At 48.2% G+C, this 144,179-nt stretch overlaps 1 protein-coding gene across 9 annotated transcripts; it reads right to left on the bottom strand.

Moving 5' to 3' along the window:
- Positions 1-51,927: 51,927 nt before the first annotated feature.
- Positions 51,928-94,134, bottom strand: KHDRBS1 (KH RNA binding domain containing, signal transduction associated 1). 9 transcript variants are annotated; one of them, XR_013608688.1, is made up of 12 exons: positions 93,690-94,030; positions 92,864-92,991; positions 92,630-92,746; positions 92,361-92,507; positions 91,842-91,883; positions 90,392-90,537; positions 90,032-90,242; positions 89,520-89,587; positions 89,120-89,193; positions 81,361-81,532; positions 78,767-78,824; positions 51,928-52,108 (listed from the first exon to the last, which is right to left on the bottom strand). XR_013608688.1 is itself a non-coding variant. In XM_078680669.1 (10 exons), exons 1-10 carry the CDS (start codon positions 93,880-93,882, stop codon positions 81,438-81,440), a joined length of 1,221 nt encoding a protein of 406 aa, XP_078536795.1. In that variant the 5' UTR covers positions 93,883-94,134; the 3' UTR covers positions 80,211-81,437. The 9 variants fall into 9 exon arrangements, 4 of the variants coding, with proteins under 4 accessions (XP_078536795.1, XP_078536796.1, XP_078536797.1 ...); XR_013608689.1 differs by having other exon boundaries at positions 89,132-89,193; XR_013608690.1 differs by lacking the exon at positions 91,842-91,883 and having other exon boundaries at positions 89,132-89,193.
- Positions 94,135-144,179: the final 50,045 nt, after the last annotated feature.

The raw sequence follows: 144,179 nt of genomic DNA, 5'->3' as shown, positions 1-144,179 counted from the left end.
TACTGGGCTTCCAGTGGGAGGGAGAGATGTTTATCGACAAGGCAATGCCCATGTGCTGTGCCATATCGTGCGCTTACTTTGAGCAGTTCGCCACCTTCTTAGAATGGGCACTCCATGACAGGCACCAGGAAGGTGGGAAACTGCACTACCTGGATGATTTCCTGTTCACGGGCCCGGCAGGATCCCCCATGTGCGCCAGCACGCTGGCAGCATTTGAAGCCCTGGCCAGGTCCCTGGGGGTCCCTCTAGCAAAAGAAAAAATGACGAGCCCAACCACGAGACTCACGTTCCTGGGCATAGAGCTGGACTCCATGGCAGGGACGGCCAGGCTGCCTGCAGACAAAGTAAGAGAATTCAGGGAAGAGGTGGCCAAATTAAGGTGCCGGAGCAAAGCCATCCTCAGGGACATTCAAGGAGTGGTAGGCAGGCTGAACTTCGCGGCTAGGGTAATCCCCACCGCCAGGGTATTCTCTAGGCGGCTGACAGCGCTGACAGCAGGCGTCACCCACAGACATCACCACATCCGGCTGAGTGCGGGGGTAAAGCAGGACCTCCTTTTGTGGGATGAGTTCCTGCAGGATGTTAACGGTGTTCTGATCTGGAGAGAAGGTTGGGTGACCGCCAAGCAGATCGCCCTTTACACAGACGCAGCCGGGAGCCTGGGTTTCGGGGCAATCCTGGGAAAGAGATGGTGTGCAAGCCAGTGGCCAGACAGGTGGCATGCGCAGGGGCTCACCAAGAACATCACATTTCTCGAGCTGTTTCCAATAATAGTGGCACTGACCATCTGGAAGAAGGAAATAAAGAACTTGAAACTCACTCTATGGTCAGATAATAAGGGTGTAGTACAGGCCATTAACAGAGGCGCAGCGAGATGCCCTGACATGTTGAGGCTAATGCGGCAGTTAATTAAATTACAGCTGGAAGGGAACCTGGAGCTGAAGGCCCGACACGTGCCAGGAACAGAGAACACAGCGGCAGACGCGCTATCCCGGTCCCAAATGAAGCGTTTCAGAGAACTGGTCCCCGGGGCGGACAGGGAGATGACCCCTTTTCCAGCATACCTTTGGGACCTGGGGGGGTAGACCTGTCCAAGCTGATAGGGCACTCACTCACCGCAGAAGCAAACAGAAGGTACAAGAACTATGCAAGCACAGTCATGAGAGTAGGTGGCATAAAATCACTCGAAGACAAGGCAGAGACTAGCACAGCAGTCGAAAAATTCGTGCAATGGGCATTCAACGCCAATAAATCAAGATCTTGGGCACAAGCGCACTTGGCCGCTATTGCCCATTTCGCCAGGCTCTACACAGGCGAGGACCCCACGGCCTCATCCTATCTAAAGACAGCCTTGAAGGGCTGGAAAAGGGTTGAAGGGACAAGGAAGGACAACAGACGCCCCATTGATTTCGACAAGTTAGGACAGCTCCTGGGAGCGTTAGTAGGTATCGTCACAGACAAATACGAGCTGCTACTATTCAGCGCAGCATTCACCACGGCCTTCTTCGGCGCTTTCCGCATAAGCGAGATAGTTGGCCCAGCAAGACAGGCCCAGCACAGCGCTGCTTGCAGGCTAAGGACATCAAACCGATGGCAGGGGCCGTGGAAATCATACTAAGGCAGTCCAAGACTGACAAGGGGCGAAAAGGGACGATAATACGTCTCCATTGCATTCCGGAGGCAAGTCTCTGCGCAGTATGCTGGCTATTCAAGTACATGGGGGCCCGCCCGGCTGGCGAGGGCCCCCTCTTTAAACATCAGGATGGAAGGAACCTGAGCAAGTTTCAATTCACAGCAGTGATGCGCCAGGGCCTTGGTAAAGCCGGTTTTCACGCGGCATCTTTTGCCCCTCACTCATTCAGGATCGGGGCCGCAACCTCGGCATCGCAGCATGGCATGCCAGAGGAGAGGATCCAGGCCGTGGGCAGGTGGCGTTCCAGGGCCTACAAGTCATACATACGGCCACATCTTGTATAAAAAAAATTAAAAAAAAGGGGGGGGAGCGGCCGCCTTGGTATGCCGCACGGCAGGGGGGCTTTGTCCCTCAACCTAACCCGGTGCGCAGCAAGCCACCTTAACGGAATTCTTTTTGGTTGACAGGGGGACGACCGCGACTGGTCTGGGTGTTGGGGCACTCATTCGTGTCCAGAATGGAGTCGTGGTGGCGGCGAGCGGGTCACAAAGCATTCGGGCCCAAAGCGACGTACATCCGCTGGATAGGTCAACCGGGGATGAGATGGGAGCAGCTGCTGCCAACGCTGGATAACCTCATGGCAGACTCGGCCTGGCTGCCCGACGTCCTGATCATTCACCTTGGGGGCAACGACCTGACGCGGCTGGGGCGCAAGGCAGTGGGGCAGGCCATCGAAAAGGACCTCACCAAGGCGGCGGCATGGCTGGGTCCAACGACAGTGGCCTGGTCTGAGATGATCAGCAGGAGGCACTGGAGAGGTGCCGACTCCAACAAGGCGGTCGATAATGCGAGGAGAAAATTGAACATCGCAATGCACAAGTTCTGCACCACCAATGGCCTGGAATCAATCAGGCACGGCCTCATCCACCCGGGCCGCCCAGAGCTGTATGCCCAAGATGGGGTCCATCTCTCTGACAAAGGGATGAAGGTATTCTGGGACAACTTGTGGGGTGCAATGTCACTCGCAGGTTGTAAGTAAAAAAAAAAAAAAAAAGCAAAGAAGGAGCCACGAACGAGGGGCAGGGGGGGGAGCCGCAGAAAGACGTGAGCCTCCCTGCGGCGTGGCGGAAATACTACAATGGTTGGCTAAGGAAACACACCGGCGGGCGGTGTGGAGGAGGAGGGCCACTCACTTTTGAATGCCGCACGGCAGGGTGACGTGGCCGCACAAAGGAGGGGATGAACAGGAGGAGACGGCACTCGCGGCCCAGACCCGGCCGGACGGCAGGGCGCAAATGGTAGCGAGCTGGGGACCTAACTCCAGACAGATAAGCTCCCCTCCACGACACGCAGAAGGCGTGGGCAACCAACCACTGGAACACCAATAGACTAACAAGGAGCTGGTTTTGTACAAGTGCCATTTACGAACTGATGAGTGCAAAAAAGACTGACACCTGGGATCACGAGAGGGTGTCATCGATTGTAATGTTAAGTGTATTATTAATAGGTACAGTTCGCAAATGGAATATTGCATAACCAGCTTGTGTTTAATATTAATAAAGCTGCGGCCAACAACGACCATCACTAATAACCGTTATTGTTGGCTGACATTATTTCCATCACTGTAAAGAATGGCAGGCGGGCTGGTGAGTGATGCGATTTCTGTTGGGGGGCCCACGGAGTAGGCACATGCGGGGGTTATTAGCCGCAACCCTCTAAATAGAGGTGTCCTCAAGGCAGTTAAATACAGCTTTGTTATTGTGCCCATTCGAATAGTGGCCTCTCAGCTGATGCTCCTATTGTGCGGGAGTCAAGCAGCACGGAATGTGTTAATTCGCCCCTAATGCAATGTTAGAACATAGTGCTACATAAAACTATAATAAATAAATGCACCACGGACGCTTTTAAAAACAAATAGATAAAAAACAATGCCATTTAAAATACCAACAACTTCAAACTTTGCTAATGCGAGACCTATTGCAATGCAAATGCTTGTTCCTTCTTCCCTCTGTCTCCCTCCCTCTACCTCCCTCTATCACCCTCTTCATCTCATCCTGCCTGTCTGTGCCCGGGCTGAGACAGCTTCAGGGCACACACACACACACCCGCACCCAAGCACTTCACAGGTCTTTAAAAGACCATTTGTATGTTAATGAGGCTTCTGTATTTCACCTCTGGGGACAGACAATCAGGAATGTGGGTTAAGGGACCATTGGCAAGCACCACAAATCAATTGCTTTAAATGTGTCAAAATGAGGCTGCAACAATATGTCCTATTTCATGGTCTGAATGTTGTGACTTTTGCCCAATTTCTGGATGATTTTGTTCTTTACGATTTTGTGCTCTTGGTATGGATTCACTTCATTTCAAAGGGGGGCCGGGCTCCGTGTCAACTTTAAATGCTTCCTGTTTGCAATTGGCGCTGTTCCCATTTTTTCACGAACCATACTTTGCATTGGGGCTCAGTCATCTAAAGCAGCGCCTCCCACGTCACCACAGACCTCTTTTCCTAAATTAAATGTCCTCGAAAGGCAGTTTTCGGTTTAGCAGAGGAGACTTCCTGCCACCTTGCTGAAGCTGAATGAATTAACCCCCTCCTGGGAGGGTAAACAGAATACAAGCATTTACAATGCAAAGGTTTCGCCTTTGGAAAAGTTTGAGCTATTGGCATTGTAAATGACAAAATTTGTATTTATGTGTTGGTTTTGAAAACAGATAAATAAATGGCATTGTCTTTTACATTGCTAATAGCTCTAACTTTTCCAAAGGCGAAACCGTTGCATTGTAAATGCTCAACCCACGTGGAAGTGGTCAGATGTTGCATGGTGGGCCCTAGTGTGTCTCAACACACTCTTGTGGCGCACGGATGGTTGGGGCCACAGATGCCAGTTGAACCTCCAAATGCAGGCAGAAATGAGCTGCCTGCAGAGGAGGAGGCCTAATGGTGTGGCTGGGACATTGGTGCAAGAGACTATGTTAGTCAGGGTCCCTGGTCAGGCTGCTCACTTGCACTTTCTTGTCATTGTCATGTCTGCTAATTCATCTTGGCTGGTCCTAGTGTGATGACAGCTACACAGTCTCAGAAGGACTGATACGTCGGTCGTAGGATGTTCTTTTCTCTCTGGGGTGCTTCCAGGGCAAACAAGCAGGCAAGCATTGAGGTGAGAGGCAGAAACTCTCCTCCCAGCTGGAGAGGACCAAGCAGCACACAGCTGAGCGCCACCTCCAACAAGCACTAGTCAGGCCCACACAGACCTTCACATTGTTTCTCTTCTGTACTGGCTGCCCTTCAGTTCAGGATGCTGACCACCCATTCTGCTTCCAGCGAATGAGAAGCTTTGAAAATCCAAGTGCGCAATGCCTTAGGAAAAGTGATTTATGCACTTTCCCAAGTCAACATGGGTGATTTTGACTTAGTGGCAAGACCTGTGTATTCCACCCAAAGTAAGACAGTCATGACTATCCTTTGAGTAGGGAACCATCATTCTGGAGTCGTGTATACCTCGACTGGCTATCATAGCCGTACCTTATCGCATCATTACAGAGCAAATGATCACAGTGATGGAATAGCATAAAGAGATAGGGAGAGAGATAGAATACAATGAGGGAGCAGTCCAAAGAGACTAGGATAGAATGAAAATTTAAAGAAGCGGTCAGTGTAAAGCGAAAAGTTCAGGACTTGGAGGTTGATGCAACAGAATAGTGTAAAGAGACAGAGTGAGGATAGAGCGAGATTGCAATGACGGAAGGAGACAGTCACGGTAGAAATTGCAGCAAGGGAATAGGATCAAGAGTCGACAATGGTAGGACAGTGGTAGCACTGAGGGAGCTATATTAAGATACAGGCGAGGGTGGAGGTTGCAGTGAGGGAGCTGTAAAAAGAGACAGGTGGAACATGGGTATTGCAGCGAGGGAGCTGTATAAAGAGACAGATGGAACATGGGTATTTCAGTGAGGGAGCTGTATAAAGAGACAGGTGGAACATGGGTATTGCAGCGAGGGAGTTGTATAAAGAGGCAGGTGAAGGATGGAAATTGCAGTGAGGGAGCTGTATAAAGAGACAGAATGAGGATTGTGGTTGAAGTGGGGTAACTAGTTTAAAGAGACGAGGCAGGCTAGAGATAGTGAGGGAATTGTGCACTAATACTGGTTGAGGTTGGCGATTAGTGTGAGGGATTGAAAAAAGAGACCGTGAGAGGGAATTATAACGAAGGAACAGAAGACAAGGTGAGAATGGGGATACACTTGTAAAAGTGGAGTATTAAAACCAAGGAACGAAATGATACTGAGTGAATATGAATAATCCAGTGACGAAATAGAACGGAAAATGAGGAACAGGATAGCCAAAGAGTTAGTAAGACAAACATGCTGCGAGAGATGAAAAGATAGCGGGGCATTGAAAGACGCACCGAGCTAAAAGGACAGACTGTGGATTAGGAAAATTAAAAACTGCTGAAAGATGAACATCGAAAATAGACATTATTGTCTATAAAAACGTATGCACCCGCACTCACCGACTGTCTTCTGGCGGGCGGGGCTCTCCTCCTCACACAGGAGCCTTGCTCCCTGTAGCACTCCTCCGGCGGTCGCTTTGGGGCCGCGGGCGGGGTTCCTCTCCTCCTGGGCTCTCCTAGATGCAGCAGGGCTCCCTCGCATCACGGGAGCCCTGCAAACCGGCCGCCATGCTTCTTCTTTCTTCCCCCCGGGCTGCGGGGGCGGGCACTTCCGGCCGGCCGCGCTGGGATTGGCCGGCCGGCCGGCCGGCCAACCACTTCCGGGTCGCTGCGGGCAGCGCAGCGGCCCTTCTCCTACATCTATCCACCCGGAGTCCAGTGGCGCGGTTCAAGCGCCTCTTCTATTTTCTCCTGCACGCTGTATTTTTTCTTTAATATTTTAACACCCGTTCAGCGGCTACTGCCGGCCTGCGCTTCAAACATTTCTGGTGCATGTTGCGTGTCAATAGTTCAACATTCCGTTGCCCAACAATTGCCAGCAGGTGTGCCTCAAACGGGCGGTGTTGTCTATGCTGCTATTGTGATTCTGCACAGAGCCTTTCAGCCTCAGATATGCGGCCAATCCTGTTCTTCCGTTGTAGCGATGGCTCGGCGTGACCTGTCTGTGCCGAACTCAGGCCGGCGTGTTCTTATGTGACGTTTTAACTGTGTATGCGGAATGCTTTTAGACTGTACGTCTGTTTGTTAAGGTTCTTATTAACCGTACGAAAAACTGCTATACCACACTATACAGAGACAGGCTGCGCTATCTCTTGAGCGGCACGCATCTACAGAGACAGGCTGCATTGTGCCTCTGTGCCCTGCTCCCGCAGTGACATTGTGTGTTGCCTGTATACCATGAGTCTGCAGTGTCAGCTCCAAGGTACCCTCGCGCGTGACTGTGCACTTTACAATAAGCATGACACACCTATGCGGTGCCGGTTATACCCTGTGCCCAAAGGGACAGGCTCTGCCGTCTCTAATTGACGATGTACCTGAAGTGCAGAAACGGTGCTGTGTCTTGCATAGGCAGGGCTCCTGGGATTATGCGGCAAAGGATAGCCACATTATGTGGCAGGGTTGCCTAAATTATGCGCAAGCAGTGGTTATTATGCGGCGTAACGCAGCGCATTTGGGATCGCATTACTTTATCATGGTGTTATGTTTACACTTCCTAAGGCTGTCTGGGTAAAGGTTCCCCTCACGAGTACCAGTTTATCTCCCAAATACAGCAATTACCCCCAGAAAAGTGACCAGCCAATCCTTGCATAGGGCCCCCCGCTGCGCGGCTACACGTCACTGCGCGTTTGGTAACTTTTGATCCGTTTGAGCTACAATTTGTTTAAAGTTAAAATCTGCATTATATGCAGCAGGTGATGGACAATCCGGCAAATTAATAATCATGCGAAAAATACCGTGTACAAGTGCATAATTCCAGTGGCACCGAGTACTGCTCGACCCTGCTATTTCTACGGAGCCTTTTTGCCACAGTGCCAGGCTGTGCTGTGTCTTGTGCGCCCAGTGACCACCGACCCCCCCCCCCCCCAATCGAAGACATCAGCAGCTTCAGGAAGACGCGAGATGGGTAGGAGGGGGAAGTGTGATGTACCCCGGGTTGTGTACAGAGGCCGGAGAGCAAGTGGGCCGGCTGGTAGGGCTGGGGGGGGCGTGTGTGTGTGGGGGGGTGGGGGGGCGCTTTCTGCAGGTGCAGCCTGGCTCTTGTCCCGAGGGTGGTTCGGAACCCCTGTGGCGCTCATCTCAGGGTGATAATTAACCCACGGGGGACGTGCGAACGGAGCAAGGCCAATCAAACCCATTGTGAGCGAGTGTGAAAAGCCATCACCGGCCGCAGCAGACAAAGGGGGGCCCCGCCCAGAAAACACACCAGGGAACCGGGCACCACCAGCCCGGGCTACCCCCCCCCCACACACACACACACACAGCACGGCGAACATCCCACACAAGGCGGAGGCAGACCCGCGCAAACTGTGGGGCTTAATCCCCACAGAGACCCCACCCCCTACGGGGAGCCCCTCTCCTGACCTGAGACACGGCCCCCCAATCACAGGGCCCCAAGACGGGCCTCCACTGTAAAGGCAACACAGCCGGGGGAAACACTACCACCACTCCTTTTTCAGCCGCAGAGCGTGTCACAGCCCCCCGTGCGCCGTGTGAAATCCACCCACCGCCCCGTGCACGCTCGAGCGCACTGAACTAACCAGACAAGCTCCGAGGCACTATAGACCGGAGCACTTTACAGGACTTTCCTAACAGTGATAACATAAGCACTTTACAAGCCCACCATACAGTGTACCACCAAGCACTTTACAAGCCCCCCCCCACAGCGTACCTTCAATCACTTTACAAGCTATTCAAACACACTGCACGCCAAAGCACTTCACACGCCACTCACACAGACTGCACCCTAAAGCACTTTACAAGCCCCTCGCACACTGTGCCCAGAGCACTTTGCAAGACACTCACACACAGCAACCTAGAACACTTTAAAAGCCCCCCTTGCACTGTACAACCAAGCACTTTACGTGCCCCCGTGCAGGGTACCACCAAGCACTTTACAAGACTCTCACACACACTGTGCCTAGATGCAGCAGGGCTCCCTCGCATCACGGGAGCCCTGCAAACCGGCCGCCATGCTTCTTCTTTCTTCCCCCCGGGCTGCGGGGGCGGGCACTTCCGGCCGGCCGGCCGCGCTGGGATTGGCCGGCCGGCCAACCACTTCCGGGTCGCTGCGGGCAGCGCAGCGGCCCTTCTCCTTAGGTAGGCAGGCGGGGGCTGATTTTTACGGGCAAATGCCGGGTGGGCACCGGCTCTAGATAAACATCAATCGGGGCGGGAGTGGACACGGACGGCGGGAGGGGGTGGGAGTGGACACGGACGGCGGGAGGGGGCGGGAGAGGACACGGACGGCGGGAGGGGGCGGGAGAGGACACGGACGGCGGGAAACGTGCACAGGACAGCGAGGGGGGGCGGAAATGGACAGCGCATCAGTGAAAGGGGAGGGAACAGAAAAAACGTAACTCCGCCCTGGGAAAAAATCTCGGGAACGCCCCCGAATCTGGTCCGGCCTTGACGGACAGATCTCTGTTCCAATGGCTAGCCTCCATTTATGGAGCTAGCCAATGGGACAGGGGGGCGTATTCCATTCTCCTTACTGGAAATCAAGAGATTTCTCTGGAGGCGGAGCTAAGAGCTCCGCCCTCCAGCGAAACCTAAAAAGCATGGGCACTTCGTGCCTCGTCGATTTCCCCTCCCGCCTCCCTCGACTTGCCACAGGGAACAAAGGTGATAATAGAGAGTAGGTGTGAAATTAGAGAGGAGAGCGCGCCCCCCCAAGGATGGTGTCGCGCCCCCCTAGGGGGGCCCGCCCCACAGTTTGAAGAACTCTGCTCTAGGGACATTCAGCTTGAAAACACTCTACTTGCTAGCTGCAATGCTACTTCCGCTATGCTTTGCCTCTAAGAGTGTGAGTACAAAAAGGGGTAGGCCCTTACGAACTCAGGACCTGGGTCAGTGAAGCATTACAAAAAATGGGGTTGGTCTGAGTTGAAGAATTTCAATTAGGCTTGTAGGAAGCCATTTATTTAATTGTTCACACAATCAACGACTTCGTTATAATTTTACTTTAAAGTATATTCTTCATTAATTTAGACAATTTAGTTCAAAATATATTGGCATTTATTCAAGCAAAGTTTCAATCAAATTGCAGCCAAAGGTTCATTTTAACGACATGGTAGACATGTAATTGTAAACTCATTACATTCATAAATTCAAAAAAGTGCTCTCAGTGAGAAGGGAAGGGGTGAGTGAGGTGAGTGGGACACGGTAAAGGTGTGGTGACATTTTTGTGGCATCATTTCGCAATTGAGAAGCCTTTACACTCAAATCAATAAGCAAAGGTTCCAAGTAATCATCACACATAGAGGGCGAGACACAATCTCTTTTTTCAGTCCTATGGTGTGAAGTAAGCAAAGCGTAGTTCTACGTTTCGACCCCCGGTTACGCTAAAGGGTTGCTTTCAGCCTCATGTTGGGGTCTTCATCAGGAAAGGGGGAGAGCCTAGGGGGCAAGGTAAACACTTAATTTAGTATTTATCAGTGATTGTGCGTTATTTAAAAGGGTTATAGTGACACCGGGGATGTGGTAGTACCTACATCAAAGGACGGTCGACATCTGTGCCGTCTAAAGCGGGGCCATGACACAGCTCCCAAGATTATTCTGAAAAAATAAATAAATTAACACTCGGCGTCAGGGTGCTAGTTTGTAACAAACTGCCAAGGGGTGAGCGGTTGAACTGAACGGGACTTACTTTTAAGTTGTACTACTGGACATAGTACCGGAAAGCGCTGTGGGCACGTCCCTCACGCCCGGGGACCTCAAGTGCTCCTTGGCTGTGGGAACAGAGAGGTAGCGCATTGAAGTATGCGGGGCACGGGCATGGATTTTCAGACAATATCCGCGAGAAGGATTAGTTCTATAGTCAAGCAGGAGAGGTTGCTTGTGTGAACAATTAAATAAATGGCTTCCTACAAGCCTAATTGAAATTCTTCAACTCCGACCAACCCCATTTTTTGTAATGCATGCTTTGCCTCTAGACATGTTGATCCCTCGCAGACTGTGCTGACTCTGCCCCAACGCAGTCACCACGCAGTCTCTTCTCTCTGTCTTATGATGACTGCCCTGTCACCATTTACTTCGGACCCTCACTCACCCTCACTCCCTCACTCACCCTCACACTCCCTCACAAATGCTCACCCTCACTCACCCTCTCACCGTCACACTCCCTCACCCCCTCACACATCCTCTCATCCCCAGCCTCACCCTCACACCCTCACATCCACTCACCCTCACACCCCCTCACCCTCACACACCCTCACCGACGTCACCCTCCCTCACCCTCACACCCACCCTCACCCACCCCCACCCTCTTACCCTCACCCACCCTCTCACCGTCACATCCTTTCACCCTCACACACCCCTCACCCTCACACACCCTCTCACCCCCACACCCTCTCACCCCCCTCACCCTCACCCCCACACACCCACTCACTCTAACACCCCCTCACCCTCACACCCCCTCACCCTCATTCCCCCTCTCACACTCTCACCCTCACTCCCCCTCTCACACCCCCTCCCCCTCACACCCCCTCCCCGTCACCCTCACCCTCCCTCACACACCCTAACCCCTGTCACCCTCACCCACCCTCACACACCCTCACCCCCCTCACCCTCTCACACCCTCACACCCTCTCACCCTCACACACCCTCACTCACACACCCCCTCACCAGCATAGCATAACAAAACAAAACATAGCATAGCATAGCAAACATAGCAGAGCATAACAAAACACAACAAAACATAGCATAACAAAACATAGCATAACAAAACAAAGCATAGCATAACAAAACAAAGAGTAGCATAACAAAACAAAGAGTCGCATAACGTAACATAGCATAGCAGAACATAACAAAACATAACATAACACAAAGCATAGCATAACAAACATAGCATAACAAAACATAGCATAACAAAACATAGCATAGCATAACAAAACACAACAAAACATAGCATACATAACAAAACATAGCATTGCAAAGCATAACAAAACACAACAAAACACAACAAAGCACAACAAAGCATAACAAAACACAACAAAGCATAGCATAACAAAACACAACATAGCATAGCATACAAAACAAAGCATAGCATAACAAAACAGCATAACGAAGCATAGCATAACGAAGCATAGTATAACAAAACATAGCATAGCAAAACAAAGCATAGCATAATAAAACACAAAACATGGCATAGCATAACAAAACATAGCATAGCATAACAAAACATAGCATAGCATAACAAAGCATAGCATAATAAAACACAACAAAACATAGCATAGCATAACAAAACATAGCATAGCATAAAGCATAGCATAGCAAAACATAGCATAGCATAGCATAATAAAACAAAAAATAGCATAGCATAACAAAACATAGCATGGCATAACAAAGCATAGGATCGCAAAACATAGCATAGCATAACAAAAGGTAGCATAACAAAGCATAGCATAATAAAACACAACAAAGCATAGCATAGCATAACAAAACATAGCATAGCATAAAAAAGCATAACATAGCAAAACATAGCATAGCATAACCAAACAAAAAAATAGCATAGCATAACAAAACATAGCATGGCATAACAAAGCATAGGATAGCAAAACTAAACATAGCATAACAACAAAACACAGCATAGGATAGCAAAACAAAACATAGCAGAGCATAACAAAACAGCATAACATAACAAAATATAGCATAACAAAACACAACAACACATAGCATAACAAAACATAGCAAAACACAACACATAGCATAACAAAACAAAACATATAATAGCATAGCAAAACATAGCATACCAAACACAACAAAACATTGCATAGCATAACAAAACATAGCATAGCATAACAAAACATAGCATAGCATAACAAAACATAGCATATCATAACAAAACATAGCATAACAAAACATAGCATAGTATAATAAAACATAGCATAGCATAACAAAGCATAGCATAACAAAACAGCATAGCATAACAAAACAGCACAGCATAACAAAACAGCATAGCATAACAACACAGCATAGCATAGCATAACAAATCAAAGCATAGGATAACAAAACATAGCATAGCATAGCATAGCAAAACATAGCATAGCATAACAAAACATAGCATAACAAAACAAAACATAGGATAGCAAAACAAAACATAGCATAGCATACAGCATCACTCCGCACCACAACAGCATCACTCAGGGGCACCACAACATCACTATGCACTACCACAGTATCTCTGAATGCTACACCATCACTCGTTCTCCATCACAACATTACTCAGCGCCACCAAAGCATCAATCTGTGCAACGATTCAACAACACCTGGTTCAAATATGTTCTCTCAATGTTTCAAGCTTTATTACAAATGTAACAAAAAGATGTTAATATTTCACTTCTGTTCTTGGATTTTCGTCACGATAAAATACACTGAACATAATCTTCACAAAGGTTTTTTACAAAACTTTAAGCTATTGCCATTATAAATTACAATAACTTTTATTTAAGTATTAATTATTGGGAAAAAATGAACAGCCATTGTTATTTGTAATATCAATACATGTTAGTCACATAAATACAACACATATTGCATTACAAATGCTATAGGTGTCATTACTCTTTCTCCCCCTTTGATACTACTTGTTGTTAGTGCGGAGATGATGAATTTCTGTTTGTCTCGATGGCAGTATATAGGCTTGTGATAGTGAGAGCATGGCTAGATAAAACAGCTCCAGTAATGCAACAGTGGCTGTCTACACTCCTTGGGGTTTATAATTTAGAAAAAGGAATATATGCTAGGAAGGGAAGGAGAGGGAGGAATCTAGGAGAGAAAATATGAGGTCCAATATTGGTTTGGAAAGAGGGCATGGTTAATGGTTGATGCTACTAATATGATTTTGTATAATATGATTAACTTGGTTTTGTGCTGTTACTGGATCATTGTACTTTTTCTTTTTGTTATGGTATTTGTATTGTGCTGTGTGTATACATAAATAACCAATAAATATATTTTTTTTTAAAAAACAAATGCTATAGGTATCACATTTGCAAAAGTTATAACTATTGGCATTGTAAATGACAAAGCTATTAATTTCGCTATTTTCAAAAACAAAACATAAATAAAAAAATGTGTCATTTACAATACCAATAGCTCAAACTTTTCTAATGCGAGACCTATTGCATTGCAAATGCTTGTTTCAGGTTACTGATAGTGTAGTGAGTTAAACTATCGCCACTGAAACATGCAGTGATATGAAGGTCACATGTTTGAATCCCCACAAGGCTATCTCAGCCTTTCTTTCTAAAGTCGGTAAATTGATTAACTAACTTTGGTAAAAGAAACACTTTTTGCTAGGCGAGACCTAAAAATTAATGAAGTCAAGGAGCCAAAAACATGCAGGAAACGGGGGCGGGGCATTCCGGTACCCAAACTAAATTTAGATACGGCTGCTTCACTTAGGTATTTTTTAGCGCACTTGACCACTGATGTTTTAGCACCAAAATCCCAAGGGCGGTAAAGCCGACATCACATTCCCTTTGACCAGAGTCCAAAGCAGGAAGGGGTTAACGCGCAACATGACAGGTGTGGTGTGTTTCACTCACCTTGGACAACTGGGGCTCGTAAAAGGAATCGAGCGCTTTCACCCACACAATATATACTTAACGACGCTTAATTAGTTAATTAGGGGTGTGTCCTATTTTGTAAATAAAAAGGTCTTGGTGGGTCCGAGATGGTGAACAGTCCATCCGGTGTCCTGTGGTTATTACTTCCTCCTACACAACAGCTTAGCGACGAAGGTGGGATTCTCTTTGCTGTTCTCCCTCGGTGCACCCGGTGTTGGTGTGCTCACGGTGTTCCTGCCGGCTGTATTATCTCAGCGTGCTATTTTCCTGCTGGTTTCCAGTTCTTCATTGTTGGGGAAGCGGCGCTGCCTCCCGGACCGGTGATCCTGCCCTCAGTCTGCGTGTTCCTTGACGGAGTTTTGGGGGCGTGGCTGGCATTCCGTGACGCGCTGCTGCGGTGGGCCGGCTGGCTCACGGCAGTGACAGCGCGTTGGCTGTCACTTGTTCTGGCCCTGTTGGTTGAGTGGAGGTGCCGCTTTTAGCACCATTCTGGACTCGGAAAAGGCGTCTCATGGCAGGAGCGCTTTCTGGTTCTTCGGAGAGGAGGTCATTAAGGCACATTGGCTGCCAGCACTGATTTTGTGCGATTTGTGCATGATAATACTGGAACATTGCTGAAATACTACTGCCTTGGTATTATTGGCATTTATATTGACCCAGGCTGCCTTAGCACAAGATACATATGTTGATGGCCATATTAATTGTGGGTTAATGAATGGTACAGAATTATCGCTACACAGAAGCACAGCTACAGTGATACGTTTCCTTGGGGTGCATCATGACGACTATACCCCCAGTGGAGAATTTACTATTAGATGGTCCACCTTCTGCCCAGGCTGCCCGCTGGAAGGAGTGGTTGGACCGCTTAGAGAATTATTTTGACGCCATTGACTTGGTGGAGGATCAAAGGCGTCCAATGTTGCTATATCTTGGAGGGGCAACAATTCATCGTTTGGGGCGGTCAGTAGTGGAAGGTACTCCACAAACATATGATACGCTGAAGCAAGCCCTGACTGCCCATTTTGAACCCCTGGCGAACCCTGATTACGAGAGTTTCCTGTTGCGCAAGGCTCGGCAGTTACCTGATGAGTCTGTGGACATATTCTTTGCACGTCTGCGCACTTTGGCTAGTATTTGTCGTTTGCCAGATGCTGCGGACGAGATCAGGGCCCAATTCATACAGGGATGTTACTCCAGTAAGCTTAGTGAAGCGATACTGCAGGTGCTCAATATGCCGATGACTGACATGTTGACCCGTGGCAGGTCTAAAGAACTATCGAAGGTTAGGGCTGCTCATATGGATGCTGCCCTTCAAGCGGTAAAGATGGAACCAGTAAATGCGGTGTCAACCAGGGTGTCGAATAGACCCCGGATGATGTCTCGAGGCAAAATAGGGCGACCCCGGACTTGCTTTGGTTGTGGGGGTTTATATCCTCATAAAGGGACTTGTCCAGCGGCAGGGAAGCGGTGTTACAAGTGCAATAAAATGAATCATTTTGCAATAGTATGTTGTTCTGCCCCTGCCCGAAGGTCTGTTCCTTCATCCTCTGCCCAGGTGTATTCAGCTGCTTCAAACATAATGGAAGGCGATATGGATGACGATAATGAACTTGTCCATGTTTTACATGCATTGCAGCCTGGAGGTGTCATGAGGAAAGGTTTGCCTAAATGATGTGTGCTAGTGAATGGTCACTCGATATCATCGAGAAGGTGGAGGGTCCGACCCCATGGGTATCTCCCATTGTGGTTGCACGCAAGCCTAAACAGCCTGAGGAGGTCCGAATATGTGTGGACATGCGTTTGCCTAACCTGGCGATTAAACGCGAACGGCACCTTACCCCAACTATTGATGATATTGTGGTGGAGGTAAGTGGGTCTCGATGGTTTTCGAAGGTGGATCTGAGAGCCGGTTACCACCAGTTGCTGCTCGACCCTGCCTCCAGAGCCATAACTACATTTTCTACACATGTAGGCTTACGGCGCTATAAACGCCTTAGTTTTGGCATTTCAAGAGCAGCGGAAGTGTTCCAGGACACTATTTGTGGGGTTTTGTCTGGACTGGATGGTGTCATAAACGTCAGCGATGACATCCTGGTACATGCCCGACCCTGGATGGGCATCTCAGCCGTCTTACCAAAGTATTTCAGAGGTTGTTGGACCATGGACTCACCCTGCATAAAGAAAAATGTGAATTTCTGAGGAGTGAGATATCTTTCTTTGGTTACTGTTTTTCACAAAATGGTGTGTCTCCTGATCCATTAAAGGTGTGTGACATTCAATTCGCTCCTGCTCTTGTGAATGTGTCCGGTGTCAGAAGTTTTATTGGGATGATTAATTACTGTGGACGCTTTATTCGTGGTTTGTCAAGTTTGACTGCTCCTTTACGGGAACTCACCAAGAATGGCGTTGTCTCGGACTGGAGTCCGGAGCAGGAAGCTGCTTTTCAAGCAACTAAGCAGGCCCTCTCTGCTGATACCACATTAGTATTTTTCAATCCTTTGCTGGACTCTGAGCTTTCTGTGGATGCGAGTCCAGTAGGTTTGGGGGCTGTGCTTTCCCAGCGGCAAACGGATGGTGAATTGGCTCCAGTGGCTTATGCTAGCCGTGCCTTGACTGCCACTGAACAGCGATATTCCCACATTGAAAAGGAAGCTATTGCGGTGCATTGGGGATGTCGTCATTTTCATTTATATTTGTATGGACAGCCTTTTGTTGTTTACACTGATTATAAACCCCTTATTCCTTTGTTTACGGGTTTCTCATCGAAGCCTCCCCCCCGTATTGTAAAATGGATTTTGCAGTTACAGGACTATTGTTTTTCAGTGGTTTTCCGTCCTGGGGTTATGAATCCCGCTGATTACCTTTCCCGGCATTTTCGTCCTGCCACCTTTGCCGAGAAGCAAAATGCTGATGAGATCGAAGAATATGTGCGTTTGGTGGTGGAGCGCTCTTGGCCTCTACCTATTTCTATGGAGGAAATTGTGAGTTCCACAGCTTTGGATGGGTGCCTTCAACTTTGCCTGTCCCTGATTGGCACTGGGAAATGGAATGAACTATTATCTTCCAGTAAGTCGTACGGTGGATGCCAGAACCACCTTGGCATTTCTGTTTCAGGTGCGGAATGAATTAGCTTGTTCCCCTGAGGGTTGTCTTATGAGGGGTCCTCGGTTGGTGATTCCTGCATGTCTCCAACAGCGAGTTGTGGATCTGGCTCATATGGTCCATCAAGGGGTTTGAGAAGACCAAGTCCCGTTTAAGATCAAAGGTGTGGTTCCCTGGGATGGACGCTCTGGTGGAGGATGCTGTTTTGGGATGTGCTCTGTGTCAGGCTGCTGGGGGAGGCGATGCACCGGCTCTCATTGTCACGGAGGATATACCTTCCTTCCCCTGGCAGAGATTTTGGGTGTTTACCTGATGGTCGGCATATGTTGGTGGTGATAGACGATTTCTCTAAATATCCGGAGGTTGAAATAATGGATAATACCACTGCATGTCGCACAATCCCGCTGTTTGATAAAATCATGGCAACTCATGGCTTGATTTCCGAATTGAGAACGGATAATGGACCACCCTTCTCTAGTCATGGTTTTTCATCATATTTGCAGTCTAGAGGCATTGTCCATCGGAGGGTCACTCCTTTATGGCCTCAGGCTAATGGTGAAGTAGAGCGTTTTATGCGTACAATCAATAAGGCCATTAGGATTACTCTTACTGATCGCCAGGATTTGGATTGTGCGATATATTTGTTCTTGAAGGAATATCGGATGACCCCTCATTCCACCACAAAGGTCAGTCTGATGTCTCTTTGTATGAATTGTCCCATTAATGACTTTGTGCCCCGAATGGAGGCGATCCCAGAAAGCTATGAGGGTGCAGCTGCAGAACTGAAGAATCGGCAGGTGAAGAACGATAAGGTGACATTCCGACGTGGGGCCAAACCCAGGACTTATGTGGTTGGTGATCTCGTTTTGGGCCAAAACACGGCATCGGAGAGGGAAATGTAGTTTGCCATTTGAGCCCGAGCCGTTGGTTTCTACAATCAGTTCATGGGACTAAAATGACTGCTATGAAGGGTGGCGTGGTTATTTCACGGAATGTAACTTTCTTTAAATTGTATCGAGCTCCTATGTCTATTCAGGATTATGGACGAGTATTACCATCTGATGTGGACTCTGTATGTTCAGAGGATGACTTTACTGATGTGAGATCATTACCCCCTGTTTCGGATAATGTGCCATCTGGTAATATGCCATCTAGCCAGTGATGAGAATGTTTCTGTGTCACCCTCAGATACGTTGTTTGAGTCCTTTCTTGTGTCCTCCCCTACGGAAAGTTGGTTAACTGAGTCTGGTATCCACAGACGGGGTGTGGGGAGGTATCAGTTACGTCCATGTCCTACTCGTTCTACCCGTTTGAAGGATTATGTTACATGATTATGATGTATATAGTTGTTCTTTTCATCTGCTGGACTCGGATTAGGTTACATGATTATGATGTATATAGTTATTTCTTTCATTTTTTGGGGGTTATTGGAGGAATGTGGTGTGTTTCACTCACCTTGGACGACTGGCGCTCGTAAAAGGAATTGCGCGCTTTCACCCACACAACATATACTTACTGACACTTAATTAGTTAATTAGGGGTGTGTCCTATTTTGTAAATAAAACGGTCTTGGTGGGTCCGAGACGTTGAACAGTCCATCCGGTGTCCTGTGGTTATTACTTCCTCCTACACAACAACAGGCAGCAAGCCCTCGTTCTCTTTACCGCTGTCAATCTGGAGATGACAGGTAATTAGTTACAGTCCTCGGAGGCTCCAGGAGATGTACGCAAGCTAAATATTAAAATAGTTAATTGATCCTACCTACTGGTGCGATTGTTTTGTCACAGTTTAGCAGCGGTTGTGTCTGAGTGTGTCAGTAAACGTGAAGGCTCAAGTGCCTGTGAGGTAAGTGGTAAATCTCCATGGAAAGCATTGTGTTAGTTACTAATCTAGTGTTTTTCGTGATGGTATTTTTTGCCACGGTGTAGTTTGGGAGCGTTTTTTTGTCACCGAGTGTCAGAGTGATTCCTTCAGCTGGGACTTAGTTACTTTTATTGAGTTTAGGAGTCTTACAAGCAGTCTTGGTTGTGAATGTGTTAGCATTCAAGGCAGAGTGTCTGTGAGTTTGGGCGACTTTCAGTGAATCTGTCACGGTTTGTACAAGTGACTAGCTGGGATTTTGGTTGTAGACTGATTCTCAGTTTTGTGGACCATGTACCTGTAAATTGTTGGGATGCAGTCCTGAGAGTGACTGTCAAAGTGAGCGTGGGGCTTCAGTGACTCGGTTAGGGTAGGGTTCTCAGTCAGAGTTTTTGAAGTGGCCTTTCAGTTACCCAGGAGTAATCCTGTCAGTGTGTTACGTGTCGGTTGTTGAGAAGTAAATTTGAAGCAACTGTCGGTGAATATGTAGGTTAAAGATGGGTGAAGTGAGGGCGCTACACCAGTGAACCTGTATTTATACGGCAATGGGAGTCTAATTGGATAAGAGAGGCTGGCAGCGACGTTGAAGAGGTTTTCTAGACATGTTAAAAAAGCGGCGCAGTGATATTTTTAATCAGTGAAAAGTGCAGTATAGATCATGGTCAGTGTGCAGTAGTGTTCTCAGGAGTGACTGTGAACCCGGAGACAATTGTCCGTTACCGCATGAGGGTGAGAATCCACATGGCTAGTAATATTGGCCTCCGGGCCTTGATGTAAAATCCACAAGTGCCTTGGCTCTGTGCGGGGGCATGCGGGAGAGAGTTCACACAACATTGTGCTCTCGGTGCAAGTGCGCGCGAGGACTCACAACACGCGTCTTAACGTCCGGCAGCTGCCAAGATGACAGCAAGACTAAGTTTCGTGCCGAGTTTAGCCTCGCCTCCCAGCGCACATGCAAAGTTCCACAAAGCTCTCCCACTTCACGGCCACTGAGAGTCACCGCCAGGAAGGAGGCGGAGCCAGCCGAGTCGTTCTGGAGCAGACGGGGGCAGTGAAAGTGCACCATGCACGCGTTGTGCTCAAATGCCGCGAGCTGTACACGTGCACATTGCCTGTCCGGGCGCGTGCACATCTGTCCCCCTTCCAAACAAAAATCGACAATAGATCTCGCCATGGTTAGGCGAGACCTAAAAACTGACTTAGTTGGACATTCTTAAACCCCTTAGCTGCGGCAGCTATTCCGCCGCAGTGCTAAGAGGGAGGAGGGGCCGCGCGGCGCTCCCGTGCTCGTGACGGAACCGCTCCGTCACGAGCCTCTGGTGGGCTGTGCTTGTGATGGACCGGTTCAGTCACGGCCCCGCCCACCCAATAGAACCCTCAGCGCAGGCGCGGAGGCTTGTGACGGACCGGTTCCGTCACAAGCACGCAAGGGGTTAAACACATGGCCTCACACAGTCACATAATATAAACACCCGGATACCTGCCGACTCCATCCAACCTGGACCGCCCTTGGGGTTTCCACTTACAAACAATTGTAACGTCGAACTTCTGTGCAGTTTTATTAATTGAGGTGGATCAGGACTAAAGCTCCCAGAAGGCACTAGGTTGTTGATACAAGGTCTGCTATATGATGTCTCAGTGAGATGGATGTAGCAATTTTTAAATCTAAAATACCATAACCAGGGTAAAAATGCATTATTTATGCTTTTGTCCCCCGGGTGGGGGGGAAACTCAGAATATTGCTGTTTATCTAACATGGAGTGGTGCCAAATTCAATCTGATGGAGTAATACCTCATCTGGTAAATACCACACCCACTGAGCCAACATTTACCATGTGTAATTTGACAGGGTACAAAATTAGCGCATGTAAGTAATTGTGGTCATTTAAAAACAAGACCTAAGGGTTGTGTTAAAACTCAGCACAGTTGACATTGTGCCACACAGCTGTACCACTTGATTTAACACTAAAAAGTAAATGAGGCCAAAAGACTACAAGTTGTCCCCGATTGCCATTTTTAAAGTCTGGTAATTTTAGGTGTGAACCCTCAGGGTCAAAAAAAACAAGTAAGGGAACCAGTGCCCATGTGCATTACCAGCAATTGTGTCCAAGTGACGCCAATTCTAGCACTCAAGCCACCTTTGTGGTGATAGGACTGGTTTCGCATCACAGCAGCAATGTGGCGTAAAGGCCAGAGCTGCTGACTTTGGAGATGTGGAACTGGGTTGGAATCTTGGTGTTAGCTCAACATCCTGTGATTCTGGGCAAATCACTTAATCTCCCTGTGCCTACCAAATATGAACATGTCCTGGTGTAACGTAACTGGTGCTTATTCAAAACACTCTAATACCTTCATGTCAATTTCTGGCTGAGGATTGGGCTACTTAGGGGTGTCCGCATAAAAAAAAAAAAACTTGTTGCAGGGGCTAGCATGTATAGGTCTCCGGGACTCGCTTGCACTTTTGCTTTACTTCTTATTTGTTCTCCATCTTATAAGTATAAGTCGACAGTGCTAAATGGCTTTGTACCTCCGGCCAAAAATCTCTTCACACATTTTGTGGCAACCTATCTAATACTGTGTGTAATAGAATATAAAAAAAAGTATTTGCATATTTACAGTGCTTTTCGCTAGCTGGGACCTCGTAGCAAATTAAATGCACATTACTATTTCCTGGTGCACAAACCTGCAACGACGATGCACAGACTCAGCAGCAAGCGATGTGGGCAACTTCAATCTTTAGTGCTAGCATTGAGGAAATAGCCACTATCAACTGCAGGCAAAAGAGTTTGGAAGACCAGTTTAGTCTCCCAAATCTCCGAAAACACACTAGCATTGTCCCCAGGGACCAGTAGATTTACTTTATGTAGGAGCCAGGGTTAAGTTTTGGACCCAAGCTACAAAATCAGAAACACAGGGTCATTTATTGGGGAAAAATGGTGGAATGGAACATCCTAAAAGAAGAGCTGCAAATTTTCGTCCTTACACCACCACTCTCCACTATCTCCTAGACTCCTACATTGCTCCCTACTATCCATTTAGGGGCAACTTGGCTGTTTTGCAGCCAACACAGATCATCCACCACTTGCTGCTGTTGATAAGTCTTACATTTCCTAAAACCTTGCCAGAACAGTGAAAGAAAGCGTCTATCTCACCAGGCTCAGACCCTCACAAGTTAAAGATGGGCTTTAAATCGCTTTGGCCTTTTTAGGCCTTGGAGACCTAGCACTGGAGCGCACGTGCTCCTCGCTCTGCGAGGCTTATCGTCATCGATAAGATTTCAGTAGGAGACTTGAAGCCCCACCCATCAATCTTATTGGCTGGCATCTTCGTTTATGTTAACGGCTGTATTGAGAGTGAGGCTTTTTCATTACCGCCCGTCTCCTTCTCAGACGGCCCATCCAGACTGGATTTTTTACTTGCAGCGTTACAGTCTCCTTTATTAGTCGGGACGCACTATATTTTTGTTGGCAACAGCTTGTTTATGGACCCCAAGCGGCGCTGCTTCCTCCTGTCACCATCTCCCTCAGGCACCGCCAGGGCCGTCCATCATGTCAACAGCTTGTTTTTCTTCTAGTTATCTGAGGTACAACGGTGTTCGACAGGATGGCATTGTTTAAGAGTTTTTTTTTATCAGCACAGCCCAAGGCTGGGTTGAAAGCAGAAACATTTTCTGATTTGCTATTACTTGAACGCATTCACAGAGACTGGAATATGATCTTGCCTTCAAAGCATTACATTTTGAAGTGCATGCGAAGGGCAGAGCGTTCAGGGTTACCTCAGAACAAACAGCATGTTCATCCAAGGAAGGGAACAGGTCGCCTGCACTGAACTCTGACCTCTGACCAAAAGCACCCTGGGTGGGGCTCGCTCAGCCCTTGTTTCGTAAGCAGGGCATTTGGTGCAGTAGAAGATCAGACCAAAGGGCTAGATTTAGATTCCTACTTGGACACTTCATTTGTATTCGCGTCATTGAAAGTGAACTGACCACGACTCTGCAGAAAGGGTCCTACCAGGCGCACAATGACCATTGGGCTGAAAGGGCTTCAGCCCATCCATCGTGTGTAGGTACATGTATAAATGGTCGGAGTCTAATATAAACAATAGGAAAAGTCTCAAAATAGCACTTATTTATCTCAGTGAAATACTTGCATTCTATCAACGGCACCAATGTAGCTCAGCAAACGAAAAACAAATCAATATATTCGGTGCATATTTATTTCGCACATCTTAAATTTGTGAATTGTATAAATTTCAACCCAAATGGTAGATAATATTGCAATTAATGCATTGGCAATATAAACTTAGAAACAACACATTTCTATATTTAAGTGAATTCAAAAATGTGTCAATGCGCTCAAGGTGCATAGAGAAAGGGTATTAAGAAGGGATAGGTAAGTGGGGGTAAAGGTGGGGACCGGGTAAAGGTGGTGTGACTGAGTTAAAATCACAGTGAAGTATGAAAAAAGCCTTTACAGCCTATGTACAGATCTAAAGGTTCCAAAAACAGTCTCAAACATAGGTTCCGTAGGTCTCCGTTATTTAGTCCTATGTTTTGGAACAGTGAAAAGTAACAATAGTCGACGTTTCGACCCCTGAAAGGTACGGGTGATTCAAAACCTCAGGGTGGGGTCTTCATCAGGACGTAGGGGTATAACAGGAGCGCCTATAAATAATACCAAAAAGGTGAATGTATCTCATACTCCTATATAATAATTAATGCACTCGAAATTGGGTGAAGTTTTACCTACTTCGCATGAGGCCCGTTTGGGCCTGTAGCCTGGGGACCTTCCAAGGTTCCTTTCTGTTGCGAGAAGTCTGCAATTGAGTAAAGGCGGTATGAATACAGTGGGCTGGCCCAACTGGGATGCAGCACCAGAGTAACATTACAGTAATATATAAGGGGGGAGAACTTACTGGGAGCTTGTCCTAAACTCGTTCAAATACGTGGGATTCTGTTGTCCACAGGACCAGCCGGTCCGAGGTGGCACGCCGTGTGTCTCTGTAAGAGAAGTGGGGCATCACAATCAATGAATGAAGTGGATCTGATTTGGAGCGCCAAACGGTCACAGTGGATTGTTGCGCGGTTAAAAAAGAAGAGAAGGCCATATGTCTCTGTGAAAAAACTCAGTGCATCGCATAGAACAACTAACTTACACCCAAAGTCACAAAGCATGGCTTCATAGCTAGCGCGTTTCCCAGCGTATAGAGTGAAGCGGTCACAGTCCTATGGGGAGATCAAGGTTACAATACCCAGAAGGACAGGGAAGTGATTTGTTACACGCGCGGTGCGGATGTGTATAATTCACACCATGTTTCTAAATACCCAAAATATCCAAAATATTTGGTCCGCGTAAGCCCCGGGCGCCCGACCCGGTGGAGGCAGTCACAAGCGGGGTAATGGCTCAACCCGCCGGCCGCGGTAAATTAAGGGCGCGACTGTAGGTAATGCGTCCAAAAGATTAAACAAACGCAAATGCGGCGGGAGAACTCGCCGTCAGTTTTAGAATATGCTTAGAGTCTAGGGTGGTGAGGTCCAGGCGGAGATGTGGCCGGGGCTCACCTTATTATTCGCAGCGCTAGTCTGTCTGTTTCTTCTCCTCTCGCTGACAGCAGTGAAGGGAGCCGCCGCGAGGTGCCGGCGCTAAATGCTGCTAAGGGGCTCGCCCCGCTCTGGCCAATCAGCCACGAGTGGCCCAGGGGATAAGGACAAAGAGTTTTTTTTCGATAACTGGGGACTGTATCTGAGCAAGAAAACTTGTGTGCAGTCAAAAGAATAAGTTGGTTGGTTACAGATAGATCAAGTATGTACCAGCAGGTAACGTAATACAATCGGCTATCTGTGTAGCGTAATACATTCCGTTATCTATATAAGACCTTATTGCAATGTCCCCTCTGAGGCAAGCGAAACAGGAGCAAACCTTGTACCTGACCGGTTGCAAGTAGAGGAAACATATAGGAGGCTTATTTTTACAATCAGCCGGTACTTCAACATAACCGGTGCCAGAACAACAATCCATTAAGTGTGCACAATATTAATAAGTACATTTGGTCAGATGTAAAAAATACCTACATACATCATTCGATAATAATGATTTACGCGGCATATCATAGTGTCCATATCAATAAAGTACTGTATGGGTGTTCAAAAGAAGACATCATTACAGCCTACACTAAGGCATTCAGTAGCTGGATCAATCCGGATCTAAAAGGGCCATCTGGGAGAAAGTGGTTTCCAGTTCATTAAGTCCCCTTTGTACAGAGTCAAAAGATTGCATCCATTTGCATTCACGCACGTTAAGGATCGAATTGAGATTACCACCCCGTGGGCCCAATGTAATTTTCTCAATAACCACCCACTTGATTGATTCAGGTGTATGTGAGTGCTCCTGGAAATGCTCTACAAGGGGAGCTCCCAGCGTCTTGCACCTTATTCTGCTGCAATGTTGTAGCACACGGTTCTTTATCTTTTGTTTAGTCTGGCCTATGTATATCATTTCGCAGGGGCAGAAGATTGCATAAATCACCCCTTCGGTATTGCAATTTGTGAAGGTTTTCAGGGGCACGGACAGACCATTGTGTGTTACTGTTCCAGTCTCTAGGCACAGTTGGCAGGCCTTGCAATTTCCGCATTTGTGATTTCCCACGATGGCTGTAAAAGCAATGCAGTACGCAGGATAGTGAACAAGTACTGGAATATTGTATCAAAGACCCTCCAGATGCCAAATCTACCAATGCATGCTTTCAGAAAAGCAAAGAGCATCAGAGACTCTGTAGTATGCTCCATGTTAGACAGCCCGACTGCCCCCACAATACAATCAATGTGGAACCTTCCAGCCATCGTGGGAAATCACAAATGCGGAAATTGCAAGGCCTGCCAACTGTGCCTAGAGACTGGAACAGTAACACACAATGGTCTGTCCGTGCCCCTGAAAACCTTCACAAATTGCAATACCGAAGGGGTGATTTATGCAATCTTCTGCCCCTGCGGAATGATATACATAGGCCAGACTAAACAAAAGATAAAGAACCGTGTGCTACAACATTGCAGCAGAATAAGGTGCAAGACGCTGGGAGCTCCCCTTGTAGAGCATTTCCAGGAGCACTCACATACACCTGAATCAATCAAGTGGGTGGTTATTGAGAAAATTACATTGGGCCCACGGGGTGGTAATCTCAATTCGATTCTTAACGTGCGTGAATGCAAATGGATGCAATCTTTTGACTCTGTACAAAGGGGACTTAATGAACTGGAAACCACTTTCTCCCAGATGGCCCTTTTAGATCCGGATTGATCCAGCTACTGAATGCCTTAGTGTAGGCTGTAATGATGTCTTCTTTTGAACACCCATACAGTACTTTATTGATATGGACACTATGATATGCCGCGTAAATCATTATTATCGAATGATGTATGTAGGTATTTTTTGCATCTGACCAAATGTACTTATTAATATTGTGCACACTTAATGGATTGTTGTTCGGGCACCGGTTATGTTGAAGTACCGGCTGATTGTAAAAATAAGCCTCCTATATGTTTCCTCTACTTGCAACCGGTCAGGTACAAGGTTTGCTCCTGTTTCGCTTGCCTCAGAGGGGACATTGCAATAAGGTCTTATATAGATAACGGAATGTATTACGCTACACAGATAGCCGATTGTATTACGTTACCTGCTGGTACATACTTGATCTATCTGTAACCAACCAACTTATTCTTTTGACTGCACACAAGTTTTCTTGCTCAGATACAGTCCCCAGTTATCGAAAAACAACTCTTTGTCCTTATCCCCTGGGCCACTCGTGGCTGATTGGCCAGAGCGGGGCGAGCCCCTTAGCAGCATTTAGCGCCGGCACCTCGCGGCGGCTCCCTTCACTGCTGTCAGCGAGAGGAGAAGAAACAGACAGACTAGCGCTGCGAATAATAAGGTGAGCCCCGGCCACATCTCCGCCTGGACCTCACCACCCTAGACTCTAAGCATATTCTAAAACTGACGGCGAGTTCTCCCGCCGCATTTGCGTTTGTTTAATCTTTTGGACGCATTACCTACAGTCGCGCCCTTAATTTACCGCGGCCGGCGGGTTGAGCCATTACCCCGCTTGTGACTGCCTCCACCGGGTCGGGCGCCCGGGGCTTACGCGGACCAAATATTTTGGATATTTTGGGTATTTAGAAACATGGTGTGAATTATACACATCCGCACCGCGCGTGTAACAAATCACTTCCCTGTCCTTCTGGGTATTGTAACCTTGATCTCCCCATAGGACTGTGACCGCTTCACTCTATACGCTGGGAAACGCGCTAGCTATGAAGCCATGCTTTGTGACTTTGGGTGTAAGTTAGTTGTTCTATGCGATGCACTGAGTTTTTTCTCAGAGACATATGGCCTTCTCTTCTTTTTTAACCGCGCAACAATCCACTGTGACCTTTTGGCGCTCCAAATCAGATCCACTTCATTCATTGATTGTGATGCCCCACTTCTCTTACAGAGACACACGGCGTGCCACCTCGGACCGGCTGGTCCTGTGGACAACAGAATCCCACGTATTTGAACGAGTTTAGGACAAGCTCCCAGTAAGTTCTCCCCCCTTATATATTACTGTAATGTTACTCTGGTGCTGCATCCCAGTTGGGCCAGCCCACTGTATTCATACCGCCTTTACTCAATTGCAGACTTCTCGCAACAGAAAGGAACCTTGGAAGGTCCCCAGGCTACAGGCCCAAACGGGCCTCATGCGAAGTAGGTAAAACTTCACCCAATTTCGAGTGCATTAATTATTATATAGGAGTATGAGATACATTCACCTTTTTGGTATTATTTATAGGCGCTCCTGTTATACCCCTACGTCCTGATGAAGACCCCACCCTGAGGTTTTGAATCACCCGTACCTTTCAGGGGTCGAAACGTCGACTATTGTTACTTTTCACTGTTCCAAAACATAGGACTAAATAACGGAGACCTACGGAACCTATGTTTGAGACTGTTTTTGGAACCTTTAGATCTGTACATAGGCTGTAAAGGCTTTTTTCATACTTCACTGTGATTTTAACTCAGTCACACCACCTTTACCCGGTCCCCACCTTTACCCCCACTTACCTATCCCTTCTTAATACCCTTTCTCTATGCACCTTGAGCGCATTGACACATTTTTGAATTCACTTAAATATAGAAATGTGTTGTTTCTAAGTTTATATTGCCAATGCATTAATTGCAATATTATCTACCATTTGGGTTGAAATTTATACAATTCACAAATTTAAGATGTGCGAAATAAATATGCACCGAATATATTGATTTGTTTTTCGTTTGCTGAGCTACATTGGTGCCGTTGATAGAATGCAAGTATTTCACTGAGATAAATAAGTGCTATTTTGAGACTTTTCCTATTGTTTATATTAGACTCCGACCATTTATACATGTACCTGCTTAATTGACCTAGGTCAAGGAGTTCTTAGGGTCTACCCCGTTGTAACTCACTACATCCATCGTGTGTGGCAGCCCGGGCTGAGACATCTTCCCGAGCACGTCACAGGTCTTGAAGGTCTCCATTTAGTTGCTAATAAGGCTTTGTTGTTTTTTCACCCCTTCTTGAGCCCCTGCATCTCCACTCTATCGCTGGAAGAATTAGAACCCCACCCCGCAAAAGCAAATTTTTGTTTAATCTGAAATTACTCAATTGTCCGTGTACATTAGGAATTTAACAGCCCCGCGCCCCTGTTTAATGTGGGGGGCACACACTTATGGAGGTTAAAAGCCAGATCAACCACATGGATGAAAAATAAGTTGGGCGAGGACACAGCGATGTTTCAAAATAAGTCATTTACAACGCCAATAGCTCAAACTCTCGCAAATGCAATACCTATTGCATTGCAAATGCTTGTTTTTAATACTATTGTGGACCTCCTTTGGCTTCATATTTAGGCAACATCTGGCCATACACTCTTCCTTCATCCTCACAATTTAATACAAGTTCGCAAATTACTAATTCTGTCTGAAATGTGATTTATGGTTGTCTGTTGGCTCGCCTGTTTAGGTCATCGTTTGCTGGTTTTCTCGGTTTCAGAAAGCCATTCCATGGCTTGGTCAGGTCAAGGCTTGCCAGAGAGTCAGGTAGTTGGAGGTTCGCTGCATGAGCCAACAGTTTGAGATAGAAGGCGGTGGAGGGAAAATTTAGGAACTGGCAGGCTTCCTTTACCAATGTAAAAACTATCAAAACCCCCCTCACTGTGCTATTAAATAAAATAAAAAAAACAGGACATTCCAATACCTCAATAAAGTAAACATATTGTGCGTTTGTAGATCTGTGCATGCCTGTACAACTGGCTGGCACGATTGTTGATTTCCACAAAGGGTGTCTACAACAGTAAGAAAACAAGCATTTGCCATGCAATAGGTCTCACATTTGTGAATTTGCGCTATTAGTGTTGCATTACAGGATTGTTGCATGACAGGATTGTTTATTTGCAACAAGGCTGCCAAAAGCGCGGAGATACTCCTTCGGGAGGTGATCCTAGCGCGTTACAAACTCGCAAATAAATTATTACTTGCAACACCAGTAGCTCAAACCTTCAGTAATACCTATTGCATAGCAAATGCTTGTATCACCTCGAGGGCCCTTTCGTCATCTGAGGCTGTGAAGATCCTCTTCTTGAGTGCAGTCTTTCCCCACTGGTCCTCTCATTCGGCACTTACCTTCATCAATGGACTATCTTCCCTCGCCAGTATTCCTGGAGGGGATCTGTGGGTTTCTTTTAGTCATAGATGAGCCTCGGTCGTGGTGTTCTTTAACACCTGGACTGCCTTTTTGAGTATTTTTAGGGGCCCTTGGTCTCAGAAGAGGGAGGGTTTCTTACCTGGTCCATCGTCGACTTCATGGTACGCCTCCTCTCAGAGGCCCCTTAGAGAAAGTAGACATCTGGATCCCCCCTCGTGTGTAGATTCTGCTGCCACTCCATGGACATCCTCATAGCTTGAGACACCAACCATGGTAGTTTCTAGCTTTGAAGCATTGCTACCTAATGGTCCTCCCTCTGCTTTCGGCATACCTTGAATATCACAAACACCGCGCAGGCCTTGCACTCTTCATCATAGTGATCCCTTGGCAGGCAGGTTACAAACATAGTGTGGATTGCATTGTGCAAACTTGTAGAAGCACTTTGGCAAAATTTGTAAGTGGTATTTTCCATGGTCCCTAACTCACCCGCTTTAGATCCATTTGCATCGTTGCTCCTTCGGGGTCCCGTCGACACAGAACTTCAGGGGCGCCATCTGAAATTACACAAACATTGGACCAAATGGTGGCCAACTACCCAAGCGAGAAGAAAAAGAACCACTAGCTTGCAGAATAATGCACAGCACGGGAATCCAGAATAGGATTCATGCTGCAAAACCTCCCTTAACGGCAGGACTTCGTGTTTCACGGTCTGCTTTATCTAGTCAGTGAGCACTATTTTCTGTAATGATATTCACTATTCAACCTACGACATCGCTGCATGCCGCCTCCTTTTATGTATTTTTTTTATTATTTCTATCGCCTAATTTACGGCATGGTCTGCTTTCACGTTAGCCGCTGCGCTTATTTAATTCATAGCGCAGCCATTTTCCCTTTTAGCAGCTATGCAAAAAAAAGCTTTATTTTTACACTTATAAGGAAGTAACTGCCCCTGATGGGCTGAATATTGTTCAAGAGATCCCCAAAGTCTCTAAGCAAAAGCCCAAAATTTTACTCTTCAGCATAGAGGATATTGGAGCGGAGTTCTCAGCTGTTTCAAACAAATGAACGACAGAACAAGTCCTTCCCCGATGTGCTGGGGTGTACTAAAGGCATCTTTCAAATTCACTCCTAAACCTCTATCCAAAAGCAGTTTAATAACCCACATATGAAGTGTGTACTGTCACACTGCCGTAAGTACAGGCACATTAGACAGGCTAGTACATACTGAATTTGTAAAAAAATTAATTCAGCTGTGATGCACTTTAAAGTTTTGCATTTGTGCGTGAAGCAGTTCACCAGTGTTCTTGCTCTTGTAAAGAGCAAATTCTTACCTAGTTTCTGGATGAAGCATCCACTCCCTGCAGATCGTCCTTTACAGTCTGGAGACAAAGCACTTGCAATACAATAGGTCTCGCTGTTATTGTAAATGACAATGCCTTTTATTTATGAGGTTTTGTAAAGCTGCAAGTAGTGCATAAACACCCCCTTTGTACTTCTAGTCCTGGTTTACGAAAATCAAGGCTGGCAGTAAAAGGCATATTTACTGCCACCGTTGCTTCTTGTAAGCAACAACTAAGTACAAAGTGCATGTTTAAACATTGCTTGCAGGTTTCCAAAATACATGAGGCAGTAATTTACAATGCCAATTGCTCAAACGCGAGACCCATCGCTCTGCAAATACTGTTTTTTAACAGTGAGGCTCTGTTGTACTTTCTCTGCAGCTGGGTCACATGTATGATGTTCTTTCAGTGAGACTGGTGGGTGTTCCTGGCAGTGAAGCTCTGCTCAGAGTATAGAGACGTACTGCACTGTATACCGTGTATGCTATATTGACCTGCTGCTGACTCCGGCCTCTGCCCATGCGGGAATTAATGCCTTCGCTCCCAGGGGGGTGGGCAATCACTCCCATTTATTCTACACTCAGGATGCCAGGTCTGTTCTGCCCATTGTTCGCTTACCTTGTTTTTTTATTTCTGCAGATGCATAGGCTAAAGCATTTTAACCTCCAAAACACCTCCACCCGACAGATAGTCAACGTCCCCTGCCACATCACCCCCTACGAGAGACCTACACTGGCTCCCCTTCGACAAGAGGATCACCTTCAAGTTCCTCACCCACGCACACAAAGCACTCCACAACATCGGACCAGCCTACTTGAACAGCAGACTCCGCTTCTACACACCCACCGGCCAGCCTCGCCACTGTCCCCCGCATCCAAAGAACGACCTCCGGCGGCAAATCCTTCTCCTACCTCGCCGCCAAGACCTGGAACACCCTCCCTACCACCCACCTACAGCAGACCCAAGACTTACTCGCCTTCAGAAGACTTAAGACATGGCTCTTCAAGCAGTAGCAGCGCACCCCCCCCCCCCTCCCTTCAGCGCATTGAGACACTCACGGGTGAGTAGCACGCTTTAAAAGTACTCCGATTGGTGCCGTGTCATTTCAAGACCTCAGACGGGATTACCACCTGCCCGAGACTGAACGTATGCGGTATCTACAGGTACGCCATTGGGCTCTTCAGCCGCAAGTGCGGGACCTGGCAGACCAGAAACTCACTCCATACGAGATGTGGTTGGCGACACGCTCCTCGGACGCCAAGCTCATCTCAGACCTATACCAACTCTTACAGCCCCCCCATTCCACATCCACAACCCCGGACGGGATCGCTGGGAGCAGGAGCTGGGGAGGGAACTGAGCCACAAAGACTGGGACGACATCTCCTACCGGGCGAGTCATTCAGCATATCACACTGGGCTCACCGAAACCTTCACTAAGATATCCACATACTGGTACTACACGCCTCAGCTGCTGCATGAAATGAACCATAACATCCCAGGCACCTGTTGGCGCGAATGTGGACAGAATGGCACGCTTACACACCTTGTGGGATTGTCTGTTGCAGAGTCCTTACTGGAAGGAGATCTTAGATGAGATAGACCAGTGCTTTAACATTGAATTGCCTCGCTTCCCAGCCTGTGTCCTGCTAGGATTATTTAACAGCTTGATGTATCCTCTAAGGTCCAGGAGGGGTAGACAGATAGCGATCGCATTAGGCTCGGCGATTCAGAACATACATATATTGGCGCACCACCACCCTTCCTACCACTATAGGCTGGTTACACAGGTTATGGCACGTCCTGGGAATGGAGAAGTTGTCCCTCACGGTGGCAGGCGAGGTGGATAGGTTTGAGGAACTGTGGCAGCCTTTCCTTACCTTACTACAGTCGGCATTCAAAGAAATTACTTGTCCCCGATATCTCAGGCTAATGCGACTGACATCCCTGACTAGCCCGCTTGCCTAGTTGGCTTGAATGGAGAACATGATGAGATGTGGATCCATTGCGGAGGTGAAGGAGGTGTAAGACACTCGCTCAGCACAGGGGGAGGAGGGTTTGAGGGAGGGCAAGTAGGAGGAGAGTGGGGGGGGGGGGGGGGTTGTTGGTTTTGGAATTTGTCGTCACTGCCCTCACACCTAGCCTGTGGCTCTACAGAGTGTGCTAATTGTAATGTCTGGAATACTGAAGGCGCTCCTGGAGCAGAGACTTTGCATTGCATCCTTACGACGACTGTATTCATTGTATGTATTGTTTTTCTTGTTCATTAAGATGCAATAAAATGCTTCAAACCTAAAAGTACTCCGATTGATCTAATCGACTGCATCGGCACTTCCTTTACTACCCTGTAAGCCAAAGACCCACTCAGCACTGTAGCATAGAGCACCGCCATACTTTCAAGTCAAGTGATAGCACTCTAATGGAACAAGAAATTGCAGTCATTGTTCCAGGCTGCTTTGAAAGTGTGCATGCCGCGCTGAATGTTGCAGGAAAGCAGATTGTGACTGCAGTAGGAAATTTGTGCTTCGACTAAAGAACAAGTTACTTACCTTCGGTAACGATATATCTGTAAGAAACAGTAGTTAGTATTAGATTCCTTACCTTAGAATAGAATAGAATATCCCCAGGCGTCAGTCTGGATCCGGAAACTTTTGCGTAGCAGTACCCCTGCGCGTCGGTAGGCGTCGTCTGCAGGCGTCCCCTGCGGCTCCGCGTCGTCGGCGTCGTGCGCCGTGATGACGTCGCTGGAGTATATAGACGCCGCCTCCGCGCGCTGACGTCAGTTCTTTGCACACAGCTTTTCCGCGCCAGAACACGCAGAGCCATGTGAGAACCAACACTGGTGCCATTTGAAACTAGGGCCCTGAAAGGGATGTCCCTAACCCTAGGTATCAGTTCGCAGAACGGGGAGGATGGGCGGGGCGGTAAGGAATCTAATACTAACTACTGTTTCTTACAGATATATCGTTACCGAAGGTAAGTAACTTGTTCATCTGAAAGAAACAGGTTAGTATTAGATTCCTTACCTTAGAATAGATACCCCAGCAATACCAACCCCGGTGGTGGGTCTGCGAACCAATACAACCTACACCAGAAAGTCCTGGAGGACCGAACGGCCAAAGAAGCCATCCCTCCGGACTTGACTGTCCAGGCAGTAGTGCCTCGCAAAGGTGTGCAGCGAGGCCCACGTGGCCGCCTGGCAAATGTCCTGCAAAGGGACTCCCCGGCCCAGGGCAGTAGTAGCCGCCGTGGCCCGAGTGGAATGGGCCCTCAGCCCAACAGGAGGCTCCTTCCGAGCCAAAGAGTAGCATGCTTTGATGCACAGGACGACCCACCGAGAGATGGTCCGTTTCTGTACCGCCCTTCCCTTCTTCTCACCCACGTAGCCAACAAACAGTTGGTCATCCACCCGGAACTGGCGTGTGCGATCCATATAGAATGAAAGCGCACGTTTTGGGTCCAGACGATGGAGCCGCTCTTCATCCTTTGAAGGATGCGGAGGCGGGAAGAAGGAGGGCAAGGTGATGGACTGCCCAATGTGAAAAGCAGAGACTACCTTGGGCAGGAAAGAAGGTCTGGTCCGAAGAACCACCTTATCAGGATGAACAGACAAGAAAGGAGGTTGAACAGAAAGAGCCTGGAGCTCACTCACTCTCCTGGCAGAGGTGATGGCTACCAGGAAGGCCGTCTTTAAGGTGAGAAGACGGAGAGGACAGGAATGAAGGGGCTCAAAGGGAGCGCACATCAGGAAAGTCAAAACCAGGTTCAAGTCCCACTGAGGCATCACGAACGGAGCTGGAGGATACATGTGCGTGATGCCCTTTAAGAATCTTAACACAATAGGGGACTTGAACAAAGATGGCTGATCAGGTAGCCTCAAGAAGGCGGAAAGGGCAGAAAGATAGCCCTTGATAGTGCCCAGAGCAGAGCCCTGCTGGGCAAGGGAAAGGAGGAAGAGGAGAACCTCAGATAGAGGGGCAGAAAGGGGATCCACAGCCTTTGCTGTGCACCATGCCACAAATCTGTTCCACCGGCAGGCGTATACCGACTTTGTGGAGGGACGCCTGGCTGCCAGAATGACATCACAGACTTCAGGAGGCAAGTCAAATGGCCTCAACTGTCGCCGCTCAATCTCCACGCATGGAGGTGGAGACTGGACAGGTTCGGGTGGAGGACCGTCCCCTGCTGCTGCGACAGAAGGTCCTCCTGAAGGGGCAGGCGGATCGAGGGACCGACTGTCATGCTGAGTAGCTCGGGATACCAGTACCTTCGAGCCCAGTCCGGAGCCACAAGGATAACATGGGCCCGGTCGCGCCTGATCTTCTTCAGCACTCTGGGCAGAAGTGGTATAGGCGGAAAGGCGTACAACAGACCGCAACTCCACTCGCGCCGAAAGGCGTCGCCGAGCGAGTGCCGTCTTGGAAACTCCAACGCGCAGAACTGATGACATTGCGCGTTCTCTTCTGTGGCGAATAGATCTAACCAAGGCTCTCCCCATTGCTGAAAGAGGCCTCTCGCCACATCCGAGTTCAGACGCCATTCGTGATCCACCGAGCACCGACGGCTGAGTTCGTCCGCCCTGGCGTTCAGAGAACCTGCCAGGTGTTGAACCGTCAGAGTCACGCCCTGACGTTCCAGCCATTGCCAGAGGCGCAGAGCCTCTTGGCAAAGGGTCCACGACCCCACACCGCCCTGTTTGTTGCAGTACCACATGGCGGTGGTGTTGTCCGTGAACACCTGCACTACACTCCCGTTGACAAAGGGGAGGAATGCCTTCAGTGCCAGGCGAATCGCCCGCAGCTCCAACATGTTGATATGGAGCCGGGACTCCGCCGGAGACCAGAGGCCTCTGATCTCCGCCTCTCCCAAGTGGCCACCCCAGCCTTGGAGGGACGCGTCCGTCACAACCACGTGCTCCGGCTGGGGAAGGGAGAGGGATCTGCCCCTGACCCAATCGCGGTCTGTAAGCCACCACTGCAACTGTCTCGCAGTGCCCTCCGAGATCAGGACATGGTCGGATAGGTTGCCCTGATGCTGGGCCCACTGAAACTTCAGGTCCCACTGCAGAGCCCGCATCCGCCATCTGGCGTGATGCACCAGAAGGATGCAGGAGGCCATCAGCCCCAGAAGCCGCAGCGTCAACCTGACCGAAACCCGGGATAACGGCTGAAAGATGGGAATCAGAGCCTGAATATCCCGGACCCGCCGTTCCGGGGGATAAACCCGAAACTGCGCCGAGTCGAGAACCGCTCCGATGAAAAGGAGCTTTTGAGAGGGACACAGGTGTGATTTCGGCACATTGATGGAAAACCCCAACTCGTGCAGGAGGTCTGCCGTCATCTGAAGGTGGTGGACGACTGTCTGGGGCGAGCCCGCCTTCAACAGCCAGTCGTCGAGGTAGGGGAAGACTGAAACCCCTAACCGGCGCAGATGAGCTGCGACCACCGCCATCACTTTCGTGAACACCCGTGGGGCGCTGGTAAGGCCGAATGGGAGCACGATAAACTGAAAATGCTCGTGGCCTACCGTGAACCGCAGGTAACGCCGGTGGGCCGGCAGGACGGGGATGTGAAAGTACGCATCCTGCAAGTCCAACGCTACCATCCAGTCTTGTGGGTCTAGAGCAGCCAAGACCTGAGCCAAAGTCAACATCTTGAACTTCTCCTTCCGGAGGAAGCCGTTGACGTTCCGTAGATCCAAGATAGGACGCAGGCCTCCCTTGTCCTTCTTGGGTACCAGAAAGTAGTGGGAGTAGCAACCACACCCTACTTCTGGCCCAGGAACGCGCTCGATGGCCCCCTTGGCCAAGAGGGCCGTAACTTCCTCCTGCAGAAGAGTCAAGTGGTCCCCCGACACACGGTGGTTCTGCGGTGGCATGGCTGGAGGAGTGGACTCGAAGGGGAGGGCATAGCCCCTTCGGACAAGCTGCAGCACCCACCTGTCCGATGTTATCGCGCGCCAGCGGGAGTGGTGATGGCGAACCCTGCCACCCACTGGCGTCACGTGAGCCCGAAAGCTCGGACTAGGAAGGCTTGGATGCCGCAGCGGAGGGAGGCGTGGACTGACCACGACGCTGGCCTCTACCGCCACCACGGCGGAAACCACGGGCGCCACCGCGCTGGGGAGCGCTCTGCGCCGCGTGGCTGGCAGCACGTGTGGGACCTCCTCTCCCTTGGCCACGAAAGGGCCGAAACGAACCCGTCTGCTGGCGCTGGGTCTGGGTCGAGAGACCCAAGGACTTGGCCGTGACCCTGGAGTCCTTGAAGCGCTCCAGCGCGTGGTCCGCTTTGTCACCAAATAGGCGACTGCCATCAAATGGCATGTCCATAAGCGTATTTTGGACGTCTGGTGAGAAGTTGGCAGATCTCAGCCAGGCATGGCGACGAATCGCCACCGTAGTGGACATGGCCCGTCCCAGTGAGTCCGTGGTGTCCAGACCACAACGGATCGAGTACCGCGCCGCATCCCGGCCTTCAACAAAGGCCCGGGTGAGCTTGTCCCGCACTTCCTGGGGGCATTGCGGCAAACACTCCTCGACCGTATCCCACAGGGAGTGGGTGTAGCGGCCCAAGAGGCACGCGGTGTTACAAGACCGCAGCCCAGCACTCAAAGAGGAAAACACTTTCTTTCCGAATTGGTCGTACCTCTTTGATTCCCGGTCGGGCGGAGCCGACGGAAATGCGGACTGCGAAGTGGAGGCCTGGATCACCAGACTCTCCGGGGAGGGATGGGTGGACAGGAAGGCAGGGTCGTCCGCGCAGGGACGGTGACGCCTGGCAACGTTCCGGTCAACCGGCGCACCAGAGGCGGGCCTGGACCAGGTGCCCAGAAGGACATCCGTCAGGGCCTCATTAAACGGCAGCAGAGGCTCCTGGGGGCATGACTGCGGTTTAAAAACTTCCGTCAGGATATTCGGTTTGACCTTCGCAACGGGGAGCTCAAGGTGTAAGGCCTTGGCAGCCCTCATCAGGACCACCGAATAGGCAGCACCCGCCTCGGACGCCACAGGGGACGGAGAGACAAACCCAGGGTTGGGCGACTCGTCCAGGCCACTGGCATCACCCAGATCACCTACCCAGTCCACATCGTACTGGCAGGCACGGGATAGAGGGTCCTCAGACCCCTCCCAACCCTCTCCATACTCCTCCTCGTCATACCCATATTCTGGGTCGACGATATAGACATCGGGGTCAACAGGCCCCATCGGCGTCGGGTCCGGCGTCGGCCGACGCCGGTCCGGCTCCGAGTCCGGAGTCGGGGAGGAAAGGGGGGTGGCGCCGCGCGGCGTCGGTGCCGGGGACCCGACGCCGGCCGGAGCCGACGGCGGAGTCGCTGCACCACGCGGGGGCGGTACCATGGGCTGGCCCACAGGAACCGACGCCGGAGAGGCCGGGAGACCAGCCGGCGACGAACCAGAGGGAACCAGCGGCGCCGGGGCCGGAGCCACCGGCGGCGCCGGGGCAGGAGCACCCGAACCGCTCGGGCCCCCAGACGGGACCGACGGGCCCGCAGGCGCCGAAGGCCCCGCCGGAGAAGACCTCGCCCTCATAGCAATGAGGAAGGCCTCGATCTCCTCACGCGACGCGCCTTCCCCAGGGACCGACAGGTGTGGGGCAGACGGCGTCGGCGACCCATGCGGGACCGCGGGGGTGGGGTCACCCGAGCCCCCGGCCGCAGCACGCGGGCGTCGGGGGGAGTCGGGGGTGCGATGGCGACGCCCCGACTTCTTGTGCTTACCTGACGAGCCGGAGGAATGGTGGCGACTCCCGGAGCGCCCATGGCGGCTCCGCGACCGCTCCCTCGACCGCTCCCTCGACCTCCGACCGGACCGGGACCGCTCTCGACGCGGGGCCGACAACCGGAGTTCGAGAAGCTTGCGGGACCGCTCCCGCCTAGCTTTTCCAGTCAAGGCCCGACAGTCGACGCAGGACTCCACGTCGTGGTCCGCGCCCAGACACCGGAGGCAGAGTCGATGGTGGTCGGTGACCGACATCATGCGGTCGCACTCGTCACAACTCTTGAAACCGGGCATCCTACCGGCACCGTAAGGATCAATCAGTTAACAAAAAACTTGGTCAAAAGACCGGAGTACTGCTCTTCGGATCTGCGCTAACTGGCGCGGAAAAAAGAAGAACTGACGTCAGCGCGCGGAGGCGGCGTCTATATACTCCAGCGACGTCATCACGGCGCACGACGCCGACGACGCGGAGCCGCAGGGGACGCCTGCAGACGACGCCTACCGACGCGCAGGGGTACTGCTACGCAAAAGTTTCCGGATCCAGACTGACGCCTGGGGATATTCTATTCTATTCTAAGGTAAGGAATCTAATACTAACCTGTTTCTTTCAGATTAAGACTTACTATTAACAGAAGTCCCTAGGCATCACTCTCGACGCCAAGCTCAACATGCAGCAGCACGTTAGCAAAGCCACAAAAGCAGCTAATTTCCAAATAAACACATTGAGGAAAATTAAACCTTTCCTCCCTGCCGAAGACTTCCAAACTGCTGTACAAGCTCTAGTCATCCCTCAAATAGACTACGGAATTGTGGCCCTCAGCGTGCTCCCGCTATCCACAACAGCACCCTTAAGAGCCTCCCTGAACGCTGCCGCGAGACTCATTACTGGCTCAAGAAAACATTCGCATATTTCCCCAGACTTAAAGTCCCTAAAATGGCTGCCTTTTGAAGCCAGAATACAGCTAAAAATTGCAGTTATGACACACGCGGCCGTGCACCACAATGCACCCAACTACCTCGCTCAAAAGTTGTCTATCTCAGGAGGTTCGAGGTCCAATAGAAGCACAAAAAAGCTACTCCTGAAACCTCGTAGGTTCCGGAAAGATAAAACATACAAGCGCTCCTTCTCTGGAATGGCACCCAGGATCTGGTACGCGCTCCCGCCTGAAACTAGGCTGATCTCCTCCACTGCACTCTTCAAGAAAGAGGTGCAAAACATCCTTCTGGCCAAGATATCCTGAACATGATGGGTGCTGGATCAGAGACTCTGCATTGCTTGTATCACCGCTCACCTTGTCCTCTGGCACTATGTTCCTAACATGATGCTGTCACTACCAATATATGTTACACGTTGACTCACTCTTCAGATGCTCCCACTCAGTGTTCTCGCTACACTAATTCTTTGATATAAGCCATCCACACACCCAAGGTACACATGAACACCCCTGTAGTGGGATCAATGACTTGTGCCGTCCGATATTATTTGTTTACCTGACTGTATTTTGATATGTTTAATGTATGTTATTAGTACCCCACCATGTTAGTGACTACTATATTGCTCCCATTGTCTGTTCACTCCTACTGCCACTACCCTGTCTTTGTGAAGCGCTCTGATATCTGTAAGGATCTTGTTTGCGCTATATAAAACTCTGAACGAATAAATAGAAGTAAAAAGGGCCAGACCTCATAGGAGGTTACAAATGAAAACGGGGTAGTACTAACCAGCCTATAAACAAAGTAGAAGTCCGTATTTACAATGGACAGTGACAAGTCAATGAACACGGGCGGAGCTTAAATCCATACCTCAATACAGCATGCCTCACAGATCAGTGCATGAGCCGCCCAGGCTCAACTTAAAGGAGCAGCTAAAGTGTACTTTCCCTGCTGCATGAGCAATACTGTGAACAGCACCCAAGCTGCTTTGATCAAGATTTCCCCCTCGTGCAACCTTCTTTAGTACCACCTCAGAGTTTCTGGTGGGCTTCTTTTCCTGCATTTATCAGCTGTATCTTCTCAGCAGTTTAAGACGCCTCCTATCTCCATGGCAGAAAAAAGAGAGATTACACACCGGGGGTTGTAGTCTGACCAGGAGGATCGCGTTTCACAACCACCCTTCAGGGAAAAAGAGAAAAGAAAACAAGCATTTACAATGCAACGGTCTCGCTTTTGCAAAAGTTTGAGCTATTGTAAATGACAAACTTTTTATTGTGTTGGTTTTGAAAACAGATACATAAATGGCATTGTCATTTACAATGGCAGTAGCTTAATCTCTCGCAAATGCGAGACCTATTGCATTTTCAATGCAATAGGTCGCGTATTTACGCCAGTTTGAGCTATTGACATTGCGAATAACAATGCGTTTTATTGGTTTCAAAAACTTAAATAAAATGTCTCACACTGCTGTCTCTCCCTAGAACACACAAACTGCTGTCTCACACACACTGCTGTCTTTCTTAAACACAATGCGGTCTTTCTTACACTGCTGTCTCTCATACACACCGTCTCTCACACTGCAGTTGTGGGATTCCAGCTCATCACACACAGCCACACACAAAGGGAACTACTGTCTGATTTTAATGTTTTACATGGGAACGCAGGTAAAAAAAGGCAAATTAAATTAATACATACATGGCTTACAAATGGTACTTGGGATAGCATCAGTTAACGTTACAGACCCTAAGTTACTGTAACGTCTGCCCACCTAAATATCTCCAACACAGCTGAACAGCTCATCTTAAACAATAATTTATATTCCACCAACACCATGGTGAAAAGGCCTACAGGAATGGTATAGGGGAGGACACACGCCAAACAATGGCAGGCAGAAGCTTTGCTTGAATCAGAAGGCAAGTCACCAATGAAAGACACCTCTCAGTCTGATCGGTTTTCTTCTGACTTCCCTTACACTACCTTCACACTTGTTTGTCTAGGTGTTCTCCTTGAAAATGTATCCCCGACGTATCTGAATCCCCCTTAAACCCACTCGAAGCAAGCAACTGACTGTTTTTGTACCCCACTACTTTTGTCTTCTCTATTCCCCATGGTGCATCTGGGGTTGATTTTTACTCCAAGCATCTCCCTCACTTCTCATCGTCACTTTTTACACATTCCTAACGCTCCCGTCACACTTCTACCTTTTACTGTAATTCCCTTGGCTTGTTTATCATACTTACGGACAGTTTCTTTCTCTAATGTGCAGAAATTACCTTTGTGTGACACTTTCAAGGCCATTATTCCAAAAGTATTACCCAGAAAACTATGACCACAAATAAGAGGGAGGGGTGCTGGGGTTCGGGGGCAGGACAAGTGGGGGACAGGAGCAGACGTCAGTTTTACAGGCCTTGTGGCGAGATTAAATTTACACACCACAAAACAAACAGCAACAAGCAGACAAACATTCACGGCAATGACTTCTTGTATATGTGTGGAGGTAATAGTCTTCCTTATGTACACATTATAGGTCCGTTAACCCCTCCCTGTTTTTTCTTGTGCAATCTGATCTCTAACACTTTCTTTTCCAGGAGCCTGTGGTGTGGCACCATGTTTGCCATTTGTAAATAAACTCTGTCATGGAATGACACAAGGAGAGAGAAGTTTCGAAATCGGATGTCAGTTCCGGTTTGTGGCTTAACACGATGTACTCCCAAAAATCAAACTAATTAAGAGACACATTTATCTCTGCCATATGTTGATGGAGAGGATTCGCGCAATCATTTACCCGTATTTGGCCATTTTACAGAAGGGAATAAAGTGTCCTTACCAAAAATGGCAAGGGGAACCTGCGTTGAACTGCTTTTGGAACAAGCTTCCGGTTCACCACAAAGGAAATGACGAGCTCCCTTGAAAATCGTTAACTACGTTCTCCACAGCCAGAAGGAACTGCTAAAATAAATACACCATACAGAACAAAAGCAGCCATTTGTAAGGCGGGCCAAACGCATGATTTGAAACATTTCGGTGCAAAATAAAAACATAGGCAGGTGGGTGCTCATTTTCTTTTTAGCGATTTTGCTCGTCAATAGAGGTATAGGTAATAAGGAAGGATAGTTCGATGGGATGGATTACTGCCAGTGCTTAATGTGCGAAAAAAATAAAATGAGTTCAGGAGCCCAAAGTCTTAAAAGGGACCACACAGAGTATAACAAAACCTCACGTTGTTTAACCCAACAATCGCTTTCAAAAGGCATTCCAGAACATGATTATTACTTTTTCATAAAATCCGCAAGGATTTTGTAATCTGTTGAGACATTCACTGATTGGCCGTTGACCACGTTGCTTTATTCCAGACTTTAATGTTAGCGCTGCTTATCCTCTATTCTTTAGCCACATAACTTTCCCTAACCACCCTATGCTTCCGGTCTCTTAAACTAACTGATGTAGATCAGTGTTTCTACCTACCTTCTCGCTTTCGCTCGAGTTTTACAATAAAAATAAGCTGCGACGCACTCCACCTGCAACCACCCTCACAAATGAACCACTGCTTGCCACAATTGCTAAAGGAGTAATTTTTGTTTGTCTGGCTTGTCTGGATTTCGGCTCGGTTATATATTTTTGTGCTTTAAGATCCTCTTCTACATCTTCTTTAGAGATCACACGATAATTGGTTTTTCTTATTCTTGGATATACAAAAAAAATAAAGCAGACATGCATACCATTCTGGACTCCAGGAAAAGAACTGTGAAAACGTTTCAGAAGCTGGCTCTGCCTTGGTTAAATTTGGCAAGCAAGAACAGAAATGTAAATTCAGCTGCTATGGTTAATCGTATTGCAGCCTTCTGTTGCCCAGTCATTAAAAACAACTCCCCGCCGGGCCGCCGACCCGGAAGCGGTTGGGAAAGCAGGCCAATCCCAGCGCGGCCCCAACCGGAAGTCCCGCCCCATCGCAGCGAGAGACAGAGCTGCCCGAGGAGCCACGAAGGCTCCGCATTGAGTCCCGGTCCCGAGATGGGGGACCGGGTGAAGAGCGGCCGGGGGAATGGGGAAGGCGGGGCTCTCATGTGGTGAGAGCCCCGCAAAGCGCTACCGCCGCCCGAGATGCAGATACGCCGCCGAGCACCGCCAGAACAGGTGAGTGTGTTGAGTGAGAGGAGGGGTGAGTGGGGGTGGGGTGTATGCGCGTGTGTCTGTTTGAGGAGCCACGAAGGCTCCGCATTGAGTCCCGGTCCCGAGATGGGGGACCGGGTGAAGAGCGGCCGGGCGCATGGTGAAGGCGGGGCTCTCATGTGGTGAGAGAGCCCCGCAAAGCACTACCGCCGCCCGAGATGCAGATCCGCCGCCAAGCACCGCCAGAAAAGGTGAGTGTGTTGAGTGAGAGGAGGGGTGAGTGGGGGTGGGGTGTTTGTGCGTGCGTCTGTCTGTGTGCGCTGTGTGTCTGATTAAGGGGTGTGTGTGTATATGCAGTGTGTATGGCTTTCTTTGTGCGCATGCGTGAGTGACGACGTGCGCGCTCACGAGGTACAATCTCGGAAAGAGAAAGCACGTGCAACATGGCTGTACTCATTCCCCAGAAGTAACAACGAATAGTTTTCTTACCTGTCGGTGTAGTTTTGCAGCTTGAAGATCTTTCTGGATTCACTATGCTGTGCATTATTCCGCGGTCTTGTGGTTGGGTCCGGATTCGTAGTCTTTTCTTTGTTTTTTTTTTTTTTTTCTCTTTGCCCAGGTGGGCGTCGGCGTCACACCCCCTTTGGGTGTATTTCCGGTGACGTCGGCATGCTTCCTGCGGAAGCTCCCACTCTTGGGCGCCATCTTCGGGTTCTTTTTTTCCGTGTTTCTTTCGTTTCCGAAGTAATGGCAATGTTCTTCTTAGTTTGTATTTACCGCTTTGTATTTTCAAAGTCTATTCTTTAGTTAACCACCTCTTCTCTCTCCAGCCTCATCTTTCTGGCGGAGGTGGGTGGGTTCGCTAGTGAATCCAGAAAGATCTTCAAGCTGCAAAACTACACCGACAGGTAAGAAAACTATTCGTTTTGCAGCGTGAATCTTTCTGGATTCACTATGCTGTGCATAGATTTTGTAGCGGTTTCTCATCTCTGTGGCGGCTGGGTGGAAGATGAGCGTTGGGTGTTGAATATGTGCTGTAGCACCTTCTGTCCCACTTGAGCTTCCTTGTTCATTTGTATGTCCACACAGTAGTGCTTCGTGAACGTGTGCACCGAAGCCCATGTTGCCGCCAGGCATATGTCCTCTATGGGTGTGTTAGCCAGGAAGGCTATTGTAGCGCCCTTCTTCCTGGTGGAGTGGGCACGTGTCCCCTCAGCCAGTTCCTGTCCTGCCCGTTTGTGGCAGAGTTGGATTGTTTGTGCGATCCATCGTGCAATGGTCCTTTTGGTTACTGCTTTGCCCATGAAGCTGTTTGCGAAGGACACAAAAAACTGTTTCGTTTTCCTGTGCCCCTTTGTCCTTTCAATGTAGTGCATGACTGCCCTTCTGGCGTCCAGGGTGTGCAGAGCTCTCTCTGCGCTGGTTGTGGGTTTTTGGAAAAAACTCGGTATCTGTATAGACTGGTTCATGTGAAAATTGGATACCACCTTCGGCATGAAGTGTGGGTCAGTCCTCATCACAACTCTATCGTTGTGTATTTGTATGTATGGTTCTTGTAGCGTCAGCGCTTGAAGCTCGCTTACTCTGCGTAAGGACGTTATCGCAACCAGGAAGGCTGTTTTCATAGTTAGCATCTTTAGGGAGGCCTTGTGAAGTGGTTCAAAGGGCTCTTTCATGAGTTCCGTTAGGACTGTGTTCAAGTTCCATGCAGGTGGCGGCACCCGCTTGGGTGGTGCGATCCTTTTCGCTCCTTCTAGGAATCTCTTCACCACCTGTGATGTGAAGAAGCTCCTGCACGTTTCTCCCCTTGTGTAGGCTACTATCGCTGCCAAGTGAACTCTTAACGAGGATGAGCTAAGGTTCTTCTCCAGTAAGTGCGTCAGGTACCTTAGCACTGTGGAGTCCCTCTTCATCTTATTGTGGAGTCTTTCCTGTCTGCACCATATTGTGAATCTTTTCCATTTCGCAACGTAGCACTTTCGAGTGCTGGGCCTTCGTGCCTCCCGAAGTACCCTCAGGGTGCTTTCTGGTAGTCTCAAATGTGCGAACTCTATGTCCTCAGGAGCCACGCTACTAGGCTCATGCTCTCTGGCTCTGGATGCAGTACCTCTCCGTTCTGCATGGACAGTAGATCTTTCCTCCTGCTGAATCTGTGGGGTGCACACTGTGTCATCTCCATGATCTGCGAGTACCAGGTCTGCCTCGCCCACTGCGGTGCGACCAGTATCAGTGTCATGTTGCTCGCTCTGCACTTGCTCAGTACTCTGTGCATCAGTGGTATCGGGGGAAAGGCGTAGGCAAATGTCCTTGACCAATCTATCCATAGGGCATTCCCCAGTGTCCCCTCCTCGGGCTGCCTGGATGCGAAGTTTTGGCATTTTGCATTCTGGCGTGTGGCAAACAGGTCCACCGATGGTGTCCCCCACCTGTCGAACAGGTATCTTGTCTCCTGAGCATTGAGCTCCCACTCGTGGGATGCCGATGTCTGCCTGCTGAGCCAATCGGCTTGTATGTTGTCCTTCCCTGGTAGGTGTATGGCTAGCAGGTCTATCTTGAGAGGGATGGCCCATCTCCATATCTCCTGCGCCAGCGTTGAAAGCGGTGCGGACTGTGTGCCCCCCTGCTTGTTGATGTAGAACATCGCAGTGGTGTTGTCTGTTTGTATCAATACCCTGTGCTTGTACAGTCTTGTTTGAAAGGCCTTCAGTGCAAGGAAGATTGTCTTCAATTCTAAGTAATTGATGTGCTTTGTGGCATCCGTCGGTGTCCACAGTCCCCTCACCTTGAGCTCCTCCATGTGAGCGCCCCATCCCTTCAGGGATGCGTCTGTGGTGATGGTCACTGTTGGCGTTGGGGGCGTTAGAGGCTTTCCCCTTGCTATGTTCTCCATGGTCCACCATGTCATCTCCTTCTGCACTGCGTGCGTTACAACCACTAGATCCTCCCAACTGCCTGTAGCTTGTGACCATTGCTCCTGTAGCCATTCTTGAATGGGTCTCATGTGGAGTCGTACATTCGGTACCAGGTGGATGCATGATGCCATCATCCCCATGATCTTGCTCGCCGTCCTCACTGTCCGAGCTTGTCCCTTCCGGTAGAGGCGAGTTTCCTTCACCAGCGCCCTCGCCCTCTTCTCGCTGGGGAACACCTTGCCCTGTAAGGTGTTGATCTGTGCTCCCAGGAAGATCTTCACTTGTTCCGGCTCCATTGATGATTTCTTCCAATGGATGGAGAACCCCAGGTTTATGAGCGTGCTGGTCACTGTATGTGCGTGCAGCTTCCATTTCTGGTATGAGTTTGCTTTCACCAGCCAGTCGTCCAGGTAAGGGTATACATGTATTCCCTGCCTTCTTAGGTGCGCTGCGACTGCTGCGAGGCACTTTGTGAAAACTCTTGGTGCCGATTTTAGACCGAAGGCCAGTGTCGTGAACTGGTAGTGGCTTTCTCCGACGGTGAACCTGAGCATGTGCTTGTGCTTCCTGTTCATTGGGATGTGCAGGTATGCGTCTTTGAGGTCTATAGTGACCATGAAGTCCCCGGTCTGCAACTGTGGGAGCACCTCTTGCAGGGAGGTCATTTTGAATTTTTGCGTTCTTATGAATTTGTTCACGAACCGTAAATCGAGAATGGGCCTCATTGTCTCGTCTACTTTTGGTACCAGGAAGTATGTTGAGTATACTCCTGTGTTTCTTTCCTTGAAGGGTACCCTTTCTATGGCCTGCTTCTGCAGGAGTTCTTTTGCTTCTTCCTGAAGGCACTGCAGCTGCTTGCTTGCTAGCGGCTTTCTTCTTGGTTTTCTGTTTGTTGGCCTCGCCTCCAACTCTATGCAGTATCCGAATTGGATAATGTTGAGGATCCATTTGTCTGATGTGATTCCTCTCCACTCCTGGAGGTGGAATCTTAATCTTCCTCCCACTGGTGTCCTGTGGTCGTAGGTGTCTAGTTTGTCTTGACCCATCTGTACGTGCTGCCCCCTGGGATCTTTTTTGTGGGTGGGCACACGGATTTTTTTGAAGTCACTTGGAGGTGGGCTGCTGGCCCCCTCTTCTATTTTGTCCCCGTCCATTTCTCCCTCGAAAGGACTGGCCTCTTTGTTGGTACTGCCAGGGCTGTTTCTGATGGCCCTGCTGACCCTGCGAGTCTGCCTGGTGCGTTTGCTGGAAAGCCTGGTGTGATGTACCTGGCTGGTTTCCGCCTCTTCCGCCGGGCCTCCGTGACGGGGTGCCCCTCTTGTTCCCTCTGAACTGCAATGCTCCCATGGATCTTGCTGTTTCGTTATCCTTCTTAAGTTGGCTGAGTTGCTCATCAACTGTTTGTCCGAAAAGCGTACTGCCGTTGAATGGTGTGTTCAGGATGCTGTGTTGCACCTCCGGTTTGAAACCGGATATCCTGAGCCAGGCGTGTCTCCTTTCCGTGACGCCCATCATCATGAGCCTGCTGGCGGTGTCTGCCCCATCCAGGGCCGTCTTAAGGCAAGAATTTGCAGCATTCTTCCCCTCTTCAATTAGCTTTTCGGCTTTCTGCTTGGCATCCTGGGGCAAGTCCTTCACCAACTGCCCCAGTCCCTCCATGATTTGGTACATGTGTCTGTTTACCAGGGCGTTGGAATTAGCCATGCGCCAGTGGGTCGCGGCATTCCGTTCGATCCTTCTGCCCACCAGATCCATCCTTTTGCTCTCTTTATCCGGTGGCGGGCCCGAGGTAGTGGGTACGTTAGCCCTCCTCCTTGCTGTGGCCGTGATAATGGAGTCTGCGGAGACCGTGCCCTGAATGTAGGCCGGGTCCTTTGCGGCATGCTTGTACTTCTTCTCAGTTCTGGGAGTTACTGCCTTGCATGTTGCGGGCTCCCTGAAAGCTTCCTTCCCCTGAGCCAAGACGCTCTCGAGCATCGGGAGGAACTGGCTCCTCGTTTGTGTTGGGAGCAATGTTTCCAGAAGGAAGTCTGCTTTCTGCTTCTCTTCGTCGAGCTTGAGCTTGAAAGCTGCTGCGGCAGATTGTATCACCGCGTTGTAGGCCCCGATGTCGTCCGGCGGCGAGGGCCTCGAGGGGTAGGTGTCGACCACCTCCTCCGGGCTGTCGGTGTCGACATCGATGTAATCTACCTCCTGAAGGTCATAGGGCGCCGACTCTGTGTCTGTCCTGCCCTCATCTTCCTCCCCATAGCTGTAGCTCTCGTGGGGATTCTCGTACTCCTCCTGGTCGTCGAACACCTCGACGTCCTGGTCTTGCTCGGTGACTTCGGCGACCTCTTCTTCTTCCTCCTCGACCGCCTCCAGCACTGGTGGCTTGGTCTTGTGAGGGATCGTGAAGGCCTTCATCCTTGCGTCGAAATCTTTTTTCCGCTGCATGAAGTTCTCCATTTCTGCCTCGAGGCGCCTTCTTTTCTTTTCCATCTCGGCCGCGTGTTCCGCGTCGGATGGTTCCGCCGCTCTCTTCGACGGATGGCTCGTCGCCGTGCCTCTCGGAGTCGAAGTTTTCGACGTCGAACCGGATATCGGGTCTCTGGTCGTCGTCGACAGTTTCGGGTCTTTCTCCCTCGTCGATCGATCCTTTTCGGGGACGATTTTCGACGTCTTCTGCTGATCAGCAGCTCTCGGCGCCGGGGACTCCTTCTCTGAGGATCCGCTGGGCCTGGGAGTAGTCGCGGACGCCGCCTTTTTTGGCGTCGGCGCTTTCGGGGTCTTGCCCTCGATTTTTCGAGACTCAGAGTCTCTCGGGTTCTTGGGGGCCGAAGAGTCTCCTACCTTGTCAGAAGTCTTCGTGTAATCGGTCTCTACGACCGTGTAGCTGTCGTCTTCGGCGGCAGCGTTGTCTTCTTCCTCGGAGGACATCCCCAGCTCGTAGAGCGACGGGGTCGGGGCCTTCCCCTGCAGGGCGGCGTGTGCTACCCTCTGCCTCTCTCTCACACGAAGGGTCTTCGGGGTGAAGGCGGAACAGGCGTTGCAGTCTCCGCTTTCGTGGTCCACCGGTAGGCAAAGGTTGCATACCGGGTGCTGGTCCTTCTGCGCGTACTTGTGGTGGCAGTTACGGCAGAACTTGAACGGCGTGTTGTCCATCCTCGAGCGTCCAGGGCCTCTCTGGTCGCGTGTTCGTCGACGGTCGTCGAAGATCTGGATGGAAAACGCCTTATCTTTGCTTGTCTTTCGTCGGTGAAGTCCCCTGGAGTCTTCAGATGACTTCTCCTCGTCTTTTCTGTATTTTTCTTTCTTCTTTCTCCAAAAATGTCTGGAGCCCAAACGGGAACGATCCAGACCCGACCGCGGAAAAAAAGAATCTGAAGATGGCGCCCAAGAGTGGGAGCTTCCGCAGGAAGCATGCCGACGTCACCGGAAATACACCCAAAGGGGGTGTGACGCCGACGCCCACCTGGGCAAAGAGAAAAAAAAAAAAAAAACAAAGAAAAGACTACGAATCCGGACCCAACCACAAGACCGCGGAATAATGCACAGCATAGTGAATCCAGAAAGATTCACGCTGCAAAACATAAGTCGTCTCGCCCTAGACAGCAAAGCTTCGCTTTCGTCTAGGCGAGACCTAAAAAAGCTGACTCCTACTAGATTGCGCGATATGCACAGTAGGTTAATCAAGCTATGCTGCAAAACATTCACGTTAATGAGTATGGCAGGGGAACACACTCTTCAGACATGTATTAAGACTTTGATAAAAAGGCATAACAGATTAGGCAGCAAAATGGCACCTACACCAGTATGGGCCAACAGCAATGGTAAGCGAAACCTGACCAGGGTGAGGTGATGTGGCAGCACATTTCCCACCACCCTCAGAATGAGAAACAGAAGGGGAAGCATTTGAATGGGCCAGCCACTGTAGTAAAATAGGGGCAGCCAAAGCAACTGTTCCTGGATAGCTCTTGTTGTGACCCAGGTTTTAATAGTAAGCAAAATTGACAGAACCAACGTGTTAAGGGGAAAATGGAGCATTCAAGGACCAGATAATTCCCTTAATGAGATCAGAACACTGAAGCCCTTGCATCCAAGCCTCCCCAAGAGCTTAGTATTGACTTTTTGGAATCTTAAGAGTATGAAGTAATTTCTTCATAGTAAAATAATTTGCTGGAGCAGGCCTATTAGAATTGTATGGTTCAGGGAGTCTAATCCCGGACCACCCAGAGTAAGCCTTCACTAGTGAGGTTCCTATAGTAAATTCAGTCTGTAGAGAAACCCCTCAAGAATAGGCTTGAGGGAACCAAAATTTTGGTAGCACTAAGCATCCACCATACCCAATTCCCACAAGTCCTCGAAGGGTGGCACAAAACATCAAGAATTGCCGAAAAGTGGTCATGCAAAATCTATAACATTTGATGAATGATGGTCATAAAATATGTGTATCATAAATAAAGTGCAGATTCATCGAGATTCTAATGCTTTATCGGTTTGTCAAAAGAGTCGACTACTTGCTAATGCAGCACAAAAACAAGGTAAGAGTTTATGTCTGCCCACACAAATGGGAAGATCCCAACTGAGTTCTTTAATGCCATTGCTACACCAAAAGGTCACAAATGTGTAAATTGGGGGAGCGCTTTACTTATTGCTTTGGGAGGACAGAAATCCAGCTGATGCAGAGGGACAGGGTCTTACCAGTCATACAAGTTTAACTAATTTACAGTAGCCGAGGCAAAAGACTACTAATGTGGTATTTCTGGGAAGGTGCACCCCACGGACAAGTCCATGTAGCTACAAAACATAAAATCCATAAGTTGAACCAACCAACGCACATACTCCAACTGCTTAACACACGAAAACAATACTTTGTATAAAACCATTTTAATATTTACAAAAGTATGAAATTAATTTGAACAGCATGGACAAGCAGGATCTTTAGCACCAGTTTCCTGGAAGAGGTATTTTACAGATGCCATTTCATGAGGAATCTTCAATGCGTTTCAACATCCAGGCATAAATCACTATAGCAGCCGAACGGCAAGCAACCTAGAATAAATTAGAAAGCAGCATTAGCAGATAGTTTGATCAGTTTGTAATGCCAGAAAGCTAATAAACGTATTATGCACGGAAGTGCACAATCCTTGTATAACAGCCAGTCGAATGTGTTTAAAAAGTAGTGCAGTATACAGACTACAATAAAGAATTAGTAGCTGCTCAACTGTAACAAGTTATTAGTTTGTGACATTGTAAAGCTGCTGCAAACAGGACAGATTATAACAAAAACAGGAATTGGTTTCCCCTTATTCGTGTTGGGGTGGTGGGAGCATGGGTAAGTTGCTGCTTATCAGGGGGAAGGAGTTACAAAGGGTGTTTCCTTCAACCCCACCTTTAAAGTTGTTCTCTCCCAAGAGGCTTTTTTGGAGGTTAGAGGGGACTGGTTATTACCTTTGTAATATTCTGGTCTGAGGGTGTGGATTTGGACCCAGCTCGGTTAAGGTTTTGGACCCAGCTCGGTTAAAGGAACGACGAAAGGAGCCTCTGTCTGAAGTGCACAAATCCATGGGAGCCTTAGTTTCCTTCAAATGTACTTTCACTTTTTTCTAATGCCTGATCGACCTCCGGACTAAAGAGATGTTTATCAAAAAGTGTTTAAAATCTGTTGGTTATCAGGCTTAAACCCAGAGATCCTTAGCCAAGCATGTCTCCTACGCAAAATGCTAGTGTTGACCTCTCGAACCGCAGTATAAAGCAGCATCTAGAGCATCTTCTGGAAGAATTGGAAATTAGTTTACCCTCATTTACCAAATCTTGCACTAGTGTTTAACGCTCATCTGGGAGACATTGAACTACTTAATTTCATCCCATTGGGCCCGGTCATAACATTGCAAAATCCGCAGGGTATTTTAGCCAGGTAAGTGATTGGCAGGTATGCGCATGCCAGAAGCGTCCATTCGCTTGGACTCCGGTATCTTGGGAGGAGCATCCCCTGATGTTTGGGATTTAGCCTACTTAAGAGCATTGGACACTACCAGTTGCCACTAGATTCACTCGATCTGTTGCATAGGCCTTATACTTATACTCTAGGGTCTTTAAATATTGTCAGCGTGTCTCATGCCCTCAAGTATAGGAAGTGTTTGTGATGACCTATGATACCAAAGGCTAACAATAAAGTCCTCCTTTAATGATCCTTTGTGCAGTGCCACCCCAGGATATTATGCAGCCGCCAGGAAGAGATTGATCGACAGGGTAAGAGTCTGGATCTTTGTCAGCTTGAAGGTTATTTGTGTAATTCCGTCCATGAATCAACTGGTAAATGTGTACCCCATCATCAATATCACAGTTATGGTGAGAGTGGCAAAGGATTTGAAGGTGGAGGGGGGGGAGATTGTTGAAAAGGGCCGGTAGCAACAGATTTCATTTTTATTTATTTAGAGTTTTATATAGCGCGAACAAGATCTTTGCAGATAACAGAGCACTTTACAAAGGCAGGTGGAGGGTAGGGGAACATGGGGGCATAGTAGGGAGGTAGATCAACAAGATCATGTACATAGCACCAATATAGTATATAACATAGTACCAATATAACGTATAGTACAGTTATGAGGTAGCAGGCATAGTTGGAGCGTAGGCCATCAACACGCTGTAAATACAGAGTAATATTATTATAAACAATAGTACGTATAGTACAGGTATGAGGTAGCAGTGCATAGTTGGGGCGAAGGCCATCAAAACGCTGTAAAAAAATAAAGGACTAAAATACGTCAAAACACACGTGCATAGGAATATATAGGCAATATCATAACACAATACTGTTAATACTGTTCTTAATGTAAATCAAACGAATTTGTTCAAGTGTATTTAGCCATAAGGATACTTTTGACTTTCTTAAAAAGGGAGGAAGAGATGAGCCTCGTTTCAGGAGGAAGTGCGTTCCAGATCCTGGGCGCCATACCAGAGAATGTTTGTAGGTTTTTTCCTTCCGGAATCTTCGCGGTTTCAGCAGAAGATTGTTCGTGCTCCTGGTAGTTCTGGACCCACCAGAGATTGTCAAATTATGAGTAAGTTAGCTGGGTGATTTCAAGTGTATAGCCTTGTGCGTCATGCAGGCAATTTTCAGCTGTATTCTGGCTTCCAGAGGCAGCCAGTTCAAGGCTTTGAAGTCAGGAGAGATATGCGAATGCTTTTTTGATCCAGTGATGAGTCTTGCAGCCGCATTTAGTGCCGCTCTTAGGGGTGCAGTTGTCGTTAGGGGGAGGCCGCAGAGGGCCACGCTGCCATAGTCTATGCGAGGGATGACTAGAGCTTGTACTGCTGTTTGGAAGTCTTTTGCTGGGAGGAAGGGTTTCAATTTTCTCAAGGTGTTTATTTGGAAGTTCGCCCCCTTAGTAGCCTTGCTGATGCATGTTGAGGTTGGCGTCTAGTGTTATGTCTAGGGATTTAGCTGAGTCCACGATGGTCAGTTGGACATTGAACCATGTTTGTGCGGAAGATATTTTCGTGGGAGGTGAGATTAGGAGGTGGTTGTCAGCCAACCAAGATTGGGTGCTTCTGATCGTTGAATTCAGACTCCGGATGTCTTTGGGGGATTGTAAATTGAGGTATATTTGAGTGTCATCGGCGTACATGTGAAAGTGTACATTGGATGCTTGTAGCAGAGTGGTGAGAGGTTCCATAACTAGGTTGAACAAAGTAGGGGATAGGCAGGATCCTTGAGGGACGCCTAACGATACCGGTACTGGGGAAGACCTTAGGTTTTTGCTCTTGAATTTTTGAGACCTGTTGTGTAGAAAGGAAGTGAACCAGCGAAGCACAGTCCCAGAGAGGCCCATTCTTGATTTTAGGAGTTCGAGTAAGCTCTCATGTTTCACTGTGTCGAATGCTGAAGAGAGATCAAGAAGGATGAGGAGGCAGGTATTGTTTTGATCTAAGATTTTTAAAGGAATCTTATGAGCGTCCGCACCAGGAAGCTTGTGTTTGAGGTAGTGAAGTATGGTTTTGCAGCGTGAATCTTTCTGGATTCACTATGCTGTGCATTATTCCGCGGTCTTGTGGTTGGGTCCGGATTTTTTTTTTGTAGCCCAGGTGGGCGTCGACGTCACACCCCTTTGGGTGTATTTCCGGTGACGTCGGCATGCTTCCTGCGGAAGCTCCCACTCTTGGGCGCCATCTTCAGATTCTTTTTTTCCGCGGTCGGGTCTGGATCGTTCCCGTTCGGGCTCCAGACATTTTTGGAGAAAGAAAATACAGAAAAGACGAGGAGAAGTCATCTGAAGACTGCAGGGGACTTTATCGACGAAAGCCGGCAAGGAGAAGGCGTTTTTTCATCGAGATCGACGACCCTCGTCGAACACGCGACCAGAGAGGCCCTGGACGCTCGATGGACAATACGCCGTTCAAGTTCTGCCGTAACTGCCACCACAAGTACGCGCAGAAGGACCAGCACCCGGTATGCAACCTTTGCCTACCGGTGGACCACGAAAGCGGAGACTGCAAAGCCTGTTCCGCCTTCGCCCCGAAGACTCTTCGCGTGAGAGGCAGAGGGTAGCACACGCCACCCTACAGGGGAAGGCCCCGACTCCGTCCCTCTACAAGCTGGGGATGTCCTCCGAGGAAGAAGACAACGCTGCCGCCGAAGACAGCTACACAGTCGTAGAGACCGATTACACGAAGACTTCTGACAAGGTAGGAGACTCTTCGGCCCCCAAGAACCCGAGAGACCCCGAGTCTAGAAAAATCGAGGGCAAGACCCCGAAAACGCCGACGCCAAAAAAAGGCGGCGCCCACGAATACTCCCAGGCCCAGCGGATCCTCCGAGAAGGAGTCCCCGGCGCCGAGGGCTGCTGATCAGCAGAAAACGTCAAAAATGGTCCCCGAAAAGGATCGATCGACGCAGAGGGAGAAAGACCCAAAACTGACGACGACGAGAGACCCAAGACCCGGTCCGACGTCAAAAACTTCTACGCCGAAAGGTACGGCGACGAACCATCCGCCGAAAAGAACGGCCGACCCATCCGACGCGGAACACGCGGCAGAGATGAAGAGAAGGCGCCTCGAGGCCGAAATGGAGAACATCATGCAGCGGAAGAAAGATTTCGATGCAAAGATGATGGCCTTCACGATCCCTCACAAGACCAAGCCACCGGTGATGGAGGCAGTCGAGGAGGAGGAAGAGATCGCCGAAGTAGTCGAGGAACAAGACCAGGACGTCGAGGTGATAGACGACCAGGAGGAGTACGAGAATCCCTACGATAGTTACAACTATGGGGAGGAAGAGGAAAGCAGGACGGACGCAGACTCGACACCCTCTGACCTACAGGAGGTAGATTACATAGATGTCGACACCGACAGCCCGGAGGAGGTGGTCGACACTTACCCCTCGAGGCCCTCGCCGCACGACATCGGGGCCTACAACTCGGTGATACAAGCTGCCGCAGCAGCTTTCAAGCTCAAGCTCGACGAAGAGAAGCAGAAAGCAGACTTCCTTCTAGAAACATTGCTCCCAACACAAACGAGGAGCCAGTTCCTTCCAATGCTCGAGAGCGTCTTGGCTCAGGGGAAGGAAGCTTTCAGGGAGCCCGCAACATGCAAGGCAGTAACTCCCAGAACTGAGAAGAAGTACAAGCATGCCACAAAGGACCCGGCCTACATTCAGGGCACGGTCTCCGCAGACTCCATTATCACGGCCACAGCAAGGAGGAGGGCTAACTTACCCACTACCTCGGGCCCACCACCGGATAAGGAGAGCAAAAGGATGGATCTGGTGGGCAGAAGAATCGAACGGAATGCCTCGACCCACTGGCGCATGGCTAATTCCAACGCCCTGATAAACAGGCACATGTACCAAATCATGGAGGGACTGGGGCAGTTGGTGAAGGACTTGCCCCAGGATGCCAGGCAGAAAGCCGAAAAGCTGGTTGAAGAGGGAAAGAACGTGGCAAATTCTTGCCTTAAGACGGCCCTGGATGGGGCAGACACCGCCAGCAGGCTCATGATGATGGGCGTCACGGAAAGGAGGCACGCCTGGCTCAGGATATCCGGTTTCAAACCAGAGGTGCAACACAGCATCCTGAACACACCGTTCAACGGCAGCACGCTTTTCGGAACAGTTGATGAAACGCTCAGCCAACTGAAGAAAGATAACGAAACAGCAAGGTCCATGGGAGCATTGCAGTTCAGAGGGAACAAGAGGGGCACCCCGTCACGGAGGCCCGGCGGGAGAGGCGGAAACCAGCCAGGTACATCACACCAGGCTTTCCAGCAAACGCACCAGGCAGACTCGCAGACTCCGCATGGTCATCAGTAGAAGCCCTGGCAGTATCAACAAAGAAGCCAGTCCTTTCGAGGGAGAAATGGACGGGGACAAAATAGAAGAGGGGGGCAGCAGCCCACCTCTAAGTGACTTCAAACAACTCCGTGTGCCCACCCACAAAAAAGATCCCAGGGGGCAGCACGTACAGATGGGTCAAGACGAACTAGACACCTACGACCACATGACACCAGTGGGAGGAAGATTAAGATTCCACCTCCGAGAGTGGAGAGAAATCACATCAGACAAATGGATCCTCAACATTATCCAATTCGGATACTGCATAGAGTTGGAGGGGAGGCCAACAAGCAGAAAACCAAAAAGAAAGCCACTAGCAGGCAAGCCGCTGCAGTGTCTTCAGGAGGAGGCAAAGGAACTCCTGAGGAAGCAGGCCATAGAACGGGTACCCTTCAAGGAGAGAAACACAGGAGTATACTCAACGTACTTCCTGGTACCAAAAGTAGACGAAACAATGAGACCCATTCTCAACTTACGGTTCATGAACAAATTCATAAAACTCAAAAATTCAAAATGACCTCCCTGCAAGAGGTGCTCCCACAATTGCAGATCGGGGACTTCATGGTCACAATAGACCTCAAAGACTCATACCTGCACATTCCAATGAACAGAAAGCACAAACACATGCTCAGGTTCACCGTCGGAGAAAGCCACTACCAGTTCACGACACTGGCCTTCGGACTGAAATCAGCACCAAGAGTTTTCACAAAGTGCCTCGCAGCAGTCGCAGCGCACCTAAGAAGGCAAGGAATACACGTATACCTTTACCTGGACGACTGGCTGGTGAAAGCAAACTCATACCAGAAATGCAAGCTGCACGCACATACAGTGACAAGCACGCTCATAAACCTGGGGTTCTCCATCCATTGGAAGAAATCAATGGAGCCAGAACAAGTGAAGATCTTCCTGGGAGCACAGATCAACACCTTACAGGGCAAGGTGTTCCCCAGCAAGAAGAGGGCGAGGGCGCTGGTGAAGGAAACTCGAAGGGACAAGCTCGGAGAGTGAGGACTGCGAGCAAGATCATGGGGATGATGGCATCATGCATCCACCTGGTACCGAATGTACGACTCCACATGAGACCCATTCAAGAATGGCTACAGGAGCAATGGTCGCAAGCTACTGGCAGTTGGGAGGATCTAGTGGTTGTAACGCACACAGTGCAGAAGGAGATGACATGGTGGACCATGGAGAAAATAGCAAGGGGAAAGCCTCTAACGCCCCCAACGCCAACAGTGACCATCACCACAGACGCATCCCTGAAGGGATGGGGCGCTCACATGGAGGAGCTCATGGTGAGGGGACTGTGGACACCGACAGATGCGACAAAGCACATCAATTACTTAGAATTGAAGACTATCTTCCTTGCACTGAAAGCCTTTCAAACAAGACTGTACAAACACAAGGTGTTGATACAGACAATACCACTGCGATGTTCTACATCAACAAGCAGGGGGGCACACAGTCAGCCAGGCTTTCAACGCTAGCGCAAGAGATATGGAGATGGGCCATCCCTCTCAAGATAGACCTGCTGGCCATACACCTGCCAGGGAAGGACAACATACAAGCAGATTGGCTCAGCAGGCAGACATCGGCATCCCATGAGTGGGAGCTCAATGCTCAGGAGACAAGGTACCTGTTCGACAGGTGGGGGACACCATCGGTGGACCTGTTTGCCACACGCCAGAATGCAAAATGCCAAAACTTCGCATCCAGGCAGCCCGAGGAAGGGTCACTAGGGAATGCCCTATGGATAGATTGGTCAAGGACATTTGCCTACGCCTTTCCCCTGATACCACTGATGCAGAGTACTGAGCAAGTGCAGAGCGAGCAACATGACCCTGATACTGGTCGCACCACAGTGGGCGAGGCAGACATGGTACTCGCAGATCATGGAGATGACAGTGTGCACCCCACAGATTCAGCAGGAGGAAGGACTTACTCTCCATGCAGAACGGAGAGGTGCTACACCCAGAACCAGAGAGCATGAGCCTAGTAGCGTGGCTGAGGACAGAGTTCGCACATTTAAGATTGCCAGAAAGTACCCTGAAGGTCCTGCGGGAGGCAAGAAGGCCTAGCACTCGGAAGTGCTATGTTGCGAAATGGAAAAGGTTCACAATATGGTGCAGACAAGAAAGACTTCACAATAAGATGAAGAAGGACTCCACAGTGCTAAAGTACCTGACGCACTTGCTAGAGAAGAACCTTAGCTCATCCTCCTTGAGAGTTCACTTGGCAGCGATAGTCACCTACACAAGGGGAGAAACGTGCAGGAGCTTCTTCACATCACAGGTGGTGAAGAGATTCCTAGAAGGTGCGAAAAGGATCGCACCACCCAAGCAGGTGCCGCCACCCGCATGGAACTTGAACATAGTCCTAACGGAACTCATGAAAGAGCCCTTTGAACCGCTCCACAAGGCGTCCTTAAAGATGCTAACTATGAAAACAGCTTTCCTGGTTGCAATAACATCCTTACGCAGAGTAAGCGAGCTTCAGGCTCCGACGCTACAAGAACCCTACATACAAATACACAATGATAGGGTTGTGATGAGGACTGACCCAAACTTCATGCCGAAGGTGATATCTAGATTTCACATGAACCAGTCTATACAGATACAGAGTTTTTTCCAAAAACCAACAACTGCCGCAGAGCGAGCTCTGCACACCCTGGACGCCAGAAGGGCAGTCATGCACTACATCGAACGGACGAAGGGACACAGGAAAACAAAACAATTCTTTGTGTCATTCGCCAACAGTTACATGGGAAAAGCAGTAACTAAAAAGACCATTGCACGATGGATCGCACAGACAATCCAACTCTGCCACAAGCGTGCAGGACAAGAGCTAGCAGAGGGGACACGTGCCCACTCCACTAGGAAAAAGGGTGCTACAATAGCCTTCCTGGCTAACACACCCATACAAGACATATGCCTGGCGGCAACATGGGCTTCGGTGCACACGTTCACGAAGCACTACTGTGTGGACATACAGATGAACAAGGAAGCTCAAGTTGGACAGAAGGTGCTACAGCACATATTCAATACCCAACGCTCATCTTCCACCCAACCGCCACAGAGATGAGAAACCGCTACAAAATCTATGCACAGCATAGTGAATCCAGAAAGATTCATGCTGCAAAACGAATAGTTTTCTTACCTGTCGGTGTAGTTTTGCAGCTTGAAGATCTTTCTGGATTCACTAGCGAACCCACCCACCTCCGCCAGAAAGATGAGGCTGGAGAGAGAAGGTGGAAAAAGAACAAGTGGAAAAATACTTTGAAGGTACAAAGCGGTAAAATATCACCTGAATAGAACATTGCCATTACTTCGGAAACGAAAGAAACACGGAAAAAAAGAACCCGAAGATGGCGCCCAAGAGTGGGAGCTTCCGCAGGAAGCATGCCGACGTCACCGGAAATACACCCAAAGGGGTGTGAGGCCGACGCCCACCTGGGCTACAAAAAAACAAAAAAAAAAAAAAAACCAAAGAAAAGACTACGAATCCGGACCCAACCGCAAGACCGCGGAATAATGCACAGCATAGTGAATCCAGAAAGATCTTCAAGCTGCAAAACTACACCGACAGGTAAGAAAACTATTCGTTATGACCCATTTCAGGGTTAGTCTTGTTTGGGATTAGTTTTCAGTGGAACTGTGTCTAAATTCTGATCCAATGGGGCATCTTAGTTTTCGCACTGGCGTTTTCAGTACCAGCATGGGCTGGCCTTTTGTCATGGAGGGTTTCGGCTCAGTCAGATTTCTGTTTGGAACCAGAGGACTTTGGTTCAGACAAGGATGTTGATTCTGTACTGAGCCGTAAGGCTTAACTGGGTGTTTCAGAGCTGGGCCTGGAGGCAGGGAGTCGGAAACTTCTTCTTGGTGCAGGCCTTGGCCAGGAGGCAGAGGTGGTGCCGAAGCCTTATTTTTTTGTGGGCAAGTTGACGGGGCAACTGGTCTTCCGTAATCACGTCACCATGTCCGTGTGGCAGTTCTTCAGCGTGGAGGATCATCTCTTGCTCCGAATCAGTCCTGCACGGAGAAGGCTTCTTCCTCCTCTGCCACACCAACATCTTCTTGACCAGACTAACTGAAGATGTCGAGTGTCTTCGATGCTTTGACGCATCCACGTTGAGCCAGACTATAATGAAGTTTGACCAAAACGATCTGCAAGCGTCACAGCCTTCTTTGTGCTCTGGAGATAAGTTACACACTTAGAGATTATAAAATCCAGAGACTGTGCCTTTAAATTCATAGTGCATAAATTACACTCCTACCCATTACTAGCACAACTCCATGACAAATGGCAAGGGTTAATTACTGTAGCTTATTTCGATGAAGAATGGGAGGATGTTATGAACTTGGATAAGGGAATCAAGAGGCCAGAATGAAATTTACTCTGGTACTGGTCACCACAAAAACTAAAGTCAGGTTTACTACTCCAATCTACCTGTTTGAGGTAGAAACAGGAGGACTGCAATATACAACACATTTTATTCCAATGCCCAATTTTGAAGGAATATTGGTCTTCCATAACTGCCGCTATACAAGTCTCCCTTAACGGAAAAAATTGTTGCATTACATGATTAGGGCTCCCAGTTTTATGGTATTGTCTGTATTTATCCAAATATAAATTCTGCACCTTTTACTTTGACATGTCCATATTTATTAGGTTTTGTGAAAAAAGGAAGCTGAAATGTGTTTATTTCTGAATTGAACTAGTTAATGTGCACTTGTGCCTGAACGCTAGACAGGTTTCCATGATATGTACACACAGGTGGTAAAATATGAACTTTACTAAAATACCTATATTTTTTAAATCCCCTTGCCCGTCAATCCGCAGTTATTGGCCTGGCAGTCATGGACAGCATTTATCACTCAAAAATCACCCAATATCCGTGTTTATCCACATTTAAAAATAGAAAGGAAAATAAATGGTTTTCTGTCTGTATTTATCTGCAAAAATTAGTAACAGCCTTATACATGATGTTACTTATTTATTTTCAAAGTTTTATATAGCGCGAACAAGATCTTTGCAGATATCAGAGCGCTTTACAGAAAACAAGGGCTAAGGGAAACAAGAGGGTGATCTATTGGGTACAATATAGTAGTCGGTAGTAAGAGAATAGCCAAATAGGATAGTAATCAGATAAAAACATAATGCAAAAAGGATAGCAGTCAGATAAAAAAAAATACAAAGTAGGATAGCAGTCAGATAAAAAAAAATACAAAGTAGGATAGCAGTCAGATAAAAACATAATACAAAGATCAGAAAAACCAGTAATACAAAAAAAAAAAGCAGTCTTCGGTCCAGTAAATGTAGAGATCAGGTGAATTTAGCCATAAGGATGGCTTTTAATGATCTCCCAAGTCTCGAACCATACAAGATGATTGAAAGCTATTGCACTCACTGAAGGAAAAAAATTGTATATTAAGATATTGGAAAACACAATGACCTACACATTATGAATGGATCATTGAAATGTATAAAGTAGCAGCATTTGAAAAGGAAAATACTACTTACCAGTATGCATCTGTTCTTGGCATGTAGAGTTGTATACTTTGGCATAGATCGCCATCTAGTGTTGGGCTCAGATGTTTGCAATTTGTTAGTCACGAGATAGGTGACTCCCCCGTTATGGTGACAGTGCGCATGGGCATCGATTCAACCCCCAGATTGTTTTTCGCTATGAAGGGTAAAGATAGTTAGTAGGAAAGTAGAAAAGGATGTCCATGTGCAATGTATCCAAGTAAGATAATACTACAACAGATAAAGGTACCCTTGGGGGGGGGGGGGGTGTATACGGCTCTACATGCCAAGAACAGATGCATACTGGTAAGTAGCATTTTCCGTTTGAGGCAATAAGAGCTGTAGATGTGATAGCTATCAGGAAGGCTACCTTTCAAGTAAAGAATTATAACTCACATTTGTTTGGAGGTTTAAATGGGGGACCCATGAGCCTGGTAAGGACAATATTGAGGTTCCAGGATGGGGAAGGTGGAATTCTTTTAAGTCCTTCCATAAATTCTTTGCTAGCAGGAACTCGAAATAAAGACAAGTAGTATCTGTTTTGAAGGCAAGCGGCTATTGCAGCTAGATGTAGCTGTATAGACTTGTATGCCAAATTACATTGTTGTAGATGCAAGAGATAACAGATAAGGATTTGAATGGAAGCATCTAGTAGGTAGATTGTTATTTTTACCATAAACAAAATCGCTTCCACTTGGCTGCATAGCATGCTCTTGTGGTAGGACGTCTAACCTTTGAGGACATTCATACAATCAGGTAGGAGATTCAAGTAGCCACTCTAGGACCTCAGGAGCCAGATCGCAAGATTGAGTTGATTGGGATCTGGATGTCTTTGAGGTCCCATGTTGAAGCAACTTGGATCATTGTGAGGGAATGCGGTTTGAGTTTCCAAACCAGTAACTGAATGAGCAGGAGAGGCAGAAAAGCATAAGCAAGTTTCCCTGACCAATTCACCCATAGCGCATTGCCTCTAGACAATGGGTGTGGCTACCTGGAGGCGAAGTCTGGGCATTTTGCATTATGATGGGTGTAACCACATTTGAAAGAATGGAAGAAGCCCCTAGATACTGTTGGATAGCTGAAGGTGAGACTTGTTGCGTGTTTAATGTGAAACCTAAGACGTGAAGTAGATGGATAGTTCTGCTTGGTGGTAGGGGAGCGGAGGGTGTTATTACCCCAGCCTCTGCCCTTGTTGTGGTTACCTCTGTAACCTACCCTCAAGTATCCTTTGGAAAAGGAGCTCTGAATGGGGCTTTTGTAGGAGGAGTGCTCTGGTGTGTTGGTTTTAGAGCCAGCCCTAGAAAAGGAGTGTCAAAAGGAGCCTCTAGACTGCAAGGCTCCTATATACTTTGCAGTTTGTGTCCTTCATCTTCTCTAAATATGTATCCACTGCAGGGCCAAAGAGGTGCTCTTGGTCAAAGGGCTGATTAAGGATACTGGTTTGCACCTCTTGTTTAAATCCAGATATCCTGAGCCAAGCATGCCTGCGTAACAATACGCTAGTAGTGACTGAACAGGACGCGGTGTCTGCTGGGTCTAAAGCACATCATATTGAGGTTTGCAATTCAATTAATTTGCCTTTGTATTGCTCTGGTAGGTGTTGAATGAGCTTCTCCAGCTAATCATAGTGCGCCCTGCCATACCTTGCCAAGAGAGCTTGTGCGTTGGCTATTTTTCAATAGTTTGCAGGTTGAGACGCCATGTTTGCCTGATGCGCCTAATAATTTGGATTCTTTATCAGGGGTGAGGTCACCTGAACCCCGAGTGTTGGCCCTTTTACATGCATTAGCTCCCATCAGGATTGCTTTGTATTTGGTCTGTCTTTGAAGACCCTGTTTGGGTTAAGAACCCTGGCCCCAACACCTCTGGTGTGTGTTTAATTAGACCTTTCAACATTGGATGGACGTGTGAGGTTCTGAGTCCCTGAGCAAAAGTTTGAGAAAATCCTCCGTCACAGGGTCCGAATGTAAATTAACTGATATGTTGCGGCCCTATTGATTAGTTGGGCAAACCTACATTATCGTCTGGTCGGCATGCCTTATAGGGATAAAGATCTGGGTCTGCTAGTCAGGATCTGAATTATAGTCTGTCCATGGATCTGGCTCTTGGGTGGGGGGGAGAAGGAGTAGTCTGTCCTGTAACTCCAGTTCTGTAGTAGGGGATCTCTGTGTATAGTCCTAATCTAGTGAATAGTCCCGCCCATGTGCGTGGACCCCGGAGCAATCAAAAATAATCTCTTAAGGTGTCGAAAAATGCAGAACTGCACAGACACAAGAGAGAATTAAAGACAGATAATGCAGCCTATATCCACAAGCTACACTGTCCAGTACTTCAAATAGAAATTCCACCAAAAACCCACAAACAGCAAAGCCTATTCCAGATTTCCCTTGCTTTAACAGCAAAAACCCTCTGGAATGATAGAGAGAAAGACCTGGACAGACAAGCCCCATAGGCTGCCATTATGTGGCTCAAAACAGGATACTGTGCCTTTAAGAGAACCTTCCAGAACTTCACAGTATCCCAGAATGCACTGCAGGTCCCTTTTACTTTCAGTTCTTTTTGAAGGCGTAACATGCCAGACCTGTAGCATTCCTTATATGAATATCTCTCTCCACCGGGGAGGGGGGCGGGCGCTTATGACTAACAGAGATACCCCTACTACAGAACTGGAGTTACAGTACAGAAATTACTCCTTCTGTAGTAGGGGATCTCTGTGTATCTTCATAATCTAGTGAATAGAATGGCAAGCCCATCCCCACACCAAAGCGGCGGTGGAGAAAAGAGAAATAACACCACTACTGTGCGAACAGATTTCGCAGCGAAGCCTGCCCAACCTGAGCGTCTGCCCTGGCATCAGTGTCCAGGCAGTGATGCTTAGCAAAGGTATGGACCGACTTCCAAGTGGCCGCCTTGCAGATTTCTGCAATCGGAACATTACGGAGCAAAGCAGTCGTGGCAGCTTTGCCCCTGGTGGAATGGGCCTTAGGTTTACCCCCTAAGGTCTTACCAGCTTTTTGGTAACAACTGTATACAGGACACAATCCACCTAGAAATGGACTGTTTAGAGGTAGCAAGACCTGTCCTGACTGATCCATAATTGATAAACAATTGGTCTGACCTACGAATATCCTTGGTTTTATCCAGATAAAATTTCAACACCCTCCTAACATCCAGGGAATGCAGGGGCCTTTCCGCTGGAGAGGAAGGATTCTGAAAAAAAGTAGGCAAAGTTATGGTCTGGTTAACATGAAAGTCAGATATAACTTAAGAAGAAATTTAGGGTGAGTACACATAACAACCTTAGCAGCATGAAACAGTATAAGGTTCTTGGCAACACAACACCTGAATTTCACTCACCCTGCAGGCCGATTTAATGGCCACGAGGAATGCCGCCTTCCAGGATAGGTGCTGCAACGGAGCCTTATGAATAGGTTCAAAAGGCTCCTTCATCAATCTGGACAGCACCACATTCAATTCCCATGAAGGCGAAGGAAGCCGGACAGGAGGGAACACTTTCTTCAAGCCTTCCAAAAAGTCTTTGATCACAGGGATCTGAAAGAAGGAAGTCTGAAGGGCATTCCCTGTAGGCAGTCAAAGCAGCCAGATGAATGGACATTAAGGCCAGACTGCGCCAGATCTAGAAGATATGGAAGGAGGACATCTTCCTTGCATGTCGTCGGGTCATATTTCTTAGACTTGCACCAGATGCAAAACCTCTTCCACTTGTAAGCATAAGAAGTCCTAGTGGAAGGTCGCTTAGCCTCCTTCAGTATGTCCATGCAATCTTCTGGTAGATTCAGATGGCCATACTGCACTCTCTCAGGAGCCATGCCGCCAAACTCAAAGACGAGAGGTTGGGGTGCAACATCTGCCCCCGAACTTCGTGAGAAGGTCCGGCCTGCATGGCAGCCGAATGTGAGGAAGGAGCGACCGGTGAAGTAGGTCCGTGAACTACCACTGTCTGGGCCATTCCGGGGCAATCAGGATCATCGACCCCCCCTGCTTGTTGAGATAATACATCGTTGTCGTATTGTCTGTCTGAACAAGCAAAGAGTTGGTCCGGAAGGACGGAAGAAAGGCCTTCAGTGCCAAGTGAACAGCTCTGAGTTCCAGGAAGTTGACGTGGTACGTGGACTCCATCTGGAACCACGTCCCTTGAATCTGTGGGACCCGGAGTGCGCCCCCCAGCGGTGGAGAGACGCATCCGTCACAATAGGCTGCGTGGGAATGTCCTTGTGGAAGGGAACCCCTTTGGAGATTCTCCGCTGAACACACCCACTTTAGAGACTGAAGAGCATGCAGAGAAAGTCGTATCTTATCGTCCCAAGATACTTTCCTCTGATCCCACAAGCACTCCTGCAATGGTCCCATGTGCAGCCGTGCGTGTGGCGTGAGGAAGATACAAGAGGCCATCGACCCCAGTAGAGAAGAGACCGTCCTCACTGTTGTAGATGGAGCGGTCATAAGAGCCTGAGCCTTCCGAAGGAGTGATAACCGTCCCTCCTACGAAGGAGACACGCTTGCTGACAGCGTATTGGAGGCTCCCAAGTACTGTATGCACTGGACCGGAGTCGGGACAGACTTGGACAAGTTGATGTGCAACCCAGGCTTGTTTAAGAGAACACACGTCTTCCGGAAGTGCGCTTGAGCTTCCGAGAAGGAGGCCTTGATCAACCAATCGTCCAGGTACGGGTAGACAAACACCCTGTTCTTCCTTAGGTGTGCGGCTACCACTGCCATGCACTTAGAGAATGTCCTGGGCGCATTCAATCCGAATGGCAGTACTGTGTACTGATGATAGGCGCCGACTTGGAACCGTAGGAACTTCCTGTGTGCAATGGGCACATGGAAGTATGCATCCTGAAGATCTATGGCACACAGCCAGTCTGCCTGTTGCAGCGGAGGATAAGTCTGATGCAACGACAGCATGCGAAACTACTCTCTGTGAATCCACTTGTTTGCCGCAAATTCAGAATGGGCCTGAACTCGTTCTTGCGGACCAGAAAGAACCGGGAGTACAGACCTTCCTCTTTGAGACAGAGGTACGTCTTCTATCACCTTCTTCCTCAACAGGATATCGGCCCCCACTTGGCGCTCGCGCAGCTGAAACTGCGAGCTGACTGGAGAATCGATGGCGGCGGGCCGGTGAACCAAAGACTGTTTCCATTGAAAACAATATTCAGCACCCACTTGTCCCGAGTAATTTTTCTCCACTCTGCCAGAAAAAATTGGACGCTCCCCCCCCCCCCCCCCCCCCCCGGGAGCGGGTAACGGATGAAGGGGAAGTAACAGCTCAGGGTCGAGACCAGGCCACGCCCTTGTTTGCTGTAGAGGACTGCTGACCTCTACCCTTCTGGCGTTCTGAAAGGGCCTCCGGAACTGCTGCTGTTGTTGCCCCGAACCGTCTCTGGAATGGGCGGTAGAATTAACCAAAGTACCAAAAAACACTTGAAGTGAGAAATCCCCAAAATAAATCCCAAAAGGGAGAGCTCAATGCTCCAGGGTCCTGCTAGCAGGAGCCGGAAAAAAGAACTGAAAGTAAAAGGGACCTGTACTGCATTCTGGGATACTGTGAAGTTCTGGAAGGTTCTCTTAAAAAGGCACAGTATCCTGTTTTGAGCCACATAATGGCAGCCTATGGGGCTTGTCTGTCCAGGTCTCTCATTCCAGAGGGTTTTTGCTGTTAAAGCAAGGGAAATCTGGACAGGCTTTGCCGCTTGTGGATTTTTGGTGGAATTTCTAGTTGAAGTACTGTACAGTGTAGCTTGTGGGTATAGGCTGCATTATCTGTCTTCAATTCTCTCTTAAGTGTCTGTGCAGTTGTGCATTTCGACACCTTAAGAGATTTTCGATTGCTCCGGGGTCCACGCACATGGGCGGGACTATTCACTAGATTATAACTATACACAGATCCCCTACTACAGAATCATCACCATCTTGGACAAGATAATCATGTCCTTGTCCGTCCACATCAACACTATGCTCTGGTTGTAAACGTGAAGTGTGTTCTGGAGAGGACAGTAAATTGGGATCAATAGGGGAAGGAAAAGGTGTAGTGTAGGGGAAGGAAAAGGTGTAGGGGAAAAGGTGTAGGGGAAGGAAAAGGTGTAGGTGCTGTTAGTGCCCATGTCCCTTTTTTTGTAGGAACTGGTGAGTGTTGCAAATTGTCCTCTTTTTAGGTTGTGCGGACAGAATATGACCAGTCTTTGGATGAATATAAATTGTTTTGGATCCAGTACAAAAAGTTTTGAATCTGGTGTTTCAGTGCCGAAGACTTCTCCCTATGAGGATTCTTAATGACTGTTTAGGCATAGGGACTGTCTGGTGTGGAAGATTTTCCTGCTCCGAAGACTTCGGTGGAGGTTCTTTCTGCTCTATAGTGTTTGGTTATTTAGGAGTCGAAGGTTTGTCCTTGGATTGGTTCGGCTCCGAGATGTGTCGAAGTTAATTTTGCTTCAATTCCAAGGGTTCATCCTTTAACTATTTTGGCGCTGGAGGGTTTAGTCTGTGCGGATGGAGGAGGGTGCATCGCAGAGCTTGGGCTTCGGTGCCATGGTGTTCAGGACTGGTGTGGTTGGCTCGAGTCCCTCTGATTTTCATAACTGGGGCAGGGCATTTGAAATGTTACACCGGTGTGGACCTGGGCCCTGCAGCAAAGGTGTTACCAGGCACTTAACTATTTGCTTGGGCAGAGCAGGGTCCGCTGAGCCGGGGTGACTGTCTCCACAGATGACTCTGCCGAAGATTGAGACCGGTTCCTCCTGGGCTTGTTCTGGAAGGCTATCGGGGCCTAGATGGAAGAGGTCTGGAATGGAGCTGCTTTCTCTTGACATTTCACGGTAGAGCCAGACAATCACGAGTGGTTTTCTTGGACTTACGACAGTCAAGCCTTACAGGTATCCTCTTGAAGAGGCAAAGATTACACACTGGGTGTAGGTCAGGGTGTCGGAATTTGGCGCCACACTGGGGACATTTCTTGAAGGGAGTCAGTTCCAGACTACGGAACGGTGCGGGAGGCCCAAGGCGAAGTTTGTTGGATTGTAGAAGATGTCGAAAAGGGAAAAGCGATCAAGACAATACCGTCAAGTGGTAAGTGATTGCGTGTCGAAGGGGGTTTCGACAATGACACTGATCCGGATAGCAAGTCACATCCAAACCAGATGGTGGAAAAAAAATAAAACCCACAAACAATCTGGGGGATGGAGTTGATGGCCATGCGCACCGTCACCACAAGGAGGAGTCACCTATCGGGACCTAACAGGCTTCAACAAAAACAAACTACAAACATACGGGCCCAACACCAGATGGCAATATATGCTAAATGATACAATCTACAGCCCCTATGCCCCGAACACTAATTCATGGATTGCAGGACAATGTTGGAACTTTCATCCAAATTTGGAACCCCTTTCTAGCTAATATTCTATTTCTGGTAATAATTCAGATTTTTCTTCTAAATAAGAATTACAATAAGGGAACCACTTGCTTTTGCATTTCCTCATTAATTCATTACCATCATTATTTATATTCATACTGTTGATGTCATTAGGACTGTTGATGCTTTAGCCAGGACTTACTGTTCACCTATTGGAAATGGTTAGTGGGAATATCTTCACTTGAAATATATTTGAACCATATTATTGTCTATCTATAATACATGGTTTACTACATATTGTATACTAGCTATATCTACTCCATAATCCACCTTTCTAGGTTTTATGAGCATCTCAGATATTGTATCTTTTGACATCTGTATTATCCTTTCTGTAATTAAAAATCTGAGACATTACCATTTCATAGAATTGTGTGGACATAATTTGATTTATTTATACTCCTTCCTTTTTTTCCATGTATTGTTTATAAACGGACATTTACCCTCACAAATATACAACAAAAAGGTACACATTCAGTGCACTGATACTTCGTGTGGCACTGAGGGCAGAATTTGAACGGTGTGTCCATCAGCAGCTGAACAGACACGGTTAGGCCCAAAGGCCGTCCATGAAGTTTTGATCAAAAAGTAGATTCTTGTGACGAAAACTATATGGAGAAGTGGGAAATGCGCACAAAACCATACCGTTGAGGATAGAGAAAATTGGGCGGTGAGGGGGACCCGAAGAACTGTTCCGAACAGGAGTGCAGCAATACACGTCTGAACCTGACAGCATGCATGGGCATCAACTCAATTGTTAGTATTTTTCCACCATCACCGAAATGAGGAGTCACCTTACCTCATGACTAGCAAAGACTTCAAAGAAAACATTCAGGCCCAAAACTAGATTGTAGTAACTAGGATGGGATGCTGAGATACAGGCAAGAGGGCCTGATAAAGTTAATGTTGCAACCTAATCTGGTTGTTTTGGGGAAACGGTAGTGTTACGGGAAGGAAATAGGAGGCCACCAAAAGGGAAAAGGTAAACTTGTGGCAGGTGCTGCCTGGTGTGCAAGGAGAGTTTTTATTCAAGTGTGGGACTTGGTTAAGGCCATACGGTAGTCAGTGGCCGTTGTTAACCATGTACCCACTGCCGAGCAACATCTATTAACTTGGCAAGCAGTGGCATCTGCCTTTGGAGATTACTGGCAATTATCAAAGCGTACCTGTGCTCTATGAGGGTGCAGGAGCAAGCAATGTAGGGCTGCCTGAAAGGACAGCTCTCCACAGCAGTTGCTGCTAGTGTACATGCTTAATGCAGAAAGACACCCAGAGGGTTTTTCAGGCAGCGCAATAGGACAGGAGCACATGCCAGGTATGGATAGGGATGGAGAGGTGGGTAAGAGCCAAAGTATTCTATTTAGGGCTGCAGACTGAACCCCTCATTGGTGTCAGCATCAAGGTGGAAGTGTTTCTTGAAAGCGCTTCCAACTGGCTGCAGTGTGAAACCATTCTCATTTCCTTGCTGGGCCACGAACGCAGTGAATTTTACTGGAAAGTCAAATGACTGGACATGGTTTCCTTTTATCAAAGTATTTCCAGGCACACAAAGTGAAGATAACAATGAAAAAAAATGTATTCACTTCACAAAGAAAATAAATGAGCAGTGGCCATTTGGTAAAAAAGAACCTGCATTTGCAAGGGCACACAAAGCATCTGTTCTTGGCATGTGGTGCTGTAGATACACAAGCTTTGCTGGGTGACTCCTCTCCTTAGTAATACTGCTCACGGTCAGACACCATCTTTAGATACTTTTGCCGTAGGTAGGCTTGAATGTAAGAATGATGTATATGTAAGTAATGAGATGCCCATGCATTATGAAATTTACTGCATGGACTGCAAAATTAACTGTATGGACTGCAACAAACAATATTTTGGGGATGAGGGTTGGTGCATGTTAATCTATAGCACTACATGCCAAGAACAGATGCTTACTGGGCAAGTAACTATCTGTTCTAGGCATGTGTGCTGTAGATACACATGCTTTGCATAGCCTGCATAGCAGTCCCTCTCCCTAGGTAGTGGTCACCTTGTGGGTGTTGCAGTTTGAAAAAGTCTAACTGCCTGAACAACATTAGTGAACAAGCATTTACAATGCAATGGTCTCGGCAATATTATAGGTAGAGCTATTGGCATTGCTCATTATTTTTTTTTGTATCCCTAAATAAATGGCAGTCATTTATATTGGCAATAGCCAGAGGTACACCTTTAAATCAAATGACTACAAAAATGTATGTAAGTAATTTGGCCTTTTTAAGGTGCGATGCGTATATTTAGTGGACCCCATGTACTAACACTAACCGAATAACATTAGTTGAATAACGGAGCACAGATCACGGACCCTTTGCATTAAATGAAAGACAGAAGGATCTCACTACAGCTTCTAGACTGTACAATACGCAATCCAGGACTCAAATCCCGGGTTCCCCACTTGATTGAACTGTGTGATCCACCATCAGTTTACTTCACTATGAATCACTTCCCTTAACTATCCAGTTTGAAAGCATATTTAAGTTATTTTGGTTACGGGCATGCACTCTACAAAAACATCACTTACAGATGGTTCCTATAAAATAATAATCTTCACATTTAATAATATAAACTATATGCGTAGAAAACATGAAACATTGACACATTATAGGTAACTTGTGAGAACATCAGGTATTCCTGAAGGTTTCATTTAAATTATATATATATATATAATATTGTATATGCGATGAATGAGAAATGTTGAATGGTAAGGTTTCTTTCCATTTTAAAATGTTTGCCGCAATTTTTCATGATATTGGTTACCGGATTTAAATCTTTTGAAGGCTCGTCTAGTGCTTTGGCCCTTGAAGCCAATGCAGACCCCTGGTTGGCTCTTCCCATGGCAGAGTCTCGCCCTAGAAATGTAGTGTCCTCTACGGCCTAGTCTTAGACGCAGTCTGAAGGAGGGGACCAGACACTAGAGCAGGGTGCAAGGACGCCCATTCCCGACGTCCACAGCGTTGCTTGGCTATGCTGATGGCAGGAGTATGCTTACAAATGTCTATGACGAAGCAGAACGCAATGCTGCCTTGGGTTTCAGAGGCCATTAAAGGCCCCCATAACATCAATGCAGAGAGGGCGAGCTGCCCCCAACATGGGGAGGTGTGTGTCAAGCTGTGCTCGGGCCCCAGGGTTATGCGCCGTTGGCCACAGCCTGCACACTGGCCCCAGGAACGTGAATCTACTAACAGGCGAAATCTTGCCCCCTAATACGGAGGGATTGGGGGTGCATGTTCTCAAGCTGTACTCACGACCCAGGTCGGTGGGGTGTCTGTGCTCAGGGTCCAAGAATCAAGGGGCCGGTGCTTCCGGTGAGCCCAAGGGCCCTAATGGCAGATGAGTGCACGCGAGCGCTATCCAAGCCCCAGACACGGGGGCTTGGAGTGCTGAAGGCCACGTTTCCAGGGTGCCGAGGTAAGTTTCTCTGCACTCAGGGTCCCGTGGCCCCAAGGCACGTGTCTTTGGCCACAAGCTGCAGGAGACGGCCCAGGCGAATGCACACCAAGGGCCCCCAGCCCTGACACAGGTGGACGGGCTGGGCTCACGTCCGCAGCGCCCTGAGGGAGGCGCTGGTGGTCACAGGCTGCGAAGGATCCGTGCCCCGGCAGCACCCGCAGCCGGTCACCTCTATTAATTCCCGGCTGTCCCCCGGCACTCACTAGCGCCGTTTTATTGTCCCCACATTTCATTATTAATGGAAGAGCCGCAATGATCTTTCACAAAAGTTCAGAGAGTCTATAAAGGCGCCGAAATGAAATGGCATTTTACTCCGATTACAGGAGACACTTCAATCTCTACAGCAAAAACAACGAGGGACAGCAGTCTCCGCTAACCTGTTTCTTAGCGCCGCGTGCCCCTCTGCAAACTCCCCCTGCATTCCACCAGGCGCGCGCACTCCTAAAAACGAAACCTATGGTGGGGCGGGACTTCCGTTTTGTGAAGCCCACACCCACGGAGTGCCTGGAGGAGCAGTGGAGACGCGGGGCTCCCATGGCCGAGGGAGAGCCCCGCAGAAGCTGCACAAGTCCGGAGTGCCGGTGAGCGGGGAAGGGGGGGGATGTCTGTATGTGTGCATGTCTGTGTGCGACGGCGGGTGAGGGAAGTCTCTCCGTGCGTGTATGTGCGCATGCGTGCAGGGGGAGGTGTGCCTGGGTATGTTTGAGCTTCCCAGGAGACAGCCACGGCGCGCGCGTGGGCCTGCGCCGATCGCCTTTTGCGAGATGCGCGCGGCCAGGTGCTGTCTCCTGGGAAGCAGACACGGCAGCAATAGGTTCTCGGCGGAGACGCGCTTCTGCGCGGCTAGCCGAGACCTAAAAAGTGTTGAGTAGACCATGTTGCTGCTTTACAAATATCAGCAATAGGAATGTCCCTAAAGAAAGCCATGGGTGAACCCAGTCTTTCTAGTAGAGTGGGCCTTTGGGGGAAACAGGTACAAGTAGTTTAGCTTTAGCACAGCAGGTTTGTGGGCATTTGACTATCCATATTGAAATGCCCGATTTTGAAAGAGCCTTTCCCATACAAGGTGCAAAAGCAACTAAAAACTGTTTATTCTAAATTATCTAGTCCAACTGCTTGTTTCCCGGGGGAAAAAAGGTAAATCGATTATGAAAATTGGAAACCACTTTTGGAAGGAATTTTGGGTTGGTTCTAAACACTAACCTGTCACGATGTAGTAGAAAAGAAAGGCTCCAGAGTAAACACCCGCCTTTCACTGAGATTTAATAGTGCTTAAAAAAGGTTTCCATGAAAGGTACAGCAACTGACAAGAGTTCAGAGGTGCAAATGAAGGTCCCATTAATCTTGTTAGGACAATGTTTAAGTTCCATGCTAGGGCAGGTGGAAGTCTAGGAGGAATTATTCTACTAACTCCCTCTATAAGGACTTTGATAACTGGAATTTTAAACAGGTGTATGGTCTCAGCGCCATTAAACCCACGGGTGTACGTGCGCTCTATAAGTTATAGACATAGAATATTGCAGATATGCCGTAAAGCTGCAAGATGTAATCATATAGAAGTGTATGCCAACCCTACAGTAAGTAAATGCACCAGGTATAAAATTATTGTTTGTACCTTTGCTTCAAGAGGGTTGACGTCTTGTTTGCGGCAGAACAAATTTTCCATTTTGCTGCTTAAAATTACCTCAAGCATGTATGAACATTCCTAACGAGGCTCGTAAAACAACAAGGCAAATTTAAGTATTCCAACGCAAAGACTTTTAGAAGATTAATTTCTTTGGGATGTCTTAGTGTTCTGTGAAAGACAGTCCAGGTTTAGGTGAAGCTTCTCCTGTGGGACTAAAGACTGTTCCAGTAGTGTTGAAAACCATGGTTGTCAAGGCCATGTTGAAGCTATTAGTATCATGGTGAGCGAGGTTTGTCAGAGTTTCCTGACCACTAACAGAAGCAGTGGGAAAGGTGGAAAGCGTAAGCAAATATCCCGGACCAGTTCATCCATAATGCATTGCTTTTGGCTTGGTGTGGGGCATTACGCATTCTTTAGTTGCAAACAGGTCTATTGCTGGAAGCCTCTGTGTGGTTCGACCCGAAATTTTCAGCTCGGAGCTCATTTGAGTGAGGCTTTTCAGAGCCAGAAGGTTTTTTTGTAGGCTTCAGTGCAGTGCCAGAAGGTTGGGCGGCAGAAGCAGGGACTCTGTGCCGATCAGAGGCCAGAACACGTGGGTTGGACCAGAGCTGTCGAGGTGGATCATGGAACGAGGGAGGATCTGTACTCCCAGTACAATGTCCATGCAGGAGGTCTTCATCTTGGTCAGAGCCATGCTCTGAGATGGAGATCCGCTCCTGCTCCTCCTAAATTCCCATGGCAGCCTTTTAGTCAGATTGTTGCCCGAAGATGTTTAGAATGGAGCTTGGGTGCTGGCTCTGCACGTCGCGACGTCGACCCCGACGGCCACAGTGTTTTCTTGGACCCGAAAGCCTGGCATGTGTCGCAGTCCTGTTCTTTGTCCCAGAGACCAACACAAGCTGCACACTTTGTGAGCCAGTGCGCATGTATTTCGCGTGACACAAAGCAGAAATTTACGGGCGTTCCATCGACACTGGGTCAGACTGACGCAGGTAGGCCAGACGTCCTTCCACAAGCTTTCCAATCGAAACAGTTTTAATAAGTTAATACGATACGCAAAGAGTAGGAGACGCGATCGGAAGCAATACAGTAAAGAGTTCTTGCGCACGGAGAGAAACCAAAAGAATGTTGTTGAAACAGAGCGCATTAATCAGAACTAGATGGCAGAACAAAACATCTAATAGAATTGATGCCCATGTGCACTACCACCAAAAGGTGAAGTTACCTACCTTCTTCCAAGAAGGACACAGTGCAGACATATGGACCCAACACTAGATTTACAGCTCGCATGCCTCCAACTGTTTCGGTGCGGAGGCCTCGGATGGAAGTGAGGTGGAGGCCAAACTTTCGGCGCTGAGCCAGAGGGCATGGATTCAGTCATGTTCAGTGAGCACCATTGCTTCTGGGCTGGCTGAAGAATGGTAGTTAACTTTGGACTGAAAGCGACTCAAAGATGGGAAGACTTCTCCTGTGCTGCTGAAGCTTCTTCCTCTTGTCGACCACAAGGATTTGCAGGCCTCAAGTGCCTTCAATGCTTGAGCGAGAGGCATACATTACAAACGGTATGAAGGTATTTGGAGCGACACTTCGGACAGAAACAGAATGGAGTTTGTTCCATTAGCGAAGGGTAATCTCTATGAAGGGTAATCTCTATGAAGGGTAATCTCTATGAAGGGTAATCTCTATGAAGGGTAATCTCTATGAAGGGTAATCTCTATGAAGGGTAATCTCTATGAAGGGTAATCTCTATGAAGGGTAATCTCTATGAAGGGTAATCTCTATGAAGGGTAATCTCTATGAAGGGGCTGACTGATGGGGTTCTTGAATACTGGTCAGTCCTGCCCGAGGTTGCATCCTTCGAACACCAGATGGCTGTCGCTCTTGAACCCTTACTGAATTAAACCTGTGTTGAGGCTACAAAACCACGACTCCCTTTTATAAAGTTCAGACAGCCACTAGCATGTTGGTAATTATCTATGCGATTTGTATTTGCAAAGCAAAATATCATCCGCATGGGTATCGTGGTGCTAAGCAGATGTGAGTGCCTAGCCCGGTCTAGGGTAGCTTGGTTAATTGAGACAACTCCAATTTAGTCTCGTCACCTCACCCTTTAAGAGCGATGCGAGACCACACCTATGCTCTAGATACTGTTCTGTGAAAGCAGCGGCCCAACAATTTCCAAGATCACAGCAATAAAATGACAACCTTTTTGGCATATTTTTTTAATGGGTTTTGGCTTCCTTTAGCACCAGATTCTTCTTTTATCCTTAATGTATTCAGCAATACTCTTCCATGAAAGATTGAAGACACCAGCGATGTTAGGTTAGCGGAAGGGTGCTGGTGTTTATATGGAATGACATACCCGGTCTCACGGTTAAAAGAACATTTCAATCAAATTCAGATATCCATGACCTAGCTCCTCTGTATGGTAATAAAAGCCATAATTTGCAATAACCCTATAATGCAAGCCAGGCAGGGCTCGATTCCGCAGAAAACTGTTTTAATATTTCTCAAGATTAATTAGGACGTCCCATTCGGAATGGCCCCTTCAAAAGTGGGGTGGGTATGCCCAGACGTGGGTCCCTTACTCACTGTGCGACTGGATTCAAGCTACCCTACCAGATGAAGGGTAATACCCTGAAACCGGTCCCAGGATGCTTTTTTCCGGTCCAGGGAGGACCTGGATTGGCAGACTGTTCCCATGAGACAAAGGGTCAAGACTGATTTGCATATGGCTGGGTCTAAACTGGGGTGGCATGGGGAGCAAAACGATGGATTTAACCCGGGTCTCTTGACTGGAGGTGAATGTAAGATTCATTTAGCATTCCGTTCATGATTTGTTTGCGTAGCACCCTTCAAAAATATAACATTACCCAGAAAGCATCCAGTCTAGCTTGCTTAAAAAAACCTTTCCTCTTGAATTAAAGGTTCAAGCTCTTGTACTCTATTTCTTTCAAACCTAGATCTGGTTTTGAACATAGCTAGGTGTGTGTTTTTGGAAAGAGTCCACGGTGCAGATAAGCGTTACCAGTGAGACGGCATCTGCTCGACATACAAGGCAAGTTAACTTGCAACTCTTTGGTACAACTTTATTCAGTTTTCCTTTGACGTGGCGTTTGACTATGTGAAGTTGTACTTTCAGTTCCGATTCAAACATCTGTCAATTACTAGTGTCACTCTCGAGTTGTTGAAAAAGCATAATGCGTTTTGCAAACTTAAGCCTCGACTTACCTACACCGCTTTAAGACACAAAGCGCTTTGCTTGCAGGCAGGTTTAAAACTATAGACGCTTTAAATTAAATTACAGACCTGAAGCCGATCTTTTCCACGGAGTCCCCACATCGAGTCACAATGGGAAGGCAAAACCCTAACAAGAAAAAGATAATTAGTCTCAGCCAGTTCGCTCTGCCCCCCACCCTTAAAGCCAGCAAGTCATGCAGCATCGGGAAAATAGTAATAATGGGCTAGAGGGATTTAAGAATACAAACTGCTATTAAAACATTAATGCCGGAATTTATTTGTATATCAGTAGGGCCTTAGGTTTTTGGGGCATTAATATTGATCTAAAGACGGTAACTAAGTTCAAGGTGTTTTTTGCGTTCTCAATTACAAACGAGTAAGCATTTATCCTTACAACTAATTTACATTTCTTTTAAACCGGCTTTTTCTATGTAACATTTTGTCTTTTTGTTTGACAAGTTTTTGGATTACAAGTTTTACAAAGCTGTCACAATTTTAAGAAAACGATATAGAACATTAGAATGATACACTTATTTTGTGTTACCTTGGTTTGCGTTGCTTGTTAGCTTTACAGATCCTTATCTCCTGCAGTATTTTTCCTTTATAAAGGGGGAGGGGCAGTGAGTGATCTTTGTGTCAGTCACACAAGGACCCCAGACCCTGAGAAATGATCTTGGCAACATTGGTGAACATAAGTTAATTTTCAGTTAGTCACAAACTACAAATACAATGGTTTATTATTAGTTGTTTTTTACGTAATCCTCCTACAAGCATTTGAACGAAATCACTTTTTAATGCCAATTTTTCACCCCCAAGCAGTTTGGTCTACTTAACGTAGAAAACCAAAAGCAGCCAGAACAGGGACAATGACGCCCCTTTTATAATTTAGTATTTCAGTGTTCGGGTAACGTAGGGTGCATTGCAACAAAAAAAAAAAAAGATGCTTAGGACACTTTGCAGCTGCCGGTTCAACTTTCTAAGTAGCATTAATTTAGCAAGTTACACAAAACTGTTCCATTTTGGAACATTTGTACCGTTCTCCTTTTGATAGTCAGAACCTGCTTCAATACTAACGCTAGAAAGGTAGTACTAGTCGTTTAAATCCTAATTGACAAATTAAACATGCTGTGAGCAGGAAGAGACTTCCCACAATTTTCTGAACAGGCACAGCAAATGAAGTACCACAACCAAGCCAAATTAACCGGTGGCTGCGTTTAGAACTGGAATGGTTTGTAATGCAAACACTATACCCAACTTACACACCCGACACTTGTCTGCATCGATTGAGCTTATTCTGTTTAGAGAAACTTCCAGGGGGTGAAAAAGGTAATGGATGTGCCAACAGCCAATTGTAATAACTGCTAGCGGTTTAGCTAGTAATTTTAAGACTTCTTTTTAAGACTTATAAATACGGGACAACATTAAAATACTGCACCCATTTTAAAACAAATGTATTTTAACAAACAAAATTTCACAGCTCTTTTACTCAAAAAAGACAATTCGCCACATTTGCTTTGTTTAAAAAATGACTAAACTTTATTGACAAAACTGGCAGACATTTTGACATAAGTTTAGCTACCTATTTAGGCAGTCTTCACACATTCGTTAAGTAATTATCCTACGCGCACACTGAAAGGACGGTGTACAAACCCACAGGATTGATAACTATGTACAAAAAGGAAGCTTTTCATGGTTTGCTCCTTCCCCTAACAGCAGTGTTTAAAGTACCAATGTGTTGATATCAGAATGAGAGGAGTGGTCACCCTGTGAACCCAGTGTGGAGCAGCACTCCCAGGGCCATTTCTGTTCGGCAAGAAAGGGTGGTGGTCCCTACTGAACAAGGCCAGATTGGTCCACTGCATTTCCATGCACTTAAGTCACTCCCACATCCAGTGGGAGGTTGCCTGTTCAGCAAGTTCATGCCCCTTCCACAGAAGGCTACTTAAATCGTATTGAACATATCGGGAATCAGATCAAGAACTACCAGTCTCGAGCCAGAAAAGTAAGGGGAATAAAAGAATACAACTAGAGTACATAAGGGGGCGGGAAAGCTCCAGCTTCCGATAGCATGCAGGCACAAGGGCACACAAGACGGTGGCCAATAAATGCCAAGCCTACAATATCAGTTATAGCGTTTCAACCTACCCCACCAATAATGCAGTTACTTTGTTACGAACGCAATTGGTGGGGAAGGGGTGGAGGGGCAGCGTCCCAATTTTATTACCCAATATTTCCCTCCATTATATTTTTTGTATTAAAAAGTGTAACACGATTTATTTGCCAATCTGCTTTTTGACTGCCAATCAGCTAAGATTTATTTAAACAATTTACGCATTGCTTTTAATGCCGAACGGAAAACTAAAAAGGAAAAATATTTTTAAATGTAACCTATGTTTGGGGTTCTGTAGCTACAACTTTTAAGATTTGTAACAAAAGTAAAAAAATAAATACTTTGGTTTCTTGAACCAACTGACTTCACAACCAAGCCATAATTAGTTTGAAATGAACTTTTGAAAAGAACTGCAGAACACCGTTTAGAAAGAACGTCTCGGCTACACTACACATAAAATTAGATGTTTGTACAACTATTTAACGCCATTAAAATACTCCTTGGTACAGAAGCTGGTATGAAGGAGAGCACGAAAGAATAGTTAGACAATTACTTGTCTGCCTGAAAAGCAACAGGATGAGTCTGGAAACCAGTATCTGGGAACGTGCACAATGTCGTCGTAATAACTGTTTAATAGCGTCCGTAGGGGTGATCCCTGTATGAGCCTTTCACAGGCCGGGCTGGCGGAGCCTTCAATGCACGCGAGCTGTTCCAGTCATCTTGCCCTAATGAAGAAAAAAAGTGTAGGTAACTGCTCAATATACAAAGGCATAGACATCACTATTTGCCCATGTGGAAGGCACTGGCATCCTTCATGCAGACTCAATACCCCACATTAGACACCGACCATAAGGGAAAGCAAAACAGGCATTTACAATGCGGGTTAATTATGTTCGAGCTATTGGCATTGCTAAATATTGCAACACCAACTGCAACAGAAGTATATAAATTGTAGGCCAAAAAAATGTGTATTTATTTTTGTAGCAATGTTGGCATGCTGCGCTTTAGATGAATATGTTTAAGTAAAGTGCGCCATACTGCGATGCTACAATAGTTAATTGTGGATGCGTTAACAATTGATGTGTGCACTGATGGCTGGTGGATTGTGCCTGTAGAAATTGTACACTGTTGCTGTTTTAAAATGAGTTTAACTATAGCACAGTTCTGGTTTTAACTAACTAAAACAATATATTCTTTTCATTTGACTCCTCTTCCTAACCCAAGTTTGTGACGAGTAACAGTTCACGGCAGAGGTATCAGCCTTCCCAATAAGTTAATGTGCACGTTCAAATAGGCTTTTTGCGATACCTGCTTAATATAGCCTTTCTACGGATCTTGGGTTTTATTTTTTACTTTACCAAACTTTGATCATTAACTTGTACAATCATCCTACTTAAGAGGTTCTATTGTTGCAGAAAAAAATATTTCACGACTCCTAATATCGTAATACATTTTGCCAAATGTATTTTTATTCTTAGTAATGCCTGTCCCATTTGAATTAGCAAGTGCCAGCGTGCCACAGTCAGAGGTAGATTTTAAATCGCCATCAGATAAACAAACTATAACTAACAAACACATTTATTTTTGGTGTAGGACAGCTCCAGAACTATGGTCTCACACAGTCAAAAAGTTTACACAAAACATGTACACCCAGGAAGCCGGCTCCTTAACGCCTACAAACATTTTTAAGAGATGAATTTGGCACACAATCTTTATGCAGAAGGGCGACTGACCGCAATTTATTCACAAGTCACGTATGATATAATGATTCGGGCCAAGCATGCACACGATGGAATGAATGTTTAAATCCAAATGTGAGACTGGTTAAAACAAACCGCTCGGGAAAAGCCTGCTGTTGGGAGTTACCATACATGCCAATAGAACAGAATCAAGCAGTAGAGTCCAGACGTGCTGCTTGCCAAGGTTCGTTGCCATTAACTACAAAGCAGGGCAGTCACTTTACAAAGCCCAGTGCTTTCACCCACTTGGGATTAATTAATTTTGAACTGATGAAAGGAGTGAAGGTCGCACCCACTGGGGGGTTTAAAGACTGCAAACACCACAAGGCATTGCGAATGCCTCGCCCACTTGAGCAGGTGTTTAAAATCAAGATCGACATTGCGGCGCTTCATTTCTGCTAAGCTGCCACTGATGAAAGGACTCTGGTATTCCTGAAACGCGTCTGGCACGGCATAGAATCAGAAACCTTGGTTTTGTTCACAGAGGCTGTCGGCAAGTTTGACAGAATAAAAACCTTTTATTGAAGCTTCCAGTGGCCTCCTTCATTGTGCTTTCCTGATATGTTATATATATATCCTGATATCTATATATATATATATAGATAGATATATATACACACATACACACACATATATAGGGGATCAACATTTGGTGTACACAGGAGGGGCAAGGCAAACTAGAACATAAAATGTCAAAACAATTTCTTAAGTAATCAGAGCTCGAGCAACGGAGGACACTAAGTTAAATCAAATCTTTACTCGATCAAAGCACCACAGAGCAGGAAGTGACGCTGCCTAATGTGAAGAGGCAAATAAAAGAGACTATGATATGAACGAATGGTAAGTAATGGCAGGCAAAAATTCTTTAATAATGGTTCCCTCCTAAACTAGCATTGGCAAAGTGAATGGGTCTAGGTAATGCGAGAGCCATTAGCTTTGTCAATCTTAATGTATTAGTACTCTGCCTGGAGCGTCCCTTTGCAGCTGAAACTTAATCACGGGACAAAGCACTGCAGCATTAAGATAGACCAGTGGTTCCCAAACCGTGTCATGAAAACTAGCCTGGGGAGCCGCGCAAGTCCTTTAATGCGCAATGTTAAAGGTTTTCTTGGATTCAGTAAACTAATTAGGTTTAAACACATGATGTGGTGTGCTAATTGATGGCATGTCGAGGGAGAGGATATCCATAATTCACTGGATCCTCATGTCCCTAAATTCTTTAAGACACATGCTTTGACATACAATACCTTCATTCCAATTATTTCCAGGGAGAAAATGAAGTACTCCAGAGACTGGATTACACCCCCCGCCCCTCTCTAAAAAGAGACATATTGGGGAGCTGCAGCACACCGGTCAAGAGAGCCGCAGGGAGAAAAAAATTGGGAACCACGGAGACCCTTTGATGCGGCAGTTCTTTGGCCAGCGATTTGGTTTTAACTGCAAAGGGACACTCCACTCCAGGCAGAGTGCCAGAAGTCTTTAAGTTAATTTAACAGTTATTGATCGCCCTACCTGCAAAAGGATAGCTACTTTCAAGAGACAATGGGAGGAGCGGTGCGCAGTGCCAGATGAAGTGGCGGGGTCAAGGGGAATAGGTCCAGAAGGGAGTATAAGAGGGGTGTGGCAGAGAATGCGAAAACCAAGCACCATGCTGCAGAATGTTATTTAAACTTCTGGCACTTTAAAGATCTACACACCGGCATCGGTTCTTTGGTTTTGCAGCACAATGTCCATAATGGATCCACATGCTGTGCATTATTCCACCATCTAGTGGCTAGTTGAGAGCCATCTGTGCAATTGAATAGTGTTCGGTGCACAAACATGACTGACCTGTTGTAGCGTGTAATAAGTAACTGCAGGGGTCGAACTTTGTGCTGCAGAAACGAAAACTGCTCAAATACTAAACTAGTTGTTGCCAAGTCATCCTGTGCCCTGGGCACCCTTCAACTTTTTGCTGACTGATGCTGGTAGTAACTAATTTTGACTGATCCTGGGCTCGTGCTAAGCTGAAAGAACACATTAGAATACAGTTAAGACACCTAACACACTATGGTGAGTTAGCCCTGTAATTGGCATTTTATTTATTTATTCAGAGTTTTATATAGCGCGAACAAGATCTTTACAGATATCAGAGCGCTTCACAGAAACAGGGGGTGACGATAGCATGAGGGTGACGCGACATAATATTGGGTGTAATATAAACTTCAGTAGCATGATCAGATAGCAGTCATGTTCTAATAGAATGTCAGTAAACAATCAGATAAGCGAAAAATAAAAGAGGATACTGAGTCTTACATACAATTACGATACAAATCAGGAGAACTTATACTATAAGTATCTAAAAGTTACAGGGAGGAAGGGGCCTCGATATACAGTAAGCTAACATGAATAGTCTAATAATAGATATTTAGTGAGTAGCATAGAAGGATCGACTGACCATCATGTACTTGTGGCAAACAAGAGGAATAAACAAATCTAGGTCATGCAAAATGACATTAGACAATCATGAAACCAGTAATACCCAAGCGGCATGAAAGTCAATGAGGAACAGACATTAAAGTTCAGGTGAACTTAGCCATGAGGATGGCTTTCACCTCTTTCTTAAAGAAGGCCGTGGAGGAGATAAGCCTGGTTTCGGGAGAGAGTGCGTTCCAAATCCTCGGCGCCATTCCTGAGAAGGAGCGTTTGTATGTTTTTTCCTTCCGGAATCTGCGAGGTTTCAAGAGTACGTTTTTTGAACTTCTATTGGATCTCGACCCTCCTGATATAGTTAGCTTTTGAGTGAGGTAGTTAGGTGCATTGTGGTGTACAGCCGCGTGTGTCATCAAAGCGATTTTCAGTTGTATTCTGGCTTCAAAGGGCAGCCATTTCAGAGATTTCAAGTCAGGAGTCATATGAGAGTGTTTTGAGCCCGTGATGAGTCTCGCAGCAGCGTTCAAGGAAGCTCTTAGGGGTGCAGTTGTTGCTAAAGGGAGACCACTGAGGGTCACAATTCCATAGTCAATGCGGGGGATGACTAGGGCTTGAACTGCATTTTGGAAGTCTTTGGCTGGGAGGAAGGGTTTCAACTTTCTCAATGTGTTGATTTGGAAATTAGCTCCTTTCGTTGCTCTGCTAATGTGCTGTTGCATGTTGAGCTTTGCGTCCAGTGTGACACCTAAGGATTTCGCGGAGTCCACGATGGTGGGCCGGACATTGAGTGCAGTTAAGTTGTTGTGCCAAAGTTGGATGGTGGTAGATTTCGCAGGGGGTGCTATCAGAAGGAACTCAGTTTTCAGAGCATTTAGTTTGAGGTGGTTGTCGGCCAACCACGACCTGACGGCATGACCTGCCCCATAAGCCCCTAGTATATAATAGGGCAGGAGATTGAAATTACCCAATATTCCCCAGTATCCTGGATCATGTCAGAGGCCAGCAGCTTTTTAGGCACTTGCATGGGTGCACTGCTGAAGTCCTGGGTGCCAGGACTGCTTTTAAAAAGGTTAATTGTGCCCAAACTTGGTGGTAGGGGCACTAAAAAACTGGAAAACCTACAAATGGGGGTGGGGTGATCTACAAGTTGCACCCTTATAAAATGATGCCTGGGTAAAGTGAAATTTCACTCCACGTAGTGTTTAAGTGCTGCTTAAATTCGACTTTAATGCTAAGAGCACTGGGTAGGCAGGATCTGCAATATTTCTGCAGATTCCGAACACCTAAAGTCTCACCTAGTTGCACTGGGGGGGGGGTCCTGTAGAAGTTAGGAAAATACTTCTAAAATATGTTTATAAGCCATGGTGCTAGAAAACTGGCCCAAGTCAAATAAATATTGATAGGGAAGGATTAGCCGAACCATTCAAAGACTTCCCAGAATGTTAGTAAATTCAACATTATATTGTTGAATTTCTCCTCAAGTGTACATACAAGTTATGACTTTGTAAGTCTAAATTCAGCCTTCCAGTGGGCTGCCCTGATTAGTCAGTTAAGTGGATTTGCCAGGCTGCTTTGAAGGGGAGATAGAGCCCATGGGGTTAACAACTCTGCCGGGAGGGCAGTGTGCTGGTGTATAGGAATACCATGCCATGGGGTGGAGTTGGAAACCATGCGTTTCAAAGGAAGAGGGGAGGCCTGGGTTCCAGTTTCACTCTTGACCCAGAGTCAGGGCTAGGCTTAAGGAAGGTATGTGCAGATGGTAGGGGGAGAGTCCAAGTAAATAAGCCATCCCAGGGGGTGTGTTTAGCCAGCTCTTTCCTCCTTGCTGGAAAATGAGCCATTGTGGATTTGGAAGACTTGATGCACTCTGGGACAAAGTACTCTACAGGATGTGGTCATGACTGACGAGTTACCCTGCTCTCATTGGTCAGAAGTGACCTGTTGCTTGACCCAGAGAATTTTGAATAAGTATCTGAGGGGTCGAGCCCTCCAGATCTGCTGCTTGAAACTTCATGAAGCAAGAAGTGCCCTGCAAAGATTTTTTAAAGGCCTAACCTTGGAAGACGGCACAGAGTGAAACTGAAGCCCCTGCCGCAAAAGGACTAAAGAGTGGACTCCCTGCAAGCTACAGTTTAAGATAGCTCACCTGGACATCCCCACAAAGAATTCCCAGCCTGAAGTACCAGTGGAGTTGTCAGGGTTTTGTTCCAAGTGGATTGCGGAATTGAAGTTTCACACTTTCAAGGACCCTCTTGGAGATTCCAGAACCTTGGTGTGTTGGATACTTTGGGACCCGCAAGTAGTAGTGTCAGGGGCAGTGCTGGCGATCTGATCTCCAACCTCAGAGAAAAACTGAGGGTCGCCCATAGATCAATGGAATGGTCCAGTGCCAGGATCAGCAGAAAGTGTCCAGTCATCCACTTTTAAAGGTTTGAACTGTACTCATGCCTAATCTACACGGCAACTCTCCCGGAGAAGGTGGAGAAATATGACTGCTTATGTTTCAAGCTTCAGCTGGAAGCAAATTTACTAATACCAGAGTCAGCAATTTGTATTACCTGAATTATGAATTAGCCCAATATATATCATGTCAGCTAAGATGACAACTGTAGGTGAGTTTTTCCGATTGTTTTATTTTGTACGTCACCCTAGTATCAAACGCCTGGAAGGGCTGCTACCATCCTGCTCTGATCCGTTCATGTCCAAAGGATTTGTTTATCATGGTGTGCGAGTGCTGCTCGGTTTGTATCCTGTTAAGTCACCTCAGTAAGTGTATCCTGTTTATTTCAAGACGCCCAAGTCCGCCCCCCCATCCCCAAGCACCTCCCATATTGTGCCCAAACTGCTCGATGAATATCCCCTAAACATCTATACTTTAGAAATAGAATGCACACAGTAATCATTTCTATAACAATTAAGAGTTGTTAATGTCAACTCTGGGGGTCCCCAGAGATGCAATATTAGACAAGCATTTGAAATGCAAATGCGAGACCTATTGCATTGCAAATGCTTGTCTAATATTACATCTATGGGGACAGCCAGAGTCGACATTAACCACTAATTGTTATAGATCTGATGTTACTGCTTGCATTCTATTTTTAAAGTATGGATGTTATTTAGAGGATATTCATCGAGCAGTCAGAAATAGAATGCACACAGTAATCATTTCTATAACAATTAAGAGTTGTTAATGTCAACTCTGGGGGTCCCCAGAGATGCAATATTAGACAAGCATTTGAAATGCAAATGCGAGACCTATTGCATTGCAAATGCTTGTCTAATATTACATCTATGGGGACAGCCAGAGTCGACATTAACCACTAATTGTTATAGATCTGATGTTACTGCTTGCATTCTATTTTTAAAGTATGGATGTTATTTAGAGGATATTCATCGAGCAGTCAGAGCACAATAAGGGTGGTGGTGCTGGGAGGGGGCGGGGGTTGGAGACTTACTGAGGCGACTGAACCGGATACAAACCGAGCAGCACTCGCACACGATGATAAACAAATCCTTTGGACGTGAACGGATCAGAGCAGGATGGTAGCAGCCCTTCCAGGCGTTTCATACTCGGGTGACATACAAAATAAAACCACCACCGGAAAAACCCACCTACTGTTGGCATATCTTAACCGACATGATATATATTGGGATAATTCATGATTCAGGTAATACAAATTGCAGACTCTGGTATTAGTAAATTTGCTTCCAGCTGAAGCTTAGACCATTAGTGTCCACCTTCTCCAGGAGAGTTGCCGTATAGACTAGTCATGGGTTCAGTTCAAATATTTAAAAGTGGACGACTATGGACGCTTTCTGCTGATCCCGGCACTGGCCAGCCTATGGAAAACGTGTATACACCAGGAGTCTGCTTAAGGGCCAGAGCGGCTGACTTTGGAATTGGTGAACTGGGTTAGAGTCTCGGCGCCGGTCTCCATGTGCCTACAAAAAGGATTGTGGCTCCGTGACCTTTACTATTGTAAAGCGTTCCACCAATACCTTAGTGTGACGTTTGCATTATAGGGGTGAAACGCACCAACACCGGTTACTCATTCCCACCAGCCATGCGCAATTAGACACAAAAAACGCGTCCAATACATAACCGGATTAAACAAACCCATGCGTGAAAATATCAAACAAAGAAAAGCCACAAATGCCTACCTTCCGGCCTACCGTAGCTGTCGTAGGATTCTGGTGTCTCACCGTGAGCGTAGTCATAGTATTCTGCTGTATCTCTACGAGCAAGAAAGGGGACTAGTCAGATTTTAGTTTACACAAATAAGGGCAAGGCAAAAGGTAAAAACATTCAGTAACACAAACATCTACATCCAACATTTAACTGGTGTCCCTACTTACGGAATAAAGGCTGTAGAATTCACTTTTGTACAACTTAGTCTTAGAACTGACTGAAGCACAAGCAGCAAACTATAAAATGCGCTTGTATACAAGGTTGTGGCGAGTACGACTTTCTAAATCCCTGGACATTGTTCATCAAGACGAGGCGAGGGAAGGTATGAATACAGCATGGAGTATGGGACTCAAGCCCTGCGAGTTCACTCACCCTTGACCCTGGCTGTAGTAGCCTTCGTACCCCTCGTAACTCTGCTCAGCATAGGTATCCTCATAGCCCTGTAATGGAAAGGACAGTGAGATGCAAGCTAACACAGCCAGGAAGTGTGCGGGCACTGGAGGGATAAAGTCATTTCTACTTCTACCAATACATGAATGGACCTAGGCCTTCCTACTTGCAGGATAAGCACCAGGAAGGAGTTCAGTGAGCAATAGCTGCCTAGCGTCGGGACACGCGTTGTGCCCCAGAATACAGATAACACGGCCTTGTATTAACAAATGTACAATACAGACTGGACTAAGTTGCACCAGCTATTTTAAGTCTGTCCAAGGTTATATCGTTACTTAGGAAACATGTATTGTCAAAATAAACCAGAAGCGCCTCTGCTCCGACTCCCTTCCAATTATTGTATCCAGACTATGCAACAGTGATGACACGACTTGTAGGGATAAAAAACTGAAGCATCATTTTGACACAAAAAGTTGTCCGTGCAAAGCACTCACATAATCGTTGTAGGGTTCTGCGGCTGGCGGTGGTGGGAGCGGTATCCTCTGGATTCCTGGTGGTCTGGAACGGGTTGAAGGCATGCCTCTGCCAGAAGGTGAAGGGGGGACACCCCGACCAGCACTACCACCTCTTGGGAGTGGACCTCCTCTACCTGGTGGCGCCCCGCGGGGTCCCATAGCACCACGCGGTGGTGGAACACCGCGCCCCCTAAAGGATTAAACAAACAAAACACATTAAGACCAGCCTCTAATTGGGAGCGCTATTACCTAAATACATCACAAATCGAAACATAGCATCAGCCGTAAGCTACTAACTTGCAGAGCTTCCAACATTAAAGTGAGCAAAGATCAGATTACCTCGCAACGGGTGCAGGCGGTGGGGGAGGGAGGGCTCCTCTTCCACGGGTAGGTGGACCACCACGACCACGCGAAGCCTCTGGCGGGGCTCCATTCAGGTAAGACAGCTCCAAAAACTGGTCCTGGCAGATGTCATCCATCATATCCTGATGAGAGAAAATAAACCCTTCGAGCAGCCATGTAGAAGCTAGAAAATAAGTCACTGCAACACAGCCCCCTCAGTTCATGCCAACAAAGGACACATTTAAAGCTCCTTCCCAATTTAAGTCTGCATTCCACCCAAGACAATCTAAACTCCAAAACATGGTGCAATATCAACTCAAATGTACCCCTGCAGCACGACGACGCGCTACAGGGCGACCACTGGTACAAAGAGGCAGTGCTCAGGGCACAGTAAAGTATGGTGCGCAATTTGGGGGTCAGGTTTATTACTTATGCAAGAGCCGTTTTTACTCGAGTCCTTACGCCCATAAGTTAATGTGGTGTACTCTGGCCACAACATACGGCCCATGACATTCAATTTGGCATTAGATATTGAAAAGGTATCCCGACAGCACCTTCATGTTTTTGCTCACTTAATCGGTTTTCAGCTGCTCTAAAGATCTTGGACCCACTCTCCCATAAGATAACGGTACAGATCCATCAAAATGTGCACCAATAGCCGCCAAAATTCGAAGTAAACGCGCTTTAGATATTTAAAACACAACATGCCGGGTATCATGCCATTGTACATCCTCTTTTCACCTAAATATAATAAAACAGTGCAAACGATGCAGATGTGCAAATCGTGATGCACACGCAAGTAAACTTCGTATTGCAAAGCCCGCTAACGCGGAGCCCCCGTTGACGAACTTAACCTACTGTCCTCACCACTCTACCAGTGCTCTCCCCACGGTTGGATTTTTTTGACATACAAGCACCACCAAGCTCAAGGGGACTAGCATATCCAACATCAGCCACGAATTTTCAAGTACGTGGCTCATAAGGGAGCTTATGGGGGAGCAAAACGACTAAAAAAGGCTGCCAAACCAGACGTGTCGTGGAATTATTTGTATTCGGTCGTAAGGTAGACCATAAACCCACACTCTAGACGGGCAATGCAGCGCACAGCGAGAGGGCTCGAATTTGGAGTGGTGTGAAGTACGGATGAGGGTTCAAATGGATATCGCTTGCAACAGCGACACCAAGTGTTGCCTTTGAGTAGTGCCCACAGCGACATGGTCAAACGAGACACTGCTTCCCAGTATGCCGAGGCCTTGGGCACTACACATCACTCACAGCTCCCACGAAAACTAGGTTTGGCTGGGTGGACCCACGGAGAGCAATGACCCAAGTCATTTTAAAAGGGCCCTAGGACCATCGTGCCAAAATTATGTACGAAGACGGACGCTGAGGCTCAATACGCCGATAAGTAAGAGGCAGTGTTTCGTCTGTGTTTGTGTATACTTACATGGGAGCTCCGTGACAACCCTCTCCACTGGACCATCCCGTCCTAGAACAAGGCGAGATATTACTATTGCCCTCCTGCTGGAGGAGCCCAGCTCAGTAACATAACTACCTGAGCCACGTCCCGCCCTCCACCCCATTTTACTGTACGTTCAGATTCACCGCCCCAATAGCTACTTCTAATAATGATACTGTCATTCACTAGGAACGACCCTACAACAGGATACAAATACTTCCACAACGTTGGATTACACAGGTTTCCTGCAATCAGTCACATCACCCCGACCAACTCCTGGGTTCAGGCACATACAATACACACGCAGATTATGAGAAGCCTACTCTATACTGCAACTAAAAATGTACACTAGCATTCAGCACTTACAAAAGCCCCATGGCATTCATGAACAGAAGGGATAAAAAAAGGGGGAAGCCACAATACGAAAAAAAAAGGAAATCAACTTAAAAGTGCGTACGGAATTAAGTAGTAAGGCCGAGCTGTTTGTAGGCTTAAAATGATACATACCGGCACTAGGAACTTCTTAACCTCTTCCATTGCGTGCGACATGCGCGTGTACGCCTCACACGGGGGTCCGAAGACCTCGATGAACACGTGCAGATCCATGTTCAGATGGGCATATTTTGGATCGCCGCCTTTTCGCAAATCCTCCTCCTGAAAATAGCATAAATAGACACTAAACCGTTGTCTAAACTTACTGTCATGCGTCCGAAACATGAGACAAAGCGCTTCCTTTGGAATGAAGCTCGAGGTGGTTGACTCGAGACAAATCTTACCTTTCCTTTGTCCCTCATAGAACCCTTCCCCAGTACGGAAATTTTGGCTCCCGTCTCTTCTTGTAGTCTCTTAATAGTATTGCCCTGCGGCCCCAGGATCTTCCCAACAAAATTAAACTGAAAAAGAAACAAAATAGCCGCCATTAAGTCGATAAAGAACATAGCGCCGCGCAGATTCTCTCTCGGCGCAAATTAATTTGATGTCGCGCAATACGCCAGTTCAATGCTATTTACCTTTGGATACTGTTTAACTGGAATAAGAATGCGCTCCTTCAGCTTCATATTCTTGTGGGAAAACAAATCAAGGTATGTGTCTGCCTCATCGTCGTCCTTTTTATCTCCCTTTTGGACCTTTTCAATTTCTTTAAATCAAAAGAACAAACGTTTAGGCAAAAATAATTTAACACTAAATATATACAATTTAATCGATTTTTACTAAACTGGGGAGTGCCAACAAGCTGATGGAATAAAAAGGGATACACGAACTGGACAACTATGGTCACTGGGTTAATAGATGCAGTCTCAGGGACCCCATTGCTGTGCATCGGCATAGAAGTAGAGGCGCAGCGTGTCCGAGGACACCATTTTGAAACGAAGCCGCTTGCTTACAGTGGCCATTTTGAAAAAAGGATTTGCTGATGTTGGGCGGGGCAAAGCTTGCTCAGAGGAGAAAAGTCGGTCGCAAAATTGAAATATCGCAACAAGACGCCTTTTCACTCCAGAAATGGAAACACTTTTGCCCATCATGTAATCCATCCTTTTCAATACCTGGAGATTTAAATGCTCGCAATCCACATTGGAACAAAACCCCGCTCTTGTCGACCAACCTGCAAGTGGGGGATATTCACTGCCGCTCACGATTTAATTAAAACAGGTAAGTTGCCACCAGCTAGTTGCATTCCTCTTACATTATATTCTGCGTCACTGGAGATCAGCGACTCTTTGCCGCTGCAACCCTTTTTACCACCCACCTCAGCCAAGCTTAATTCAGACATACCCAAACTCACGCCTACACTAAATACCACACTCCCCAATGTTATGCAATTTAATCATGCCTTACCAGTGCTCAGGAGTTTCATAGCGTGTGTAAAGCTCGGATCCAGACTGTCCTTTTCTGCCAGCAGCTGAGGCAGGTACTTGCTTTCGGGCTCTTGGGTTGGAGGGGCGGAAGGCGGCTCAGAACGACCTCCGCGGGAGCCTTTGAAACCACCGCGGCGAGAACCTCGACCGAGCATGCTCCTCGGGGCCTGCATAGCTGCAGTGTGTGAAGAGAAAAGGCAGACGAAAACTGGCCAGCAGGGATTGCGCAGTCACGAAAGGCGCACTGTTGGTGGAAGACCGAGAAAGAACCGCAAAGCTGCTGCGCCGCTCCTAATACACAGGGGTGAGAACAGGAAGTGACGTTACGGCCAACGGCTGGCATAACGCCCCCCTTGCCCCGCCCTACCGCAACACGGGCAGACAAAGACGCACGCTTAAGACAGGGCCGAACCTACTGGCTGCGCAAGTGCATATGGAAAGAGGAGTGTCTTGTCCTCAAATCTGATGACGTATTGTGACGCGCCCCTCAGCCGCAGCGCACGTGGAAGGTCTTTGTTCGGTGCCAAGTGCACGACTAAACAACGCGGGTGCGCGCATGTCGCAGGCGATGCATGAAGATGGCTGCTGTCAGCGTGGCCAGATTTTTAGACCCGTTCCAAACTGCTCATGTATACACCCAAAATAAGCCCAACGCAGACTAGTGTCAGCCCAAAAAACAGCCCAAACTCGCAACTCTCAATTTATTTATTTATTTTATTTTATTCATTTTTTTTAAAGCGTGGACTTTACCCGAAGGTGTCAGAGCACTGTACGATAGAACCAAAAATAGTCATTAGAAACCACTTCAAGGATGAATCTAAATTCTGTGTCAGGACTGGAGGCTTCAGATTATGCTTTCTCAATGTCTTTACTGACTCAACAGCAGCCAATGAAAACAAGCATTTACAATGCAACGGTTTCGCCTTTAACAAAGTTAGAGCTATTGGCATTGCAAATGACAAATTGTTTATGTACGTGTTGGTTTTGAAAACAGATAAATAAATGGCATTGTCATTTACAATGTCAATAGCTTAATCTTTCGCAAATGCGAGACCTAACAAAAAAAAAATTACATTTGGATTTGAGGTGTATGTGGGGGGGCAAAAATAGAAACTTTAGCGTTTGATAGTGTGCGTATCACAAAGCACAGTTAAAATCTGGAAAATAGTTGAATTACTCTAATGTCAAGAGTTCTAAAACGGTGTATCAAAGGGAGAGGGGATTAAACACCGCGGTTCTGCAGATTTAAATAAGTTTCCAAAACGTACTCTTGTGCTTGCCGCCTCCCCAGGACTGCTTGGCCAGGCTGGGGCTTCTGATAATAACTAGATACCTTGTATGAAGCACCATCGAGTGATTTTACAGAATGAACCCACTGGGATAAATAGATTTTTGGAGGGTGAGGTAGGTTTTCAGGGTAGGTGATACCTCGGGGAAATTTTGGGAAGACACGCAGTTTCTTTGTAGTGTGGAGATTTGCCACGGATGACACCTCTGAAACAAGGGTGAGATATGACATATGCTAAAGCATCGAGGCTGACTTCCATCTATTTGCTCATCTACCCGCTTGCACAATTTACCTGCAGATGCCCCGCCCCACACTTTCTTTATTCAGCATGCTCTATCTCACCCAGACTCACTCACTCTTCAAATCGAGGAGTTCATTCCAACGTCAAAACCCATCACTTAATCCTGGAGGAGGGGGTTTCACAACTGAACAATACATCTGACCCCTGAAAAAGGTAAACCCTTTACTGCGGAGGGGACTTCTTTTTCAGCAATGCCATACTACTATCTTCAATCTGAGTATATACAAAAGATTGGTGGATTTGCTATATTGATTCGCACATCAATGTTAGTTTTCATCAATCAGATCATAATTCCATATATAACACACAATATAGAGTGCTACTTAGGCGTTGGGTGTACATCCACCTGGGACACCAAAAAAAGTGACCACCTTTCCCTAACGTCCGTCAGGGCAGAAGGTCACCACAATGTAAAGAAAAACACCAGTGCACTTCCAAGATAGTTACTTTGATCCAACCGCTATTGTAGCGTTCCCAACACTGTCCATATCCTTGATCAGAAGCCAAATCCAACACAGATAGGTGATGTAGAAAATTCAAGCCTTTATTTTGCACATGCTAACATCCACAGCCTGGACAGTGTTGGGAACGCTACAATAGCGGTTGGATCAAAGTAATTATCTTGGAAGTGCACTGGTGTTTTTCTTTATCTTCAATCTGAGGAAGGAGCGTTTTACAAATCTCGCCAAAACCCATTGCGCGACACAAAAGCCTTACGGTGTGAAAAGTCCCTTAACCCCATGGATGCTCAGCATATTCCCCTGCTGTGCTGAGAAATCGTCAATCCCACACAACATGACGAGCTGGGCTCGTCATCAGTGTAGCAGCAGGCTACTTCATGACGAGCCCAGCTCGTCATGAGCGTGGAAGGGGTTAAAATATTTGCTTCCTCCAAAACACCACTACCTGAACCCGACTAGTTATTTTCTCGACCCCACTTTTTCAATGGGGGAAAATCTGTTTTAAAAAATCCCCAGCCTTCTGTGTGCATGCTAAATCTTCACTTTTATCTCCGTTCTTACGCTCACTTTTCTCGGATCAAAATGTGAGCGAAACATATTATTATACCTTTTCTCTTCTCATCGGCTCCCCCTCACTATCCACACTCACCGTCAGCTCAATAGACACAGGCCCGGAAACAGTGCCACAAACCGACCGGAAGTGACGGCTCGGAAAGTGGAACTATCATAGAGCGAGGGCGCTCTGGCTTTCTAACAGCCGGAACTACCCCAAGACGAGGGTGCGCTGTACTCTGTGGAGGTCTCTAATGCCATAGAGTATAACGATCTCTAGACTCTTGTGTCCGTGTCTGGTATTTACTGGAACAGCGTGGGAATTACCACAAGAAGCACGGGCGCACGGACAGGCGGGGGGGGTGCGGGAACGGACAGCGGGAGGGGGGGCGGGAAGGCAAGGAAAAACAGCACAGGCACACGGACAGCGGGGAGGAGGGGGGAGGACGGGGGGCGGTAACGGACAGCGGGAGGGGGGGAAAACAAGCACTCACCTGAACTTCCTCCGGCGGCGGTCGGCCGCGGAATGGCCAAAACAAACCTCGACGAGCAAAAAAAAATAAACCCCGCCCACCGCCGCACTGACGTGACAAAAGGGGCCGGATGAGTAAAATTCTCAGAAACGCCCACGAGTCGCCTCGCAGGATGACGGACGCCTCTGTTTGCCAATGGCTAGCGTCCATTTATGGAGCTAGCCAATGGGAAACAGAGGCGGGAAGAACATCCATACTGTTAACAAAAGTTTTCGCCTGGGCGGAGCACTGCGTGCTACGGCCAGGTCGAAACCTAATAAAGTACTTTTAGTCAAAAACATCCTGCCCATGAGGCTTTGAACCACGCGTCCTCAAACAGCCAATGGCACCATCTTGGCTTCCTCTTTCTTTGCTGCACCACAGTTAAGATAAGTGCCTCTCTATTTGGTTTCATTTGGTCATTATTGCCTTGATGATTGATTACTTTGATGTTTAATTGCACTATATGCACATATTGTGTTTAGTGAAATGAGCTTTTATGCAGCGTTGTGCAGCACGTTTAATGGTTTGTTTAATCTGGCTTTTCTCACCCCTTTATTGTTCCCCGCCTGCTCGCTGCCGCTGGAGCTCACCCGTTTGCCTCCCGCGTTTGGACAGGGACTGGCCCCACGGGGAGCAAGACGCCTGCTGAAGCCTATCGGGCGGCCTGCGTGCGTCTCAGGAGCATGCACATGTGCGCGAGCAGCTCCCTTGAACAGTAGGCCAGACGCCTCGCCCCAGGCTAGATTGTGGGTTCCTACGCAGCTGGCAGATCGGAGCGGATATCGGGCCCGATTTAAATAATTAAAGCAGCGTTTGTCTAACGGAGCTTGAGGACATTTCCCCATGATATTCCAGATTGCCTGTAAACTAATTTTTTGCATCCCTGCTCTGCACCGGCAAGTGGGCGTTTATCACCCTCCATTAGTCCTGCGCATTTAGAATTTTGGTGGTATCTCTCTGGCTACACTGCCCCGGCTTTGCTCCCGTCTGACGCCCTAACTTCTTGAGAGTGTGGGCTGATAACTTGTTCTTACCACTGGGGATTTTGATTGAATATTTTTATATTCTGCTGAGTCATGTCAGACTGTGAGGTCTACGAAGAGGAGGTAGGTGCCCGGCTAGATCCCTGCTGGAGATGAAGCCTGCCTGGGCCTTGTGCTGGCCGTGGCGGTCTGCCCTGACGGGCACTGAAGATCTAGTGGCGCCTCACGCCGGCCCCACAGGTTTCCCTTGAGCAGGTTCTCCCCGACTCCGGGCGTACCCTGGCCGGGCCTTCTGCCTGATACTACATTGCCTGGCTGCAGTGGGGGAGGACGGAGCCACACACTAGCCACACATAGCAAGAAGTTTGCGGAGCCCGGGGATCCCCTCCTCCGCCATAGTGCATGTGGGTGAGACATTGGTGGGCCCATATTGCGGTGGTGGTGGGGCCACCCTTCCCCATTTAAACCTTGAATTTTCCTCCACACCTTTAGGACATAATTGGTGGAGCACGCCTGGGCCCCGAGATGGGCAAGTGAAACATCCTATGATAGGACTACTCGGGGGCCCTGCCATCGTGCCCGGGAATAAAGGATTGGGCCAGATGCTGGACGGCTTGGGGGGGCACGTGGCGAGTCTGGTCCCAGTAGGAGGGCCTACTTGGCTGGCTGTCCTGGGTTGCGGAGGCGGCCAATCTAGGCTCGATGCAGCTTGTGGCCCGGGACACGTCAGATTCCAAGAGGGCCGTCCCGTGGTGCCCCTCAGGTGATAGCTGGTGAAACCGAGTCGAGGCGCTTGGTAACCCGCAGCGATCCTCAATCTAGAGGGGAGCACGCCCCCCCACCCCCCCGGATACAGACATCCTGAGACCTCTGGCCAACCATTCCACAGTGTGAAATAATGGACAAGATTAAACCAAGTGGGCCAGGAGCCAAACAGAGCACCCTTGACCCTTACACCCGGGACGAGAGTGGAACCGTGGTTGACAATGCGGCGCTCTTGGCAGCTATCGCGGAGGCAAGAGATGCGCTTGATCTTAACATCAGCGCAGTGGGATCCGAGGTCTCTTTCCTGCGCCAAGATCTTCGAAAGGTGGTGGATTACATCACTGAGGTGGAAACGCGGGTCTCGTCTGTGGAAGACACCATGACCACCCTGCAGAAAAAAAGTAGTGTTGCAGGAGCTGGCATCTCAGGTGGAGGAGGCAGAGAACTGAGCCAGGCGCAATAATCTTCGCTTCATGGGCTTCCCGGAGGGCTGCGAGGGCGCCTCCATGAATCGTTTCCCCACCCAGTGGCTCAGAGATCTCCTACCAGATTACATGCTGTCCCCCTGTTTTGTGGTGGAGAGAGCCTACTGGGCGTTGACAAAGAAACCACCCCCGAGGGAAAGCCCACGGCCAGTCATTAATAAACTGCTTAATTATGCTGACCGAGACACCGTACTACTGTTCGCCAGGACGCACAAGGACAAACTTATGTATGAGTCCCGGCATATAATGATCTTTCCAGACTACACCCGCCTAGTACAACAACAACTCCAATCCTTCACTGAGGTAAAGCAGAAACTGCGAGATCTTAATATTCAATATATGATCCTCTATCCTGCCAGACAACGCGCATTTTTAACTCTAAGTCTCTCTTTTTCACACACCTGAAGCGGTCTTCGCGTGGACGGATAAACATACTTACTTCAGGCCTCATACCCCGCCGCCGCTGGAGTCGGATTCTTCACGTGGCTCACAGAAGAACAGATCCAGACGGACAAAATCAAAGCGACAACATGGGTCTGGTACCGACCGATGCTCCTCCAGCCCTGAACGGATAACCTGATCTGAATATGCCGAAGGAGCCCCTTGTTTCTCAGCTTTCTATCGATGGTCTGATACCTGAAGCATTCTGTTCCTACTAAGCACTGAGGTGGCGTAGACTATCAAGCCACGAGGCTGCACAACCCAGACATTAGTACCCCATGTTAAAGTTTTGATGGAAGGTTGGGAACCATTGGCGGAGGGATTCCGGGCTCCACTGTTGGATGCTCGTGGCACCCTTCACTGAGACAGATGCTCCTTGTTCAAGGCAGTATCGGGGAGGGGGTAGGAGGTGTTTAGATTATTATTGACTTTCGGACGAGCGCAGGCACATGATCCACATCCCAATATGCTAGGTCCTCAGAGAGCGTGTATAGAGGATAGATGACTACTCAGGCTTACATTTCCCCACTTGGGGATCTGACTGTGGTCTCCTGAAATGCAAAACCAACAGTTGATGCACAGAATGCAGAACAATGTCATACATTCACCCCAGTACAGAGATCTGGGCCTAAATCCATTGTTTTTTTGCACTCCACCCAACCCCAGTTCAGACATGGCCAGATCTCTGTACTGGGGTGAATGTATGACATTGTTCTGCATTCTGTCCATCAACTGTTGGTTTTGCATTTGTCACCCCGAGTGGGATGGGTATGCTCAGACGTGAGTCCCATGCTCTCCACACCACTGGAGTCAAACTATCCTGGCTGAAGACGGCTGATAGCCAGAAACCGGTCCTAGGATGCTTGATTCCGGTCCAGGAAAGACATGGCTTGGTAGTTCGGGCTGGACTGTTCCCATGAGGTACAGGGTCAACGCTGATTTGCATATGGCCATGTCTGAACTGGGGTGGTGTGGAGTGCAAAAAAAGATGGATTTAAGCCCAGATCTCTATAGTGGGGTGAATGTATGACATTCTTCTGCATTCTGTCCGTCAACTGTTGGTTTTGCATTTGTCACCCCAGAGTGGGATGGGTATGCTCAGACGTGAGTCTCATGCTCTCCACACCACTGGAGTCAAGCTATCCTGGCTGAAGACGGCTGATAGCCAGAAACCGAGCCTAGGATGCTTGATTCCGGTCCAGGAAAGACATGGCTTGGCAGTTCGGGCTGGACTGTTCCCATGAGGCAAAGGGTCAAGGCTGATTTGCATATGGCCATGTCTGAACTGGCGTGGTGTGGAGTGCAAAAAAATGATGGATTTAGGCCCAGATCTCTGTACTGGGGTGAATGTATGACATTGTTCTGCATTATGTCCATCAACTGTTGGTTATGCATTTGTCATCCGAGTGGGATGGGTATGCTCAGACGTGAGTCCCATGCTCTCCACACCACTGGAGTTAAGCTATCCTGGCTGAAGACGGCTGATAGCCAGAAACCGGTCCTAGGATGCTTGATTCCGGTCCAGGAAAGACATGGCTTGGCAGTTCGGGCTGGATTGTTCCCATGAGGCACAGGGTCAAGGCTGATTTGCATATGGCCATATCTGAACTGGGGTGGTGTGGAGTGCAAAAAAACGATGGATTAAGGCCCAGATCTCTGTACTGGGGTGAATGTATGACATTGTTCTGCATTCTGTCCATCGACTGTTGGTTTTGCATTTGTCACCCCGAGTGGGATGGGTATGCTCAGACATGAGTCCCATGCTCTCCACACCACTGGAGTCAAGCTATCCTGGCTGAAGACGGCTGATAGCCAGAAACCGGTCCTAGGATGCTTGATTCCAGTCCAGGAAAGACATGGCTTGCCCGTTCGGGCTGGACTGTTCCCATTAGGCACAGGGTCAAGGCTGATTTGCATATGGCCAGGTCTGAACTAGGGTGGTGTGGAGTGCAAAAAAACGATGGATTTAGGCCCAGATCTCTGTACTGGGGTGAATGTAAGACATTGTTCTGCATTCTGTCCATCAACTGTTGGTTTAGCATGTGGTATCCTGAAATGTCAGGGGGCTACTCAATAAAATCAAGAGGGGAGCCACACTTTGTCAGGCCAAGCGATATGGAGCCGATATCCTTCTCCTACAGGAGACGCACTAATTGGGCACCAAGGCTCCCTGTCTAGCGAGGTTTGGATACCACTTGATATACCATGCGGGGTTCACTAGGGGTTCGCGGGGGACTGCTGTTGTAATTCATCATCGTGTCCCCTTTGTGCACATAAAACCCTGGACAGATCAAGGGGGAAGTTACATCACAATATCAGGCACATTCTAGGGAACATGTGGACATCGGTAGTATCTACACCCCCCCCCCACCTTAGGAAATACATTCATTGACAAAATCTCCCATCACTGGAGCGAGTTCCCAGACGGATTGACCCTTCTGGAGGCAGACTGGAATGATGCCATGTCACCACTAGACAGAAGGCGTGGGTCCAACAGAAGCCCCTCAACAGATACCTCAAAATTAAGCCTCCTTGCCACCACACTGGGATGGGTGGACATATGGCGCGAATACCACCCCACAGAGCTGAACTACACTTACATGTCCACAGTTCACGGCTCCCTATCCCAGTTGGACTACATGTTCAGGCCGCATAGCTATATTCATAGATTCTCACAAGTCTCGCACCTACCTAGGAGGCTGTCTGATCACTCCCCAGTCTCTTTCAAACTCCATACCCGCTCCGAAAAACCTCCCTTCAGGTGGCGCATGTCCCAATGGCACCTCCATGATCCTAACTACCAGAAAACTCTTACTAGGGCAATTCAGGAATATCTAGACGTCAACATAGCATTGGCCCCATCCAAACTACCCTATGGGAGGCCCTGAAGCCCACAGTCCGAGGGGTTGACATCAGTTATCGTTCAAATGAGAAACGCAATCATTCTGCCCACCTGGCCGACTTAGAAGCCTGCTACGCATCCATAGATTTTGTATAGACCACAGGAGTAAGGACCCATCAACCACATTGGGATTGGGGTAAATAATATAATATGAACATTTGATATCCCAACTGGTATTACTTTAAGACAGTTAAACAGGATATGTTATAATCATTATCATAGAGTAGACTCTTTCATAGTTGTAAATGTGCTCATTGCATCATATTTATCCAAAACAAGAAATGGACAAGTTACAGTTGTATCAGCACTGTAATCAAACAAATAAATAAAACAACCCTGATTGTACTTGGTGCTCAATTGGTGCAAGTGAAGTACAGAGTGGCGACGCAAGTGACAAAGTGATCAGCATGAACGGCGCAGGTGACTTGGTGCATGAATATATACAGTGAGTCGAGAAACAATATGGTTCCAGCTGAGTCATGGTGTTTGGTTCTGCTTTGGGCTGGCTGTAGTTTAGATGAACCACATTGCATGTTGTACCTGAGATTGAGCTTAGTGGTCGACGGCGTTTTGATCCTCATAAATTGGGATCTTCATCAGGACTGGGTTGGGTAGTAAACAGTGCTGTACAGGGGGGGGGTGGAAAAAAGGGGGTGGGGGGTTAGAGAGAGGAATTGGGGGGAGAGTATGCGCGAATGTGGCATGCGTGAGTGAAGGTAATTGGAGAGGGAGGCAGGCCCTAATGCTTACGCTTTAGTCAAAATGTTAATGGTCAATGAGGGCTGTCGAATATCGGAAGAAAAGCACACAACTGTATATGAATCAAGGGGGCCTGATATTGAGAGCAAGAAGGGCTCACGTGGGCCATTGAGGTGGAAAGTGATGGGTGGAGGTACAATGAGACCTAGGAAGGGCTGGGAGAGCGAAGAGTGACAAGCTAATTAGACTACTTATCAGAGCATATCGGGTGGGATGCAGAGTAGTCAGAGGGGGGTCTGCTGATGTAGCGCAGCGGCAGGTGAAGCGCGCGAGGTAGTGAAGGAATCTGGACTGGGTAAGGGATGGGAGAAAAATTGATTAATAATCAGAGCATGTCGGACGGGCAATCAGGAGATTGTCTGCTGATGATGCGCAGTGGTGTGTAAGGCGCGTGGGGGAGCAGTAGGATCCAGGGACAGTACCTGGTAGACGCATCTGGTCAGGTTCGCTCAGTGGAGCAGAAGGATCCGGGTCAATGTGGAGCTCGGGGGAGTAAAAAGAGGCATAAGTACAGTACCCACGGAGAGGGGGAGCGGGGGTGGGGGGAGGAAAAAAGGGGGAGAGGGAATCGGGGGGGAGGGAAAGGCGGGCCAAGGATGGCATGAGTAGACTGTGGGCTCACCTGAGGGCTGGGTGAATCCGGATAGATAATAATTAGCCCGTCGAGCGGGATCGAAGTACCAAGCCCAGCGTCAGTCTGGGGATCGGGTCGGGTCCAAGAGAGTGATGTGGCGGGGGGATCAATCTAAAAGGAATGTGGCAGCCGTTAGTATAAGGATCGCGGGATAGGTAAATGTACATGGCGGTGTGTGGCGGAAAAGGGTAGCGACGCACGTTGTGGAAAATTAGTACGGTTTGGTGAACATTATCGGCGCCATCTTGCCTTTTCCCTGATGCCACACTTTTGTCGTGCGCGCCCGCCATTTTAGGTGCCTCGATCAGGACCATCCCTTTTTGCATGCCACTGGCCCCCGACATAGCCCTTCGCCCACACCAAGCCTGCACGCTGACCAACCCCCCTGCTCGCACCTGCCTTGAATCATAAACCCCTCTTCAGCGCGGCTCTGCCTCAGAACCTCATCCTGTTCCCAGCGCGACACCTCCCTTCTTCCCTTTCCTGGTCCCCGGCCCTTTGATGCAAACCCCTTTTCCCCGTGTGCCCGTTTGTCTTCCTCGTTCCCAGGCCGACACCCAGCTCTGCCGATACTATTCCTTGCCCTCCCCGTGCAATAGAAAGCTTCCCTCATCAAAGGACCCCCGAGTTGATCAAAGCCCCCACCCCATGAGATCCGATCGAACCCCGCATTCCATGAATTGGCGGAATATCCAGCTGCGCGATAGCCATCACCTGTTGTGACCAGGGTGGGGACTTCTACTGTAAATGTGTATGGGAACGGGCCCGAAGGGGGGGATTCCGGGAATGTCTTTCCGTACATCAAAGCATTGCCATGAATATGTAAACTGTAATAAAACCGCAAAAGGCTGTATATAAGGGGCCAGGCCTCAGAAATAAGTTAGAGCACCTCAGAACGATACCTGCTGTCTGTTTTGCTGTGTTCTCCTCCGGAGAGAATAAAAACCCTGTTTCCTGCCTTCCAGTCTCCAGCGCCTGCCTCTTCATTAGTCAAATACCTTGTGGGTTCAAGAGGCGACACCGCCGGGCAATACTTAAGGATCTTATATTCTGGTTGGTAGTGTCCCCCTTTTACAATTGGCGCCCAACGTGGGGCCCATCAGCGACTCGTGGATCCAGTGGGAGAGGTCCTGACGACAGAGTGAACCACTGCAACGATCGGGAACGCGTCTGTCCGATAGACCCTCGTCTGACAGCCGATCATCCGAACTTCACTGGTTCCGAACAGACCTCTCTCGAGTGATCTACGGTCCTGACTGGGAACCATTAGGAGTGCCGTGAGAAATACGAGAAAAAGAGGACGAACGGGCGCTGGATTCGGAAGACAAGAAACTGTCCATGCGGTCCGGGTAAGGTCGTGTAAACACGACGAATTACGAAATAATTGCTTGATTGTTTAAAAAAATACTAGTATTACTCTTTGTTAACTTATTTGGAGATTCACTGTCTGCACGCGGAGAAACAGTAGGCTCTTTCCCTTTTGCAAACAGTGAAGGATAGGTAACGCAACCGTCGTGCCTATTTTTCTCCCCCACTGACTCTATTATTTATTTACGGTTTTTGGGAGATTCCCTCTCCCTCACTGATTAACTGGGTTCTTTGACCCCGAACTACTGTTCGCAGATTGTCTTCTGGAGATTCCCTGTCTGCAAACCGGAAATAACAGTTTCCTCTTTGCGGATAGTGAAAGGGTAGAGGACGCAGACTTTTGCGCCCTACTTACTCTCCCCATTGATTCTACTCTATCCTATTTATTATTGATTTTTCCTCGTTATTGGTTACTCTTTGTTATTTTGTTCATGAGGTATTCACTGCCTGCAAACAACGTAGAATAGAAATATTCTGTCTAGTCTTTGCGCGCAGTGATAAGATAGGCAGTGCTGACTTTTTGTCCCTCGTTGCGAGCCGTCATGTCTGTCTTCTCCCCACTGATTGATAATTGGTTCAGCCCGGACCGTGTATTAGAGGTGGACCATATAGCTCCACTGGAAGGCACCCCTAATAAGGACATGTTCATAAACTATGGATTAGTTACCATAGCCTATAATAAATTGTGGCACAGGTATACCAAAGAAAGTCAAGACAAACAGTGGCCACTGGTAGGATCCTTTGACCTTGATAAAATAGAAACGTTGGAAATAGCCCTTCGTAATAATAAGACAACGCCTATTATGCTCGACAGTCTCGGTATGTGGCGCAGAGAGGCTATGCAACGACAGAGAAAAGACGAGGACAAATCAGGTAGAGAAATATATCGACAGGACAACCCCGGGGCACCACGACCCAAAAGTTATCCCCCGACACTACGCAAAAGACGGCCAGACTTAGGGCAAGACCAATGCGCTTTTTGTAGATATGTCGGACACGGGAAAGCCCAATGCCCGACTCTACTGAGCGTGAGTAGGGGCAGAGAGCCGACAGGAAAGACAGGCCGGCAGAATGAGAAAAAGCGCGAGACGAAGAAGAATCCGACTCACATGGACAGACCAGATAGAACCACCACGTTTGATTATGCCCGATGGCACAGATTTCGCCAGAACGATTTCAGCGACATGTTCGAATTTTCCTAGGTCGGACAACGTTGAGACGGGAACCCAGCCTAGCTCTAAATTAACGGACGAAAAAGATAATTATGGCCAATAACTGTTTTTATGTTTGTCTCTGGATCTTGTGTGTCATGCTTTTACTGTCCCCCCGTCTGAGCTTGTGTGTACGTAATATATGAATCTGCGTCATCCCCCTGCACGTGCTTCCATGTTACATAAACTATGTTAATAGAAATTTTAGCATGAAACAACCTGGAAAGAAAGAAATGGGAAACGGAATCAGTAAGCCACTGATAAACACGAACTTTTATTTTTACATAACAAGCTAAGAAAAACACAATAACGCTAGAAAAACAAGAACGGTAAACTGTAGAACAGGAAAGTCAACAGAACATTCGCCCCCCCCTCATTCTGGAACCTTCCAAAGCAGGGCAGGGTTACGGCTACACCCAACCGGCGGCAACCCATATAAGGCGGGCCCTGCTGCCAACACTTGGTCAGGAAATCTTAACGTATGGGGGAGCCGGAGGAGAGGCAGGGGCCAGCGGAGTCCAGCCGCAGCGGCCCTAGGTAGTTGCCGGTAGTCCCGCCACATGCCTCCTCGGCCCAGCCGCAACGGGCCTGGATAGTTTCAGGTAGTCCCGCCACATGTCCACCCGGTCCGGCCACCAATGGCCAGGGACCGGGGCCAACTGAGTCCGGCTGCAGCCGATAACCTAAGGAAGCCCGGTCCAGAGAAGAACGAGGCACCTCTTTCTTTTCCCCTCCGTAACAGCCGCAGCAGCTCTGGGCGGCGGGATGTCCTGCACGTACCTCCACAACAATTTGTCCAAGTTGGGCTGGGAGGGAGAGGCGACGCGGACGAGCCTCTCCCACCTCCACGGATAGGAGGTCTCCCAGCCCCCGGCCCAACGCCGAACACCCCCAGCCAGGCGATGGTGCCCCAATACTTGCGCAGCACCGAACGTGCAATGGTGCCCATATTCTTGGAGCACTGAATATGCAATGACTGCACCGATACTTGCGCAGCACCGAATGTGCGCCACAGGTGGCCATACTTCCACAGCATCGAGCATGGGCCTTGTGGAGCACAGGGTGTGGAGAGACCATCGTGCATGCCCATGGAAGAGAGCGGCCTGGAGTGCACCGGGAGAAGGAGACGGCGCGAACGAGTCTCCCTCGCCCCCCCAGGTGGGGGCATCACAGCCGCACCCCAGCCGAATGTCCCGCTTCCACAACACGGAGTTCCACTCTCTATTTTTTGTCCCCAAAAAGGTCTCTTCCACTCTTGCAGACTCGATGAGAGGGGACTGCTGCGGGGCCTCAAAATGGCGTCTGGGTCTGCTGGAAGGCGGGCCTCGGCCGCTAGAGTAACTTTGAACAGCAATGTAACTCGGTCGCTCGCCCACCGGAGCACGAGCCCCCACCTCCGACAACATCTCCACAGCCTTGAAGATTCTACAAAGGTCCCCGGAGGAACCCTCGGCCACTGCAGGCCTCCGGTAAGGGACAACTGCCTTGATTGCCAACGAAATAAACATGACATTGCCACTCCTTCTGTTAGCATGAATTCTAGAACTGCCGAAAAGGACTCTGGTCCAACTGCCGGTTGTAGGAAACATTTTCCTTGATGCTACTTCCGGACTAACCCGGCCCCGCCCAAAATGGCGCCGGTATCAATAGGAACTTACGAACACCTCGTGGTGTCCCTTTTTACTATACAAACTTAATGTTTTGCGACATATATGACCCTTTGTACACTTGACAAGAAGAAAGGGGAGCTCACTCAACGAACAATGTAAAAGAATCCCGTTGAAAATGATGATTACAAATGTACAATGTATTATATTTTTTTTATATATATAGCTGATGTATAACCTCGCTTATGACGCACGCACACGGTATGCATATAGGAAATCTGATTGCAACTAGTCTGACTATGCTTCTAAATTATGAAATACACGCCCCCGAACCCCCCGGCCAACTGATAGATGTTCTAGTTTGCTACAAATGAATTGATAAAACTTTCTAATGTTTTTATTGCTGCAAAACGACACCCCCCACTGTACGCACTTTAGCCATTGCCGTGCCCGGCCAAATACGACTGCACCCTCATAAATCCACGTGCTATGATTTTGCAAAAATAAAGGTCTTCGAAATAATGAATGGGTATTGCATGCTTTATGTGAAATATGGGATGGGCGGGAGAGTTCTTTTCTGTGCACCCTACTCTGCTCTCTCTTTAAGGTTATTAGAAGATGGTTGCCCGGCCCTGGAGGACGGATCGGATCTACAACACGATACCCTGCCTTCAAGGTACGCGACTGACTCATGAACTCTCGCAGGGAGGAGGACCTCGGCTTCCAAGGATGGGTAAAACGAACGGTATAAATGAGGGAATGTAAAAGAAGGGTAAAATAAAACGATGTAAGTGTTATAAAGTACGACGTTCAAAAGTATTGGGGAACAGAGCTGACCCAAGAACCGAAGAACCCTAGAATGTCACAGCGTTGAAGGAGATTTAAGGACCCCGATAGTGAGATACATCTATTAACTAGATACCTCGCACTAGGCACCTCTGGTTCCCTTTTTACGCTTCCCCGCACACGACCTATAAGGACACACTGCCCCCCCGACTCCAGAAACCATATCCCCGAGGACTCTACCCCGAGGAGGAAAGACGAGTATGAGGTAAGTAAAGAACTCTCGAATCCATGCATTTGATATGCGCGAATGTTGTCCCACTCCCTTCCCCTCTTTTCCCTCCCTCTGCAGGTTACATCAGAGATTACAGCCTAGGTGTGGCGAAGATCTGAAGCCTTGCCATGTCTGATACCCGAAGCAGACTAGCGCTGCAAGGTGGCGCCTAAGCACGCCTACAAACTACTCACGTAGCCAACAAGCCCGTAAAATTAGTATGATCTGATGAAAAATTATCACCCTTAAACCAGGCTGCACGAATGAACCCATGTCACGTATGATTCGAAACTATGAGAGAATGTGTGTGTGTGTGACTGGAGCGTTGACTCAACTGGTCGAAGGACCAAGAGTGCAAGAAAGTGCGACACAATGGTACCTCCTTTTTTCCTTTTCCTCACAGCATGCCCCCTCTACCCTGTCTAATGCTCGTCCGCCTCAAACTACATGCTTTCAAAATTCTAACGCAGACCCATAACTGTCCTTTGCTGTGTAATGCACTAAATAGCCTTTCTCGAATACACTGCCACCCTCCTGTCGCACGTGTACTATTTAGCCTGCCGTTGCACTCTCTCTCTCTCTCTCTCTCTCTCTCTCTCTCTCTCTCTCCCTCTCTCCTTCACACTCCCACTCTTCCGAGCGATTAGCTCCGAAATTGGCAGACTACCACCCCTAGCACACCACCCAATTGGCTTCAAATACCGCCAGTATTTGCTCAAAACTTGTCTTTAATGCAATCGCCCCAACGCTGTGCCACTACCTCTCCTTTCCGAAAACTATTTTGAATTGGCCATAAGGGAAAGGACGGGTAAGACGACTGAGGTTCCCTAATCTGACCCGTAATAAGGGAACTACGTCAGCGGCTCCCCTGATGGAATAGAGTGTCCCAGATAGCGCGACCTTCCCCGTTCCGAATTGTCGCGATACCCAAACCGTAAAGGTAATCGAAACCTCCCCATCTTCCCAGGACGCGCCCAGTATTGCGTTCAGTTGCCCCCCCCCGATAAGAGTTTTTAACTATCCCCCACCCCCGACTGTAAAAGATGACCCAAAATAAGGTGATGCCCTCCCCCATCACAGTTTTCTATGTCCCTAGTTGTCTTCCCATGAGACCCCTGTCTTTTCTAATTTAGTAATCAGGCCATGAGAGGCTGCATAGGAACCAGAATGATGTTTTACAAAGTTAAAGTTTAGACCGAAGCAAAGAAAATCATTACAATGGACCTTGTCGAAAGTGAAAATGTTTAGTTAAAGGGCAGGATGCATTGATAATATGAAAAATGTTTAGCCTATGTTCGTCCCTCAGCGAGAGGCCTATTAGTACCATGTTGATAGCTCACAACACCCTTTTTGTAAATATAGACCCCTAGAGAACGGTATAGCATTGTCAGGCTTGTATTACAAAGGTGGGTCCCCATCAGATGAACTGTCGTGATTATATTAAACAATCGTGAAGGAAAGCCATAATAAATCCAGCAGGCTCACCATCGATCATTTATATGTCAGTTGTGAACCCTAACATAACGGACGTTTCTATTCTCATTTACCTGGGGCTGGGAGAGAAATAGACTTATGTGGTTACTTTCCTCTACCAATTCTCTAAAGACTGTCTTTTCAAACTCCTTCAAGGGTACGGCTGTCGGAGGAAAGAAGGACCGGATGTGGGAGCACGTGGCCTGACTACAGACTATGGAACGTCTGCGACATGGGCCAAGGCGAGACCGCGACTGAACGGAGCTGCAGGACGAGGCACTATCTCCGACAAAATGAGAGGAAAGGGCTAACCCGATGCCCCTGCTCAAATGTTCGAATGTGTGCTGAGAAGTCCCCGCTCTCTAGACCCGGTCATGAGCCCGCCTACCAGAAATCTCTCGTTCCCCTAGTTTGTTCCCGATCTGGCCTTGCTCCATCCCCCTTTTTCTCCGACCTACCCGATGGACTATTTGTACCCTCTTCTTCCACCTGAACTTTTGACTATTGATTCCAAATGACACAGGGCGAAAAAGACCCTTTCTTGACCAGAAACGAGAGGAAAGGTCGTGCCCTGCAACACGGAACTTAGAATAGAGCTGGACTCGTAGCTCCACCGCCGGTGCTCCACAGTGCCAACAGAAGACGAAAAATTGCTGAAAACTTACTAAACTTCGAACATTCCTTCACTATCATTTCTGCTACGTCTCGTTTCTCTCCCAGCCAACATTGTATTAATTATGTAACAATCCATCAGTTCACCTTATGAAATGTACTCACTGCCCGCACTTCGAATCATTTTTGTATTGCATTACTATGACTTTCCTGCTAAACAAGTTTATCAAAGTTTATCAATGGGCCCGCCTCCTAAAACTAGAGATCTTAAATGTGATGTTTACGACTCCTTCACCTAGGGTTCCTACTGCTTTTTCTTATGCCCACCATAATAGAACTGAGTAGAAAATGAACCAGCAAGATGTCTTGAATATGTTAAAGGGAGGACTGTGGAAAATTAGTATGGTTTGGTGAACATTATCGGCGCCATCTTGCCTTTTCCCTGATGCCACACTTTTGTCGTGCGCGCCCGCCATTTTAGGTGCCTCGATCAGGACCATCCCTTTTTGCATGCCACTGGCCCCCGACATAGCCCTTCGCCCACACCAAGCCTGCACGCTGACCAACCCCCCTGCTCGCACCTGCCTTGAATCATAAACCCCTCTTCAGCGCGGCTCTGCCTCAGAACCTCATCCTGTTCCCAGCGCGACACCTCCCTTCTTCCCTTTCCTGGTCCCCGGCCCTTTGATGCAAACCCCTTTTCCCCGTGTGCCCGTTTGTCTTCCTCGTTCCCAGGCCGACACCCAGCTCTGCCGATACTATTCCTTGCCCCTCCCCGTGCAATAGAAAGCTTCCCTCATCAAAGGACCCCCGAGTTGATCAAAGCCCCCACCCCATGAGATCCGATCGAACCCCGCATTCCATGAATTGGCGGAATATCCAGCTGCGCGATAGCCATCACCTGTTGTGACCAGGGTGGGGACTTCTACTGTAAATGTGTATGGGAACGGGCCCGAAGGGGGGGATTCCGGGAATGTCTTTCCGTACATCAAAGCATTGCCATGAATATGTAAACTGTAATAAAACCGCAAAAGGCTGTATATAAGGGGCCAGGCCTCAGAAATAAGTTAGAGCACCTCAGAACGATACCTGCTGTCTGTTTTGCTGTGTTCTCCTCCGGAGAGAATAAAAACCCTGTTTCCTGCCTTCCAGTCTCCAGCGCCTGCCTCTTCATTAGTCAAATACCTTGTGGGTTCAAGAGGCGACACCGCCGGGCAATACTTAAGGATCTTATATTCTGGTTGGTAGTGTCCCCCTTTTACAACGTACCTTGGTTTAGTCAAGCTGGCGGGTCTGCATCAGAGATAATCCAGGTAGTAAGGGCAGCGCGGGAGAATCAATCTGTAAGGAATGCGGCAGTCAATATGGGATCGCGGGATGGGAAGAGGGTATGCGAGGGTGTATAGTGGGAGGAAAGAAGCGGGGCATGTACCTCTCTGATGAGCGCTCGCATAACTGGGTCGGAATGAATCCAGGTTGCCAAGGGAGCGCTGGGGACTCGAGAAGTATGAGGCGGAGTCAGAGGGGAGTGGCAAGGTCAAGTGTAGGAGAAGGGGAGTGGGGAATAGCAAGGGGGTGTGGTTGGGCAGCATCAAATGGCGTGCCTGATCGTGTAGTCGAATGACTAGGATAAGCGCAGCCTACAGGTTAATGTGTGTTGTGGGCTAATACCAGAGGGGAAAGGATAAGTGATCAATCTGTTTCAAGTCACCGTTAAATCCAGACAGTGACAGATACAATTCTGCTAACAAGTACGGAACTACATGTGAGGCATGCATGTGGCAGATGATAAATCAACTGGTTGGCGACATTAGGTATGGAATGTTCCAAACTCTAACAACGGCAATTATGCAAACAATTACGGAACTACATTTGAAGCATACAGCAGACGATAAAATCAACTGATTGGCGACATTAGGTATGGAATGTTCCAAACTCTAACAACCGCAATTATGCGAACAATTACGGAACTACATTTGAAGCATGCGGCAGACGATAAAATCAACTGATTGGCGAGATTAGATATGGAATGCTGTAACACAATTGGTGAATTTCATATAATCACAGTGGAACATAGTGCACAGTAGCTATCATAAAGACAAGGAGGGAAAATTGGTATGTGGATGGAAACATCTCTGTACATGATGGATATGCGGTGGGGAAGCATGAAAGACGAATAAAGCAATAAGTCAAGGTAAAATGAGATGATGCCATCATTTATGACAATAATTAATTAAGTAGATATATACAGAAAATCCGTCTACATTAAAAAACTATGGATTACAGCAGGAGGAGAGGACAGAGTGTACAGATCAAGGAAGGGGGGAAAGGACGGTGGAAAGAGATGGGAAGCGAACTCATGTCAGATCAAGAGGGAAAGGTGATGCTGGGCTTAGACAGCAATGGTGCTATTCCACTCATCTATGGTATTCAGTCCAATGGTGACAGAATCACATAATGTCATCCATTTGCATCCAGCCCAAAGCAGTGTTTGGTTCTGCTTTGGGCTGGCTGTAGTTTAGATGAACCACATTGCATGTTGCGCCTGAGATTGCGCTGAGTGGTCGACGGCGTTTCAATTCTCATAAATTGGGATCTTCATTATTGATGGGGATCGAAACGCCGTCGACCACTCAGCGCAATCTCAGGCGCAACATGCAATGTGGTTCATTTAAACTACAGCCAGCCCAAAGCAGAACCAAACACCACGACTCAGCTGGAACCATATTGTTTCTTGACTCACTGTATATATTCATGCACCAAGTCACCTGCGCCGTTCATGCTGATCACTTTGTCACTTGCGTCGCCACTGTGTACATCACTTGCACCAATTGAGCACCAAGTACAATCAGGGTTGTTTTATTTATTTGTTTGATTACAGTGCTGATACAACTGTAACTTGTCCATTTCTTGTTTTAGATAAATATGATGCCATGAGCACATTTACAACTATGAAAGAGTCTACTCTATGATAATGATTATAACATATCCTGTTTAACTGTCTTAAAGTAATACCAGTTGGGATATCATATGTTCATATTATATTATTTACCCCAATCCCAACGTGGTTGATGGGTCCTTACTCCTATGGTCTATACAAGATTGTGAGCAGCTGCTGAGCTGCGAGAGTTAGTCCTATTGGGCTTTTTCTTTCGGATCGATTCTTTGATCCATTTTCCTTAGTGACACTCTCTGGTCACCTAGAATGTCGAAGGAGACTCAATCGCAGTGTTCTTCAATCTGTGGGGCGCGCCCCCCTGGGGGGCCGCAACACTTTCCCAAGGGGGGCGTGCACTCCACTTCAATCTCACCTTTGTTCCCTGTGTCCCTCCGTCCCTGCAAGTCTTCTTGGAGGATTTTGGTATGTGGAAGGGGAGGGAGGGGAGATCGATGGGGTAGGAGGTGCCAGTTCTTTTGTCATGTTAACTCTCCCAGGAGGGGGTTAATTCACTGAGCTGAAATGCCTCAGCTGCAGTGGGAGGCGAGGGGGTCTCCTCTGCTAAAACTGAAAGCAAACAAACAGACATGCTTTCGGTTTTAGAAGAGGAGACAGACCCCTTGCCTCCCACTGCAGCTGAAGCATTTCACCTCTATGAATTAACCCCCTCCTGGGAGAGTTAGCTCTTCCCAGAATGACAAAATTTCCAGAGTTCGAGTCTCGGCAAAGAAGCAAACATCCTGTGATTCTGGGCAAATCACTTAATATCCCCGTGCCTAACAAAACAACACATGAGGGAACGCAGCAATATCATAAAAAAATTAAACTTAAGTTGTTCTTGCTAGATTTGGGAAGTGCGGAAATTGAAGTGTTAGTCTGACAAAGCCATCCAGGACGGTTTCCAAAAATGAAAGCAAAGCACTGGTGCGATTCCTGCTATCTGGCCATAAATACTCTGAAAAGACCCAGATTGCAACACATGAAGTGCCGCCATTAGTTTCCCATGTGTAATGTGCACATCAGGATTGCGTTTCTGCTATGGACATTTTTCTACATAAATAAAATTAATTTCCACCATGCTTGCTCATGATTGCAGGAGGTCAACTAAAATGCACCCAGAGGAGGACTAGGCGTGGAACCTGGAATTTTGATTTTTGTAGGATTCTGTGTGCACTCTTTTTCTGATTTTATGCTTCGGCAAAAATGCAGAAATCTAGACAAATTGTATATGTAATTCCTCAATCCGTATATTTATGTATTTTGTGTAATGGGGGGCTTATAGAATATTTTCTGTCTTTGAAAAACATCTAAGGTACTACATACTATGTCTGTTAAAGGCCCACGTTATTGTCAAGGTACTTTCCTTCTGAGGCATCTATGACAATGTCTATAAGAGATAGCCCTCAAGTTAAGCAACGTGGCTTGTTACAAGTTACTGCCTCTCTCATTATTTCCTTTGGTCCATGTTTCATGGAGGAGAAACCATTCACTGCTACCAAGAGTAGACGAGTGTGACCACTGCTACCTATAGTAGGTAAGTGTGCCCACTGCTACCTAGAGTAGATGAGTATGCCCACTTCTAACTAGAGTAAATGGGTGTTTCCACCTCTGCCTAGAGTAGATAAGTGTCTCTGCTTCTACCTAGAGCAGATGAGTGTGTGTACTGCTACCTAGAATAGATTTGCACACATTTTATCTTGGAAAGTGGTGTTTTGAACTGTGTAATAAGCCTCTGTCATTTCACCACACCCACTCACTCACAAACCTGCAGTTTACTAAACACTCTTATTCTATTGAATGTTATTAGCTGAATATGCCCGGAATGTGCGCGTGGCGGTCGAGTCCAGAAATTTCTGTCAGGTGGTGGGGGGGCCCAACATCTAAACAAATTCAGCTGGGGGGGCTCAGCCTACAAAAGTTTGAAGACCTCTGCTCTATCGTATTCTGAAGAATACATCCAAAACCTCATGGGTGGTCCGTCTCTTCTTTCTGGACCATCCATCACTCCAGCTACCACCCTTACCCCTAACAACTCCCGCGTTCTTCTGGATAAACTATAGAAATTGAAGAAAAAACAAATACGCACAGAACTACACGCTCACATACTGACAGACTATTTGAGATCAGGTGTGATCCCTGTTGGCCTCCAAATCCGTAACACCCCAACCATTTTCACTCAAGATCCCAAGTTTAGAAAGAGCTTCAGTCATTTAGCCAAGACCTGTTTCCGCCACTGGATGATGCTCGGCATCGACACGGCCATAGAACACAGCCGCCAAGAACTAAAAGAAATCGCCGAACTAGAGAAACTAATTTTGGCAGATTCGACCATCCTGGATGCCAAAAACCTCTTAGAAGTAATTGTTCGCATAATTGCGGTAGTTAGAGTTTGGAACATTCCATACCTAATGTCCCCAATCAGTTGATTTTATCGTCTGCCACATGCATGCCTCACATGTAGTTTCGTACTTGTTAGCAGAATTGTATCTGTCACTGATTGGATTTACCTGTGACTTGAAATGAAATTTGATTTGTAAATCGCATGGCTGCCCTAGAGCGTCCCAGCGCTAACCCAACAGAGAACAGAAAACAAACTCAGCGAGAAACCGTTCTCAGAGGAACTTGGGAAACAGAAAAGTTTTAAGAGACTTCCGGAATTTAGGATAGCAGAGTTCGGTCCGAATGTGCCTAGGAAGAGTGTTCCAGTTTTTTGCTTGAAACAGATTGATCACTTATCCTTTCCCCTCCGGTATTAGCCCACAACACACATTAACCCGGAGGCTGCGCTAATCCTAGTCATTCAACTACACGGCCAGGCACGCCATTTGACGCTGCCCAACCACACCTCCTTGCTATTCCCCACTCCCCCTTCTCCTACACGTGACCATGCCACTCTCCTCTGACTCCGCCTCATACTTCCGGGGTCCCCGGCGCTCCCTTGGCAACCTGGATTCAGTCTGACCCAGTCATGCGAGCGCTCATCAGAGAGGTACTCTCTGATGGTGCCCCACGTCTTTCCTCCCACTATACACCCTCGCATACCCTCTTTCCATCCCGCAATCCCATATTGACTGCCGCATTCCTTACAGAATGATTCTCCCGCGCTGCCCTTACTACCTGGATTATCTCCGACGCAGACCCGCCAGCTTGACTAAACCAAGGTACGTGCGTCGCTACCCTTCTCCGTCACACACCGCCATGTACATTTACCCATCCCGCGATCCTTATACTAACGGCTGCCACATTCCTTTTAGATTGATCCCCCCGCCACATCACTCTCTTGGACCCGACCCGATCCCCAGACTGAAGCTGGGCTTGGTACTTCGATCCCGCTCGATGGGCTAATTATTATCTATCCGGATTCACCCAGCCCTTAGGTGAGCCCCCAGTCTACTCATGCCATTCTTGGCCTGCCTTTTCCTTCCCCCCCGCCCCCTCCCCCCCGCTCCCCCTCTCCGTCGGCACTGTACTTATGCCCCTTTTTACTCCCCCAGGCTCCACATTGACCTGGATCCTTCTGCTCCACTCAGCGAACCTGACCAGATGCGTCTACCAGGTACTGCCCCTGGATCCTACTGCTCCCCCACGCGCCTTACACGCCACTGCGCATCATCAGCTGACAATCTCCTGATTGTCCGCACGACATGCTCTGATTATTAATCAATTTTTCTCCCATCCCTTAACCCGTCCAGATTCCTTCACTACCTCGCGCGCTTCACCTGCCGCTGCGCTACATCAGCAGACCCTCCTCTGACTACTCTGCATCCCACCCGATACGCTCTGATAAGTAGTTTAATTAGCTTGTCACTCTTCGCTCTCCCAGCCCTTCCGAGGTCTCATTGTACCTCCACCCCTCACTTTTCACCTCAATGGCCCACGTGAGCCCTTCTTGCTCTCAATATCAGGCTCCCTTGATTCATATACAGTTGTGTGCTTTTCTTCTGATATTCGACAGCCCTCATTGACCATTAACATTTTGACTAAAGCGTAAGCATTAGGGCCTGCCTCCCTCTCCAATTACCTTCACTCACGCACGCCCCATTTGCACATATCCTCCCCCCAATTCCTCTCTCTAACCCCAACCCCCTTTTTTCCACCCCTCTGTACAGAACTGTTTACTACCCAACCCAATCCTGATGAAGATCCCAATTTCTAAGGATCGAAACGCTGTCGACCACTCAGCGCAATCTCAGGCGCAACATGCAATGTGGTTCATCTAAACTACAGCCAGCCCAAAGCAGAAACAAACACCACGACTCAGCTGGAACCATATTGTTTCTCGACTCACTGTATATATTCATGCAGCAAGTCACCTGCCCCGTTCATGCTGATCACTTTGTCACTTGCGTCGCCACTGTGTACATCACTTGCACCAATTGAGCACCAAGTACAAACAGGGTTGTTTTATTTATTTGTTTGATTACAGTGCTGATACAACTGTAACTTGTCCATTTCGTGTTTTGGATAAATATGATGCCATGAGCACACCGTATTTATCAATGGAGGCATAAAGCCAACAAAATGCTTCATAGATTATGTCAAGTGGGGAGGTCCCCGGCAACTATCCCAATTATTCGAGACACGGATGGGGGCCTGCAGTCATCTCCAGAGGGCGGTTGTCACGGAATTTGCGCACTACTTCTCTACACTATACGCGGGACAAGAACAGATATCGGAATCGCTCATTGCAAAGTTCCTGAGATATATCCCTTCTCGCAAAATTACGGACCAGATGCGAGATCACTTAGATGCCCCTATCACCACATACAAATTAAGTGCAGCACTTGTAGCGATGCGTCCCAGACAGGCTCCGGGCCCCAATGGTTACCCCATGGAGTTTCTTCGGCCACACATGTCCACATTGGGCCTTCACCTGCTAGCGGCAATACATGATGCCTATAAACAAACCCTGCTAACCTGGGATTGGCGGCACGTCGAGATTGTTCTCTTCCTCAAACCTGGCCGCCCGCCAGAGGATCCATCCTCATATCGCCCCATTTTCCTTATCAACTTTGAGCCCAAACTCTTGGGCAAGATCCTAGCCGATCGCCTGCGGGCTTGTATACAGGACCTGATTCATCCAGATCAAGCTGCCAGCATGCCACACCAAGCCACCGCCACAATATTCGTCGGGTTCATAATTCCATGGCTATAGCCCTGGAGCTTGAGCTCCCAGCAGTCATATTATTAGCCGATATCGACAAGGCGTTTGATTCTCTTAGCTGGGTGTACCTTTTCCAGCTTCTCAAAGCTGTCAATTTCGGCCCGCGTTTTTTGACATACGTCCGTCTATTATACACAAATCTCACTGCCTCGTCCGCATGGCAGGACATCTTTCGGCCCCTTCCCTGTCTGTCGTGGCACGCAACAGGGTTGCCCCCTGTCCCCACTCCTATTCGTCCTGGCCATGGAGCCTTTGGCGGCGTGGGTTTGATGTGACCCGGTGCTCTGGAGCTTTGAGTTGCCACGCTCCTCTTCTTTATGACTGACCCATGGATCTCAGGGCCCACGTATCTTGCAGATCCTCCGAGTATTCGGCCAGACTACTGGGCTTCTTATCAACCCTTCTAAATCCGTGCTATTCCCAGTATGCGGAGACCAGGCAAGATGCATCTGTGCGACCTAGTTAAATCACGCGTCTGGGGGCTTTAAATATTTGGGTATTTTCATGTCACCCTGCCCAAAAACCTCATGGGTGCTCATTATCAACCCGCCTGTCACCTGCCTTCGAGAGGAAACAGCAATATGGTCCTCCTTTCCGCACTCTCTGTATAGGCGCATAGCGATTTTTAAAATGGTCTCGCTACCTCGAGTACTGTACCGTCTACATAACTTCCCATATCATATACCACGATCATGGTTTGCTCAAGTAAACACCATCCGTAATAAATTCCTATGGAATGTTGGAGCAGTGCAGGTGGCATTACAAACTTGAGCCCAATCAACGTATTGTGGCGGCATTGCAGCTGCTGATGTGTATTCCTATTACGCAGCCTCACAGTTATTGATTATAAATGAATGGTGGAATAACTCACCAGCAGACCCGGCATTTGCGTTGGAGCATGCGGGGATGGAGGGAGTTCCCCTCCTTCAACTGCTATATAGTGCACAAAACCTAAACTTCCTAACCCATGCCAGTAGAATGGCTTTGGAGATACACAGTAGGGTAGATAGGCTGGCTTTGCCGCCTAACCCAGCGACTCCTTTATGGCATGGCACCTATCTGTGCCCGGTGGAGGTTCTGGCGGGATTTCGCAGGTAGGTCCTAGTGGGTATATCTTCACTAGGAGACATCATACAGGGCTCCACTCTAAAATATTTCCACCAGTTAAAGGTGGAATTTCAGTTGAACAAGACGCAACTCCATAAATACCTTCAGTTATGTCACTCTCGCACCCCATTGATCCTTTCTCCGGACACCCTGGCTGAATATCATCCCCTAGAAAGGCCGCCTCCTAATGGGAGACCTGGGTGCTCATAAAATCTGTCTGATCTACCAGACCCTAATGACACACGCCAGAACCATGTTGCATTAAACTAGAAAGGCATGGCAGGATGACATACCAGAGTTGACAGATGATGATTGGGCTGAAGCATTAGCTAGCCCTCGGGGAGCGGCGGTGTCCTGTCGATTTCGCCTCATCCAATATAAATACATACATCGCGTATATTATACACATCTTCGCCTATGGAAGATGGAGGTCATCCAATCCCCCCTGTGTTTACACTGCGGAAGGGAGGAGGGATCATTCATACACTCAGTGTGGAGCTACATCGCTTGCAGCCCTCTGGCGCAAACTCTCAGCCTACCTGGGTAAGATACAATCCTGGGATCTTCCTTTCAACCCAAAACTATTTCTTTTGCATGGAACCGATGAAATAGGAGGGAATCGGTATAAGCAGCACCTTCTCTTCTTGGCCCTCACTATTGCCAAGCGTGACATTGCCCAACTATCGAAGGGCACCTCTCCCCCGACATTAGGGAAATGGAGGAAAGGCCTAGATAGTTGCATGGGCGCAGAGATTGTAGTGTTCCAGGCATGGGGCTGCCACAGAAGCATAGGAAAATATGGTCCTGATGCGCAACATGCCGGGGAATAGATTTACCCCCTCTCATACCCCCTAGTGAATGATAAAGTCCACGATCCCCAGCCAACATCATATATAACGCACCTCATCACCGCTCATACACGTGCCTAGCTGAATTCCCCAATTGGTATGAATATTGGATCTGTCTGCGCCAAATTGTTTTTGTTGTGTTGGATATATGCTCTGTATTAATATGCTACACATGCTTGGTAGACTCGAAACATGTTTGTCCTGATTATGTAGATGTCAGGCATCTGCCCAGAATGTACCATTAAAATTCAATAAAATGTGTTGTAAAAAAAATGAGAGGCAAAAGGCAAAAAGTTGAGGGAAAGACCATCATAAGGATGAAAGGTCTAACACATGTCCCCACCCCTAGCTGAAAGTGGGGGGAGCTACCCAACCTCTAGTGATTTTTCATCACTGAAGATGGAAAAACCTGGACAGACCATCAGCACTGGTGTGGTCTACTCCTGGTCTGTGTTCCACCCTGAAGTTCATACAATGTAGGGAAATGGACCACCTCAACAATTTTGGATTCTCACCCCTCATTCCCATGAGCCACCTGAGGGGCCTGTGGCCAGTCTGAATCAAGAAGTGAGTGCCAAACAGGTATGGCCCCAACTTCGTCAGTGCTCAGACCACAGCAAAATCCTCTCTCTTAATAGTACTCCACCATTGTTACCTTGGGAGGAACCTCCTGGAGATGAAGGCTACAGGTTGGTCTAGGCCCTCCTCAATAGGTTGTACTGCCCTCTTGCCATGGTCTGAGGCATCTGTCTGAACGATAAATTCCTGGGAGAAATCAGGGGCCTGAGCACAGGAGCTGTGCACTTAGCTTGATTCAAGTAGTCAAATGAAGTTAGGCATGCCTCTGTCCAAATCACATTTCTGGGCTGCTTTTTCAAAGACAGCTCAGTTAAGGGGCAACAATATCCCTCTTGGTGCCATATCCCTTAACAAACCTCCTATAGCACCCAGTGAGGCCAAAGAATGCTCTGACCTTAGTCTGGGCTTTGAGGGGCTGCCAGGCCATGATGGTTTCTATCTTGGCCTGAAGGGGTTTCTCCTTCCATCTGCCCACCAGTTATCCCAAGTACACCACAGACCCCTGCCCTATCTTGCACTTACTTGCCTTGATAGTTTGGCCATCTGGAGTGGAGATGCCGACCCCTCCTTGGCTCCCTCTATTAGGGCAATCTGCAATTGCCCTAATGTAAGATCAAATGTACTGATCAATCAGCTGATTAGCCTGGGGGATGGGGTGAGCATCAGTCTTAGTTACAGATTTTAGCCCTCTGTTATCCACACAGTACCTCAGTTCAGGTGTGGTGCCTTCTGGGGCAGCTTTTTGTACCAGAGCCACAGGACTGGGCCAGGGGCTACTGGAGGGTTTTATCACCCCCTACTCCAGCATTTTGGATACTTCAGACTTAATGCTGGACTTCATCTTATCTGACAACCTGTAAGATTTATTATTGTGTTCCCATCATTGGTACACAGGTGGGTTTTCCCAGGGCTAATGCAGAACAGAGAAGAGTATTGCCCCAAAACTTGGCGGAAGTCTCTCTGTTGTTCAGGAGTTAGAATGGGGAAAGGAATACTCCTTCTACAGACCCATCCTTCTCCTTGGAGTCCAAGAGGTCAGTGAGAGGTTCACTCTCCTCTTCCTCTTCTCCATCAGTCACCAACAGCATGGTAAGCTCAGACCTCCCAAAGTATGATTTGATACAATTTACACAAAGCACACTGTGGGATTACCTAGGAGTCTTGAGGTCCACCAGGTATGTGGTCTCACCTTTTCATTCAGTCACCTCATATGACCCACTGCAGCAGTCCTGGAGGGCCCTGAGCTCTACCGGCTCCATCACCCTCACTTTCTGACCAGGTTGAAATTCTGCAGTGGTAGAATTTTTGTCATTCCACTCATTCGTGACTTCCTTGCTGGCTTTAAGGTTCCTGGAAGCGTCTTCCAAAACTTAGCCATCTGGCTTCTGAAGGCCAGCATGTTGCCCTAAGTGAGAAGGGTATGCCCAGATGTGGGTCCCATGCTCACCATGCCACGGGAGTTAAGGTAGCCTGGCTGATGAGGGGTGATACCCTAAAAGCAGTTCCAGGATGCTTGTTTCCAGTCGAAGGAGGACCTGGCCTGGCAGTTCGGGCTAGACTGTTCCCATGTGGAACGGGGTCAAGACTTATTTACATATGGCAGGGTCTTACCTCAAATGGCATGGTGGGCAAAAAAACAATAGATTTAGGCCCAGAGCTCTGTACCAGGGGTGATGTTTGACATTGTTTCAGCATTCAGTCCATCAATTGTTCTTTTTGCAACCAGCATGTTGCTCACTACATCCTGGGGTACCTCCATGGGATCTTTCTCCCACCTGTGTTTCTCCAGACTCAGAGGCCCTCTGACTGGGTGTCCATACAACAGCTCAAATGGGCTGATACCCACTCCTCTCTGTGACACCTCACAGTAAGCAAAAAACAGGCATGGTAAGATGATATCCCACTTTTTCCTCAGGCAGGCCTCTGGTCATGCCTTACCGGGTTTTGTTGAACCTCTCAAAAAATGATTGGTTTATGGATGGTAAATGGTGGAGAACCTGCACGTAACCCCCACTCCTTCCACATTGACTACATATAAGCAGACTTGAAGTTTGCTCTCTTGTCAGACACAACTTCCATGGGAAACCCCACTCGGGTAAAAATCAACATCAGGGCCTTTGCCACTGCGGGTGCAGTTGTAGTCCTCAGAGGGATTGCCTCTGGATACCTCATGACATGATCCACCAGAACCAGGATGAGCCTGTTGCCTGATGCAGTCTGGGAATCCATAGGCCCCACAATGTCGATGCTCCCCTCTCAAAGGGGGTGCTAATGACAGGCAGTGTGTTAAGGAGGGCTTTCTGCCTCTGCCTTGTCTTCCCACTAGCCTGTCAGGCCACACAAGTTCTACAGACCGCAGCTGAGGAATTCTTAATCCTAGGTCAATAAAAGTGAGGGACAAGCCTTGCAAAGGTCTTGTCTTGGACTAGGTGTCCTGTGAGGGGAATCACGTGAGCCAACTCCAGTAGCAAAGCTCTGTAGCATTGGGGGACCACCAGGTCCTTTGATGTCCCATACCGAGGAGCCTTAGGCTCACTGTACAGGAGGTTGTCCTCCCAGTAAACATGTGCCTGCCAGAGGCATCACCTGTTGCTTGGGCTTCAGCCTGTTGTATCTTGCCCATAAGGGTTGGGCACTCCCTTTGTGCCCTATATAACTCCTCCTTGGTGGGTCCTCCTTCCACATGCCATTCAGTAGGCTCAGGCAGGTCACCAGGGTAAGCAATGTCTTCCTCAGTGGACTCTGGGGCAGCCACCATAGGTAAATTCAGGGGCTGGATTATCACACTCTCTGCCTCTCCCCTTCTTAGCAACTGGCTGAGCCATTATTCCAGGCTCCAGGCCTTCTTGACTCACTTACCAGGCAGCCATGGACCTTGTTGTGGCACAGATCAACCCAGGTAACCCAGACATCTTCACATGAGCCTTGAACTCCACTTCCTACCAGGTAGTGTGTTCCAGGTCATTACCTAACAAACAATCCACAGGCATGGCAGTGCTCAGTGCAACTTTCAGAAGACCTGAAAACCCTCCCCATTCAAATGCAACCTGGGCCACAGGATAGTGATCCTCTCTGTTGTCAGCCACCACAACCTGGTGGACTGCATTGGAAATTACGTGCTCTGGGGAAACCAGCTGACTCCTCCTTACCATAGTCATACTGGCTCCTGTATCCTTCAGAGCCTCCAAATCTTGCCCACAGGTTAACTTGGAGTTTGCTTGTGCCATACCCTGATTAGGATTGTCACTGCTGCTTGACCAGGGCTCACACCCCAACCAACCAGTGATTCAATTTCTCAGTTACCCTTGTAGTTGCTGAATTGCACAGGGTGAAACCACGAACCCTGGGATCAATCCTGGCTTCCGTACTTGACAAAATTGTGTGAAACTAGACATACTTCATTTTGCCAACCCTCCTTTTTGTTCATTATCACACACAAGAGCACCTTCAAATACCTGAGTTCAGGAAGTGCACCCATTGCCTACACGTAGGAAGCTGGCTCTGTGTATATAATACCAAAGTAAGGTATAGTGTGCACAGAATCCAGTGGATCCCCAGAGGCTTACAGAGGCTAAAGTAGATAATACTAAACGCTCTATTTGTGGTAATGTAGTTGAGCAGTTAGGCTTATCTGAGGGCTGTGTTAAGCATTTATTGTACACACTCACGCATGAAATTATGGCACACACTCAAAGACTGAATCCAGACCAATTGTTTTGTATAAAAAGTTGTTATTTTGGTATTTTATTTTTAGAAGCAAGGGAACTTACTTGCAGGATAGTAAGAGCTTAAAAGTAGCAATACTTCTCAAAAGCAGTAGATATTGTTTTATAAAGGCAGTAACATACATTAAAATGCTTTGTAATATATATTTTAAAATCAACACATAGTGTAATGTCAACAGCATTTAATACAATCATATGGAAGAAAAACAGGTAAGCACTTCTAACAGGTATGTACTGGAAATACTGTTACTATGGCCATTCAGTTTAAAAAGGCTGTGTAAAACTTCGGATTTCAGCAAGGCAATTTGGTTTCACAGGCAATGTTAACCAAGGGTGCACAATGGCACACACTGCATTCCCTAAGGAGTGATTTGGCACAGTAGGAAAACATACAACGCACAGCATTCTGGGGTTCACCATTGAGGAATAGACAGGTAGGGGGCACAGGTCCAAGGTTCCAAGGAGCATGTGGGAAACTCCCGACATTTAGCAGGACAACGAGACCAAGGAACAATGTATCTGGTGCGCCACCAAAGGGGGGCCACTTGGATGAAGACTGTAGAAAGGGACTGCCAAGGAAGTCAGAGGTCTCCCCATAGAGGGAGAAGGTGGCAGGGGTTGTGGGACCTTGGGGCCACACCAGGCTTGTGGAGATCCCGTCCGGGTGGGCAGAGAGGAGCACAAACAGGACACATTGGCACCGTGCACAAAAGTGCTCCTTGCGGTCAGGGCTGTTATGATTCCTGTCGGGTTTCCAGGTCTTCTGGACCACTTAAGAAGATGCTCTCCAGAGGATGAATGCCCCTTGAGGGATGCTGGCAAGTGGCAGCACGCGAGGACTCGTTTCACATGGTTTTTGGGTACAGTGGCCTGGTACCCCGGGCATTGGTACTGGACGGGCTAGGAAGGTCCTTGGACCACCAAATCTGGTGTGGTTGTTGATCTGAACCTCTTGAAGGTTGGTAGCAAAGCCCAGTTCTCAGCAGTTTTGGACAGGCCACGCAGAGAAAAACCACGGTACCGGACTACAGGGGGACAGTACCTTTGTCCCGAGGGAGATCTTTGGTTATTTTTGCAGTCTAGCAGCACTTTGGGGTTTGTAGAGGCCACACAGCTGCAAAAGTGGCTGATGGGGGTGTTCTCGAGTTTCAGAGTGGTAGGCAGGGGTGTGGTGCCAAAATTCATCTTCTCGCTCCAGCAGCAGTTCCTCCTCTTCTTCGATGTTTTGTCCATGGAATCTGTATTCCTGGTTTAGGGAGGCCCCTACATACTACCTTTAGGATCGTTTTAGGGGAGTAGAGGCAACGGCCAATGGGACCCTTACCTTGGGGTTGGCTTCACCCCTACATTACACCCTCCAGTGGTAGGGGGCATTTTCCTAAACCATATTGGCTATCTTTCCCCATCTTCAAAATGGTGGAAAGTGAAGTTTGTGCTTTACCCCACTTCCCCCACCAAAGGTGTGGGGTTTGGCATAAGAGGGCACACCTCCTGGCTATTGTGGGTTTCCCGCCTTTCTTCTTGCCAAAAGGGGCTGGGATAGGAAGGGGGGCTTCTCCTGATACAGGAGAGGCTCTGGGAGGTGACCAAGGGGCGCTAAGCCCTTTGAGGCTCACTGCCTACGATTACCCATTCTGGCTGGGAGGGGATGTGAGACCCACCACCCAGCACAAGCTTTGTTCTGAGTGCTGATAGCACTGGCTCTCACCCCAGGTGTCCAGAACAGCATCTGAGAGCAGCAGACTGGCTGAGACCAGTCAAGAAACACACTAGAGCTGTTATTTTTTCATAGGAGCCTCTAAGGGAACTGCTGAGTGCATTTTATAATAAATCCAACCCGGCATCAAGGTGGGTTTATTATTAGGAGTAGTTTGATATCAAACATTCCTATGTTCAGTAAAGCCATCATGATGCTGTGAAACTCTAGTTTGGGGAGTTTACTGCCCATGACTCTATATGGCTTCCCTGTCATTTACAATATTAAGAATAGACTTAATATTGCAGGGAAATATCTGCTCATGCAGATATAACCTCACGATAGATATATTGCACCCTGTATTTGGGACGAGAGGCCTTCCAGGGGGGTGACTTACATATACCTTGGCAGTTCTGTTTTGGCACGGCACACATGGCTGTGCGCCATGTCGACTTTTCATGTTTCACTAAACCAAGGCACCCAAGCTGCAGTGGCAGTTTGCATGGCCTTGGTGAGGGGTTCCAAGATTGGCACAACTAGTTCTGTAGCCCTTAGGTACCCTCTTCAGTCCCAATGCTGTAGATACCAGGGGTACCATTTACTAGGGACTTACAGGGGTGTCTGAATTTGGTCCATTTGTAGATTCATTTTGGGTAAAGAACACAGTCACTGGGGTCCTGGTTAGCAGAAACTCAGTGCACACTTAATCAAAGTTGCATCATATACCAGGCAAAAAGTATGGGGGGTACTGCAACAGAATCGCATTTTCCTTCACTATACTTTTTTTTTTTTTTTTAACTTTGTTTATTAAGTTTTTAACATAATACAATACAAGAGTGCGGCTGCACAGTCGATGGGGTAACATCAAGAGCCTAAATCATTCACAGTATATGACAATGTAAACACATGAATTCAACAATGGGCTTAGCAGCAGGGTGAGCATCATACTTGGTCATCAGGGTAAGCAAATATAACTAGCATACACTAGAAAGAGGGCCATGACTCGGTGTGTAACAATGGACGGTAGGGGAATGCATCAGGTGTGCACAAATATAACCACGGTCCATTATCAATGGCCCATGGCAGTCAGTGGAGCACGCATACGTATATTATGCTAGCGCGCGTAATCGAAAGCCTCCCACCTGTGAGTCTATCTGAGGGAATGTGTATATTACGTCTGGGCTTCGTTATCGTCTCGAAGATCATTCCCAGTCTGGGCCAGTAGGTAGGTTGTTAGTGGTCCCCATATGTCCTTTGGTCTAGTAGTAATCGGAAGTAACTCAGCAAAGGTTGTGTGTTGTTCTTGGCTGTACGTCATGTCCGTAAGCCACTCCTTAAATTTTGGGGCCCTGCCTCGACCCCATCTGCATGCCACCCGTCTTTTCGCAAGCAGCAGTGCGATATCTACAAATTTCCTACATGTCGTGGGAATGTGTGGTGTGTGTCCTAGGAGCGCTAGTAATGGATCAATACTTATGGGTATCCCGGTCATTGATTCAAGAGCCTTCTGCACCTGCTGCCAGTAGGCATGGACTGGGGGACACTCCCAGGCAATATGTAAAAAGCCTGCATGTTCCGCGTGGCAACGTTCGCATTCGTCATTATCAGTGAATTGAAACCGAAAATTTTTCACTGGGGTATATAATATAGGCGCTGCAGGAATTTGTAATGGATTATTTTGAGCCTGCTACTGGCCGATATTCGGGCTGTAAGGGAACAGCAGTATGACCACTGCTCATCAGTGAGCTCAACGGTAAGGTCAGCGGACCAGTGCAAGCGGGCCGAGGTCTCCGTCTCTGGAGCACATGACCTGACACTACGATACATGCCCAACACTAAGTGCGAGCCATCTAGGGAACAGAGCATATAGTGCAGAGGAGATAGGGTCTCGGGTTCGTCCGGGAAGTCAGGCAGGATCTCCCTCATCCCTTGGCGCAGCCGAATGTAGTAGAACACTTCGAGCGGAGTACGGCTGTGCGCGGCAAAGAAGAGGTCCACAGTTTTGAACCGACCAGCCGTAAAAAGATCGCCCCAACATATGATATGCAGTTTCCTGCAGAGCATTCGGAAGCCCTGTTCACATAGGAGTTCAAGTTTAGGGTGATAGGCCAGTGGCATCCGAGGGGAATATAGCAAGGCACATCCCAATTTTTTAGCCATTCGGCGCCAGGCTTCGATTGTACATGTGACGGAGGTATACGGCGTGGTTATATCCGAAAGTGGGCAATGTAGAAGCCCATTGAGGGGAAGGGGGTGTGCGATCTAGTCCTCCACTGCCAATTATGGCATAAAAGGGGTGGGGATCATCCAATGGTAGGCATAATGTGCTTGAGCACACAGGTAGCAAACCTCAAAGTCAGGGATATCGAACCCCCCTTTGTCATACGGCTGAATCAGCACGGACCATTTCAGTCACGGGCTCTTACCCCCCCAGAACAGACGACATAGTTCTGACTTCAATGTTTTAAAGAAGAAAGCCCCAGAATAGTACAGGATGTTTAGGAAAAAGTAGAGAAAGCGGGGGAGCACTACCATTTTAATGAGTGACGCCCTTCCCGCCATGGAGAGGGGGAGGGATATCCAGCGATCCACCTGAGTAGCCAGCTTCGTAACTGCCACACCATAGTTGGAGCGTAACGTCTCGTCCTTGTCACGCGAGACCTGGATACCCAGGTATCGAAGTTCCTAGCGGCACCATTCCAGGGGGTAGTCGAGGGAGAAATCCACGACAGCATCCGTAAACGGGAAAAATTGTGACTTAGCCCAGTTAATATGTACCCCGGACATCTCGCCGTAGGTAACGAACTCTCTAAGTAAGGGGTATAGGTTACATGCAGGGTCTTTGACAAATAGTGTTATATCATCAGCATATAATGATACATCAATTTGACGTTGTAAGCAGTGGAATGCACTCACCCGGTGCAGCTGGCGCAACCTGCAGGCCAGGGGTTCAACCGCTATTGCGAACAGGAGAGGGGATAATGGACACCCTTGTCGGGTACCTCTGGAAAGATCAATAGAAGTTGACAGGCGGCCATTAATCAGGACTTTCGCCGTCGGGCGTGTCTATAGTAACTGGATCCACGAGATGAATAATTTAGGAAAACCCATACGTGCCAGCACAGTGAACAAGTACGGCCACTCGACCGAGTCGAAGGCCTTAGTAGCGTCAAGGAAGACCGCAGCGACAGGGAGTTCAGGATGCACAGTGTGTAGTAGGGAAAACAGAGTGCGTAAATTATGAGAGGTGGAACGGCCCGGAACAAACCCAGATGGATCTGGCAACACAATCCGGGTCATCAGCAGAGACAGTCTGGTAGCCAGCACTTTCGCCAATATTTTTACATCACAATTCAGGAGCGAAAGTGGGCGATAAGAGCCACAAATGTTGGGGTCCTTACCAGGCTTTAACAGTGATGTTATGACGACTTCGCGCATTGATTGAGGGAGGATTCCGTTAGCCAGTGATTCCTCAAAGACCTCGCGGTGGACTTGGGCCATAATGTCGATGTATGTTTTAAAAAACTCTGCAGGCAGCCCATCAAGGCCAGGAGCCTTTCCATTTTGAAGTGACATGATGGCATCACGAATTTCATCTAGCTCAAAGGGGGCAGCTAGGAAGGCCCTGTCGCTATCGCTAAGCCAGCAAAGGGCCACATCGCCCAGAAAGGTATCATACGATATATCTGAGGTGGCAGTGGAAGTGTACAGAGTACGATAATGCGAAAGAGACCTGCCTGGTCTATCCCCTTCACAATATTTTCTTGCCCGCCAATGCTTCCCTTTAAATTTGGCTTCTCTATCGGCTTCTTCCTCATACTGTGTAAGTTTGTCTCTAAACTCTGCATGAATGTCTGAGATATCTCCCTCCACCATCTGAGCCTCCAACGCCTTCAGTTCGCTATCAAGTTTGCGGACCGTACGTTGGATATCTCGCAGGACCCCAAAGCTTTTCGATATGCAATAGCCTCGTACCGTCACCTTAAAGGCCTCCCAAATACTGTCGACGGAGTCAACAGAGCCTTTATTGCTGGGGAAGAAAGCAGCGATCTCTTCTCCAAGTTCAGTGCGGAACACAGCGTCTAGAAGGGCCGCTGGCTGCAAGCGCCATTGTGGCCTAGGAGTGTCCCACCCAGATATTTGCAGGTGCATCAGGACGGGGCTATGGTCTGAGTATGTCCTCGGGAGGTGTTACACTCTAGAGACCCCCGCACATATTTCTCCGGTGGTGAAGAAGTAGTCTAGTCGTGCCCATGTGCCCGTCAGGGACGTAAAGTGTGTACCCTCTTTTCGGTGGGGATGCAGATAACGCCAACCATCTACAAGGTCGCCCTCCATGATCAGACCTCCCAACGCTTCCCTAGACCTAGGCTTGTAGTGTGACACCCCGTCCGCCCGGTCCAGGTGAGGTTCCAATGCTAAATTAAAATCTCCCCCCCAAATGACATGCCGGGATCCTACATCCAGGATTTTCCCCCAGAGCGCAGTGAATCAAGGGCATGCTGGCCACAGGACTTTATACAGGTCCCACTAACAAAGTACCTTGGATGGAGCAAAGTGTTGACGTAGAAGACTTGAGTAGAAGAGTAGCTCCTTTGTTGTTGAACCGTGGATGGGGGCGAGTGTCAGCATTTATCCGCTTCGTCGATGGAAGCTTTGGTGTCAAACCGCTTTGAAATGTAGGCGCTGCATCGATGTCAAGCCACGCTGCCCGTTGATTTCGAGCAGCGCAGTTCATGGTAGCGAAGTTGTCACTCGGCTCCTGCATCAGCGTCAAATACCAATGTGTCGGTTCCGATCAGGGCAAAGTTGTCACTGCATGGATTTTGGACAAAAACAGCTGCAGACCCCACTTCTGAAGCCCAGAACTTTTAGGGGGATATCCAAGGCAATGGTAAGGCTCACAGAAGGCAGAGTCCAGCAGCAACAGCAGAAATGCAGGAAGTCTTTTGTGTCCCAGAGACTTCAGAAAACAGGGGTCAAGCTAGCAAGCCCTTGGAGATCACTTGGAGGAAAGTCAAAGTCCAGTTCTCCTTCAGCAGAGTCAGGGAGCAGCAGAGCAATAAGCAGAAGAGCAGTCGTTCCAGAAAAGCAATTCAGTTGAGTCCTTTAAGCAGCACAGTAGTCCTTCTGATAGAGGTTCAGCTCAAGATCCAGAAGTGTCTGATTTTAGGGGGTCAGAGACCCAGTACTTATACCCCAAATGCCATTGATATATGGGGTGACTTCAAAAGAACTCTCTGAGGTGCCCAAGGGTCCCTTTAAATCCAATCCTGTCTGTCAGGCTAAGCCTGGGGGTAAATGAGTGCTTTATGTGTGGACAGGACACTACCCATTGAAGTGTAAGTTCCAGATCCGCTCATTCCTTCCCTGCCAAGGAAGACCCATCAGAATGCAGATACGTGCTCAGAATACAGATGGAAATACCAACGAAGGGTTTGGCTTATGAGCAGCAAGGCTAAGCCAATAATACAATTAATAAAACACAATGCCAGTGCTGTACCTTTCTTTTACTATTTATCCGAAGAGCAATGAATCAAACAAATGCCATCGTAACCACTTTTTCAGTTTGATTTAATCAAAACTTTGATTTCACCAATTTACATTTATTTTTTCAAAAACATCTCAAGTTATAAATACTTCATTTTCTTAACCTCAAAAATCATCACCCCCTTGCTATACCCTTTGGAAACCCAGTTGGAAAGCCCTTTCACACCCACTCATCTACACACTCCCTGTACATCAACCACTCTATTCTTGTTCCATCCTTATTTTCAGCTAATTGCCACAGTCATACGGCCAAACAAACTTCTTTCACACACAAGCCCACCCTGGGGTGCCTCAACAGAATCTTTTGCTGAAAAGGCGTTAATTCAAACAATTTACAAAAACCAAGAAACATTTATAAGAACAACAGGCCATCAACAAAATTTAGGGCAAAATCAAGTCTTAAACAGATTTTTCATCTTTTGATTGTCCTAGATGCCGTGGTCTATGCTTTTAGAATCCCTCTCTTTACGGGGATTTTCTTTCAGGACCAAAAACTTCTTCACATACAGTTGAAGGGAATCTTATAGAAAGTTCTCTTTTCTCTTATGTGACGGTGGGCGGAAAGCGCCAAATTGTGAACCTGACTCCAGATGTATTTGGCATGAATCTGATCTTGATTTATATTCTCTGGGGGTGGCTGGCAATCGTTATTCCGCAGTCCAAGGTCCAATTCTTCAGTTGTCTTTGACTAACGCACAGGAATCTGCAATGGTCTTTCAAACAGGCATCTGTACTCTCGACTGAACGCTGTTTACTCGCGTTTGTTTGATTCATTGCTCTTCGGATAAATACTAAAAGAAAGGTGCAGCACTGGCATTGTGTTTTGTTAATTGCGGAATACAGATGAGTCTCATCTTCCTGAGTTTGTGGCTGTCTAGAGGGAATGCACAAAGTGTAGCTGTCACCCATCCCAGACGTGAATTCGAGACAGGCTCCCAGGCACAAAGAGCAGTAACTACAGAGAAATGTCCCATTTCTAAAAGTGGTCTTTCTAAAACAGCAATGTTAAATTCAACTTCACCAGTTTGGAGGATTTTTATTATTACCATTCCAAACATATCAAACATGAAAAAGCTACTCTTCTCTGATCAGGAATTACAGCTTAAAGGTTTATTAAGGAATTCCCAATTCTGGCCTATGAGCGGGGTAGACCTCACAGTAGTGAAAAATGAAACATGCTTTTTGTCACTACTAGGACGTGCAAAATATAAAGGTACATGTCCTACTTTTTTACTTACATAGCACCCTGCCCTTAGGGTTACCTAGGCCGACCTTAGGAATGTCATATATAATAAAAGAGGAGTTTAAGGCTTGGCTAGTAGTTTTAAAGTCGAAATGGCAGTAAATTGCACACACAGGCACTGCAGTGGCAGGCCTGAGACATGTTTAAAGGCTACTTGTGTGGGTGGCATAATGAGCGCTGCAGGCCCACTTGTAGCATTTGGATTACATTCCCTGGGTATATGGTATACCACTTTACACAGGACTTACCAGTACAACAAATATGCCAATCAGGTACACACCAATGTTGTCATCTTTAGGGGAGTATAGCATGACCTTTATTACTGGTCAGCAGTGGTAAAGTGTTCAGAGTCTTAAGGCGAACAAAGAGAATCAGCAACAATTAGAGGCAGAAGGCAAAAAGTTGGGGGAATGACCACCCTAAGGATGACAGGTCTAACAGTTACACATGCTTTCAATTAAAGTGATGATATATTGGTATTTAGGACAACACAGATTGAGCATGATAAGGCTCTCAAACAAGTGTGTCAGTTACTTACAGATGTAGGTCACACTCTAAATGTAGGAAAGTGTGAATTTCATATAACAAAACAGAAATTCTTTGGGCACATATTCTGTGATGGGTAGATGAATCCTGGCCCAGAAAAAGTAAAAGCACTATCAGTCACCCAACTCACACAGGATGTCACAATGCTACGATCGTTCCTGGGCATAGCCAGCTATTGTTCAAGGTACATTTGTGACTTTGGCACAGTGGAGGCCCCATTGAGAGACCTGATTAAACAAAATGCCCAGTTCTGACGGACATATGATTGTGACTAAAGCTTCAAAAGGATAAAGCATGCTATTGAAAATGCCACTGAGATGCTTACTTTGATCCTAAATTGCACACTGAGATTTTCGTTGATGCGAGCCTGGTAGGGCTGGGAGCAATCCTTGCTTAGCATAATGAACATCCAAATGCTCAAAGACAGATTGTGGTGTATGCTAGCCGAAGTCTGTCTGACACAGAACGTGCCAATTCCAAGACAGAAAAGGAGAGTCTGGCTGTGTTGTGGGCCTGCAAACACTTTCATGTGTTTCTTTATGGAAAGCATTTCACAATTGTGACAGATCACCAAGCACTGCTCACCATATTCGGGAACCCAAAAGCTAAGAAGCCGTCTCGCATCGAGAGGTAGGGTTTGTGTTTAAAGGAGTGTGACTACACCATTGTGCATAAGCCAGGCAAGAACAAAAACCCTGCAAATTACTTCTCAAAAGTTCCCTTCCATCAGTGTGGTTCAACATCAAAAACAGCTGAAGAGTACATCAACTTCATTGTAAGGTCCTGAACACCTGCCCCATTATGCATTGAACTGATCTTTGCTGCTACAAATGCCGATAAAGACATGCTTGCCCTTAAAGACATTATTTCAGCACAGTCAAGGAGACAAAGTGTTCCATCTCTAAGTGATGATGGTGAATTTCAAAACTTCAAGTATGTACAAGATGAATTGTCTGTCACTAAAGAAAGCATTGTGTTGATAGGCTCATGGATTGTCATACCCGAGAGTCTCTGAAAGCAAGTCACTGAACTCCCTTACAAAGGACATTTTGGCATTGTCGCCACCAAAAGAGCCCTGATAGATTGAGTGTGGTTCCAGCGCTTGGACAAGCGAGTTGAAAGGGAACTAAAGGATGGCAACCTATGTAATTGCCTTTCCCCGTCAAGTGACCCAGCATTCACTAACCATGTCTGGTCTCCCTGCACATGTGTGGGAAAGAGTGGCTGTTGATTTCTTTGGGACCCTAGCGAATGGACATCATCTTATTGTAGTCATTGTTAAGTATTCCCATTTTCCTTTAGTGGAGGAAACGTCATCAAGACATGACAAGGTTATTGAACGGTTAGACGACATCTTTGAATCATAAGGCTTCCTAGACATCCTTAAACCTGACAATGGCCCACTATTTAATGGCATGGAGTTCAAGAAGTTTCTAACTACACTTAATGCCAAGCAACAACAGAATACATGCTTGTGGCCCCAAGCTAACGGTGTCGTAGAATGATTTATGGGCACCCCAAAGATAGTGATCCAATGTGCATTGATGGAGGGAATCAGGCCTTATGGCAAACCCTCCATGCCTATTGTTTGACTCCTCACTCCTACACTGGTGAGAGTCCTGTCACCTTGCTGTTCGGGAGAGCTGTGAGAACCAAACTACCACAGTGGACTAATGAACAAACTTGGATGGCTGACGAGGTTCTTCGTGCCACTCACACTGCTTGAAAACATCAAATGAAGACATGCTGATCAATGTCTGAGAACTTAGGAACTTGTCTTCGTATCAAGTGACTGGGTTCTTGTCAAACAAAAAGGGAAGTGGAAAAAAGATCCTCCATTTGCTGCTGAGTCTATGAGAGTTGTGACGTGCAAAGGTCATATGATAACAGTACAGCATCCAGAAACATCCATCACAAGGGATTCACCACATTTCAGGCATCTAATTCGACATTAATTGGCCCCTGTTATTCCAGATGGGGCTGCCCCACCCGATGGCCCAGATTAAACATCAGGTCCTGTACCCTCGGTGTCCACTCAGGGTCCATCTCAACTACCTCAGACCAAAAGTCTAACTTAGACAAAACGTCTAACTTTACTACTACTAAAGTTAGACTTTTGGTCTAAGTTTAGACCAAAAGTCCTTAGACCAAAAGTCTAAATTTAGTAGTAGTAAAGTTAGACTTTTGGTTTAATTTTACTACTACTAAAGTTAAACTTTTGGTCTAAGTTAGACTTTTGGTCTAAACTTAGACTTCAGGTCTAAACTTACACTTTTGGTCTAAGTTTACTTTTGTGAATCAGGCCCATTGCATCTTAAGACTATGAGCGCCAGGACCCTGCAGCTTTGGGCGGGCTCAATCAGAGAATTACGTAGCCATTTGTGGAGGTGTAGTCATTAACAGTTAGGAGAATGAGAAGTTCAGTTGAATGTTGTACGCTGGGGAATAAAGATGTCAGTAACACGCTCCATGTGTGGCGTGTTAATTTTGCATGCCTAGAAAACAAGGAGAGGGGCTCAAATGTACCAAAGGGATGGAACACCAAAAACCCGAAGGTTAAACATAATAATTCCCTTTGGAGGTATTACACATCTAAATCACTGGCATGTTAACCATACACACCATTCACACAGTATAAGATTAAAATTCCACTAGGGATGCTAAAGCACTTTTAGTAAAACAAAGAATATCTTTTTATTCCAAAATCACAATGTGTTAAAAAAATGTGCAAATGAACAATTAATATAAAAGAATATTTCAAAACATATTAAAATACATCACCATTACATAGGTAAAACAATCACAAAAACTCATTACACTACAAAGGTTCCTGGAAAGGAATATGATGAGACAATTGTATTTGTCTGAACACTGTTAATCCTGGAATACTCAACAGCACAACCAAGAAGTATAAAGTTTTTGTATTGCTGCTGTCCTTCACAGATCTAACTCTGTTTTTTAAGCGTCAACACGTTTCAGTGGCATAACATTATTGGAGCCACCTTCTTCAGGACAAGGGGTTTGGTTACTTCCTTTCCACAGTTTGAATGTTCCATACACCGATGCAAATGCACTCAGTTGGGTTTCATACCATAAGTTTATGTATCTTCCCTCATGACGATGCACCAAATGTCTATCGTTTTGTTCTCTGTGGGCCTCCTTATTAGGTCTCGTGACCTATCAATGCGCATGCGCATTGAGAGAAGCGAGACTATAGGGCTTTAAACAAAGCTTAACTAACTGTGGCGATTTGGTGCTGTGCCCGTGGCTTTTAGGTCAATGCGCAAGCGCATTGACCTAAAATGCGCGTGCACAGCATCAAATCGCCAGCCATCTGTTCCCCAGCTTGGATCTCCTGGCTGCTCCTCCCCTAATTATCCGCACATCAAAGGCTGCTCCAGCCCCCTGCTTCACACTTCAAACGAATGCTACCGAGAGCATTTCCCGGCCGGCCGCTTTTAATTTCATTTCGCAAGCAGTTCCCCCTCCTCCCTCTCCTCCCTCTCCTGACTTTCTCCTGCCTGCCACACCAATCCAAACTGAGGCGCTGCTGCTCCAGTCCCTGTATTACTCCCACTCATCTATGATTAGGAATAAAAGACTGTCGGTTAAAAACAGTTTCAAGATAAAAATGGTTTCCCATTACTTTTGCAGAATGTTCTGCATTTCCTTAACCGCCTCCAACTCTCCGACTTTCACATGCACATACCACTTTGCTGATACTGACCGAGACATGCGCTTTATAAGCAGGAAATAGAATTCTACAGGAAACAATACTACCGAAGACCATTCGAGGGTGTGAGCTCAATGCCACCGAAGAGTACGTACAATTATTATACTTAAAGTTCAGTCAACTACCCTTGATGCACGGACAACCTTTGAAGAAAGTGAAAAGCATGTACCCTCACCCTCACTCACCCTCAACTCCTCACCCTCACTCACCCTCAACCCCTCACCCTCACCCTCACTCACCCTCACCCTCACCCTCACTCACCCTCACCCTCACTCACCCTCAACCCCTCACCCTCACTCACCCTCAACCCCTCACCCTCACTCACCCTCAACCCCTCACCCTCACTCACCCTCACCCTCACTCACCCTCAACCCCTCACCCTCAAACCCTCACTCACCCTCAACCCCTCACCCTCACTCACCCTCAACCCCTCACCCTCACTCACCCTCACTCACCCTCAACCCCTCACCCTCAACCCCTCACCCTCACTCACCCTCAACCCCTCACTCACCCTCAACCCCTCACCCTCACCCTCACTCACCCTCAACCCGTCACCCTCAACCCCTCACCCTCACTCACCCTCACCCTCACCCTCACTCACCCTCAACCCCTCACCCTCACTCACCCTCAACCCCTCACCCTCACTCACCCTCACCCTCACTCACCCTCAACCCCTCACCCTCAACCCCTCACCCTCACTCACCCTCACCCTCACCCTCACTCACCCTCAACCCTCACCCTCACTCACCCTCAACCCCTCACCCTCACCCTCACTCACCCTCACCCTCACTCACCCTCAACCCCTCACCCTCAACCCCTCACCCTCACTCACCCTCACCCTCACTCACCCTCAACCCCTCACCCTCACTCACCCTCAACCCCTCACCCTCACCCTCACTCACCCTCAACCCCTCACCCTCACTCACCCTCAACCCCTCACCCTCACCCTCACTCACCCTCACTCACCCTCACCCTCACCCACCCTCAACCCCTCACCCTCACTCACCCTCACCCTCACTCACCCTCACCCTCACTCACCCTCAACCCCTCACCCTCACTCACCCTCAACCCCTCACCCTCACTCACCCTCACCCTCACTCACCCTCACCCTCACTCACCCTCACCCTCACTCACCCTCACCCTCACTCACCCTCAACCCCTCACCCTCACTCACCCTCACCCTCACTCACCCTCAACCCCTCACCCTCACTCACCCTCACCCCCTCACCCTCACTCACCCTCACCCTCACTCACCCTCACCATCACTCACCCTCACCCTCACTCACCCTCACCCACCCTCAACCCCTCACCCTCACCCTCACTCACCCTCACCCTCACTCACCCTCACTCACCCTCACCCTCACTCACCCTCAACCCCTCACCCTCACTCACCCTCACCCTCACCCTCACTCACCCTCACCCTCACTCACCCTCAACCCCTCACCCTCACTCACCCTCACCCTCACTCACCCTCACCCTCACTCACCCTCAACCCCTCACCCTCACCCTCACCCTCACTCACCCTCAACCCCTCACCCTCACTCACCCTCACTCACCCTCAACCCCTCACCCTCACTCACCCTCAACCCCTCACCCTCACTCACCCTCACTCTCACTCACCCTCACCCTCACTCACCCTCACTCACCCTCACCCTCACTCACCCTCACCCTCACCCTCACTCACCCTTAACCCCTCACCCTCACTCACCCTCACTCACCCGCAACCCCTCACCCTCACTCACCCTCACTCTCACTCACCCTCACTCACCCTCACCCTCACTCACCCTCACTCACCCTCACCCTCACTCACCCTCACCCTCACCCTCACTCACCCTCAACCCCTCACCCTCACTCACCCTCACTCACCCGCAACCCCTCACCCTCACTCACCCTCACCCACCCTCAGCCTCACCCTCACTCACCCTCAACCCCTCACCCTCACTCACCCTCAACCCCTCACCCTCACCCCCACTCACTCTCAACCCCTCACCCTCAACCCCTCACTCACCCTCACTCTCACTCACCCTCACTCACCCTCAACCCCTCACCCTCACTCACCCTCACTCACCCTCAACCCCTCACCCTCACTCACCCTCACCCTCACTCACCCTCAACCCCTCACCCTCACTCACCCTCACTCACCCTCACCCTCACTCACCCTCAGCCCCTCACCCTCACCCTCACTCACCCTCACCCTCACTCACCCTCACCCTCACCCTCAACCTCACTCACCCTCAACCCCTCACCCTCACCCTCACTCACCCTCAACCCCTCACCCTCACCCTCACTCACCCTCAACCCCTCACCCTCACCCTCACTCACCCTCAACCCCTCACCCTCAACCCCTCACTCACCCTCACTCTCACTCCCCCTCACTCACCCTCAACCCCTCACCCTCACCCTCACTCACCCTCACCCTCACTCACCCTCACCCTCACTCACCCTCACCCTCACTCACCCTCAACCCCTCACCCTCACCCTCACTCACCCTCAACCCCTCACCCTCACCCTCACTCACCCTCACTCACCCTCAACCCCTCACCCTCACTCACCCTCAACCCCTCACCCTCACTCACCCTCAACCCCCTCACCCTCACTCACCCTCAACCCTCATCCTCACTCACCCTCACTCACCCTCACTCACCCTCAACCCCTCACCCTCAACCCCTCACTCACCCTCACTCTCACTCACCCTCACTCACCCTCAACCCCTCATCCTCACTCACCCTCACCCTCACTCACCCTCACCCTCACTCACCCTCACTCACCCTCAACCCCTCACCCCTCACTCACCCTCACCCTCACCCTCACTCACCCTCAACCCCTCACCCTCACTCACCCTCACCCTCACTCACCCTCAACCCCTCACCCTCACTCACCCTCACTCACCCTCACTCACCCTCACCCTCACTCACCCTCACCCTCACTCACCCTCACTCCACCCTAAACCCCTCACCCTCACTCACCCTCAACCCCTCACCCTCACTCACCCTCACCCACCCTCACCCTCACTCACCCTCACTCACCCTCACCCTCACTCACCCTCACTCACCCTCACCCTCACTCACCCTCAACCCCTCACCCTCACTCACCCTCAACCCCTCACCCTCAACCCCTCACTCACCCTCACTCTCACTCACCCTCACTCACCCTCAACCCTCATCCTCACTCACCCTCACCCTCACTCACCCTCACCCTCACTCACCCTCACCCTCACTCACCCTCACTCACCCTCAACCCCTCACCCTCACTCACCCTCAACCCCTCACCCTCACCCTCACCCTCACTCACCCTCACCCCTCACCCTCACTCACCCTCAACCCCTCACCCTCACTCACCCTCAACCCCTCACCCTCACTCACCCTCACCCTCACCCTCACTCACCCTCACCCTCACTCACCCTCACTCACCCTCAACCCCCTCACCCTCACTCACCCTCAACCCCTCACCCTCACTCACCCTCACCCACCCTCACCCTCACTCACCCTCACTCACCCTCACCCTCACTCACCCCCCTCACTCACCTCACCCTCACTCACCCTCAACCCCTCACCCTCACTCACCCTCACTCACCCTCAACCCCTCACCCTCACTCACCCTCAACCCCTCCCCTCACTCACCCTCAACCCCTCACTCACCCTCACTCTCACTCACTCACCCTCACCCTCCCTCACCCTCACCCTCACTCCCCTCAACCCCTCACCCTCACTCACCCTCACCCTCACTCACCCTCACCCCTCACCCTCACCCTCACCCACCCTCAACCCCTCACCCTCACCCACCCTCAACCCCTCACCCTCAACCCCTCACTCACCCTCACTCTCACTCACCCTCACTCACCCTCAACCCCTCACCCTCACTCACCCTCACCTCACCACCTCACCATCACTCACCCTCAACCCCTCACCCTCACCCTCACTCACCCTCAACCCCTCACCCTCACTCACCCTCACCATCACTCACCCTCACCCCTCACTCACCCTCAACCCCTCACCCTCACTCACCCTCACCCTCACTCACCCTCACTCACCCTCAACCCCTCACCCTCACTCACCCTCACCCTCACTCACCCTCACCCTCACTCACCCTCACTCACCCTCAACCCCTCCCCCTCACTCACCCTCACCCTCACTCACCCTCACCCTCACTCACCCTCACTCACCCTCAACCCTCACCCCTCACTCACCCTCACCCTCACTCACCCTCACTCACCCTCACCCTCACTCACTCACCCTCAACCCCTCACCCTCACCCACCCTCACCCTCACTCACCCTCACTCACCCTCAACCCCTCACCCTCACTCACCCTCACCACCCTCAACCCCTCACCCTCACTCACCCTCACCCACCCTCACCCTCACCTTCACTCACCCTCAACCCCTCACCCTCACTCACCCTCAACCCCTCACCCTCACCCTCACTCACCCTCAACCCCTTACCCTCAACCCCTCACTCACCCTCACTCTCACTCACCCTCACTCACCCTCAACCCCTCACCCTCACTCACCCTCACCCTCACTCACCCTCACCCATCACTCACCCTCAACCCCTCACCCTCACCCTCACTCACCCTCAACCCCTCACCCTCACTCACCCTCACCATCACTCACCCTCAACCCCTCACTCACCCTCAACCCCTCACCCTCACCCACCCTCACCCTCACTCACCCTCAACCCCTCACCCTCAACCCCTCACTCACCCTCACCCTCACTCACCCTCAACCCCTCACCCTCACTCACCCTCAACCCCTCACCCTCACTCACCCTCACTCACCCTCACCCTCACTCACCCTCAACCCCTCACTCTCACTCACCCTCACTCACCCTCACTCACCCTCACCCTCCCTCACCCTCACTCACCCTCACTCACCCTTACCCTCACTCACCCTCACCCTCACTCACCCTCACCCTCACTCACCCTCACCCTCACCCTCACTCACCCTCAACCCCTCACTCACCCTCACCCTCACTCACCCTCAACCCCTCACCCTCACTCACCCTCAACCCCTCACCCTCACTCACCCTCAACCCCTCACCCTCACCCTCACCCTCACTCACCCTCAACCCCTCACCCTCAACCCCTCACTCATCCTCACTCTCACTCACCCCCAACCCCTCACCCTCACTCACCCTCACCCTCACTCACCCTCACTCACCCTCAACCTCTCACCCTCACTCACCCTCCCCCTCACTCACCCTCACCCTCACTCACCCTCACCCTCACTCACCCTCAACCCCTCACCCTCAACCCCTCACCCTCAACCCCTCACCCTCACTCACCCTCAACCCCTCAACCCCTCACCCTCAACCCCTCACCCTCACCCTCACTCACCCTCAACCCCTCACCCTCACTCACCCTCAACCCCTCACCCCCACTCACCCTCAACCCCTCACCCTCAACCCCTCACCCTCACTCACCCTCACAACACATATTGTGTTACATTTGCGAAAGATAAAACTATTGGCATTGTAAATAACAAAGCTATTAATTTCGCTATTTTCAAAACAAGCACATAAATAAAAAATGTGTCCTTTACAATACCAATAGCTCAAACTTTCCTAATGCGAGACCTATTGCATTGCTGTGCTTCTCTCCCCTGCTGCACTCTCCTGCTCTCTAGAGATGTGGCCTAACGACCAGAGCTGCCATCTAAGTCACGTAAATACAAAACATGTTGCATTCCAAATGCTATAGGTGTCACATTCGCGAAAGTTATAACTATTGGCATTGTAAATGACAAAGCCATCAATTTAGCAATTTTAGAAACCAACAAATAAATAAAATATGTCATTTACAAGACCAATAACTCCAACTTTTCTAATGCGAGACCTATTGCATTTGCAATGCTTGTTTTTGTTTTGGTCCTATTTACGTGTAGCCACTATTCAATCAGTGGTTTGATGATTATAGGTTCCACCCTGGTATC

This window comes from Lissotriton helveticus, chromosome 3_1, assembly GCF_964261635.1.
Source record: "Lissotriton helveticus chromosome 3_1, aLisHel1.1, whole genome shotgun sequence".
Taxonomy (NCBI): domain Eukaryota; kingdom Metazoa; phylum Chordata; class Amphibia; order Caudata; family Salamandridae; genus Lissotriton; species Lissotriton helveticus.
The sequence above is the reverse complement of the archived record's forward strand: the minus strand, read 5'-3'. Positions and strand labels throughout refer to the sequence as shown.

Excerpts from the sequence above, each read along its gene's own strand:
- KHDRBS1 (XM_078680669.1), bottom strand. The coding sequence starts at position 93,882 with ATGCAGGCCCCGAGGAGCATGCTCGGTCGAGGTTCTCGCCGCGGTGGT. Across the intron at positions 92,747-92,863 it reads CAGTTAAACAGTATCCAAAG|TTTAATTTTGTTGGGAAGAT; the intron begins GTAAATAGCATT and ends TTTCTTTTTCAG. Across the intron at positions 89,194-89,519 it reads TACTACAGCCAGGGTCAAGG|AGATACAGCAGAATACTATG; the intron begins GTGAGTGAACTC and ends TCTTGCTCGTAG.